This window comes from Populus alba, chromosome 12, assembly GCF_005239225.2.
Source record: "Populus alba chromosome 12, ASM523922v2, whole genome shotgun sequence".
NCBI classification, from domain to species: Eukaryota; Viridiplantae; Streptophyta; class Magnoliopsida; order Malpighiales; family Salicaceae; genus Populus; species Populus alba.
In genome coordinates, this window is record NC_133295.1 from 8509273 (window position 1) to 8644207 (window position 134935).

General features: G+C 33.0%; 6 protein-coding genes across 8 annotated transcripts; 3 read left to right on the plus strand and 3 right to left on the minus strand.

Annotated features, from left to right (window-relative positions):
- Positions 1-10813: 10813 nt before the first annotated feature.
- On the minus strand, positions 10814-17004 carry LOC118029010 (protein ENHANCER OF LHP1 1). The gene is made up of 12 exons (XM_035032771.2): positions 16646-17004; positions 15269-16362; positions 14892-15068; positions 14626-14739; positions 13645-13749; positions 13212-13346; positions 13066-13121; positions 12869-12968; positions 12685-12801; positions 11922-12048; positions 11653-11783; positions 10814-11541 (listed from the first exon to the last, which is right to left on the minus strand). The coding sequence occupies exons 1-12, from the start codon at positions 16932-16934 to the stop codon at positions 11086-11088; spliced, it is 2901 nt and encodes a 966-aa protein (XP_034888662.1). The 5' UTR covers positions 16935-17004; the 3' UTR covers positions 10814-11085.
- A 27438-nt stretch (positions 17005-44442) lies between these two features.
- LOC118029029 (uncharacterized) lies at positions 44443-46158 on the plus strand. The gene has a single exon (XM_035032809.2). It carries the CDS (start codon positions 44499-44501, stop codon positions 45969-45971), a length of 1473 nt encoding a protein of 490 aa, XP_034888700.1. The 5' UTR covers positions 44443-44498; the 3' UTR covers positions 45972-46158.
- A 29827-nt stretch (positions 46159-75985) lies between these two features.
- On the minus strand, positions 75986-78468 carry LOC118029028 (uncharacterized). The gene is made up of 5 exons (XM_035032808.1): positions 78310-78468; positions 78120-78202; positions 76756-76859; positions 76506-76560; positions 75986-76422 (listed from the first exon to the last, which is right to left on the minus strand). Exons 1-5 carry the CDS (start codon positions 78415-78417, stop codon positions 76335-76337), a joined length of 438 nt encoding a protein of 145 aa, XP_034888699.1. The 5' UTR covers positions 78418-78468; the 3' UTR covers positions 75986-76334.
- Positions 78469-86509: 8041 nt separating this feature from the next.
- Positions 86510-90639, plus strand: LOC118029027 (protein Asterix). Its single transcript, XM_035032807.2, has 3 exons — positions 86510-86716; positions 86827-86927; positions 90297-90639. Exons 1-3 carry the CDS (start codon positions 86558-86560, stop codon positions 90358-90360), a joined length of 324 nt encoding a protein of 107 aa, XP_034888698.1. The 5' UTR covers positions 86510-86557; the 3' UTR covers positions 90361-90639.
- A 10953-nt stretch (positions 90640-101592) lies between these two features.
- LOC118029026 (protein LEO1 homolog) lies at positions 101593-107299 on the minus strand. Of its 2 annotated transcripts, none has more exons than XM_073403613.1 (11): positions 107043-107299; positions 106440-106771; positions 106141-106276; positions 105851-106036; positions 104860-105036; positions 104646-104777; positions 103713-103892; positions 103491-103622; positions 103292-103393; positions 102980-103207; positions 101593-101986 (listed from the first exon to the last, which is right to left on the minus strand). In XM_073403613.1, exons 1-11 carry the CDS (start codon positions 107154-107156, stop codon positions 101852-101854), a joined length of 1854 nt encoding a protein of 617 aa, XP_073259714.1. In that variant the 5' UTR covers positions 107157-107299; the 3' UTR covers positions 101593-101851. The 2 variants fall into 2 exon arrangements, with proteins under 2 accessions (XP_073259714.1, XP_034888696.1); XM_035032805.2 differs by having other exon boundaries at positions 102980-103213; positions 107043-107298.
- A 3261-nt stretch (positions 107300-110560) lies between these two features.
- On the plus strand, positions 110561-121422 carry LOC118029025 (PLASMODESMATA CALLOSE-BINDING PROTEIN 2). 2 transcript variants are annotated; one of them, XM_073403639.1, is made up of 5 exons: positions 110561-110748; positions 111251-111487; positions 111593-111626; positions 120789-120852; positions 120883-121422. In XM_073403639.1, exons 1-5 carry the CDS (start codon positions 110697-110699, stop codon positions 121099-121101), a joined length of 606 nt encoding a protein of 201 aa, XP_073259740.1. In that variant the 5' UTR covers positions 110561-110696; the 3' UTR covers positions 121102-121422. The 2 variants fall into 2 exon arrangements, with proteins under 2 accessions (XP_073259740.1, XP_034888695.1); XM_035032804.2 differs by having other exon boundaries at positions 110563-110748; positions 120789-121422.
- The last annotated feature ends 13513 nt before the right edge of the window (positions 121423-134935 follow it).

A 134935-nucleotide genomic window follows, 5' to 3' on the forward strand; every position in this document is an offset into this window, starting at 1 on the left:
AGAGTTAAGTTCATTTAATAAAGTTTAAACATTAATTATACAAATTAAGTTATACAAACATTTCATGTTTACAAAATATAAAGGTATACTCCCTAGAACCTAGATTACAAGAAGGGAACATAAGCTAGGATTTACTCCTCTCGTGCATGCAATGATCCTGAAACAAAATACATTTTATTGAAACGTGAATAACACAATAAATATAACAACACGAATATATAACTATATATATAGCTATAGAACTCCATTTCAAGCGAGATTAGTCTCGTTGGAAAGCTAAGACATGAGGCTACAAGTTCTATGAAGGAAGGAGAACTCAGTTCTGCCTCTAAGACAGTCAAAATTGCTCATCAACAAACATTTGGACTGTTATTGTCTAACTGTTACTGTCTAAACATTGAACTAGTATTGTCTAGACATTGAACTGTTACTATCCAACCATTACTGTCTAGACATTGAACTATTACTATTCGACCTCTCCTTAAATTTTTAACTATATCTAGAGTTATAGAACTCCATTTCAAGCGAAATTAGTCTCGTTGGAAAGCTAAGACATGAGGCTACAAGTTCTATGAAGGAAGGAGAACCCAATTCTGCCTTTAAGATAGTCAACGTCTAAAACTACAATTTCTATGAAGGAACCTGATCCTAATTCCTTCATCCTCTTGCCCTAAATCCCTCTGGAAGTGAAGAGATGAAATTGTCTATATTCATCAACATTTCCATTTACACACAACACATGAAGTTATTTATTTTAGCAACTCATACTTTTTCATCAATTCAAGTCTAAGAACTCTAAACTATAATTCAACCTCCAGGCATCAATTTATAATTGACTTTGAAATGACTCATAAAATCATGTTTAGAGCACTTTACCTGGTACGAATCAAGGTTTCGATCTTCAACTCCCTCCTTTTCTTTCTAATGACAGCTGGCCCTCCCCTTTTCTCTTCTTGTTCAAATTTTCTTGTTAATCCCTTGCCCACCAGTGTTTATTCTACGTATAACCCTTAATCTTGGATGAGTTCTTGAATTTTTTGTGTTTCTCTCTTGATTTGTAAAAATAGATACAAAACTCCCTCTTTTCTTTCTTTATGATAGTTGTAGATTATTATTTTTTTTATGAGAAGAGGAGTATTTATGCTCTATAATGATTCTTATTTGCATTTAGGCCCCATTTTCTTTAAGTATATTTATTTTTCCCCCACTTCATTTTAGTTTAGTTTATTTTCTTTAATTTAATCCAGCCTTGATTTTCCCGGGATTTACAAGGAAGGTTCATTATGTTTGGATGAAATTGAAGGGGTATGCATGAGCGTGGTGGGAAGTGTGGAGGAACAATTGTGCCATACATGAAGGCCAGTAGTTTCTAATTGGGAAGAGATGAAAGAGTGATTAAAGGAAAAATATTTGCCCATTGATTATGAGCAAATGATGTTCAAGGAGATGTTGCAACTCAAGCAAGGGTCATTGAGTGTTGATCAATTCACAAATCACTACCACGAGTTGATTGTCCGTAGCAAGATTGTAGAGATTGAGCAACAACTTTAGCTCGATACCGCATCAGACTATACAATGAGCTATGTAAAGAAATGTGGACTGCATGTTTAATCAACGTGGAGGAGGCGTATCAATTGGCACTCCATATTAAGAAACAAATGGGGCTTTTTGTTAGGAGGAAATTAATGTCGTGGGATTCAAGGTCAGAACATGTCCCAACATCTCAGTCCAAAGGCCTCCATTGCTAAAAGATCAACCTAGAGGCAGGGTAAATGGAGACCAGAAAGGAAAAGCCAAAGTTTCCAGCGAAGGAACACAATGTTATAAGTGTAAAAGCTTCAGACACCATGTTGTAGTGTGTCCTACAAAAGATTAAAAAAAAACAGAAAAAAAAACTAGCATTTATATGTGAAAAGGAATCGTGGTCCTTTGGGTGAAGAAGAGTATTTAGGTGCGTTGGACTTACCCAGCTGCGTAATCCTTCGAGTATTGATAGGAACTAAGATAGAACTCCAGGCTAATCCCGAGTGGTTGCACACTAATATTTTTCACACTTGCATGGAGCATAATGGTCGAGCTTTGAATGTCATTATTAATAATGGTAGTAGCATGAATGTGGTCTATGAAGCTGCCTTTGAGAATTTGGGGCTGAAATCTGAGAAGCATCCCACTCTTTACCGGATTAGTTGGGTTAATGAAGCCAACTCAGTCCTAGTGGAACAACGTTGCTTTGTCAAATTTTTAGTGGGAAAAAAATATATGGACAAAGCCTGGTGTGATGTAAGCCCTATGAGTATTTTCCATATGCTATTAGAACGTCTATGGATCTATGACCAAAGGGTTCTTTATGATGGGTATACTAATGCTTATTCTTTTAATTTCAAAAGAAATTTGTTTTAGATCCTCTATAGATTTTAGAATTTGATACAAAAACGAGGTTGTCATAGTTTGATGATAAGAAAATTCTCTTGAGTTATGCATGAGGATAATATGGTGCTACTGGTAGTGAGTCATGAAGTGAAGTAGGAGGACGACAATGTTTCAGTAGAGTTCTCAGCAATGTTGGAAGAGTTTCGGGATATCATGTTGAATGAGATTCCAAATCAACTACCTTCAATGAGGGAGGTGCAACATGCCATTGATCTGATCCCTGGCTCAACCTTGCCTAATTTACCACACCATTGCATGAGCTCAATAGAGAATGAAGAGCTCAACTGATAAATTCAACAATTATTGGACAAAGAGTTCATTCGAGAAAGTCTCAACCCCTGTGTTGTTCTGATTTTACTCACACCAAAGAATGATGGTAGTTGGAGGATGTGTGTCAATAGTCAAGAAATTAATAAGATAGCTATGAAGTACCGATTTCCCATTCCTCGTCTTGATGATATGCTGGATTTGTCATGTGGTTCCATTGTTTTCACTAAGATTGACTTTTAAAGTGGCTACCACCAAATTAATATCTGGTTAGGTGACGAGTGGAGGACAACTTTCAAGATGAAAGATGGTTTATTCAAGTGGCTAGTGATGCCTTTTGGATTAACCAATGTGCCAAGCACTTTCATGCGTGTTATGATGCAAGTTCTCAAACCATTCTTGGAAAAATTTATCATTGTTTATTTTGATGATATCTTAATTTTTAGCCAAAGTGTGCATGAGCATTTGAGCCATATCGAGTAGGTATTGAAGGTCTTGAGAGTTTAACAACTCCATATTAATAAAGGCGAGTGCTTATTTACGAGGAAAAGTGTAAAGTTTCTAGGTTTTATAATTTCTAATCAACGTGTTGAGGCTAATCCTGCAAAGGTGCAGGCTATCCAGCAATGGCCAACGCCCTAGAATTTTTTTGAAGTCAGAAGCTTTCATGGTTTGGCTATATTCTATTGGTGATTTATTCGTAGTTTCGGCACAATGATAGCCCCAATCACTGAGTGCTTGAATGTAACAACCCGGCTTTTTCAAGGTCAAAATCACTGGAATTTTTTTTTTTGGTTTTTGGATTTTTTCACCACATCATTCTTCATATTTATTATTGCATTTTGTTCATTAATAAGGCACAATCTATGTAGGATAACGTAAATCAACATTCCCATAGAACGAATTCTCAATACACATGCACATAATATTATTATTTTTTCATACTCTTAGGTTTACATTACATCATACCAACATATTCATAAATTCACATTCTTGTTCTAATCTCGTTATCATCATGAGTTCATACAAAATTGTCGAATAACTAGTTACACAATTAGTACTTTTGTTATCCTGATCGCATGTGATTTTTACAACATGACATCCTCATTAGATGAATACTTGATATGAATATTCATACACATCATATCAACTTGTTCGTATATTCACATTTGTGTTCCATTTCAATTTTTCATTAATAGTTTTTACAAAAGGGGTCGGACGACTAATTGAGTGATTAACATGTCCGTTCATGCATAACTCATATCACACATAACATGCGAATATATAGTTCTTTTCGAAATGTGTGAGCCGCGAAATAAATTTCCGTACACACCATGTTGGTATGATGTCCTTGTTACAACACAAGGTCATTTCAAGTATTATAGGCAATTTAAGAAAACATAATAATACAATATTAACGTTACATTTCATTCATGGACCAAAGTAGCATAATGCTTTTATTTCTCCTTACTTATGTAAATACCACCATTAATAATTCATCAATTACCGAGGCTAATTACAATATTCAAACCCGATCATTCATCTCGAATACCGTTAGCCAAACTAATGTTATTCTCTGTTTAAAAGCATAACCATTATAGTTCTTTCATATACTTAGTATATACGAAACGTAGTATACATGAACGCATCAGTTCTTAAAACTAACTCATAACACTCAAATTTGACTATCCTCTTAGGATGCCATTAGTCAAAGCCAATTGTTTATTCATCCTAGTCATCCACTTAGGATGCTAGTGGCCGAAGCTAGTCATTTACTCATTCTGGTAATCCTATTAGGGTGCCATTAGTTGTAGCTAATCATTTGTTCATCTTGGTCATCCACTTAAGATGCTATTAGCCAAAGCTAATCATTTATTCATCTCGATTATCCATTTAGGATGCCATTTACCGAAGCTAATCATTTATTCATTCTGGTAATCCATTTAGGGTTCCATTATCCGTAGTTAATCATTTGTTCATCTCGGTCATCCACTTAGGATGCTATTAGCCGAAGCTAGTCATTTATTCATCCTGATTATCCATTAAGGATGCTATTTACCGAAGCTACTCATTTATTCATTTTGGTAATCCATTTAGAGTGCCATTTGTCATAGTTAATTATTTGTTCATATCGGTCATCCACCTAGGATGCTATTAGCCAAAGCTAGTCATTTATTCATCTCGATTATCCATTTAGAATGCCATTTACCGAAACTAATCATTTATTCATTCTGGTAATCCATTTAAGGTGCTATTTGTTGTAATTAATTATTTGTCATCTTGGTCATCCACCTAGGATGCTATTAGCCGACGCTAGTAATTTATTCATCTCAATTATCCATTTAGGATGCCATTAGCCAGAGCTAATCAATCATCTATCCCGAACATCCATTCGAATGCCATTAGTCGAAGCTAATCATTGTTCATCCCGATGATCCACTTTGGATGTAATTAGCCGAAGTTAATCAATCATTTATTCCGGTCATCCATTCGGATGCTCGAAACTAATCAATCATTTGTCATAGTCATCCATTCAGATGCCATTAACCAAAGCTAATCATTTATTCATCCCGGTCATCTGCTTTGAATGCCATTAACCGGAGCTAATAAATCATTTATCCTTGTCATCCATTTGGATGCCATTACCGGAGCTAATCAATCATTGATCCCGATCATCCATGTCATTAGCCGAAGCTAATCATTGGTTCATCCAACAATTCATAACAATTTGACATTCACTGTAACATAATAGCAGACCCTTCGTGGTGCTCGTACTAGCATTCCATAATAGTTTAACATTCAGTAACACAATGATAGATCCTTTGTAATACAAAAGCAAACATTCCATAATAGTTTTGCATTCAGTATAACACAATAATACCCTTCGTATTACTCATCTAACCATTCATGACAGTGAATGTTCAATACAACACAACAATAGATCCCTCGTAATACTCACACCACCATTCATGGTAATTAACTATCAATAATACAACGGTAGACCTTTCGTAATGCTCATACAACCATCCATGACAATTTCATTCAATATAATACAATAGTAGGTCCTTCGTAATACTCATACAACCATTTGTCACAATACATTCAATAAAAATACAACAATATATCATTTGTAATACATTCATCACAATTACATTCAATATGATAAAACGGTGGATCCTTCATAATACTTATACAATCATTCATCACCATTACATTCAATAAAAACACAACAGTAGATCTTTTTTAATACTCCTACCACCATTCATCAGCAGCCTAAATTCATAATAGCCCAAACAACATCTCATATTTGGTTTAGTATTCATCATAACACAATAATATATATCCACCTTAAATGGGTCATTTTATAACTCTAACATTTTCAATATTCATCAAGAACTCGATCAACATTTCATAGTCGTTTTCTCATTCAACAAGGACTTAATAAATTATCATCATAAGTAAATCATTTCAAGCATAAACATCATAACGAGAAAAAAAGGTGGAAACCATCAACCTGCTCCACTTGCGGGTTGTCCTTGTCCTGGCGATGGTTCGATCCCAACCACACCACCTAAGACATCAATGGCCACAAATCAATACATTTGCATCCTTAAATCACACTCATCACCATACTTATTTCAAGAGTTCATATGTTCACATTCAAGTGTTCCACATTTTACACCATCATACAATGAAATTATTACAAGCATTTACGTCATTTCTGCTCGGGGGACTATTGTAGAAAATCAGCAACGAAATTGATTCGTTGCTGGCCACACAATTTGGCAGCAAAAATTGATTCGCTGCAGGACGTACACTTTGGCAGCGAAATCTGGTTCGCTGCAGCTGACACGTTTTCGGTAGCGAATGCTAATTTCACCATAGGTAACTCAATTTTAGCAGCGAATCACACTTCCACTACAAACAACACAACTTCGACAGCAAACACTGATTCACTACAAACACCACAACTTTGGCAACGAACGCTGATTCACTATAGCCAACACACTTTCAGCAGTGAATGCTAATTCGTTGTGGATAACACAATTCGATAGTGAACACCTGATTCACTGCAGGCAACATAAATTCGGCAATGAAAACCTGATTCGTTGCAGACAACAAAATTCAGTAGTGAACACCTAATTCATTACGGACAACACACTTCAGCAGCAAACCCTTGATTCGCTGCGGACAGCACAAATTCAAGAGCGAACACCTTATTCGTTGCGAACCACACAAATTTGGCAGCAAACACCTGATTTGTTGCGGATAACATAATTCGGCAGCGAAACCTATTTCATTGCGGACAACATAATTTCAACAGTAAAAACCTGATTAGTTGCAGACAACAAAATTTGGCAGCAAAAACCCGATTCGCTATGGAAAACCCAATTCGACAACAAACACTTGAATCGTTGCGGACAAAATTCAGTAACGAACACTTGATTCATTGCAGACCACACAAATTCAATAGCAAACACGTGATTCGTTGCGGGCCACACAAATTCGGCAATGAAAACCTGATTTGTTGCGGCTAACACAGTTTAGCAGCGAAACTGATTCGCTACGGACACACAATTCGACAGCGAAAACTCATTCGCTACAGACAACACAATTCGGGAGTGAAAATGATTCGTTGCAGACACACAATTCAGCAGCGAAAACTAATTCAGTCAGTGCAGCCAACACAGTTCAACAGCGAAACTGATTCGTTGTTAACACATAATTTGGCAACAAAAAATTATTCGCTACAGACAACACAGTTCAGCGGCGAAACTAATTCGTTGCCAACAACACAATTCGCAGCAAAAACTCGTTTGATGTGACACCACAATTCCTTCTTTGGATCCAGTAGAATCATACAATTTTAGCATGAACACACTTGCAAATTCAATTCCAACACATACTTTTTCATTAGATTCTTGTTTCAGCTGTATCATGCTTTTAAGGTTACAAACACACACAATCCTGCACATAACCTTACTCTAAGCCTGTTATCACACAATTTTGTCAAACACAATAAGAAATCAAGTCAATAGCACTAACATATTTTCTGTTGACTTTGGCATGGTCTAAGGTTCTAACAAGGTCATAATTCCTACTTTTCTTCTCATAGTGTTTGCATTCTGTCTAGCCCCCACCAAGGTCGGTCTTCCACCTCAGTTTGTGTATTTAAATTATTCATTTCCTTTGTTAAGTGTTCTGGAATTTGGCCTCCCATTCACCCCTATTTTACATGCATTCTTCAACCTAGTTTTACTTAGCAGCTGATGTAAGGATTCTAGAGGATTTAAGAGAGGAGAGAAGGAGAGAGACGAACAAAAAGAGAGGGATGGCATTTTAGAGGATTTAAAAGGAAGAAAAGAGGGGGAAAAAAACAAACAAAGACAAAAGAGAAAAAGAAAAAACAAAGAGTAAAACAAAGGTCAAAAGCAAAGAGAAAAGAGAGGTAAAACAAAGAGAGGAAAATAGAAGAAAAGAACAAAACAACAAGGGATAAAAACACAAGCAAGAGAGGAGGAGCAAAAGCAAACACAAAGAAACAAAAAAGAAAAAAAGAAAAGGAAACAGAGGAAGAACAACCATTATTCCACCACTACCGTCTGCAAGCCACAACACTGCCACCGTGAGCCACCGGCACCGCCAACAATGTCAGTAGGTCAGCTCCGCTCTCCTCCTCCTCCTTCTTCCATTGTTGTCGTCCTCCACTATTCTGCAAAGTAAATAGTGGAAAGTGAATTAATTCCCTTTTCACTAATCACTGAGTTGGACCAGCTCAAACCTAGAATAAAATGTTTGGGCTGGGTTTGGCCCAGTCCCATAAAAAAGAAAGAATATATATTGGGCTGACATCGGTCTAACATGTTTTTGGACCGACCTCAGCTCAATTTCTTCTAGGCTAATTTCAACCCAACTAGGATGGGCTCCACCCATATGATTGGGTCAAGCCCATCCCAATATATTTTATTATAATATAATAATATATAATATTATATTATATATTAAACAAAAAAAACAAAAAATTTCCAATTTTTTTTTCAAAAAACTTGTGATTTTCCAACGTTTTTCTACCAATTTTGATTAAATGGTTTGTATTTTTTATACTATAAAAATACAAATCCGGTATTAAAATAATTGGTTTTCTCCAAAATATTGCAAAAAATATATAGAAAAACAACAAAAAAATATATTGTTTTTATGCATACAGCCAAGTCTCTTCAAGCTTATAAAAAAATTTCATATTATATTTTCATACAACAAAAAATTCAAAAAAAAAAATATGTATTAACATGCATTTTGAGCTTTAATAATTAGTTAATTAAAGCCATGAGAACTAGGTCAATATTTCAAAGATACCAAAAAAAATATTTTTTTTTTTTTTAGTATCTAGGATCATGAACTTATATGTAAGATGTATTCCCGATATTAAATAGTTAGTTCTTTTTTTATTGACATTAGAATGGTTAGGTTTTTACCCGATAAGATAAAAATCTCTTTACCAAGAAGGACTTATCTTCAACCTTAGACAAACCAACAATTAAAAAATACGACAATACCTTAGCTTAAATCAAACAATTAAACAATGCAGCTAACCTTAGGTTGGGTATATTTGGGGTGCTAATACCTTCCGTTTACGAGACCAGTTCCCGTGCTCAATCTCTGAGACCAGTTAGAGTTCCTAGTAACCAAAATACTAAGTGGTGACTCTCATTTTCTATTTTCATAGGTAAAAGATAAGAAATCCTTGTATTTCCTGATTATCCTGATTTCCAAATACCATAAGAGTAGACGCATCGTCACAACGCCATCCATATGTGACAATGGTGGCAATGTATTAATGATTGATATAATCATAATAATGTTAATATGATTATAGTAATACCAAATTAAAAATGATTGTTATTTTATTCGTAAATAATGATACTTTTAGTAAATGAAAACTATCCGATAAAGGTGATCATAATGTAACAATGATGATAAAGAATTTAAATATATGTTTGCAAAGGTTATATAATTAATATTGATGATGGTGGTGTTAGATGATAATAATAATATTAAAATAGAAGATGTTTGTTATGAGGTAATGATAAAAGAGATGATTGTGATTGTTATGACACTAATTTTATGATTACGACAATGATAGTAATCATGAATATGAAATTATGGTGATACTAGTAATCAATGATAATGCTGATGTTGAAAACCAAAATTTGAAATAGAAAATTATTTTTTATGGTATTTAAATAACTATTTTGGTTCAAAGAAAAAAATAAACACATGAATTGAACTAAACATAAAAACATGTTTTTTTCTTTAAAAATTTAAAACAAAAAATCATAGTGATACCAAACATCTTAAAAAATTTATTTATTTTATTTATTTTCTACAACACAGCCAAAAAAATGATTCTCTACAATCAAATATATAAAAAAATTATTTTCTCAAATAAAATCATTTTCTATAAAATTCACTTTTAAAAGGAAATACATTTTTCAGGAAACAAAAGAAATCTTGAAATAAAACTCGGACGTGCTTTAGAAGATGCGTTACTGAATGAAAGAAGCACATAATTTTTTTTTTTTTTTCACAATTGAAATATGCATGTCTATATGTCGATGCGTTTCGTTTCAGAATGTGAAGTGAATTGGATAAAGTTTATGTAGTAGAGGCAGCATTGTCAATGACCGGTGATTTGGTGAGGGATTTTCTCATGAAGGGTAGGATTGACCCTCACTGCCTTATATCCATTGACTTTCAAGCAGCATCTTTCAGTTAAAAAATGAGCTAGTTGTGGCAGAAAGCATAAGCAGTGGTTTAGGCGTGATCATCTTGATATCCAATACGCATCTCATGTCATCAGGCAGGCAAAGGAAGAGATGAGTTTCACTCGAGGAAGAACTGAGAAGCCATAGAAGATAATGACTTCGCAAGTGACATAGCATTCATTTGAATGGATGGAGCAATGGCTGATTCAACTAACTTGCAATAATCATCAACATTTCCTTTGGCTGATACCGAACCACCAATTGGAAGCTTGCAATGTTTAGAGGTGTGGAAAAATCTTTGGCTTCTGGCAGAGAAATTTGGCCACGAGGACTTGTGTTCGGATAAAAAAGGACAGCCATATTGAATGCTGCTTATTATGATAATGAAAAAACAATACACAAGGGTGAGGTTAGAGCTTAAAAGCAGGAATGAAGCTTTTTTGGTGTACTCAAATGCATAGTTACAGAACTGAGAACCTATTTCCATACAACTGTTTCTTGCGACTGAGTGATATACAACAGATTCTCTCATGTCAGCCATTTTAATACTTGTCTGGGACATTGTGCCACTCTGAAAACGTAATCCCATTTCACCTTGACGTTGTATCAAACATGAGAGTTTTCAATGTGTTCTTTTGAAAGGATTTGAGGGATGCAGGGATGTTAACTGATCCAGATCTTTCTTCGAAGTTTCCTGATTGTTTGATGACTTTAAAAATGGATTAGACGGGCGTTGTGATTGTACCTTTAACACCTCGCCTGTCATCTTTACTTCTACTCCAATCACATTTTCAGCACTTTTCACCTTCTCTGCATTGCTTGGCTCCATACTGGTCTTTGCATTTACAGTTTGGTTCTGATAACTTTTTTCATGCTCTTGCTTATTTGCCTTTTTGATAAATAGGGGGGCTGACAGTGTCGGTGATGAGAATGCAATGCGAGGTTCGGGTGTTTCATTTTTTCCAGTTGAAGTCACCATCGTCTTGCTGATTGCAGCATCAGCTGTGAGAGATGCACGATCATTTGAGTTCAAGAGGGGGCTTTTGTAAGTTCCCTTAGATTCATTGACCAATCTTTCCTGTGATGAGATTAAAAAAAAAATCCAGTTTACTAATTTGATAACAGAAAAACACCCAATCTGATTGGCTAAGAAATAACTCCAAAACCTTTTCCAAGTAATAGGTTTTACCTCCAGTATACTGTTGAATCGTTCGGCCAAATTTGGAAGCTTCAGCGCTGCAACCAGCTTTATTGCTCCCTTCATTGATTTTTCCAGAGATAAAAGCTTCATAAGTTCCGTAGCCCTCACAAGCTTATCACCTTACATAAGCAGCAAAAGCAAGCATTACAGCTGAGAATATATTTTATTTCATTAAAAAATTGTATTTTTACAAGGAAAAGTTCAAGAGTTGAAATAATTTGCATCCTTTCTGAGGTTAGTCGATTATATGAGCTCACCATTACAGCAAGAAGCAATTAGTCTCAGGATGCATCTATCTTGAGTTGCCTCCATATTGAAAGCTTCATCATCTAGTGCAGTGGTATCCAAACAGGCACCTGCCATGTCTTCCATTCTTTTCTGAATCTGCGAAGGCATAGGATCCAACAGCTTTAATGGGGAAATCAAAATAACCAAAGGATAGGATTGAGGATTGCAAGGAAAACCAATTTGTCCAAATTAAAAAACCAAATTAAGAAAAAAAAAACTCCCTTTAATATTATCAAAGAAACATCTCAACCCAAAAACTTATAAACTGATACTAAGTTTCTAAAAAATTTTATATTAACTATATGATACACTCCCCTTAATACTATAAAAGAAGATTTTCACCTGAAAACTTGAGTTGTTAGTGAGGTCTAAAGAATAGCTTCACATTAACTCTATTACATACACTTTGAACTTAAAACTTGCACACATCCATTATTATTTTGTACTTTATTTTTAAGTTTTATTTGAGAGAATAGGATTATTAAAATTCAAACTTCTGACATTTGATCAAAGAGGGTTTAATGCTATATCAAAAAAATACTTCAACCAAAAAGTTCTGTTGTTGGGCGAGGAACTAAGATTTTATACTGACTCTTAAAGATGCACATCTCTGAAAGCAACACCTTGAAAAGATTAAAAAAGCAATTCATACTTGACGCTTAAAGAGGAGTATAAAGGGGGCTTTTTTTTTTTTTTTTTTTTTTTTTTTTTTTGGGGGGGGGGGGGACAAACCTGTGAGAGGTGCATGCTGTTCATTATAAACTCATTTTCCAGGGCATCTGCTCCAAGATCAGAGGATGCTACAGGGAATGAGAGATTCAAAAGGGAGAGGACTGGTTTGGGTATCACCTAAACAGGAGGAAAATCAGTCACAAGATAATTGGAAAGAGGGTAGAAATCAAGGTGACAAGCTTACCTGTGGGAACATGTCAGGACTCTTGTAAACAATACAAAACAACTTGCTAGCATTTAGTCCAACCACCCAGTAGCTTTCATCAGACTTCTCTTTACTGGCACTGCAGGATTAAAACTTACATTATCCAACCGCTGGAGTATAAAGGAAAAATAGGAAAGTGTCAGCTAATAGTATTCTTAAACTGAAGAATTGGCAACCTGAAGATTGGGAGCCAACTACCACCATATTGGCTTGTAAAAACCCGCAAAACACCCTACAAAATTTGCTCAAATTTTTGGTAACAATATCAAGGAGACATGCTCAGTCATAGCAGTGATTAAACTGAAAACATAGATAAAAATACCTTCGAGTCATATGAACTTAATTGGCCTTCTTCACTAAAACCAAACCATGTTAGATGTGAACCTGGAGTCAAGGGAAGACGCCCTGTGAGTGGCTGGGTCCCATTAGATATGTCAAATACTCTGAACTCTAGCATCTGCACATTCAGATATGAACTTGAAATCCTTAGCATTCTAGTTTTAAGAAATATCTAACATAAAGAGATTATCAACCCATTAACCAAATAAAATGTCTTCCTCGGAAAACAACTTCCAACATGGTTAGCAAGTTTATTAAATTGTCAGTGATATCAGCAATTGTGTTTCTTGGGTATTACTCGATCTCATTGTTCTTGCTACTTAATAAATGCCAAGTCTCAGTACAGTTGAACCTTGAATAATTGGTAAATTTTAGCAGAATTCTAAATGCAGGAATATGAATAATTGAAGTTAAACCTGGTCATTTGAAGGAAGACAGTCGGAAACATGAGTGACAACAGCAAGTTGATTTTTTAAGCCTGACGCAGTCACCACTGGTCCATCAAGGGAGAGAATATGCCTCTGTGATGAAATACATATGACAAAACATATACAGCAGACACAGAACAATTAACAGAAGCTTACAAAACTAAGAGCAATCCTATTAAATGCAAGTGAAAACAAATGCAAGGGCATGAAAGGTGGTTAAAAAAATTGGATATTTCAATGTAATCTATTTCTTCACAGCTATCAAAGCAAAAATGGAGGATGGAAGGCCTCCTGTTTAATTCACATAAACGAGACAAGGCATCACAGCTGGAAAAATAAAGTATGTCTCATTTTCAAATATGACTGCATTGCATATTGGAGATCTGAAATAAATGTTTGCGCAGACTAGCCACCCTGATCAATGCATGAGTAAACACAGAGCCTCTAAAATCTAAAGAACTATTCAATTTTGATGAACACGTGAAAAAACCAGCAGAAATAACAATAACCCAAATTTCTACTCATCCATACAGGATTTGATAAAACATTACAAGCCTACAACCACTAGACTTTTATGCTTCCTTTTATCAGTAGGGCATTTCCTTCAAAACCGTTGCCAAAAATTAAACCACCTTCTAAATGATGTCATTTTTAGGCATGCATTCATTGCAGGTGTAAGAAATCCGTCCCTTTAAAATGATAAGTTACATGACCAATTTGAGAAGCCTGTGTAATGCAAGGACTACATTTGCAAGAATTTCAGACCTATTAAGAGGAAAAGGAAAGAGGAAAAGTGATGTGAGAACAAGAGTTGCAGGAAGATTTAAGAACTACGAACATGACCTGATAAATTGTGTAATATTGGAATAGGTCAATAATATTAGTATTTAATATAATGAAAAGAAGTAGGGACTTTGTAAGACCTCAATCGTATCATCATATAGACTTCATAAAGTTTATGTGACGAACCTGCAAACCACCATCAGTGTAGATGCGCAGAAAATTAAGACTAGTAATTGCAGCAACCCAAGCAGTACCAAGTGCCACTACTTTCACTTCTTCCCCTTCAAATCGCATAGACCACTGAATTTGAGTATTTATCAAATGTCAGCATATTGTGAGAATTCAGTCTTCACAAAGAAGGGAAGCATGTGTGGAAATAGGTATATGCACTTACAGATTACCAAAAGAAAATAAAGTAGGAGAATATAATTTTGGAAAGGAAAATTTCTCACCTCGCTGTTGTTTGCCCAGCTGCTGAACGGGCGATACATGAGAGTACTCATATTCTTTTCACCTTTGCAGGGATTGGCAAAAACACTTCCATTCTCATTTAATGAGGCCATTGTGAAACCAAAATAGTCGGTCATTGACGGAAGTCGTGAACCTCTGCCAGTATCATGAAAGTCGATCTGTTTCCAAGGTATATGAAATATCAATAAGCAATTCAAGAAAGACAAATTGACTTGCAGCTCTAGGGTGATTTAACATGAATCCAGGTGTATATTGCAACGCAATATTTGAGTTATCCCTCCCCGGTACAAAAAAAAAAAAAAAAAAAACCAAAGACAAAAAGAAACTGAGATATAAATTGAGAAATAGGATACTCTACCTCTATGTGGGAGTATCCGTCATTCTCCACTGTAGTTATAGTTCCAAGCATGTTGTAGCACAGGAAGCGCCTCTTTCCACGCTGTGGAGGAGTAGCGCCTGGCTGAAATGCCTCCTGCATTTTCAACCTAGCAGATGTCACTGTACTTCTGAGTCCATTTCCCTTATCCAAGTTATCCTTGCTGGAACGATGCACCTTTTTTCTGGGTTCAGTCTTTGGAAGCAAGCTCAACTCATCATCAATGTCCTCGTCTGGATCTTCAAATTCAGACTGTTTACGTAATCTCTTCCTGCTACATGGTTCTGATTCACCAAGACTATCTTCACCAAATTCACTTAAACCACCAGATGTACTTGGCTCTGGATCCTCGTCAAACAAAAGAACTCCATTACTGTTCTTCAAACTTGGAATATCTTCTGTAGGAGATTTCATTGACGAAGGAACAACCGATTCCCACAGACCATACTTTCCCATAACATCAATAACAGCCAATGCATTACCAATTGGCTTCCAAGCCATACCACTTATTCTATCCTCAAACTTCTGCCTGTCAATGTCCTGCTTCTTATCGACATCCCATATCAGAATCTGTCTATCCAAACCAGAAGTGGCCATGTATTTGCCATTAGGTGACCAGGACAAATAACATACAGGCTGTACATGATCACCTCTCAGTGAAAACAGCTTCTCTGCCGTGTCTCTATCATACATCACAACATCATTTCTCAAACCAGGGACAGCCAAGGTCTCCCCGTCAGGACTCCAACTAACAACATTCACGAAAGAAGTGTCCGAAATAATGTTAGGAGCAACACCCTTTAGGGTATGTAAGATCCCACCAGACTGCAGTTCCCAAAATAAAACAGTCCCAACAGAATCTACTGTTGCCAAGTACTCGTTAATAGGGTCAAAAGCTAAGCCAGTAACAGGTCCTTTATGTCCTTTCAGAACCCTCGCAATAGAGCCATCGACTGTATTAATAAGTTTAATGCCTTCATCGTCGCCAGCAGCTGCGACCATGCTCCCTGATTTATTAAATGCAAGAGCACGAATCGGCAGCGTGAATCTAGTAACATTAGTCTCAAACTCACCACCTGTAAACAGAAATTGAATAAATTAACCAAAATGGAATCATTGAATAAGACAGGTAAACCATCTCTGATTAGCCCAGTTACCATTCACTGTATAAACATTATGAAATATAATTTTCTTTCATGTGTAAAAATAAAATCCACGCAGAATTTTTGCTGGAATATGATAGAGTGCAGCAACATTTAAAAAAAAAATATCTGGGTAATTGAAATCATGCGAGCCCATTTGACAATTTGGAAGTAATATTATGATCACATTGAAATAAATAAACAAAAAGTGCAATACTTGGAAACTTGAAGAGCTTGACGGAGTGGTCAATAGATCCAGAGGCGAGGCAGGTAGAATTAGGGCTAAGAGCTAAGGCAGTGACGCCATCGCGGTGGTGACGGAGAATCTTTGGAGGATTTGAAGGGAGGAGAGGGTCATGGATGGAGATTGATGGGTCAGAGGAGGAGGCTGTAACAAGATGAAGGGCCTGTTGGTCCCATAAGACAGAACAGAAGGAAGGGTTGATGTCGTTGTTTCCATTGATAGATTTATGGGCTTCTCTTAGTTTCAGTGTACGGACTTTCATGGTGAAGGAAAAGGATGAGATTTTTTCTTTATTCTTTCAGTGTTTAGGGTTTTTGATTGTAAAGAAAACAGAAAAAAAATATTTAGAATTAAAAGGAGTGTATGGATCTAGGTTTGGGACTTTGGCGGGAGTTTCTGATTTTGGCGGGAAGGAAAGTGAAGAGGCAAATATAGTTTTTTTTATATGCACTAGTCTTTTAAAAAGTTAATTGCATTTTAGCATATTTTTGATATATAACTATTTTAATAATTTGTTATAATATATTTTAATATTAATAATTTGTTATGATTCATTTTAATATATTTGATATATAATTATTTTAATAATTTATTATGATCATGTTAACTAAATCGGTTTAAAAATAACTTGAATAATTCTTAATTAACTTAATATTAAAGAATAAAATTTTAAAAAAATAAAAAATGAACCGAGTCAACCCGGATGAACTCGTCAAATCCACAACATGAGTCATGAAACTAGGATAATCTCATAAAAAATAAAATAAAAACATAGATATTAAAAAAATCAAAGAAAAATACTAGTTAAAAAAAAATTGCAATAAATAGTGTTTTAGCTTTTTTGCAAGATATACAGGGAATAACATTTTTGTAAGAGAAATGTTAAAACAACATTTTGTTTAGCACTCTTCTTGGATCATGTAAAATAAACATTGAAAAAGAAAAATAAAATTTTTTTTATGCTTAGCTTTCTAGTATTAGATTTAATATTAATTGTGGGTTACGTGATCACGTAATCATGAGGTTAATACTTGCAACCAACACTATTTGAATTAAATATGATCCTAAAAAGCCAAAAAAGATCTAATAGGAGTGTGACATAATGGAAACATGTGTCAAGACACCGATATTATTGGAATTAAATTGAATCACACCACAAAGCTAAATAGTTTTTATTAAGTCAATTTAGTTCTTTCAAGAACCAAAAAATATAGGAAATCTCACACACAAGCTAAAAAATCAAAATGATATTATTTAATAACTGTCAAATTTTAGGGTTACAAAAAGTTTATGTACTTTTATAAAATAATCTTAATAGATTTACCATTATAGACTAAATTGGCTCACTTACAAAATTGATCCAAAACTTGATAACTATCTAAAACAAACCTTGGATATTTAGCTGAAAAGCAACTATAAATTAAGCCCAAGCATAAAGAAAATAATAAAAAATAATAAATTTGACACATAAACTAAAGTTGTTACACTTAATTAAACAAAAAAATTACCTAATATAGATAAATTTTCCAGTTTAAATAATATCATCGTAGAAACACTATGATCTTTGTTGTCATCTTTAGATATCCAAAATAAGCTATGAAATTGATTGATGAAGTTGTCTTCCTTTTAATTTCCTTATTTGTCTAGGATAATTAATTGTAATTTTAAAGAATCCTCTCAAAATTAAAAAAAAAAAAAAAACCGTATTGCCTTCCTTTAAACTTCCTTGTAGGATTAGAAAACTCCCCAAAATAAAATAATGAATTTGTCATTAAATATCATCAACCCTTGTTTCATTGTATAGTTAGAATGAATAAGGAATCCATATAAGAAAATAATTTTGAAATATTAATGAATCATTACCACACTTAGAAATTACATTACAGCCCATGAGAGATCCTTGTAAAACTATGAAATTTCTAAAACAAGCTATCATATCTTTGTAGAAAAATGATCCTTGCAAAATATAAAATCCACAAGTCAAAATGAAGTAAATAATAAAATTCATATAATCTGTTTTGACCTTATCGCAAGGCCTTCCTAAACTCTAATTGACCTGAAAATTTACCATAACATAGAAAAATATCTTTGAAATCTTCTAATAAAATTTCAACTTTATTTGATAGTTTGATTTGAAATTATAATTTATAGCATTAAATTAAATAACAAAAAATTTTATACTAAAATTCAAATTTGATCTTTGTAGGCTGTATTAAGCTTAGTCATTGTTTTCTCTTACTTGCTAAAATGGATAAACCAATGACAATACTATCTCTGTTTTTCTCTCCCTCTTTTACTTATACACACACACACACACAGTGTGTGTGTGTGTTTTTTATTGCCCAAACTAGGTTCCATTTATTATATCATTCTTACCCCATCAACAAGACTTTTTGCTATATTTTTCCACCCTATCAAGCTTTGCTTGCTTTATTGCAAGATTTTACAACTTATGATCATGTGCTTCTAAGGATCCAATTATCTTATAATTTGAATGTCAACAACAATCCCATTAGAGGCCATTCATACTTGACTTGTTTTCCAAAAAGGTCCCTTTTTAGTCTTCCTTTCATTTTCCTTTTCTTCTCCGGTGAGAGTTTTAAATGTTGTTAGACTTTACTACTGGCTGGGTGCGTGGTTCGTTATTAGCTACTAAGATTACAGGGTTTGACTATTTTCCTTGTTTGGTAAGTTGTGTATTTGGGGACATTAAATATGCAAACTTGGCTTGAATGTATTTTTACTTTCTTTTTCCCTTTCCCTGTTATGCTTATCTAGGTGAAAAGATACTATCTTATTGCCTACTTCTCTTTGTAATTTGAAAGGATAACTAGAAATGAATTTGCAATTTTTAGTTATTTTAGCATGTTTGGTGCTTCTATAGGGCACGAAGATGTTGTAGTTGAGAACTTGTGAATGTGTTTTTGAGCTATTATATTGTTACCTAGTGCTACAAGAGTAACTTTTAGTGAGCAAGGTAGTTAGGAATAATTAGATGTTAGGGTGAGATTTTTAAATAATTAAGAATATCATTGACTATGCTATGCTAATCTGACCAATTACTCTGCATTTGAACTCTTCATTTTACCTTCTGATAATTAGTAGTGTACAAGATAATGAAAAGTTTTGAAATATTATTTGTATTGTGGTAACATTTCTGCCCTTTAATAATTAGTTTGGAACCAAACCTAGTTGTTCGCATCAAGAAATGGGTAGTTTATGTATAAAAGGAAAGTTTCATGTATGTAAATGTAAACTTGATATAACTTAGGAGTTCCATAAAAAATTCTAAAGGAACTTTATAAGAAAATTAAGCAAATAAATTATGAAAAATGGGGATTTAATACTTGTAGTAAGGGAAGGAATCCATACCTTTGAAACTAAGAAAAAAAAATAGAAGCTAACAAATAAATTTTTAAAATAGAAGTGCGAAAAATGCCTACAAAATAAAAAAAAATTAAAATATGAATTAAATTTAAACGAAGTGATTTATGTAGAAAGAAAGGTATTAGGGTATAAATTAATGAATTTTGATATCGCCTAATGAAAATCAATAATAAAAATATACCAGGACAAGGGAAATAATATTTGATAACTATAAAAATTACTATTTGAAAGGACATAATGGAAATTTGACAAATTATTGCCTATATAAGGGTTGTGCCAGCCATGAAGAATAGAGAGGGAAAAGAGGGAAAAACTCCATTTTGTTTGAAAATTCTTGAGATAAACAAGGAAAACTAAGAGAGTTTAGTGATACTAAAGGATTCAATCAAAAAAATCCTTTAGATTTAAAGTGTTTTGAGAGAAGAAATTTAGGGATAGAGTGAGGAGAAAGTGGTGGCAACAACAAGCAAAGAATAAGAGGTGGAAATCCTTGATTGATTAGAAATTGAAGCTTATATTACTTTTTGGTAAGATGTTTGATTAATACTTAAAAATGCATTTTTATCAAGGTTTTATATTATCATTTTGCACTTGAAGTATCAATAACTCCTTAACTAAAGCATGTTTTATAATAACATATCTAATAATATAAGATACATTTAATTTATGATAAATGTTCATCTTAAATGCAGGTCTATCACATAAATAAAAGAATTGATTGATGAGTTTAAGTACTGAAATTGAAAGAAAAAAGAGAGGGCCAAACTTAGAAAAGAGATGTTAGTTCAGTCCAAACTGAAATACTTTTCGGTAATTGGATCATATATGGAGCTGTAGATCTTGGATTTAGGTATGCTTTATATGGTTCAGTCCAAACTGGAACACAAAGTTGCCACCCTTTATCACCCTTAGATGAGTGGACAAGTATAACTTGCTAATAGGGAGATCAAACAGATCTTGGAGAAAACTATGAACCCTAATCGAAGAGACTGGTCTTTAAGACTTAATGATGCACTTTGAGCTTATCAAAATGCTTATAAAACATCATTAGATATGTCACCTTATAGACTAGTCTATGGAAAACCTTGTCACTTACATGTAGAACTTGAACATAAAGCTTTTTGGGATATAAAAACTTTCAATTCAAACTTTGATGATGTTAGTCAGTTGTGAAAATTACAAATAAATGAGCTTGAGGAAATAAGAAATGATGCATATGAAAATTCAAGAATTCATAAAGCAAGAATCAAAGAGTTTCATAACAAGAAAATACTAAGAAAAACATTCAATGTTGGTCAAAAAGTCTTGTTTTATAATTCTCGACTCCATTTATTTCCTAAAAAACTAAGATCAAGATGGAGCGGTCCTTTTATTGTGAAACATGTGTATCCATATGGAGCCTGTGATATCGAGAATCCAAAGAATGACAATGTTTTTAAGGTAAATAGACATCGTTTGAAAGTTTACTTTGATAATTTTTTAGTTGAACATGACTCTATTGAATTGGGTGCTCTTGTATATAAATATTGATTCTTTGTCTCACATTGTTTTTATGTTTCTTTTTTGTTTGACTTTTGTTTTGCTAGTCTCTATCACCCCGGTCAAATGGTGGATAATGGTACTCCATGACTCTTAAATCGGTTCTTTTAGTTTCCCATGATAACTGATATCTGTGTATATATCTGTGTAATTCTTTTCTCTTTCCCCTTTCTTTGAATCTCTCCTCCAATTCTCATTTAAAAATGGACACCACTCTTGAAAAATTGAAAAAGTATTTTCCCGCTCTACCTCAGAATGCGATTACAAAAATTTACCATGCTAGATGTGCAAGATTGAGGTTGTTAATAAACCATGGAATTCCTGAAGATATTCGCTGGCTAATTGAAGCAAAGGTCCGATTATCAGGTGAGTCCTCTAATGTTTTCATTCATACATGCCTAGAACAAGTAAAAGCACTTTTGCGAAAAAAACATCATACAAAACGACTAAAAGCCTGTCATAGATATGTTAGATGAACTTGTAATGCGACATGTCATCCTTTAGGAATGGTATCTGTAACCGTGAAGATAAAATACAATTCATTAAGGATGGCCTGAGTAAGGGGTCTTTAGATAATCTTTTATTAACTCTTGAGACGCACCCTAGTGGAGATGTGCATCGTGCAATTCATGATTTATGGCCACAATTCCATAAAGAACATGCTTAACTTAGTTTTGAGAATCTGACTAAAAAAGACCATGTTTGCCAATTTTTAAGAAAACTGGATGGGAAGCCTATCCCCGACCCATAAAGGGCATTTAAGCTATTTTTGGACATAAAACTAAGGAAAGATGTGAGCCACAATCACAACTACTTATACATACACATGCTTTTTCAAAATAAATGAATAAATAGAGAGAGAGAGAGAGAGAGAGAGAGAGAGAGAGAGAGAGAAAGAGTACAGTTGGCCTATATATAGGTGGTATGATTGCATTTTCAATTTCTCATCTATAAATTCTTCTCTTCCTTCCCTTCATTTCTACTCAACCCATACATTCATCAAATATAGAAGTGTGGAAATGGCAAGTTCCTCAAGTCATCACATAAAAAATATTTGTGTTTTCGGTGGATCTAGTCTTGGGAAAGAAAAAGAGTTTTTATAATCAGCAAATCATCTTGGTCAGGTACTAGCTGAAAGAAAGATTCATTTAGTGTATAGGGGAGGAAGCCTTGGGTTAATGGGGGGGGTGTCAATAGCTATATTTTTAGGAGGTAGTCAAGTTTTGGGTGTCATCCCTAAAGCTTTAGCAAAAAAGGATATCATTGGAAAAATAATTGGAGAAACTACAATTGCCCATAATGTCTGATCGAATGAATGCAATGTTTAACCATGTTGATACCTTCATTGCCTTACCAGGTGGTTTGGGTATATTATAAGAGATCTTTCATATTTTCTTTTGGGCCCAACTGCACATTCACCATAAACCCATAGGTCTGTTAAATGTTAATGGTTTTTATGATAAGTTGTCTTTTCTTGATCATGTTGTGGAACATGAATTTCTAACATTTTCGGCACGACAAATCATAATCTCTACTGCTACTACTAAACAATTAATTGACCAACTACAATATTTCATCCTTGTAATTGATCCCTCCATGAGTCGTATAAATTGGTCAACTAAGGAAAGATGTAAAAAGCTTAGATTGGATTTGAGCCTTCGTTTGTAAAAACTTTGTGTTTTTTGGTTTTATTATTATGTTTTGTTGTTTCTTATATTTGTTTAAATGTGTTTCAGGTTTATCAGTATTCACTATTTCAGGTGTTGTCTTCTATACTCTATTTTTCTACCTTAGGACATTAAGGACAATGTCTCATTTTGGTTAGGGGGGAAGGATAGTAGTTGATTTTTTTTAAAAAAAAAACTAACTGTGTTTTCTATTTCATAAACTATTTGCAAAACTATTGTTACTAGGATGACAGAGTAAAAGGAGTTCTTTTTGTTAAAGTGACTCTTGAGACGTATTTTAGTAAACATTCTTAACAAGATTTATTAGAATACTTCTTGAAATATTTAGGTTTACAAACTCTCGTATTGTTATCACTTAATTATGCTCATATGCTTATTTAACAAGTATTCTTAAATCTTCATTTTCACACACACATACACACTTTAAAATATGATTGTGGGTTGCATATTGGATTATTACATTATTATTATTTTTTTGTTAAAGGTAATAACTAAGGGAAAGGGATAGTATATAATTTGCAAAAAAATAATAAAAAAAACAAAAAAATGATGATAATAAAAACGTAGATAAGTTTGGTTTCGTAGCCTCACTAACCTAAGCAATTAAGCCTAAAGGAGTGTTTTAACACTTAATACCCTAAAGTTAACTGACTTGGGAGCTATTATCCCTATACTTGTTACATGGGTTGAGGAGAAAAGCTTAAGGGAATCAAACATTGCACTATCTACATATCAGTATCTGCAACTCAAGTTATTAAGCTTGTAGGGGTGTTTTATCACCTAATGCCCTAATACCAACTAGTCTGGGAGTTACTAGCCAAAAGCTCATTACATGGGTTAAAGATGCATTATGTTTTAAGTTATATGTATATATATTTAAAAAGAAAAAAGAAAAAAAAAAGAAAAAGATAATAATCCTAATCCAAGGAAGTTAACCTTAAACATTAGAACAAAAATTTTGTTTTCTTCCAAGTAAAGCCCCATAACTATGTGTTGATAAATTGAGCACAGAAGGAAGGTTTATTAATATCTTGTCTAAGAGGTATTGAGCAGATATATGAATTTAATGAGAGTTTGTTTATTTGGATAGATTAATGGAATTTGAATGATGAATGTCTTGCTTTATGGAATTTGCAAAAAATATTCCTATTTTAATGCTTTGATTGCTAGGGACTAGTAATAAGCTGGTTAGGGGGTGATTAGTACTTAAAAATACATTTTTATCAAGGTTTTATATCATCATTTTGCACTTGAAGTATCAGTAACTTCTTAACGAAAGCATGTTTTATAATAACACATCTAATAATATAAGATACCTTTAATTTATGGTAAATGTTCATCTTAAATGTATGCCTATCACATAAATGAAAGGATTGATTGATGAGTTTAAGTACTGAAATTGAAAAGACAAAGAGAGGGCTAAACTTAGAAAAGAGATGTTGGTTCAGTTCAAACTAGAACATTATTCGGTAATTGGGTCATATCTGGAGCTATAGATCTCGGATTTGAGTCTGTTTTATATGGATGGAAAGGTAAGACATAGGCCTAACACTTTCATGTGGAGTCTAAGATTTAAAAAGGCCGTTTTCAAGTCCAAATTATAGCAACAATAAAGAATTCCGAATCTGTCCTACAGCCTAGACACTGTTCAGTGTTCATCCCATATCTCGAGTTAAAAAAGTCCAAATAACATCAATTTTTTTCCCTAGAAAGATAAGACAATTTCCTAGAACTTTCATGGTACAGTTGGCTCCAATTCTAATGTTAGTAATGATGTTTTGTTCAGACAAGAAGATAACGATTTTCACCAAGTCAAGAGTTGGCCACCCACTCAACAATTAGTCATCAAATCAATAGTTTCAAATTTTGGCCTATGAAAGGAGGCATTTACCATTCATTTAAGGGTCTGGTTGTTTAGATTAAGAACTTGCTTTTACTCTCTCTCTTTATATTTTTGTAATTCTTAAGTTTTGCTTTCATTAATATCTTGTTTATGATTTTCATTTCCTTTCCTTTACTTAGTTAACTTGTATGTCATTTATGTTCTTATTTTGTTTATTTATGTTTCTCTTCTTCATTATGTTTAGCTAAGTTTATTATGTCAAGGTGGAAAAGTTACACTAATGGTGTAAGAATAAGTATAGTGTAAACTCAACATGGACCTTAATGTTTAATATTAACATGTCTTATCTTTTTATCTTACTAATTTGTAATACCTTGCTTGTTAAATGGTTAATCTAGATTTGTGTTGTATGACACTTGGTACAACAAATGCTTGGCACTCTCATAGCCTAACCGTATGGTATAATCTACACCTGTGCTATGAAAGGAACTTGATTTGTTGTTAACATAAGTTAGCATCATGAATTCCTGATATTCTTTAAAAGTTTGGTGTTACTTAAATAAGATAATTAATATGATCATGTTAACAATTTGTAATGAACTAGTAACAACAAATCATCCGATTGGAACCTCTTTTGTGTGTGATTTCCAGTTGAATAATAAGAGTTTATATAATTAAAATGAGTTGCTACGTGGTTAAGTATAGTCGATAACCTTAGATTTGAATGTATTATATAATTTAACATAAATGCAATGTTAAAAGTGACAAATATGAATTAGATGTCATAACATCTAGTGCGTAATTCAATATGTATATGATGTAATCGATGCTAAAAGAATTCTAGATAAGTATATTGTTCTCCTTCCTTAGAAAAAAACACATACATGTATTTTATGGCTAAATGCTAAATTTGTAATGTTAGTGATGCGAACCTCGTGATCACGTGGTCACGCAACCCACAATCAAGATTGAGATCTGATTCCGGAAAGCCGAAATAGGTCTGATATGAGTGCGACACAATGGAAACCTGCCCCAAGGCACCAACACTATTAGAATGAGTAGAATGACGCCACGAAGCCAGTTAATCTTCGATAAGTCAGATTCAGTTCGTTCAAGAATTGAAGAATGCAAGAATCACTCTCACACGTTAAAACTGAAAAATTCAGAATAATCATCATCAAAGCTGCCGAAATTTTGGCTTACATGAGTCTAAATAGTTCTTGAAAAGTTAACCCTAATGGACCTCTTATGTGGACTTATATGAGGTCCACTCAAAACTGGCCCAAAACCCTAAACTAAAAAGCCCATAACCTGATCCAAACAAGCCTTGGATCCTAGCTGATAACAAACTATTAATTAAGCCCAAACATGAAAGAAAATAATAAAAATAAGTAACTTGTCATTAAATACCACCAGCCCTTCTTTCCTTGTGTAGCTAGGATGAATAAGGAATCCTTATAAGAAAAGGATTCTGAAACATTAATGAATCCTTGCCACACTAGGAGATTATATTGCAACTCATTAAACATCCTTGTGTGATGTGCCGTGAATGATTTGAAAATCGGCAACAATGATTCTAATGAAAAATGGATGAAGGATGGGTCTGGTTGTGTTGTTTTTCTTTTAGTATTTAGGCTGGATTGTAGTGATTTAAGGTAAATAAGATGGAGGATAGACTAGAATGATACTTTGATAAGTCGATCTGGACGCCACAAAGATCAATCTAGGATTTCGACGCCACACTCTTTGTGATTGAAGAGTGATAAGTCAGGTAGGGTTCTTCACAAAACGAATTTGGAAGAACAGCTCTTAATTCTCTGAATTAAGTTTTTCAAATCTTGGCTAAAAGTGTTTATTTCATATTCTGATACATATTTATCTTTGGAACATCCCTCCAAAGTTAGGTGAATTCAACATGACAGAAGTCAAGCCTAAAAACTAGACTTTTAATAAAGCAAGTAGACAAATTTAACTAACACACGTTTTTTTGTTGACATTTCTAAAACATATGCAGACGAAATTTAAAACAGCCATAACTTTTGACACAAAAGTCCAATGCACTCATGGTTGGACAATATAGAAAGATCACGTTCTGAACTTGAATCTTACCTACATAAATCTTGTTTTCACATGCATTGGATGACTTCAAATTCGGGTTCAAATCCATCTACTGTTCTGACCGTAAATAGCATCAATTCCTTCACTTGCATTATCAATCCAAATACAAGTAGCCCAGCATGAAAAGAACCATTAAGGGCTTTTCCCATCTCCAAGTTCCAATTGTAGGCAAATAAGCACCCTTGAACCAATTTCACACTGATTGCTAATTTTTAACTCCGACGCAGCTTCAATCATTGCAATTTGATTCGTCAAGGCCCGTTGTAGTTGTTTCGCTCTCGCTCTTGTCATTGGACCATCTGAATCCTCTTGCATATTAGATCAGCTTTACGAGATGGATTATAATTCCCATGATGCACATCATCAGCCCCGGGTTGAAAATGATTTGTCCTCAAATCAGAATCGTCATCATCATCCAAGTACGGAGATAAGTCTTTCACATTAAAAGTAGCTGATACGTTGTAATCACCAGGAAGATCTACCTTATACGCATTGTCATTCACCTTCTCTATAATACGAAATGGACCGTCAGCTCTTGGCATCAACTTGGACTTACGTTTGCTTGGAAATCTGCCCTTGCTAATATGAATCCAAACAAGATCTCCAGGTTCAAACCTGACCATCTTTCGCCCCTTGTTAGCTTGTTTAGCATACTTTGTTGTTTTCTCCTCAATATGTAGTCGAACCTCAGTTTGTCCATCAGTTTGTGGATGACATGCCGTACTAAAAAGTAACTTTGTTCCAAGTTTCCTCCAAAGAGTCTTCCAAAAGTGGCTTAAGAACTTTGTATCACGATCAGAGACAATGCTTTTAGGAATTCCATGCAAACGAACAATCTCTTGAAAGAACAAATCAGCAACATGTACTGCATCGTCAGTTTTCGCACAAGGAATGAAATGGGACATTTTGGAGAATCGATCAACCACCACCATTATTGAATCCTTCCCACGTTGTGTTCTCGGTAGTCCAAGTACAAAGTCCATGCTAATGTCCATCCATGGTTGCTCTGGAATAGGCAGTGGCATATAGAGTCCATACGCATTCTCTTTACCTTTAGCTCTCTTGCAAATAGCACATCTTTCAATCACCTTGTGTACATCCCGTAACATACTGGGCCAAAAAAAATGTTCTTTCAGCAGCTCATAAGTCTTCTTCTCCCCAAAATGACCACTAAGACCACCACTATGAGCCTCTCGCACAAGCAACTCCCGTAACGAACCTGAAGGAATACACATTCTGCCCATTTTGAACAAGTAACCTTCATGCATGAAGAACCCATCACAAGCTCCCTTTGCACATTCGGCAACCACATTAGCAAAGTAGGAATCATTGGCATACTGATCCTTCACCTGTTCAAAACCCATCAGCCTTGCATTCAACATAGAGATCAGTGCATACCTCCTAGAAAGAGCATCAGCAACCACATTAACTTGCCCTTTCTTGTACTTTATGACATAAGGAAATGACTCCATGAACTCCACCCATTTAGCATGTCTTCGATTCAACTTGTTTTGCCCCTTAAGATACTTCAAGGCTTCATGATCAGTATGTATAACAAATTCTTTAGGCAACAAGTAGTGCTGCCATACCTCTAGAGCCCGAATCAAAGCATAGAACTCCTTGTCGTAAATAGAGTAGTTCAAACGCGCTCCATTTAACTTTTCACTGAAGAATGCAATCGGACTCTTTTCTTGCATCAAAACAGCACCAATTCCAACCCCGGAAGCATCGCACTCTATTTCGAATGTTTTAGCAAAGTCTGGAAGTGCTAAAACTGGAGCAGTACATAACTTTTCCTTAATTATCTCAAAAGCTTTCTGGGCATCTTCACTCCATCTAAACTCCTTCCCTTTTTTCAAGCATTCTGTCATAGGAGCAACAATAGAGCTGAAATCTTTCACAAATCGCCTGTAGAAAGAAGCTAAACCATGGAAACTCCTCACATCAGTGATACTAGCAGGTTTTGGCCAGTCTCGAATTGCCTCAATTTTCTCCTCATCAACTCTAACTCCCCTGCTAGAGATAATATATCCAAGAAACACGACACTTTCTTTACAGAAGTAACACTTTGTGAGCTTCCCATACAACTTAGAATCTTGCAAAGTCTCAAACACAACTCTAAGATGCTTCACATGATCGTCAAAGCTCTTGCTATACACCAGGATGTCGTCAAAATATACTACAACAAACAGCCCAATATACTTCCTCAAAACATGATTCATAAGCCTCATAAATGTACTAGGCGCATTAGATAACCCAAACGGCATAACCATCCATTCATATAATCCCTGTTTAGTTTTAAATGCTGTTTTCCATTCATCTCCCTCTTTCATTCTAATTTGGTGATAACCACTCATCAAATCGACTTTAGAAAACAATGCAGCACCATGCAACTCATCAAGCAAATCATCAAGTCTGGGTATAGGAAATCGATACTTAACTGTTATTTTGTTGATAGCTCGGCTGTCCATGCACATCCTCATGGTACCATCCTTCTTCGGTACAAGCAAAGTAGGTACGGAACATGGGACTAAGTGATTCTCGCACATAGCCCTTCTCTAAGAGCTCACCGACCTGCCTTTGAATCTCTTTCGCTTCCTCTGGATTACATCTGTATGCTGGTCTATTAGGAAGTGAAGCTCCCGGCACCAAATCAATTTGATGCTCAATACCACGAATAGGTGGTAATCCTTTAGGTAATTCATCTGGAAACACATCTTTAAATTCTTCAAGTAATTCCTTAATCTGTCTTGGTAAGTCCAATCCTTCTACTTGTAGTAGTTGCTTTGCCCAGACCATGAAAACAAGCCCTGTTGTGGCTAATGCTTGTTTGATGTCTCCTTTTTTGGCTAACAACAGCCCTTTCGTGATGTCACCTCCTTTTGTTGGCTTCGTAACTGATCCTCTCTAACTTGTTGAGAACTCAGTGGTAACAAGTTCACCTTCTTTCCATTCAGCATAAAAGAATAAGTGTTCTTTCGTCCATTGTAGGTCACATCCTTATCAAACTGCCATGGACGACCCAGCAACAAATGGCTAGCTGACATTGGTGCAACGTCACATAAAACCTCGTCGTGATAGGTTTTAATGGAAAAAGGTACACGAACTTGCTTTGTCACCCAAATCTCCCCATTCTCATTCAGCCATCGCAAACTATAGGGTCTGGGATGTGGAAGGGTATTTAAACCCAATTTCTCCACCAAGGTAGTTGACGCAACATTAGTGCAACTTCCATTATCAATGATCATCTCGCACACCTTATCTCGAATCTGACATCGAGTATGAAAGATGTTCTCGCGTTGCTCATCACTAACGTCAATTTGTGCATTCAGAACCCGTTGAACAACCAACAAATCTCCCTTCACTGGTTCGAAATCCTCTTTTTGTTCAGCCACTTGTACCTGATCTTCGTCTTCAGTTTCTACCTCATCTCCACTGATCAGCTCTCCATGATCCCCATGCAAAATCATCACCCTTTTATTTGGACATTCCGAAGCAATATGCCCATGTCCCAAGCACTTGAAGCACTTGATGTCCCGAGACCTCCTAGGGTGTTGAGGTTCTGTCACCTTCTCCTTTCCCTTCAAAGAATCAGAACTGGTATTCCCCTTGCTAAACTCCACCTTCTCATCTCGTTTATGCGTGCTCCATGTTCGTGTAGGCGTAGAAACAGCCCTTGTCGCGCTTGACGTAGTTACACTAGTTCGGACACCTCCTCGTCTCTGCTGCCTCTCTACTCGGGTTGCAAGCTTTATAACTTCCTCAAGGAAGATGTACGGTTGTAACTCAACAACATTAGCTATATCCTTCCTCAACCCTCCAAGAAATCTAGCTATTGTTTGCTCTTGAGGTTCCATCAATTCACATCGAATCTGCAGCAATTCAAACTCTTTCACATACTCTTCCACAGTCAAAGATCCCCTGTCGCAAAGTCTGAAGTCTGATGTATAGCTCCTGTTTATAGTAATCAGGAACAAATCTCTTCTTCATCACTCTTTTCATAGTTGCCCATGTTGTAATCTCCTCCTCTCCATCCCTTCTCCTCTGAATCTTTACGTTTTCCCACCATAAAAGAGCATAATCTGTAAACTCAAGTGCTGCCACCTTGCACTTCCTTTCTTCAGAATATTCATACCATTCCAAACACCTTTTCAACCTTCTGAATCCACTCCAAGTATTCCTCAGGTGAACTACTTCCTCTAAACGGTGGAATCTTAAGTTGAGACCATTAGGAGGATTATAATTCTGCCTTCTTGGTCTGACCCTATCATCAGCCTCATCATCCCTATTTGGATCTTCGTCATCTTCTATAATATCATTTCGTGGCACCCTAAGTGCTTGCCTTGGTTGGGGTTGCAAATTATTTCTTTGCATCCTTTGCATAAGGGTATTCAACTGTTCACGAATTCCAGTCATCTCATCCCGAATCTCAGCATGAGATCGTTGTAAGCCCATGACCTGTGCCTGTTCCAAACTTAACCCTCTTGGCAAATCTTCTTTATCTCCAGCCATAGTTAAGTCTGTCAACCTCAATTCCAGCAAACCTTTCTTCTTCTTGTTGTTGTTGTTGTTTTTGGCTCCTGTCTTAGATCACAACTGATGCTCTGATACCAGATGATGTGCCGTGAATGATTTGAAAATCGGCAACAATGATTCTAATGAAAAATGGATGAAGGATGGGTCTGGTTGTGTTGTTTTTCTTTTAGTATTTAGGCTGGATTGTAGTGATTTAAGGTAAATAAGATGGAGGATAGACTAGAATGATACTTTGATAAGTCGATCTGGACGCCACAAAGATCAATCTAGGATTTCGACGCCACACTCTTTGTGATTGAAGAGTGATAAGTCAGGTAGGGTTCTTCACAAAACGAATTTGGAAGAACAGCTCTTAATTCTCTGAATTAAGTTTTTCAAATCTTGGCTAAAAGTGTTTATTTCATATTCTGATATTATCTTTGGAACATCCCTCCAAAGTTAGGTGAATTCAACATGACAGAAGTCAAACCTAAAAACTAGACTTTTAATAAAGCAAGTAGACAAATTTAACTAACACACGTTTTTTTGTTGACATTTCTAAAACATATGCAGACGAAATTTAAAACAGCCATAACTTTTGACACAAAAGTCCAATGCACTCATGGTTGGACAATATAGAAAGATCACGTTCTGAACTTGAATCTTACCTATATAAATCTTGTTTTCACATGCATTGGATGACTTCAAATTCGGGTTCAAATCCATCTACTGTTCTGACCGTAAATAGCATCAATTCCTTCACTTGCATTATCAATCCAAATACAAGTAGCCCAGCATGAAAAGAACCATTAAGGGCTTTTCCCATCTCCAAGTTCCAATTGTAGGCAAATAAGCACCCTTGAACCAATTTCACACTGATTGCTAATTTTTAACTCCGACGCAGCTTCAATCATTGCAATTTGATTCGTCAAGGCCCGTTGTAGTTGTTTCGCTCTCGCTCTTGTCATTGGACCATCTGAATCCTCTTGCATATTAGATTCAGCTTTACGAGATGGATTATAATTCCCATGATGCACATCATTGTGGAACTAGGAAATTCCCAAAACCAGCTCCCACATCCTTGGAGGAAAAGAATCCTAATCAAATAGGAAGTCCACAAGTCAAATGGAAGTAAATAACAAAATCCGTACAGCCTCTGTTGACCAGTATTGGGGTGCCTTCCCGAACTCCGATTGACCTGCAATTGTAACCCAAGGTAGTAAGATATGTCTGGAGAGTCCACATAAAATATTAGCTCGATCCAACGGTCGGATTGAGAATTACGACTGTTGCCGTAAACCTGAACTGTTGCGCTTTTTACGCCAAAATCCGAATCTGACCTTACTTGGATCGTATCACAGGGCTGAATCGTATCAGTTATTTTAGTTGCAATGATGAGCATGTGTATTGTCATATGAGTTGAGATATTATTGAACTTGAGTTTAATGTTTTAAGTAAGATTGTTAAAAGTGCTAATAGACATAATAATTCATTTTCCTCATAAAAAATCATGAGCACAAGTCTTCTTGATGACTAATAACTCTTATAATGCTATATATGTTGTGTGTCCATGTCACGAAGTGGACCATCACTGATTGTGTCGTTTCACTATTTATAATTTTGTTAGGTACTTATTTTTATGTACTATGAATAGTTAAAATTGTGTTAATAACTTCACATTGAAATGTACTAAATGGTATGATTGTACTTCTAGTATTTAATTATTGCATCTCTTTTGTGTGTGTGTGTGTGTCCATCACACGTATATTTTTAGTAAATGAAAAATAAAAAAGAATATAAGATGAATTGTAAAAAGCGATTTGAAAGAATCAAATGAAGAAAGATTTGAATTGGCGGGTGGCCAAAGACTACTACGTGTATGTAATAGAGTTATTTGATATTGTGTTACCTAGAAGGATAAGAAAAGAACTGACAAAATGTATAAGTTATAAGGGAAATTCTGCTATAAATTTGGTAAACCAAAGAATTAATAATGAGATGTATTGTTAGACAAATTGCATAAAAAAAATTACCCTAGTATACTCAAAGATGATGATTCGAAATATAAAAGTTACATTGAAATTTAAATTCGTTACATGTCCAAACATCTATTGTGGCTCTTCTAAAATTGTCTCCAATGATGGTGCAACTACAATTGACTCCTTAACAGTTCCGGGTCGAAAGGTGACTAATCCTCTCCTTAGTTCATTAGTTCATGTATAAACCCATCTCGAAGATGATCAATTTGATGTTGTTATGTTGGAACCATAGTAGCAGCAACTATTGAGAGATCCTGAAATTGCCTCTCATATTCTCTTATCAAAGAGCTAGAAATTCTTATTTATTATTCCTTTTATACTGTCTCAAATAATATCTTGTTTTAAATTCCTCATGAAAATCCATCCAAGATAGAATCTTTGTAGCCCTTTGTTCTCTCACCCCTATCCACTATGAATGCACACTTTTAGAATGTAATTGCGCCACATGGTTTACCCTTCCTTCCACAGGTACATGAATATGTACAGGAGAGTCCTTCACCTTCCAGAGCCAATATCCAACAATTTCAGCATCCTCAACACCCAAGAAGGACACATATCCCTCATGCCTTTCACCCAATGCACTAAAGTAAAGGTATTATCTCTACTCTAAGATCTTGTAGCTCCTGTTAACCCAACCATAACAACCTTGATAATCTACTCCAAGGAAATAGTATCCCATGGTGGTATAGGTGTTGTTGGCAATGCCATAATCGAAGGTCTACTAGATTGTCTCGTTCCTTTTATCATCTCCTCTAGCAACATCTCAAATGGAAGGGATTGATCAACATCCCTTTGTACAGGAGGCAAACGAACAATAGGAGAATGAGAGATTGTATCTACTAATGGGTCCTCTCTTGGTATCCTCCTTCCTCGGGTGGGTCGACCTTTTTTTTGTACTAGGTTAAGGCCAATCTATGTCTCATGACATGTACGCACCATCCTGCATTCATATATTCATGCCTTAGTATCAGTATCATCATAAGTTTCCTATGCTAAATAATCACATTTTGTAATAATATCCACATCGATGTGTATACGTATATCATTTAAACCCAGGCTTTGATATCAATTTGTCACACCCCAATTATCAAAAAACTAGTATTGAAAATACCATGTAATTTTTTTTTAAAAAGCATATAAATATATCACTTCTCTCGACTTTCTTTTATGGTGAATCCACATCCTTCTCATTCGTTAAACTAAACCCCATCTATTTCTAAAATTCTTAAAATTTTCAGTAGAGTTTCATTTGTTTTTATAGGTGCCAAGTTATCGACACTTCTATATACCCGCACTTATCATCAAAATAAATTTATATATCCACAACCAAATCATATCAAGACAATCTCAGGCATGTCCAACACATCAACCCATTTATTTATCCCTTCCTTCCAAATTTATGTTTCCATCATGTACTTTCCATTTTGAACACTAATACCCTTATTAAATATCATTATTGTCATCAATTATACATATTTTGTAAATAATAAGTCTCGTACAAATATTATAATCTAAAAGAAATTGCAATATTTTAAATACAAAATATAACATATTAAAGTATTACAAAAGATTGCATTACCTAGCGAATACTAAATAACTAAAAACAAGGCAATGTCTAAAGGGGTCCAGTAGTATGAGAGGGTCCTACATAAACAATAACCGCAATATCAGAATGATTTTAAAGAAAAATTTTATTTACCACATTTTACTTTATACTCATGCTTAAAATCCTTACTAAACATTTATTTCACAATAATTACCCATATTCTCTCAAAATATCTAATTCTTTCAAATTCCTCAATTTAAAATTCAAACTTTTATCTATAATTAAATGTTCCCAAATAAAACCAAACACTTTAGCCTGGGAATCATCTCATCATAACCCTTATACTATAATTCATTCTATTTCAACATAAGAAAAATGGCCTTCCGAACCCCAACTTGTCAATTTCTCAATTACACCATGTTAATTTAATTCATCCCTTGGCTTTTGACTGCTGGATAACTAAGTTACAACTCCATCCTCTTATTCTTTGATTTATTAGACAAGTACGGTTAAACCACTAACCCTTAGTTTCTGTAACTACGGACCAGTAAGTTAAAATTTCCCTTTCCTTAATCTCCACCACTATTGACAATTCAATTATAACACTAACCCTAACCTTTAGATTTCGTATCTATGGACAACTAAGTTTAAATTTTCATTCCCTTAATCTCCCACTTTGATTAGTACTTAAAAGTGCATGTTTATCAAGGTTTTATATCATCATTTTGCACTTGAATTATCAATAACTCCTTAACTAAAGCATGTTTTATAATAACAAGTCTGATACTATAAAATACTTTAATATATGATAAATGTTCATCTTAAATGCAGGCCTATCACATAAATAAAAGGATTGATTGATGAATTCAACTACTGAAATTGTGAAGATAAAGAGAGGGTGAAGCTTAGAAAAGAGATGTTGGTGCAGTCCAAATTGGAACACTGTTTTGTAATTGGGTCATATCTCGAGTTCTAGATGTCCAAATGATCTCAAATTTTTACACAGATTTGGTAAGACATAGGCCTACAACTTTCATGTGGAGGCCAGGATTTAAAAAGGCCGTTTTCAAGTCCAAATTATAGCAACAACTGAGAAGTCCGAATTTGTCCTGCAGCCCGGACACTGTTCAGTGTTCAGCCTATATCTCGAGTTCTAGAAGTCCAAATAACTTTAATTGTTTTTCCTGGAAAGCTAAGAGAATTTCCTAGAACTTTCATAAGTATAGGTGGTTCCAATTCTGATGTTAGCAATGACGTTTTATTTAGACAAGAAGATAAGGATTTTCACCAAGTCAAGATCCACCCACTCAACAATTATTCATCAAATCAATAGTTCCAAATTTTGGCCTATAAAAGGAGGCATTTGCCATGCATTTAGGCATCTTGGTGTTCAGATCAATATCATGCTCTTGCTCTCTTTCTTTTTATTTTGTAATGTTTAAGTTTTATTTGATGTTATATTAATCTCTTGTTTATGCTTTTCATTTCCTTTCCTTTAGTTGTATAATTATGTTCTTATCTTGTTTATTTATGTTTTTATTATTATTATTATGTTTAGCTAAATCTATTATGTCAAGGTGAAAAGGTTACACTAATGGTGTAAGAATAAGTATAGTATAAACTTAATATGAACTTTAATGCTTGGTACTAACATTTTTATATTTATTATCTTGCTCACTCTTAATACCTTGCTTGTTTGGTTAATCTAGATTGGTGTTGAACAACCTTTGGTACAACAAATGCTTGACACTTTCATAGCCTAACCGTATGGTATAACCTACACCTGTGCTATGAAAGGAACTTGATTTGTTGTTAACATAAGTTATCACCATGAATACCTGATAATATTTACAAGTATTGGCATTACTTGAAGATGATAATTAATGTGATCATGTTAACAATTATAATCTGATTGAAACCTTTTTTGTGTGTGGTTTCCAGTTGAGTAATAAGAGTTTATATTATACTTGTTTGAAGTACCATTAGTGGATTCTCTAACCTTGACATTTGTTTTTATTATTGTTTAATCCTTACATCAATCTTACATCTTAAAGCTCTCTTTATTATTACTATTACTATTATTAATATCACTACTACTACTACTACTACTACTACTACTATAGTTATTACTGTTATTACTATTATTGTTATTGTTATTATTATTATTATTATTATTATTATTCTTGTTGTTGTTGTTGTTTATAATTTATATAGTTGGAAGAAGACATCAATCATTTGGTCATGTCACACTTTGTGTATGATTAAATTACTTCGTTAGCCTTTAGCTTCCATTTCTACGGATAACTAAATTAGATTTTCCATAATACCTTTATCCATCATCACCCATCACAAACTTCATTTCAATCATATTCTCCTAAAATCATTTTTATCCAATTCATGGTCTTAGTACCAACCTTTCATTTCCTTCTAATTCACAAACATTAATTTAACAAGAAAATCAAACAACTAAAGTAAACAAGTTTTAGGTAGCACCACCTACCTACAGTTCCTGATGCTCGAGCTCCTTCCATCAATGTCCCGACTCGAGATGCTCCTCCTAACATTTATCAGAAATCTTTCTTATTAGTACCAACATATAAGTCAACAATATCTTATATCCATTCACCTTTATCACATAATATTTTCAAAATGTTTATATCATAACATTTATTCAACATGTTTCTCATCTACATGATTCTCAATACCCAATCCCTATAATACGTTTCATCAAATCTATTAGTCCTTTTTATTTTCACCATATATAATAATATTCATTTTTCTTTTCAATTTTTTTTTACTTGTAACACAAACCTAACATAATTTCACCTTTATGCTAAATACATATTTCTTTCTTACACTTTTCTATTAATAATCGTAACCTTAACATACATTACTCATGACATACTTTTCTAAACAAAACCACATAATCTCATTTCCTTTATCACCTATGTCATAGCTACCTTCCCCTATCATATTATTTTTTTCATTCTATGTAATAATCACACCCCCCCATTCATTAAATTTTCCTTCTCTCATGGCCAACTATTTTAGCCTAATATTTCCTCATCCATCACTTTTTTTTTAGCCATCTTCTAATTTCACAATATCAACATAAACCATAACAACCAATTTCAAGTATATTCTACCAACATTAATACAAACCATAACTTTCTAAAATTTACCCAAGTGTTTTAAGTAAGAATCAAAGCTCACTGTATTTGTGATATCCTATATTGGAAGTGAGCATCCAGAGCCGGGGCTTTATGAGTAGTGTTGGCCGCTGACCTGTTGTACACGTTTTGGGTTGTCAGGCTTAAAAGTAGGCTCTCATCACCAAGAACAAAATCTATGAGGGCGGTAAGGCCCAAAGCGGACAATATACGACAGGTTTGGTCAGGCAATTACATTTTTTATCAGAGCCGAGGACGACTCGTCTTAAGATGGGGGGATTGTGATATCCCATATAAGAAGCGAGCGTCCAAAGCCAGGGCTTTATGAGTAGTGCTAGTCACTGACCTCTTGTACGTGTTTTGAGGTGTTAGGCTCAGAAGTGGGCTCGTGTCACCAGGAACAAAACAGTAAGGGCAGCAAGGTCTAAAGCAAACAATATACGACAGTTTAGGCTGGGTTATTACATTTGGTATCAGAGTAGAGGATGACCTATCTTAAGGTGGGGGGATTGTGATACCTCACATAAGAAGCGCGCGTCCAGAGCTAGAGCTTTATGAGTAGTGTTGGTCGCTAACATGTTATACGCATTTTGGGGCGTTAGGCTCAAAAGTGGGCTCGTGTCACCAGGAACAAAACCGTAAGGGCAGTAAGGTAAAAAACGGACAATATATGACAGGTTGGGCTGGGCTATTAAATTTGGTGTAACATCCTTCGTTCCGAAATAACAACAACAATCTCATATCAATCAAAAAAATAGAATAATTAAAAAAAAAATCTATATATATATTCATTGTCTTTGTATTAAAATCTACTGAAATTTTGATGGAGTCCCCCTATATTGGAATGTCCCAAGTTATCAACATATAATCCGTTTACACTTCTAATAACTCGCATCTTATAACTCAATCTCGACCTAATCATCCTGGGTTTCAATTCCACAAATATTATCACACCTGTCAACCACAATATTTATGATATACATTATATAACAAAATATCATTATGGATGGATAACAATATAAATAGGTTATATGAACTATAGAGTTAAGTTCATTTAATCAAGTTTAAACATTAATTATACAAATTAAGTTATACAAACATTTTCATGATTACAAAATACAAGGGTATACTCCCTAGAACCTAAATTACAAGAAGGGAACATAAGCTAGGATCTACTCCTGTTATGCATGCGATGATCCTGAAACAAAATATATATTATTGAAACGTGAATATCACAATACATATAACAACACGAATATCTAACAATTTAAAAAGGGTAACATGCATTCATATTTTGTTCACTTCTCCCTTCTGGTTTTCATTAGAATCTATTCCTTGTTCATTTATTAATAATTGTTCCCTCTTCTACTATCAACCTCCATTCTAGACTTTATAAGATCAAACATGATTATTTCTTCTTAACACATTACCGATACCAATTTCACTGGTATCATTATCATCACCCCGTAAGAGTCGATGCAAGGTGATCCCCTTACTCGGGATCCTAATATGCACTAAATGTATGCTAGTTCACGCCTCAAATCACACTTCTCATATTTCCTTTATCAGCGATTCATCACTTGGCAATTCACACAACAACATTTCACCTTGAATACACATACATTTAGTAATTCACATTTCACATCGGTAATATATTAAATCATGGAATTTAACTAGAAAATATAAGTGTGATTCACCTACTTGTAATAGAAGCTCTACTCGTGCTCCCCTACTGCTGTTGTTGCACCACGTTTATGGTCCCTCCTACAAATCACAAGTTTATCTTATAAATTTTCCTCACTCAAAGATATGTTTTATAATAACCATATCAACAACCAATAAGTCTTTCTTTTAGTCATTTCTTAATATTTTATATTTTTCTCTTTTCACCTATTAATATTGTCGTTTTTTGTCCAATCATAGTTATCATTCCTTTCTTTATATTTGAACTATTTCTGTTTAAATCCAGAATTATCATTGTCTAAACATTAAACTGTTAATGTCTGACCTCTTCTCAGAGTTTTAACTATATCTAGAGTTATAGAACTCTGTTTTAAGCGAGCTTAGTCTCGTTGGAAAGCTAAGACATGAGGCTACAAGTTCTCTAAAGGAATGAGAACCCAATTTTGCCTCTAAGATAATCAAAATTGCTCATTAACAAACATTTGGATTGTTATTATCAACTGTTACTGTCTGACCTCTTTTCAAATTTTTAACTATATCTAGAGTTATACAACTACATTTCAAGTAATATTAGTTTTATTGGAAAGCTAAGACGTGAGGATACAAGTGCTTTAAAGGAAGGAGAACCCAATTTTGCCTCCAAGATAGTCAAAATTGCTCATCAACAAATATTTGGACTGTTATTGACCAACTGTTACTATCTAGACATTGAACTGTTACTGTCTAACCATTATTGTCTAGACATTGAACTGTTATTGTCCAACCGTTACTGTCTAGATATTGAACTATTATTGTCTGACCTTTTCTCAGATTTTTAACTATATCTAGAGTTATACAACTCTGTTTTAAGCGAGATTGGTCTCGTTGGAAAGCTAAGATATGAGGCTACAAGTTCTCTAAAGGAAGGAGAACCCAATTCTGCCTTCAAGATAGTCAAAATTGCTCATCAACAAACATTTAGACTATTACTGTCTAACCGTTACTATCAATAGAAGAATAGCGCGCTGACGATTCTATGCTTCAGCTGTAAAACTAATTACATTGATGATTTTTCAGTCGGCAGTGACTCAATTTTCATCAACGATCTCTATATCAACAATAGAATATGCGCGCTGACAATTCATAGGTCGGCAATGACTCAGTTTTCGTCAATGATTCATGGGTCAACAGTGAGTATGTGTGTTGATGAATCCAAGCATAAACCAATGAAGTAGTTTCATTGATGATTTCTTAGTCGGCAGCGATTCGTTGATGATTTCTGAATCGATAGTGAACATATTTGCTAACGATTCCAGGTGTTAGCCATGGAACCAATTTTCATTGACGATTTATGTGTCACCGATGAATAAGTTTTCACTAACAATCTCTGTGTTACCAGTGAACCAATTTTCACTAATGACTTTCTGTGGCACAACAACTTAGTTCGTTGATGAATTTCATATCAGAAGTGATTTAATGCTTGTGACGACTTCGTCGTTGGTCTGACCTAAGTCACTATGAAACTCAAGAATTTAAATGCTAGGACGTCGCGAGTGGCCACGTTTAAAATAAAGAGAAATGTCGTGAGATGATGATGTTTGTTGTATGATTGTGTCATATGTGGAATACTTGAATGTGAACATGTGTATTCTTGGAATATGTATGATGATAGTTATATGGTTGATTGATAGGAGCATATTGATTATGACCATTTGATATGTCAGATGGTACAACCAGAATCGGACCTTTGATCGCACAAGAACATTTTATAGGAGGAACATATAGGTGGCTTCCACCCCCTTCTAGCAAAATGTTAATTTTCCAAAATGTATTCTTTATAAAAGATATATCATTAAGTTGTAGTGAATACTAAATTTATATAGAATGATTAAATGAGCAATATGATTAACTTCGGCTAATAGTATCCTAGAGGGATAACCGGGATGTGATTGATGATTAGTTTCGGTTAATGGCATCCTAGAGGGACGGACATGTTATGGTTGATGATTAGCTTCGACTAAAGGCATCCTAGAAGGATGGTCGGGTTTTGTTCGATGATTAATTATGATTAATGACATCCGAGAGGTATGTTTGGGTTTGAATATCATAATTACCTTCGGTAGTTGATGAAATGATAAGGAATGTATTACGTATGTAAGAAGTAACGAAAGGATTATATTCATCTAGACTATAAACAAAAAGTAACGTTAATATTCCTTGGTTATCTATAAACATGTTTAAATTATTTATAATTCTTGTCTTTATCTTTGTACTGTAATATAAACATCACACAAACAAGGTGCTTAAGAAACCCCATTCTACAGGTCCATATATTTTGAAAAGAACTATATATTCACATGTTTTAGATGTTATGTATTTGGTAGGAATAAATGTAATAGTTGTATAGTTGTCATTCGACACTTTTGTATAAACTCGCAACAATAACAATCTCAAATTAGGGATGTGAACTTATGCTTATGTTAATATGATGTAATGTAAACTTGTGTATATGTAAATATAATGTTATGTTGTATGTGTATTAAGTGTTTTTATATATATGGAAATATTGAATTGCACAATCATTCAAGTATTGTGGCATGCTAATGAATGGAACCTAATTATAAATTCTTGGGATGTTATTGCTAAAAGCATCAAGAACATACCGGCTTTAAAAAAAAAATCACCATCAATTTTGACCATGAAAAATTGGGTCATTACAACTTCCATGCCATATAAGTTATAGGTCATGCTCTCAGCCATTCCAATCTATACAAGGTCAAAGATACTCTTAGCCATTAAAGCCATACAAGTTCTATGCCATACATAAGTTAACACATAGAAACACATTCCCTATAATTTTATGTTTTTTCTCTTCCTATACATTATTCCCACCTCCCACCTTTAATAATTTAAGTATCTTAGTGTCTTTTATTCCAAAAAGAGATTGGTTTTAAAAAACAACCCAAGTTAGAGACAAAGGTTCAAGACCATCACTCCACTTGCCTAAAATGTAGCTATAAAAGTCCTATTCCTTCCTAAAGTTTTTTTTCCCAACTTCGTCAATATCTATTTATGCCATGTTTGTTCCAAGTTTTTCTTGATGTATAGCTTTGTTCAAAATTAATGCGGAAATAATGAAATTTATTTCTTAAAAAAAATAACTCAAAGGGCTTAGTCTTTGTGGTTTGGAATAGTGAAATGACCATTTTGCCCTTCTTAAACAAAATTAACAAACTTGTTATTGGGGTACTATGATCTTTTTCACATGATTCATTGGTCATTATTATATTGATTGTGAAAAATTAATCTTTTATATTTTTAATTAGTCTTTTTATTTTTTTTTAGCATAGTAAAATTACTTAGTTACCCTTTAAAGCCAAAAATATTAAATTGGTGTTCAAGGGCTTTTTTGTCTTTTTTAAGCATAATGAAATCATTGAATTACCATTAAAAAAAAATATATATCTAGTAGGTGTCTTGGGCTTTTTTGTATTTTAACCTAGTTTTTTTAATTATAATTGGTTTGATAGAGGGACAATTTGGTATTTTAATAAATACAAAATGTTATTTAAAAAAAAAATGGTTAGTATGTGCAATACACACGCCAACGCGTGGAAGATGCCTATGCCATTCAAGCAAAGCATGAGGCGTCTTCTAGTTCTAGAACATCATTTGAATTGTCTCAGCGATCTCTCCATTTCTTGATGACACATATGGTCATTTTTTAATTACATTCTTTAATGTTTGATTTAATGGTAATTTAGCTTTGGATTTTTTTTTTCTTCATATAAGGTTATATTGTTCTCATTCAATCTTTTTTTTTTGTTATCAAATAAGATCGTCGAAACATTTGAAAAATATTTAGATTATATCTTTTTATTATAATGACAAATATTTATTTCTTCTTATTAATTATTATTTTTTTATTTTGTAATTATTATTGGCTTTTTTTATAATTATACTATTAAATTAATCAAACTTTACTCAATGGAATCAATGACATGAGTTCTAAATTTTTATGGCTTAATAACAAAACATTATCATTAGCAGAACATTTTTTTTTAAGTTGAAGAATAAAGTGTAACAAGGACACCTATCTAATACATGCTAAATTGAGGATCATCATTGCAAATTGATCAATTGATCATTGAAGGACTATTTAATTATGCATGATACTAGTGGGACTAATTTATTAATTTCAAGAAAGTAGGGAAAGTAAGTTATATAATTAACTCAGCTAACAGTAAGACCCCACCACCACAAACAAAACAACTCACCATCATCTGTTTTTTAGCAGACCTGAAAATTGCCTCTTTCGAATGAAAAGAAAACAAATTAAGAATATGGCAAATATCTCCTTCCGTCTCTGCGGTTCCGAAACCAACACCAACGCCGACGCCGACGCCGACGCCGACGAACAAGCCCTAACCATAGACCCTTATTTCCCACTCTTCTCGTCCTCTCTCCACGATGATCCCTTCCTTCGTCAACCCGAACCAACCCATTTCAACATCCACTCTCTGGATCACCAAGACGACGACGCCGCTTCAGATCCTGAATCAGTTATCCTCAACTTTCCTGATCTCTCAGACCGCGAGAACCAGGTCAGTTTCGTTATGGATTTGTTTCAACAACGTGTCGAGCAGTCCCAACTACTTTGTCAAGATGTTGATGAGGACGACGATGTTGTTTGTTCCCATTTGGTCTACGATTCGCTTAAAGATTCAGATTTCGGTGTTATTGAGAACTCTATATACAATTTAGAGCTTGATTTGGGATTAGGATTTGGTTTAGATAGTCAAGAGAATTCTGGGTTACAAAATATAGACGCTAATTATAATGATAATGATAACGATGTTGTTTATAATGATAGTAATGTTATTATTGACGATGATGATGATGATTACTTTATTGAGAGAAGGGTTTCTGGAATTGAATCATGTGAGGCTGAGTCTACTGTCAGTATTCATGCCAATGCAATCAGGGTTGATGGGTTCGGGTCTGATTCGGATTCTGAGAATAACCAGAATTCTTTAGCTATTGATTTAAATTCTGGGGATGAGTATGGTTTGGATGTGACTGTAGGGAATGGAAGTTTTGGTGATGGTGCCGACTATGATGATGATGATGTCAGTGTTACAATTCCGCTTTGTTGGGATTCGCTTCAATTGGAGGATCATAGGGAAAACAATGAGGATTTTGAGTGGGAGGAAGTGGATGGTCGTGTTGAGGAGAGAGAGGTTCTAAGTATGTTTATTGATGATGATGAGGCATCTGTTTCACTTTCCATTTCACCTCTTATTGCCGCTCCTGAGGATCTAGTCAATGTAGAGAGAGGAGGATTGGATAATTTGGAGTGGCAGGTTTTATTGAATGCCAACAACTTGGACCATGACCATAATTCTGAGCCTTATTTGGGTGGTCATGATGATTATATTTATACAGGAGAGTATGAGACTTTGTTTGGTCAATTCATGGAGAATGAGAATGCAATGATGGGTCGGCCTCCTGCGGCAAAGTCTGTTGTTGAGAAACTTCCATCTATGGTTTTGACGAAAGCGGATGTGGAGAGTAATAATGCAGTTTGTGCGGTTTGCAAGGATGATATAAATGTGGGGGAGAGAGTGAAACAGTTGCCTTGCATGCACCGTTATCATGGTGAATGCATTGTGCCATGGCTGGGGATTAGGAATACTTGTCCTGTTTGTCGGTATGAGTTGCCAACGGATGATGCAGATTATGAGCGAAGAAAGGTGGCAGAAAGACCTGCTTCTGCTGGTCATCGTCTTTGATTGATAATTTCTTTGCTTATGGATTTTTTTTTTTTTGTTTTTTGAACTTTAGGGTTGTCAAAAATGTAGATATTGTTGATGCAATGAGTTTGTCTCTGTAAGGATATGGGATTTTTAATTTATTATGGATTTTGGGTCAGTGTATAAGATTGTTTCCATTATTGCAATGTAATGTTTGGATTTTAAATACTGACTCCCTGTTCTTGCTAATTGGTTGCTTTAGGCTCCAGAAGACGCATCTTTTGCAGATTGTTACTCATTTGAGGTTTCTGGTATTATGTTTGGGATTAGGAAGACCTTTTTGGCTTTTATATTCATTTAAATGGACCTCTATCTAGTTCACTTTTTGGTCAAAATAATAAATTAACGTTTATAGGAACGAAATTCGGAATATTCTAGTATGACGATGCTAGGCATGGTAGCTGAACTACGGAATTACGATAGTTTTTATTTGAAGAGTTCGTATGAAATCACTGAAGCATGTTGCACTTTTAGTTCACAGGCATCTTCCTACTCCATTTTCTGGAGCAAATTGAGGGGGTAGGGTTGGAAGTGCCATTTATTCTTGATGAAGTGGCATTTTGGTAGTTCAGAATGGTGTAGATCATCAAGTGAATGTTTTGGATAGTATATAAGAGTACCACTGGTTGTCAAAGGATGCTGTAGCAGAAAAAAATGGATCGAAATCTTTTACAAGGTCCAACATTTGTCAATAGATCAGCTAGTATGGCAAGGGAATTGAAGGTGTTGCCATGATAACTGAGTGTCCGGAATCTTTCATTCTTGATAAAAGAGCATCTACAAGGAGTGATATAGTCGAGAAGGAAAGGCCTTGTGAATTTTTTCATGATTTCTGCGTACTCTCTGATCGTTAAAGAGCTCTATGCATTTGCGGTGTGCATGACAAGAACTCATTTTGATGTCAATGTGGTTTGTACTAGCAATCTGCTTTGCTGTGAGAAGGCAATGGTGGAGCTGCCTCACGTAGTGGTGGGGATTGGGACGGGGGCTCTCACTATCTCGTGAGATTAGCCGCTGGGCCCATTTTAGTTCAGCTATTTAGCATGAACATCAACACGGGCATCATCATGATCACTATGCTCAAACATAATAAAGTATTTTATGAAATTCAAGGAAAAAGAAAAGAGATGATGTATACGGAATTTTTTTAATGCATATGCAACGATTTCTTCTTCATTAAGATCTTTCAAGTTTGGTTGTGCAACTGGAAAGTAGCTTTCTATCCACTTTAGAAAAGAGTAGAAAAAGAAAAAAAGAAAAGCTAAAATGTTAGAATATAAAACAAAAGCATACGTGAACAATCAAATTAACAAAAGCAAAAATGTGAAGTCTTTCCACTCTACAATCCCCTACAATACGAAAAACCAGAGTAGAAAATATCCCTTGTGCTTCATGGAGGGTTTTTTTTTTTTTTTTTTTTTCTTCCATCAAAGTTGTAATTTGGCATCCATTAAAAAGACCTGCCAAGTTAGGACATTAGCCTAGCAAGGACCGTATCCGGCCCGGTTCACCCTTTCAGTGCGGTCAACTAGTTTCTCTATTGGTTGTCGATCGACTTACTTTGGTCAACCGGTTGGTTCATACCAATCGACTGTTTAAGGAAAGGTGAAGTTTTTTTCCGGTTATATTCAACTTATTTTGTATATAAGATTCAGTTTCGAGTGATTTTTTAATGTATACTTTATTTCTTCATATAGATTTAACTAATATAGCTTCAATTGATCCTTAGTGAGTCAATTTGCTTCGATTTTGTTTCCTTCCTTTTATTTCTATCTTTCCAGTTGAGTGGGATAATTTCTATTATACATTGTGTGTGTGTGTGTGTATTGGTATGAAATGATGAGCATCATTGCTATTGTTGATTATATAAAACTGATTAGTTATTGTTATTTTGTTTTCTTCTCAAATACTCATCATATGCTTGTTTGATTTGAACATGGTCCATATATCCTCTATATTTGTTTTGATATGACCATGCTTACATTGTGAATCTTGATGATAAACCATGAACTGTATGTTTATACTATTTTTTTCATTTGAGCTCATGATTCTTATTATCCCATTTAGATCGTTGTTAGATACTCTAGACTAATGGAGGGTAGTTAGTTACTCCATGCTAACGGAGAGTAGTTAGCTTGTGTGCGCTTGATATTCTGTTTTCTAGCTAGAGAGTAGGGTGCCAGTACTGTGCGGATTGTCCCCCACCCCCACACACACATATTCCCTAACTGACGAGTAGGATGTCAGTAATATGATATGTAATTTTGACATGCAACTTTTTTTGTACACCATTTGATATGACACCTTTGATATACATGTTTTGTTCAGTATTTGATTTATGTAATCGTGTTCACTTATCTTAAAATGTATATTAACATGTATTATAGTTATTATCTCTTACTGAGTGTTTGGACTCACCCCTCCATTCATATTTTTCAGGTTTTTAGTTCAATTTCAGTAGCAGGATCTTTTGGATGTGTTCTTCCTACTTCTTGAGTCGATATGCCTTGTTTGTTCTTCGAGACCATTAATTTATTCTTTATTTGTTATTAATAGATACTCTACATAATGATTTTAATTATGTTTTAAATTTGTTTCGAATTATTTATGAAAAAGTCAAATTTTAATTTATTTATTGAATTCCTTAGTTTTGGATATTTTGTTTATGTTACACTATTTTATGACTTATGATATCAAATATGTAAGTTCTAAGGATTAGTAGAGGCGGGGCACCTTGAGGTGCTACGTTTGCATTATAGGTCATGGGCCTAAGAATCAAGTCGTGACAAAGGTGGTATTGAAGCCTAGTTTGCAAAACTCATCTTTTTATCAAATTTCATCTTTTTACTAAGACCCTATTCTATAAACTATGTAGCTTAGGACCTGTCTTGTCTTTCTTGCCATTCATTCCTTAAATTCTTCAACTCTTTGCTCAGTATATATAGGAAATGTCGGTCAAGGCCAAGACCACAATGATCTCGATGAGGTTCTTTTGGTTTAGCTTAGGAACCCAAGACAAGGAGGTAGGGCCAAGAACCCTTTACCCCTACCCCTGCCTCCGTATATGGAGGATGAGGCTTAAGATGTATAGTTAGTGGGAGGAAAAGGTGAAGACAAGAATCTAGTTATAGATCAAGAATCCACTAGTAAAACAGCTCCTACCAGTAGTGATATGGATAGGATTGGTCAGGCTATACAAACCCTGGCCAACCTCATAGTAGAGAGAGAAATGAATAGAGATGTGCCCTTATAGACAATGCATGGAGTGAAGATGCCATTATCTAACTTCGTGTAGTGATTTTGGCATCTTTAAGACTTAAAGGATTTGTGTCATAAAAAATCGGCAGCGAAAACTGGTTCGCTGTTAGCCGCACAATTCGGTAGCGAAACTGCTTTGCTGCAGGCTGCATAATTCGGTAGCAAAACTGATTTGCTGCAGGCCACACAATTCGGCGGAAACTGTTTCGCTACAAGCACTTCAATTTCAGTAGCGAATGCTACTTCGCTGCAACCAACACACTTTCAACAATTAATGCTAATTCACTATAGACAACTCAATTTGGGCAGTAAATCACAATTTCGTTGCAGTCAACACACTTTTGACAGCGAACACTGATTCACTGCAGAACAACTCAACTTCGACAGCGAATGCTAATTTACTACAGTCAACACGCTCTCAGCACCAAATGTTAATCTGATGTGGACAACTAGATTTTGGTAGCAAATCACAAATTCACTGCAGAACAACAATTTTGGCTGTGAACGCTGATTCACTACATACAACTCAGTTTCGACAACAAATCACAAATTCACTGAAAATAACACACACACTTTCAGCAGCAAACGCTGATTCACTACAAACAACATTTCAGTAGCGAATGGTAATTCACCGCAGACAACTCAATTTTGGCAACGAATCATAAAGTCATTGTAGATAACACAACTTCAACAGCGAACACTGCAGACAACACAACTTCAGCAATGAACGTTGATTCGCTGTAGCCAACACACTTTCGGTAGTGAATGTTGATTCGCTGCAGCCAATACACTTTCAGTAGGAAATGCTAATTCACTGCAGACAACTCAGTTTTGATAGTGAATTCTCATTCTGATGCGAACATTGTGATCACGTGGTCACGTAACCCACACGCAAAGACACCAATTCCCAGAAAGCTAAGTAAATCAGGTTTGATAGGAGTGTGACACAAGGATAACTTGTACCTAGGCACCAACACTATTGAAAACGTAAACCCCCACCCAACGAATATTAATTCGTGAACGAGAAGTATAAAGATGACGCCACGAAACCAGTTGTTCTTCGATAAGCCGTTTTCAGTTCTTTAGAGAACCATGGAAGGGAGATTATCTCACTAACACACATACACACGAAGTGTGACAAACAAGAAGTTTTATTAATCTGAATTGTCTGACCTTACATGTCTAGTTATGCCCTTATTTATAGTGACTGCAAACTAAAATAAACCCTAATGGACCCCTTATGTGGACTTATATGATGCCCACTTACAATTAAATCCAAATAATATAAATAAACCCTAAACTAAGAAGAAAATAACAATAAAATAAATAAATTCGAATTTAATATCCTAAATATGATAGGATCAAATTTGTTGCCCTTTAGAAGTCCTATATAAGCTAGGAGAATCAAATCTGAAGGTGGAATTAGTTCTGAAATCTTCTTTCCTTTTTGTAGCTAAGATGAATAAGGAATCCTTGTAAGAAAAGGATTCTGAAACATTTATGAATCCTTGCCACACTTGGAAACTATGTTGCAGCCCATTAAAGATATTTGTAGAATTAGGAGATTCCCAAAATAAGCTGCCACATCCTCTTAGGAAAAGAATCCTAGCCAAATAGGAAGTTCACAAGTCAAAAGGAAGTAAATAACAAAACACGTACAGCCTCTGTTGACCCGTGTTTGGATGCCTTGCCGAACTCCAATTGACATGATATTTTAACCCAAGGTAGGAAAACATGTCAGGAGACTCCACGTAAACTTTTAGCCCGATCCAATGGTAGGATTGAGAATTATGACTCTTGGCGTAAAATTGGATAGTTGCACATTTTACGTCAAAATCCGAATTTGACCTTGCTTGGATCATATCATTCCCTCTCTCTTCAAGATGATTCATCCTCGAATCACCAACAAGTTGAATGGACAATTCCTTAGCCTCATTTTGAAGCCTTTGGACTTCTTTTCTTGCCAACCATCATCGCCAACAACTTTGGATGAAAGTAGCAACAGTTTTTTTTTTTTTCGTATTTCATCATTGCAACATTTTTTCTCCTCTCTTTTTGAAGTTACTGCACATTAACTCCTGCCGTTAACACATCAAGTTCTTGCTTCATCTCCCCTAGAATATGATATAGACTCTTGGATTCCTTTTTTAGAACACTAATCTCTTTATTTCTGTCCCTTTGATATAACCTCTCCTTTTGAATCCTCCTTTTCTTTTGTCATAACACCTCATCAAAATACATGAAGTCCCTTTGGTTTCTAGGCTTCCGAAAACCTTCCCAATAGCCTATGGTCTCATCCTTAAAACCACCATCACCATTATCATCAACGTCATCCTCATAATCATCCCACTTTGGCCTTCCAGCCCCACTGCCATGGTTTGATTTCAATTCAGCCCTAACCTTCCTCACATCTTAGGTACATGTTCCAGCCATGTTACTATGTTTTGCCACCTTCTCAAGTCTGTCACACACGTTCCCAATCGTGAAATTCATTCTTTCCATCATCTTCGTCATTGCTTGCATTTGGAATTTAAGTTTTGCATCGGGAGGGCGCAGTGTGTTGTTTTGATCTGACATGATAGTACTTGTAAAAATTGGTTAGTGGTAAAAAAAATCCTCACAGCACTCGTGTTTCACTCAAACACTCTTAATGTCCTCACACGCTCACACCTCACGTCTCACCTTTTTGTGAAATTGAAACCAACACCGAATAAAACCAACTTGGCAGCGCAATCCAAATATATATATATATATATATATATATATGTGTGTGTGTGTGTGTGTGTGTGTGTGTGTGTGTGTGTGTGTGTGTGTGAATCAAGAAGCAATAAAAACCAGAAAACAAGTAAAACAAAACTGCGATGATAGTCTCGCGAGTAGTAAGTGAGTCTATCCAAAATATGAACGAAACTGAAGACTCGAATAAAAAACAGAAACAAGATATGAAAAACAATGAAACAACACCCAGATATGTTGGATATGATGAAAATAAACTGCAAGAAATGAAAACAACAGAAAGAATCTGAATTTTAAAAAGTTGATGCTTTTATTTTTGCCAAGAACTGATTTTCAACCAAGGTTTGAAATCTTATAAAGGTTTGATAAAAATCACCTTTGTGCTTCAATGGATAAAACCAAGTGAAGCGTGAGTGATCATCGATAAAAATGACATAATATCGATATCCTGAGATTAAAGTTATAGGTTCTGGTCCTCATAAGTCACAATGTATGAGACCTAAGATATTGTTTGAGCAACTGTCATTGGTTTGAAATGGAAGTTTATGGCTTTTAGCCTTTTGACAACTAACATATAAAGATGGATTGGGCAATATAAAGGTGAGAGATAAAAAAAAACATTTTTTTTTATTGAGCATGAAATTATTTTAAATGATACATGGCCTAAATGAGCATACTAAATATCAAAGGAATGACAAAGATTCTATTTGGTAATAGTAAGAAAAAAGGCATGGTTTCCATGCTTTAATACATATAAGCCATCTACTCGATCACTGTTTGCCACTACCTTTTGGGTTTGAAAACTCTGTATAAGAGAATGGTTTTCAGTAAAGGAAGTAGATAAAGGAAAATCACTTGTAAGCTTACTGATAGATAACATATTTTTAGTCATTTGTGGAACAATAAGAATGTCATTTAATGTAAGAGAAGTAGTGGGAGAGCATGAACCCATTTGTGTAATGGGTATAGATAATCCATTACCAACAATAACTTTGTCTGTACCAGTGTAAAGTTCCACATTGTTAAGTTTAGACACATCTGAGGTCATGCATCTCAATGCTCCTATATCAGTATACCAGTCAACGGTGTCGATGCTAATTGTGAAATTTGTAAGTGCTTCAGCAATATGTGCATCATGTTTTATTTATCGATTTTTGTAGTTCGTGGCATAATGCCCTTCTTCACAGCATATTTGACATCGAGGAGGACATTTATAATGTTGTTTGCCATTATTTCCTCCTTTAAATTGGCCTCCTTTATATTTCTATTGATAATTATTAGGCTTTGCATTTCGGTTGAAAGAGGAGGCATTAGCAACATAAGCAGGGGCATCTGCATTATTATCAATGAACTTGAAGAAAAGATCAAAGCTTTCAACCCTAGGGACAAAATCGTTGAAACTCGAAATTAGAATTCAAAAGAGTTAAGTAGTGGAGAAGGTTGAGAATTCATGGCCTAGACCATGTAAATACTAGTGAACTTTGTCAGTATCTTCAACTAGACGTCCCATTGCCAATAGTTGTTCACAATGAGATTTGAATGCTTGAGAGTATTTTGAAACACAGCGAGAGGCATGCTTCATGAGATGAAGTTCATCCTTGATTTGAAGCTCACGAACCTTGGACTCGTGGCTGAAAGCAATTTCAAGGGCAAGCCAAGCATCTTTTGATGTTATAAGTCCAATAACTACAGATAATGCTTCCTCCATAAGAGAGGAAAGAAGAAGGCTCATAATAAGTTGGTCATTTGCTTCCAAAGATCATTAGTTATGGGATCAGTTGTAGTGGAAGGCATTAAGGTTAAACCATCAACATAATCATAGAAGTTTTGGCATTGCAGCAGGGGTACAACTTGGTTATGCCAAAGGAGAAAGTTTGTTAATGATAATTTTATTGTTACCATATGAACCATGGTGTTGAAGGTGAGGGTAGTTGTAACGACCTGGCTTTTTCAAAGTCAAAATCGATGGAATTTTTTTTCCGCCCAGTTCTGGATGTTTTTCACCATATCATTTTTCAAATTTATAATTGCATTTCATTCATTAATAAGGCACAATCCACGTAAGATAATGTAAATCAACATTCCCATAAAACACATTCTCAATACACATGCCTATAATATTTTATTTTCATACTCATAAGTTTACAATATATCATATTGACATACTCATAAATTCACATTCTTGTTCTAGTCTCGTTATCATCATGAGTTCATATAAGAGTGCCAAACAGCAAGTTACACAACTAGTACTTTTGTTATCCTAACCTCATGTAATTTCATAACATGACATCCTCATAAGAAGAATACCACATCATAACTATATGATCGCACATTCACATCCGTGTTCCATTTCATTTTGTCATTAGAAGTCTTTACAAAAAGGGTCAAATGAATAATTAAGCGATTTACATGTCTGTTCATACAGAACTCATATGACCCATAACATGCGAATATATAATTCTTTTCAAATGAGTGAGCCGTGAAATGGATTTCCTTATGCACTATGTTGGTATGATGTCCCCATTACAACACAAGGTAATTTCAGGCATTATAGGCAAATTAAAAAAAAAAACATAATAAAGCAATGTTAACGTTACATTTCACTCATGGACCAAAAGAGCACAATTCTTTCATATTCTCCTTACTTGTGTAAATACTACCCTTAATATTCAGACTAGGTCATCCATCTCGAATACCGTTAACCAAACTAATGGTATCCTTTATTTAAAACATAACAATCGTAGTTCTTTCATGTACTTGGTATATACAGAACATAGTACCATAAACACATCAACTCTTAAAACTAACTCATAACTCCCAAATCCAGCAGTCCTCTTAGGATGCCATTACTCAAAGCTAATCATTTGTTCATCTCAATCATCCACCTAGGATGGCATTAGCCGAAGCTAATTATTTATCAATCTCGATCATCCACTTAGGATGTCATTAGTCGAAGCTAATCATTTATCAGTCTCGGTCATCCAATTAGGATGCCATTAGCCGAAGCTAATCATTTATCAATTTAGTCCCGGCCATCCACTTAGGATGCCATTAGCCGAAGCTAATCATTAACCTATCAAACATTCCAGAGGCTATTTATGTAATCACTATAACAAGCTATTATGTCCTTTGTAATACACCAACATTCTACAACAGTTTAACATTCAGTATAACACAATAATAGGCCCTTCATATTTTTCATCCAACCATGCATAACGATTAATGTTCAATACAATACAATAATGGATCCAGTGCAATACTCATACAAAAATTCATCACAATTTCATTTACTAAAATACAATAGTAGAGCCCTCGTAATACTCATACAAAAATTCATCATAATTACATTCAATAAAATACAACAGTAAAGCCCCCGTAATACTCATACAATCATTTGTTACAATTACATTCCATAAAATACAGCAGTAGATTCTTTATAATACTCATACAACTATTTGTCACCTTTACACTTAATAAAATACAACAGTAGGTCCTTCGTAATACTTATACAACCATTCGTCAGCAGCCCAAATTCATAATAGCCCAATCAACATCTCATAATTGGTTAAATATTCATCACAACATGATAATATATCCATCTCAAACATGTTATTTTAGAACATTAACATTTTCATCATTGTTTCAACATTCATCAAAACTTCAATTGACATTTCATAGTTATTTTGACAATCATCCAAAATTCAATCAAACTCTTCATCGTCATTTCATCATTCAACAAGGATTGAATAATATATCATCACTAGTAAATCATTTCAAAACACGGCCACACCACCTAAGACATCAATGCCACAAATTAGTATATTTGCATTCTTAAATCACATTCATCACCATACTTATTTCAAGAATTCATAAGTTCACATTCAAGTGTTTCACATTTTACACCATAATGCAATGAGTTGTTGCAAGCATTTAAGTCATATCTGACCAGGGAGTCTATTGCAGAAAATCGGCAGCAAAAACTAGTTCGCTGCTAGCCGTATAATTTGACAGCAAAACTGATTCGCTGCAAGCCACACAATTTGGCAATAGAAACGGTTTTGCTATAGGCCGCACATTTTGGCAACGAAAATTGTTTCACTACAGACACTTCAATTTCGGTAATGAATGCTACTTCATTGCAGTCAATACACTTTCAGCACCGAATGCTAATTCGTTGCAGGCAACTCAATTTTGGCAATGAATCACAATTTTGATGTGGTCTATACACTTTTGGAAGTGAACATTGATTCACTACAAAACAACTCAACTTCGGTGGTGAATGCTAATTCACTACAGATAACTAGATTTCGATAGCGAATCACAAATTCATCACAGAACAACACTTTTGTTAGAGAACACTAATTCGCTACAAACAACTCAGTTTCAATAGCGAATCAAAAATTCACTGAAAACAACACACTTTCAGCAGCGGACGCTGATTCGTTGTAGACAACACCATTTCGGCAACGAATGCTAATTCGTTATAGCCAACATAATTTCAGTAGCAAAAGCTAATTCACCGTTGATTAGTACTTAAAAGTGCATGTTTATCAAGGTTTTATATCATCATTTTGCACTTGAAGTATTAATAGCTCCTTAACTAAAGCATGTGTTATAATAACATACCTAATAATATAAGATACCTTTAATTTATGGTAAATGTTCATCTTAAATGCAGGCCTATCACATAAATAAAATGATTGATTGATGAGTATTGAAATTCAAAGGACAAAGAGAGGGCCAAACTTAGAAAAGAGATGTTGGTGCAGTCCAAACTAGAACACTTTTCAGTAATTGGGTCATATCTCGAGTTCTAGATGTCCAAATGATCTCAAATATTTACACAAATTCGGTAAGCCATAGACCTACAACTTTCATGTGGAGTCCAAGATTTAAAAAGGCCGCTTTCAAGCCCAAATTATAGCAACAATAGAGAAGTCTGAATCTGTCCTACAGCCCGGACACTATTTAGTGTTTAGCCCATATCTTGAGTTCTAGAAGTCCAAATGACCTCAATTGTTTTTTCCTAGAAATCTGAGACAATTTCCTAGAACTTTCATGAGTACAGATGGTTCCAGTTTTGATGTTAACAATGACGTTTTATTTAGATAAGAAGATAAGGATTTTCACAAAGTCAAGAGTTGGCCACCTACTTAACAATTAGTCATCAAATCAATAATTCCAAATTTTGGCCTATAAAAGGAGGCATTTGCCATGCATTTAGGGATTGGTTGTTTAGATCAAGAACTTGCTCTTGCTCTCTCTTTTTATATATTTTTTATAATTCTTAAGTTTTGCTTTCATTAATATCTTGTTTATGCTTTTCATTTCCTTTACTTAGTTAACTTGTATCTTATTTATGTTCTTATTTTTTTTTTTATGTTTCTCTTTTTAATTATGTTTAGCTAAGTTTATTATGTCAAGATGAAAAGGTTACACTAATGGTGTAAGAATAAGTATAGTGTAAACTCAACATGGACCTTAATGTTTAATATTAACATGTCTTATCTTTTTATCTTACTAATTCTTAATACCTTGCTTGTTAAATGGTTAATCTAGATTTGTGTTGTATAACACTTGGTACAACAAATACCTGGCACTCTCATAGCCCAACCGTATGGTATTACCTACACCTGTGCTATGAAAGGAACTTTATTTGTTGTTAACATAAGTTAGCATTATGAATTTCTGACAATATTTAAAAGTTTGGTGTTACTTAAATAAGATAAATAATATGATCATGTTAATAATTTATAATAAGCTATTAATGATAAATCATCTGATTAGAACCTCCTTTGTGTGTGGTTTCCAGTTGAATAATAAGAGTTTATACTATACTTGTTTGAAATACCATTAGTAGATCCTCTAACCTTGACATTTGTTTTTATCATTGTTTAATCCTTACATTAATCTTCCATCTCAAAGTTCTCATCAACTTCTTCTTCTTCTTCTTTATTATTATTGTTGTTGTTGTTGCTGTATTATTGTTGTCTATAATTTATACAATTAAACTCCCTATGGTTCGACCTCGATCTTGCCGGGTTATTTATTACTTCGACAGTCCTACACTTGGGAGAAGACATCAATCTTTTGGTCGTGTCAAGTTTTTGACACCGTTGCCGGGGAGGTAAATTCTTGTACAAATTATAGTGTTTATTTTATTTTTGCTTTTCACTTTTCTTATATCTAACTTTGTTTGTTTTGTTTTGTTTCTTTTTCGTCTCTTTTCTTTTCTTCCTTTTATTCTCTTCTTACACGTGCATGAGAGTTTAGTCATGTACATTAAGTGGTCGACTTTGTAGGGTATCCTCATCATTTTCAGAAAATATAGCTGAAGAAGATAATCAATTGCTTCATAATGAGAATAATGAGAATAACCGTATGAGAACACTTAGAGACCACATAAATCCCACAAGAACAAATGCACCCTCATGCAAAGTTTTCCCTCTTGATGCATCTCATTTTAATTTTAAGCCAGCCATTATTCAACTTTTACCCTCTTTTCATGGTTTAGACTTAGAAAATCCATACTTGCATTTAAGGGAATTTGAGGAGGTCTGTAATACCTATAATGACTCAAATTGTAGCATGAACACTATTAGATTAAAGCTTTTTCCTTTTTCATTAAAAGATAAAGCTAAAACATGGCTATAAAATTTAAGACCAGGATCTATTCGTGCTTGGGATAAAATGCAACAATAATTTTTAAAGAAGTTTTTTCCGTCTCACAAAACAAACTCCTTCAAAAGACAAATCATCACTTTCACTCAAAAGCCAGGAGAAACATTTTACCAATGTTGGGATAGGTATCAAGACTTGTTTAATACTTGCCCACATCATGGTTTTGAAACATGGAGATTGGTTTCACATTTTTTATGAAGGTTTAACACCTAGAGATAGGCAAATGGTTGAATTGATATGCAATGGAACTTTCAAAGATAAAGACCCTAATAAAGCAATGGAGTACCTAGACTTGCTAGTCAAAAATGCTTAAAATTGGGACACCACAGGTGCTTATAAGGCACCAAGTAAAACTCAACCTCATACATCTAGTGGAGGTATGCATAACCTTAGGGAAGATCATGACCTCCAAGCCAAGTTTGCATCTTTAGCTAGAAAAGTCAAAGCACTTGAATTGAAAAAGAGTGGTAAATTAAAATATGTTCAAGACATTGTGTGTGAAATCTATGAAACCAAGGAACAATTAGCAAATAATTGTCCAACTTTGCCTTCTTTTAGGAAATGCCTCCATGAACAAGCCCATGCTTTAAATAGTTTTCAAAGGCCCAATCATAACCCATATTCACAAACGTATAACCCTGGTTGGAGAAATCACCTAAATTTCAATTGGAAGAGTGATAGCAACAATGCACAAACTTCACAACCATCGTTTCAAGCACACCATAATTTTCAAAATTCTCACGGATATGCACCTCCTTATGCTCCACCTCCTAGAAAAAATCTTGAGGAAACATTGCATACATTCATTGAAAAGCAGGAGACAATCAACACTCAACTTGCTCAAGGCATGACAGATTTTAAAAATACTCTTGCAAAATTAACATCTGCTCTCAGTTTCCAAGAAAAAGGTAAGCTTCCATCTCAACCACAGCAAAATCCAAAGGGGCAATACAATGCAAATGTAAGTAGTTCTGGAAGCCAACACGTGGATCAAGTCAAATCAGTCATCACTCTTCGTAGTGGTAAGGTTATTGAAAAACCCACTCTTGAACCTTGTGAGAAAGATGAAAAGTCTATTTGTTATCACGTGGTCACGCAACCCACAATCAAGATTGAGATCTGACCCCGGAAAGCCGATAGGTCTGATCTTAATTTAGAATAATAATCATCAAAGCTGCCGAAATTTTGGCTTACATGAGTTTAAATAGTTCTTGAAAAAATAACCCTAATGGACCCCTTATGTGGACTTATATGAGGTCCACCAAAAACTAGCCCAAAACCCTATAACTTAATCCAGACAAGCTTTGGATCCTAACTGAAAACAAAGTATTAATTAAACCCAAAAAAGCCTTGGGTTGTAGCTATCAAATTAAAAATAAAACCCCTAATATTAAATCCTTATTCTGCCATGAGAAGAAGAGAATGAAGTAAAATATTACAGAATTGATTCAAGGCTTATTTATAGTCTTCCATGCAGCCCCTTAATCCTAGAAACAAAAGGAAAAGGTAGCCACCCATGTTGTTTCCAAGTTGTAGTAGGATTCTTTTGTTTCCTTTGTTGTCCTCACTTCATGACCCAAATAAGGTTGTATTGGACCCCTCTTGCACATGGATAAGATGTACTAGGGTCTCCTCTTGATACTCCAATGGACCTTTCAATTCTGACTTGGTGGAAACCTTCAAAACCAATACATTCAATGCCTCTTTCAATGTCTTTGTCTTGGACCAGGTTATTGGATCATTTGAAACATGTAATGGGTCCTTGCTGGTGTTTCTGGGCTAGTCCAAATCAGGCAGCAACACAAATTTTCCAAATTAGATTTCTCCTAGTTTATTTGAGACTTTTTAAGGGTGACAAATATGATTCTAGCATATTTAGGATGGTAATTTTTGGATTTTTATTATTTTATTATTTTCTCCTTAGTCTTTGGGTTATTATGGGTCAATTGTAAGTGGGCCTCATATAAGTCCACATAAGCGAGGTCCATTAAAGTTTATTTAATTCTAGAGTTAGTATGAATAAAGGTGTAATCATACATGTAAGTTAGACAATTTAAATTAATAAAACTTCTTGTGTGTTGCACTTTGTGTGTGAGTTGGTGAGCTACTATCCCTTTCTTGGTTCTATAAAGAACTAAAAAACATGATGCGAACCTCGTGATCACATGGTCACGCAACCCACAATCAAGATTGAGATCTGATCTTGGAAAGCCGAAATAGGTCTGATAGGAGTGTGACACAATGAAAACCTGCCCCAAGGCACCAACACTATTGGAATGAGTAGAATGATGCCACGAAGTCAGTTAATCTTCGATAAGTCAGATTCAGTTCGTTCAAGAACTGAAGAATGCAAGAATCACTCTCATACATTAAAATTGAAAAATTCAGAATAATATTCATCAAAGCTGCCGAAATTTTGGCTTACATGAGTTTAAATAGTTCTTGAAAAATTAACCCTAATAGACCCCTTATGTGGACTTATATGAGGTCCACTCAAAAGTGACCCAAAACCCTAAACTGAAAAGCCCATAACCTGATCCAAACAAGCTTTAGACCCTAGCTCAAAACAAAGTTATGGCAATAAAAAATCCAATCTACCTTTTTCTGCTCAGAATAGCTATGACAATCAAAAATCCAATCTACCTTTTTCTCCCACTCCAAATAAGCCTCGGGATCGTTTTTACCTTGAAAGCTAGGAATTTTCAGTTTAATGGTGTCCAAGTCCCCATCCATATCTTCATAAGTGCTCATGCCACAGAAATTCACATTCCTCCTAGCCCTGTTTGGTCCAGACCTGATTCCTTGGCCAGTAGATGCAAAATCATAGTCATCTTCACCCGCATCTGCATTTTCATCAACAAACTCTTCAAAATCAGATCTGACATTCCGTGCGGCCATACGAACCGTATTTCCTTGGCGATTAGCCCCACTATTCTGTTGCTTTATTGAATTCACCTCATCTTTCAAATCCTTGTATGTCCTAGACAACAACTCAAGTTGTTGGCCTATGGATCGTAATTGGAAAGCTACGTCAGCATTTTATGTCACTGATTCATTGTTTTCAGACATTCTTTGAATCTATAAAATTTGGTTAGTAGCACAAAATATATCCTCACACCTCTCGTGTATCACACAAAACAAAAATCAAGGCTTTTCACTCTATTAAGCTCTCTACGCCTTTTACCTCACAACTTGCTTTCTTTTGGTTCTTTAGGAACTGAAATCAAAAAATCAAAGTCAGTAGCTTTCGTAGCGCACTCTAATTATAATTTTCAGACTCAATAATCAAAAAAATATACTGAAAACAAAGCAAAACAAAACTACAATTACGATTTTGCGAGTAGCAATGCAAATTCGTGTGAATTGTGGACGAAACGAAGACATAAAATAAAACAAAAGCGAATATTAGCGAAAACAATTATGACACGACCAAAAGCTTGATGTCTTCTCCCAAGTGCAGGAGTGTCGAAGTAATAAATAACCCGGCAAGACCGAGGTCAAACCACAGAGAGGTTAATTATATAAATTATAAATAACAACGCAACAATAACAATAATAACGATAATAATAACAATATTAGTACTAGTAATAGTAATAATAATAATAATACTTAGTACGTGGCGTTGTTATACCTGAGAATGATCTAAAAGATCGGGTCACAGGTTTTCAGCCTATATACTGAGTTTATGAACAACTAATAACAACAACAACAACAACAACAACAACAACAATAAAGAAGAGAAGGAAGAAATTAATGAGAACTTTGAGTTGAAAGATTAATGTAAGGATTAAACAACGATAAAAATAAATATCAAGGTTAGAGGATCCACTAATGGTACTTCAAACAAGTATAGTATAAACTCTTATTACTCAATTGGAAACCACACATAAAGGAGGTTCCAATCAGATTATAAATTGTTAACATGATTACATTAGTTATCTTATTCGAATAAAGCTAATACTTGTAAATGTTGGCAGGCATTCATGATTATAACTTATGTTAACAACAAATCAAGTTCCTTTCATAACTCAGGTGTCGGTTATACCATACAGTATGGGCTATGAAAGTACCAAGTATTTGTTGTACCAAGTGTTATACAACATAAATCTAGATTAACCATTTAACAAGCAAAGTATTAAAAGTGAACAAGATAACAAATATAAAACATGTTAGTATCCAACGTTAAGGTCCATGTTAAGTTTATATTATACTTATTCTTACACCATTAGTGTACCCTTTTCACCTTGACATAATTAACTTAGCTAAACATAATGAAAGAAAGAAACATAGATGAACAAGATAAGAACATAAATGAGAAAGAAGTTAACTACGTAAAGGAAAGGAAATGAAGTGCATAAACTTGATATTAATGAAAGCAAAACATAAGCAATACAAAGAGAGAAAGCAAGAGCATGATCTTGATCTGGAAACCAAGATGCCTCAATACATGGTAAGTGCCTCCTTTTATAGGCCAAAATTTGGAACTATTGATTTGTTAATTAATTGATGAGTGGGTGGCCACATCTTGACTTGGTGACAATCCTTATCTTCTTGTCTGAACAAGACGTCATTGCTAACATCATAATTTGCCCAGAATCCTCAGGAATGTTCTAGGAAATTGTCTCAGCTTTCCAACAAAAAAAAAAAGATGAGGTCATTTGGACTTCTAGAACTCAAGATATGGGCTGAACACTAAATAGTGTCTGGGCTGCAGGACAGCTTCGGACTTCTTCGTTGTTCCTTCAGTTTGGACTTCAAAACAGCCTTTTTAAATCTTGGGCTCCTCATGAAAGTTGTAGGCCTTTGTCTTACCTTTCCATCCATATAAAATGGACCTAAATCCGAGATCTAGAGCTCCAGATATGATCCAATTACCGAGCAATGTTCCGGTTTGGACTGCACCGGCATCTCTTTTCTAAGTTTGGTCATCTCTTTGTCCTTTCACTTTCAATACTTAAACTCATCAATCAATTCTTTTATTTATGTGATAGGCCTGCATTTAAGATGAGCATTTACCATAAATTAAGGTATCTTATAGTATCAAACTTGTTATTATAAAACATGCTTTAGTTAAGGAGTTATTGATACTTCAAGTGCAAAATGATGATATAAAACCTTGATAAACATGCACTTTTAAGTACTAATCACTTATTACTAGTCCCTAGTAATCTAAAGCGTTAAAATAGAGAAACAATTTGCAAGTATCACAAAGCAAGGCATTCATCATTCAACTTCTATTAATCTATCCAGATAAACAAACTCTCATTAAATTTATATTACTGCTTCATACTTCTTAAACAAGATATTAATAAACCTTCTTTTTATGTGCTCAATATATGAAAACATAGATGATGGGGCTTTTGTTGGAAGAAAACAATATTATGTTCAAATGTTTAAGGCGAACTTCCTTGGGTTGGGATTATTATTATTATTATTACTTTTTTTTTCTTCTTTTTTTTATTTTTATTTATATACACATACAACATAATGTATCTTTAACCCATGTAACGAGTTTTAGGCTAATGACTCCCAGACCAGTTGATCTTAGGGCATTAGGTGTTGAGACACCCCTACGAGGTTAACAACTCGGGTTGTAGATACTGATACGTAGATAGTGCAATGTTTGATTCCCTTAAGCTTTTCTCCTTAACCCATGTAACAAGCTTTGGGCCAATAGCTCCCAAGTCAGTTGACTTTAGGGTATTAGGTGTTAAAACACTCCTTCGGGCTTAATTGCTTAGGTTAGGGAGGCTACGAAACCAAACTTATCTACGTTTTTATTATCATCAATATTATCATTTTTTTTTTAAAGTTATATACTATCCCTTTCCCTTAGTTGTTACCTTTAACAAAAGAACATAAATAATGTAATAATCCAATGTGCAACCCACAATCATATGTTAAAGTGTGTGTGTGAAAATGAAGGTTTAATAATACTTGTTAAATGAGTATATGAGCAGAATCAAGTGATAACAATGCGAGAGTTCGTAAACCTGAATATTTCAAGAAGTATTCTAATAGGCCTTGTTATGAATATTGCAAATAACCATTAGAAAATTTTTACTACGATGCGTCTCAAGAATAATTCCGCTTTACTCTACCATCCTAGTAATAACAGTTTTGCCAAATGGTTTTTTAAAAACAACAACAGTTAGTTGGTTAGTTTATTTTTTATTTTTTATTTTAAACTACTACCCTCTCCCCCCAACTAAAACGAGACATTGTCCTCAATGTCCTAAGGTAGAAAGATAGAGTATAGAAAACATCACCTAAAACAGCGAACAATGACAAACCTGAAACACTTAAACAAATATAAGAAGTAACAAAACAAAATAATATGCTATTAATAACACAAAAGACACAAGGTTTCACAGATGAAGGCTCAAATCTAATCTAAGCTTTTTACGGCTTTCCTTAGCTGACCAATCTAGGCGACTCATGCAAGGATCAATGACAGGGATGAAAGATTGTAGTTGGTCAATCAATTGTTCAGCAGTAGCAGCAGAGATTATGATTTGTCGTGCCGAAGATGTTAGAAATTCTTGTTCCACAGCTTGATCAAGGAAAGATAGCAACTTATCATAAAAACCATTAACATTTAACAAACCTATAGGTTTATGGTGAATGTGCAGTTGGGCCCAAGATGAAATATGAAAGATCTCTTCCAATGTGCCCAGACCACCTAGTAAGGCAATGAAGGCATCAGCATGGTTAAACATGGTATTCAGTCGGTCAGACATTGTTGGGACCTGTAGTTCCTCTCCAATTGTTTTTCCAATGATGTCCCCATTTGCTAAAGCTTTGGGGATAACCCCCAAAACTTGACTGCCTCCTAAAAATGCAGCCATTGACACACCTCCCATTAACCCAAGGCTGCCTCCCTCATACACTAAATGAATCTTTCTCTCAGCTAGTACTTGACCAAGATGATTTGCTGATTCTAAAAACTTTTTTTCTTTCCCAGGGCTGGATCCACCGAAAACACAAATATTTCTTATGTGATGACTTGAGGAACCTGCCATTTCTACACACTTCTATATTTGATGAATGTATGGGATGAGTAGAAATGAAGGGAAGGAAGAGAAGAATTTATAAATGAAAAAGGTGAAAATGCAATCATACCACCTACATGTAGGCCAGCTGTAGTCTCACACTCTCTCTCTTTATTTATTTATTTTGACAAAGCATGTATGTACAGGTAGTTGTGATTGTGGCTCACATCTTCCCTTGGTTTTACGTCCAAGAACGGCTTAAACGCCCTCTATGGGTCGGGGATAGGCTTCCCATCCAGTTTTCTTAAAAACTGGCAAACAGGGTCTTTTTTAGTCAGATTCCCAAGACTAAGTCGATCATGTTCTTTATGGAATTGTGGCCATAAATCATGAATTACACGATGCACATCTCCACTAGGATGCGTCTCAAGAGTCAATAAAAGATTATCTAAAGACCCCTTACTCAGGCCATCCTTAATGAATTGTATTTTATCTTCACGGTTTACAGATACCATTCCTAAAAAACGACATGTCGCATTACAAGTCCATCTGGCACATCTGTGACAGACTTTCAGTCGTTTTGCACGACGTTTCTTTGCAAAAGTGCTTTTACCTGTTCTAGGCATGTGTGAAATGAAGGAATTGGAGGACTCACCTGATAATCGGACCTTTGCTTCAATCAGCCAACGAATATCTTCAGGAATTCCATGGTTCATTAACAACCTCAATCTTTCACACCTAGCACGGTAAATTTTTGTAATCGCATTCTGAGGCAGAGCGGGAAAATACGTTTTCAATTTTTCAAGAGTGGTGTCTATTTTTAAATGAGAATTGGATGGGAGATTAAAAGAAAGAAAAAAGAGCAGAGAATTGCACAATTATATACACAGATATCAGTTATCATGGGAAACTGAAAGAACCGACTTAAGAGTCACGGAGTACCGTTATCCGCCATTTGACCGGGGTGAGAGAAACTAGCAAAACAAAAGATACACCAAAACAAACACAAAACAATGTGAGAAAAAGCTTCAATCTTTATATACAGGATCACTCAATTCAGTAGAGTCATTTTCAACTGAAAAATTGTCAAAATAAACTTTCAACCGATGTCCATTTACCTTGAAAACATTGCCATTCTTTGGATTCTCGATATCACAGGCCCCATATGGATACACATGTTTCACAATAAAAGGACCACTTTATCTTGATCTTAGTTTTCCAAGGAATGAATGGAGTCGAGAATTATAAAGCAAGACTTTTTGACCAACATTGAATGTTTTTCTCAGTATTTTCTTGTCATGAAACTCTTTGATTCTTGCTTTATGAATTCTTGAATTGTCATATGCATCATTTCTAATTTCCTCAAGCTCATTTATTTTTAATTTTCGCAGCTGACTAGCATCATCAATGTTTGAATTGAAAGCTTTAATAGCCCAATAAGCTTTATGTTCAATTTCCACAGGCAAATGACAAGGTTTTCCATAGACTAGTCTATAAGGTGACATACCTAATGATGTTTTATATGCAGTTCGATAAGCCCAAAGTGCATCATTAAGTCTTAAAGACCAGTCTTTCCAATTAGGGTTCACTGTTTTCTCCAAGATCTGTTTGATCTCCCTATTAGCAAGCTCTACTTGTCCACTTGTCTGAGGGTGATAAGGGGTGGCAACTTTGTGTGTGATTCCATATTTCTTCATTAATGAAGCAAATGGCTTGTTGCAGAAATGTGTTCCACCATCACTTATTATGGCTCGAGGAATTCCAAATCGACTCAAAATATTGTCTTTCAAAAACTTTATCACTGTTTTGTGATCATTGTTTCGACTTGGAATTGCCTCTATCCATTTTGAAACATAATCTACTGCGACTAATATGTACACGAAACCAAATGATGGAGGAAATGGACCCATGAAATCTATACCCCAACAGTCAAAGATCTCAATGACAAGAATAGGATTTAAAGGCATCATGTGACGTTTTGAAATAGATCCCAACTTTTGACAATTTTCACAAGTCTTGCAGAATGCATGTGAGTCTTTGAACATGGTGGGCCAATAAAATCCACTTTGTAAGATTTTTGCAGTTGTCTTTCTTGATGAGAAATGACCCCCACATGCCTCAGAATGACAAAATTTAATGACACTACTTACCTCATTGTCAGGAATGCATCTTCGAAATATTTGATCAGGACAATATTTGAATAAATAAGGGTCATCCCAATAAAAGTTCTTCACTTCGTTCAAGAACTTTCTTTTGTCTTGGGTACTCCAATGAGCTGGCAATTGTCTTGAAACAAGAAAATTAACAATATTAGCAAACCAAGGCATCGTAGAAACGGAAAATAAAGATTCATCGGGAAAGTAGTCATCGATTGGTGTGATGTCAGATTTCGAATCTGTTGTCAATCTTGACAAATGATCTGCAACAACATTTTCGGTGCCTTTAGTCTTTGATTGTGATATCAAATTCTTGAAGTAACAAAATCCACCGCACCAATCTAGCCTTAGAATCTTTCTTAGAAAGAAGATATTTCAATGCTGCATGATCACTAAAAACAACAACAGGTGAGCCAACAAGATAAGATCTAAATTTATCACAAGCAAATACTACTACAAGTAATTCTTTTTCAGTGGTGGTGTAATTCATTTGAGCACTATTTAAAGTTTTACTTGCATAGTAAATCACATAAGGTTTCTTATCTTTTCTTTGTCCCAAGACAGCACCCACGGCATAATCATTAGCGTCACACATTATTTCAAAAGGTAATGACCAATTAGGAGGTTGAATGACAGGAGCAGAAGTAAGCAAGTTTTTAAGTTTAATAAAGGCTTCTTCACAATGTTCAGTCCATTCAAAAATATTATCCTTTGTTAGAAGGTTACTCAAGGGCTTAGATATTACACTAAAATCTTTGATGAACCTTCTGTAAAAACCAGCATGTCCTAAGAATGATCTAAGATCTTTAACAGATTTTGGTGTTGGTAAGTTGGCAATTAACTCGATTTTAGATTTGTCAACCTCAATTCCTTTCGATGAAACAATGTGACCAAGTACAATGCCGTTTGTTACCATAAAGTGACATTTTTCCCAATTCAATACAAGATTCTTCTCTTCACACTTGCTCAAAACCTTTTCTAAGTTAGTCAAACAATCATCAAATGAATCACCAAAAACAGAAAAATCATCCATAAAAATTTCAAGAAAACGTTCAACCATATCACTGAATATGCTAAGCATGCATCTTTGAAACGTGGCTGGTGCATTACATAATCCAAAAGGCATCCTTCAATATGCAAAAGTACCAAATGGACATGTGAAAGTAGTTTTCTCTTGATCTTCCAATGCAATTTCAATTTGATTGTAACCTGAATAGCCATCTAGGAAACAGTAAAATTCATGACCTGCAACTCTTTCTAGGATTTGGTCCATGAAAGCTAAAGAAAAATGATCTTTTCTAGTCATTGAATTAAGTTTCCTATAGTCAATGCACATGCGCCAACCAGTAACAGTCCTAGTTGGAATTAACTCATTTTTCTCATTCGTTATCACAGTGACTCCAGACTTTTTGGGTATAACTTGGGTAGGACTTACCCATTTGCTGTCAGAAATAGGATAAATGATTCCATTATCTAGAAGCTTAATGACTTCATTTTTCACTACTTCTTTCATATTAGGATTAAGCCTTTGTTGCATTTCTCTAGAGGGTTTAGCATTTTCCTCCAAATAAATCCTGTGTGTGCAAATCAAAGGGCTAATTCCTTTTATGTCAGCTATGGTCCATCCTAATGCATTTTTGTGCATTTTCAGAGTCTGTAATAACTTACCTTCTTGATGTGCATTAAGTTTGGAAGAGATTATTACCGGAAAAGTTTCATTTTCTCCCAAAAATGAGTATTTGAGATTAAATGGTAACGGCTTCATTTCAGGTTTTGGTGGTTGAACACTTGAGGGTATGGGCTCAATTGATCGTGGTGGCAATTCTTCAATTTGTGGTCTCCAATTGCATGCCTTTGATTCCTGAAAGTAGACCATTTGCAAATCATCAGATTCATCAATCTCAGTTTCACTGGAAGTGGTTTGGAATTGATCATGAACTAATTTTTCAATAAAGTCCACTTCCTGTAAATCATTATCATCTCCAGGTTGCTTGTAAATGTTGAAAATATTCATCTCCAATGTCATGTTTCCAAATGATAGCTTCATCAGTCCATTCCTACAATTAATCAATGCATTAGAAGTGGCAAGAAATGGATGTCCTAAAATGACAGGAATTGAATTACATGCTTCAACAGGTTGTGTATCCAAGACAACAAAATCTACAGGGTAAATGAATTTATCAACTTGTACTAACACATCTTCAACTATTCCTCTAGGCACTTTTACAGATCTATCAACAAGTAAAAGAGTTATAGAGGTTGGTTTTAACTCACCTAGATTGAGACTTTGAAAGACTGAATATGGAAGTAAATTCACACTAGCTCAAAGATCAAGTAAGGCTCTTTCAATTTTATGTTCTCCAATAAAGCAAGAAATTGTAGGACAACCAGGGTCTTTATATTTCAAAGCATTATTGTTTTGGAGAATGGCACTTACTTGTTCGGCTAAAAAGGCTTTCTTTTTCACATTCAGTTTTCTCTTCACAGTGCACAGATCTTTCAAAAATTTAGCATAAGAAGGAACCTGTTTAATAGCATCCAACAAAGGTATATTGATCCTTACCTGTTTGAAAGTTTCAAAGATTTCAGAGTTGTGATTGACTTTCCTTTGTTTGGTCATGGCATGAGGAAATGAAAGTGCTGGCGGGGAATTAGCCTTCTCTTTGCAATGTTCAGGTTTAACCCCTTCCTTACCCTCAAAGATAGACTCATCATCTTTCTCACAAGGTTCAAGAATGGGTTTTTCAATAACCTTACCACTACGAAGAGTGATGACTGATTTGACTTGATCCATGTGTTGGCTTCCAAAACTACTCGCATTTGCATTGTATTGCCCCTTTGGATTTTGTTGTGGTTGAGATGAAAACTTACCTTTCTCTTGGAAACTGAGAGCAGATGTTAATTTTGCAAGAGCATCTTTAAAATCTGTCATGCTTTGAGCAAGTTGAGTGTTGATTGTCTCCTGCTTTTCAATGAATGCATGCAATGTTTCCTCAAAATTTCTTCTAGGAGGTGGAGCATAAGGAGGTGCATATCCATGAGAATTTTGAAAATTATGGTGTGCTTGAAACGGTGGCTGTGAAGTTTGTGCATTGTTGCTATCACTCTTCCAACTAAAATTTGGGTGATTTCTCCAACCAGGGTTATACGTTTGAGAGTATGGGTTATGGTTGGGTCTTTGGAAACTGTTTAAAGCATGGGCTTGTTCATGGAGGCATTCCTTAAAAAAAGGCAAAGTTGGACAATCATTTGTTGACTGTTCATTGGTTTCACAGATTTGACACACAATGTCTTGAACAGATTTTAATTGACCACTTTTTTTCAATTCAAGTGCTTCAACTTTTCTAGCTAAAGATGCAAACTTGGCTTGGAGGTCATAATCTTCCCTAAGGTTGTGCATACCTCCACTAGATGTATGAGGTTGTGTTTTACTTGGTGCCTCATAAGTACCTGTGGTGTCCCAATTTTGAGCATTTTCGGCTAGCAAGTCTAGGTACTCCATTGCTTCATTAGGGTCTTTATCTTCGAAAGTTTCATTGCACATCAATTCAACCATTTGCATATCTCTAGGTGTTAAACCTTCATAAAAATGTGAAACCAATCTCCATGTTTCAAAACCATGATGTGGGCAAGTATTAAGCAAATCTCGATACCTATCCCAACATTGGTAAAATGTTTCTCTTGGTTTTTGAGTGAAAGTGATGATTTGTCTTTTGAAAGAGTTTGTTCTGTGAGATGGAAAAAACTTCTTTAAAAATTGTTGTTGCATTTCATCCCAAGCACGAATGGATCTTGGTCTCAAATTTTGTAGCCATGTTTTAGCTTTATCTTTTAATGAAAAAGGAAAAAGCTTTAATCGAATGGTGTTCATTATAGGTATTACAGACCTCCTCAAATTCCCTTAAATGCAAGTATGGATTTTCTAGGTCTAAGCCATGAAAATAAGGTAAAAGTTGAATAATGTCTGGCTTAAAATTAAAATGAGATGCATCAGGAGGGAAAACTATGCATGAGGGTGCACTTGTTCTTGTGGGATTCATGTGGTCTCTAAGTGTTCTCATACGGTTATTCTCATTATTCTCATTATGAAGCGATTGATTATCTTCTTCGGCCATATTTTTTGAAAATGATGAGGATACCCTACAAAGTCGACCACTTAATGTACGTGACCAAACTCGCATGCACGTGTAGAAAGAGAATAAAAGGAAGAAAAGAAAATAGAAGAAAAAGAAACAAAACAAAACAAAGAAAACAAAAGTTAGATAAAATGAAAAGTGAAAAGAGAAAATAAATTAAATATTATAATTTATACAAGAATTTACCTCCCCGGCAACGGCGCCAAAAACTTGACACGACCAAAAGCTTGATGTCTTTTCCCAAGTGCAGGAGTGTCGAAGTAATAAATAACCCGGCAAGACCGGGGTCGAACCACAGAGAGGTTAATTGTATAAATTATAAATAAAAACAATAACAATAATAATAACAATAGTAGTACTAGTAATAGTAATAATAATAATAATACTCAGTACGTGGCGTTGTTATACCTGAGAATGATCTAAAAGATCGGGTCACAGGTTTCCAGCCTATATACTGAGTTTATGAACAGATAATAATAATAATAATAATAATAATAATAATAACAACAACAATAATAAAGAAGAGAAGGAAGAAATTAATGAGAACTTTGAGTTGAAAGATTAATGTAAGGATTAAACAACGATAAAAATAAATGTCAAGGTTAGAGGATCCACTAATGGTACTTCAAACAAGTATAGTATAAACTCTTATTACTCAATTGGAAACCACACATAAAAGAGGTTCCAATCAGATTATAAATTGTTAACATGATTACATTAGTTATCTTATTCGAATAAAGCTAATACTTGTAAATGTTGGCAGGCATTCATGATTATAACTTATGTTAACAACAAATCAAGTTCCTTTCATAGCTCAGGTGTCGGTTATACCATACAGTATGGGCTATGAAAGTACCAAGTATTTGTTGTACCAAGTGTTATACAACATAAATCTAGATTAACTATTTAACAAGCAAAGTATTAAAAGTGAACAAGATAACAAATATAAAACATGTTAGTATCCAACGTTAAGGTCCATGTTAAGTTTATATTATACTTATTCTTACACCATTAGTGTACCCTTTTCACCTTGACATAATTAACTTAGCTAAACATAATGAAAGAAAGAAACATAGATGAACAAGATAAGAACATAAATGAGAAAGAAGTTAACTAAGTAAAGGAAAGGAAATGAAGTGCATAAACTTGATATTAATGAAAGCAAAACATAAGCAATACAAAGAGAGAAATCAAAAGCATGATCTTGATCTGGAAACCAAGATGCCTCAAAACATGGTAAGTGCCTCCTTTTATAGGCCAAAATTTGGAACTATTGATTTGTTAATTAATTGATGAGTGGGTGGCCACATCTTGACTTGGTGACAATCCTTATCTTCTTGTCTGAACAAGACGTCATTGCTAACATCATAATTTGCCCATAATCCTCAGGAATGTTCTAGGAAATTGTCTCATCTTTCCAACAAAAAAAAGATGAGGTCATTTGGACTTCTAGAACTCAAGATATGGGCTGAACACTAAATAGTGTCTGGGCTGCAGGACAGCTTCGGACTTCTTCGTTGTTCCTTCAGTTTGGACTTCAAAACGGCCTTTTTAAATCTTGGGCTCCTCATGAAAGTTGTAGGCCTTTGTCTTACCTTTCCATCCATATAAAATGGACCTAAATCCGAGATCTAGAGCTCCAGATATGATCCAATTACCGAGCAATGTTCCGGTTTGGACTACACCGGCATCTCTTTTCTAAGTTTGGCCATCTCTTTGTCCTTTCACTTTCAATACTTAAACTCATCAATCAATTCTTTTATTTATGTGATAGGCCTGCATTTAAGATGAGCATTTACCATAAATTAAGGTATCTTATAGTATCAAACTTGTTATTATAAAACATGTTTTAGTTAAGGAGTTATTGATACTTCAAGTGCAAAATGATGATATAAAACCTTGATAAACATGCACTTTTAAGTACTAATCAAATATGTTGTTGAATCAATGACAAAGCTCACAGTGGGTTGCCTTGTAGCTGCGTTTGTGGTTGTTGAAGAGAGATAAAGCATACAGTGGAATTTCTATACATGTTGGAAATTCCTTATTTGATGTTGCTCACGGAGAAGATTTAGTGATATTGTGCTAAAAAGATGTTAATGGAGTCCACTGTTGTTCATGGTGGTTGGCCTTATTATTGTTACTCATGGCTTAACGGTGCTAATGGAGGTCATGGTTAATGGTGGCAGAGGCTAGATAATCGAATGGGGAGAAAAATGAATTTGAGGGTGGCTATTTTTGTCTTCAGTAGAGATGAATGAGAAGATTTTTATTTGGGTTAATTTTGGTTTCCTTGGATAAAAGGATGAGAGATTTTGGGTTTTGGAGGAACAAGTCCTAGTGTGAAGCTAATTTTAGTTGATAAGAAGAAAGGGAAGAGTTTGGTTTGTTCTTGGTGTTTTTGTTTTTGTGTGGTATGTGAGCTAGTTAATGGAGAAGAGAATACGAGAGAGTCATGTTTATGTGCTAGCTGATTTATGAGAGAGATGGATAATTATGTATGGCTTTTTTTGGTTGTTGAAGGGGTATCTAACTAATTCTCTTTTTTTGGCTAATGCTTATCCCAAATCCCCCCTTGTGTGTGAGATTCCCTCACTATTTATAGGTAAAATGATTTGTCTTTTTCCTTCTAATTGCTTGGTCTCCATGAAAACTTGGTGACCAAGCAACCCAATAATCACTTTGATCCCTTATTTTCCTTCTTTTTTTTTTCCAGTCCCCTTGTCCAACTATTTTGTTTTTTATTTATTTTTAAAGGCAACTTTAAAGTCGACTCGATGAGAATGATTTTTTAATTATTTTTAAGACGCTAAAAATGTTAAAAACGACATGTGTGTGTATTGGATTTTTTGTTGTTTTTTGCTATTATTTTAATTTTAAAAAAATAAAAAAATCAGGTTATTACAACCTCTATTTTAAATCTACAATCTTTATCGTGAATTCTATCACCGTCATCATCATTAACTCTACCACTAGCTTTATAACTTTTGCAAACATATTTATAATTTTTATCATCAACATTCTATGGTGTTAGTATAAAATCTTATATTAGTATAAAATTTATTGTCATTATTATAATTATATCAAGTATTGCTATGTCACAACAATCACCACAATGCTATCTTTTCAATGAAGTGTACTATATTATTTGTGTGTTATTTTAATTAATTAATATTTTATATTTCTTAAATTAAAATAAAATTTGTATACAATTAATTATTTTGTTAAAAAAAATAAATATTTTTTAAGAAAGTATAAATAATAAACAAACAAAAAAAACCTTTTTTGGATGGGAGGAAAGCAAAAGGAAAAAACAGAAAGTGATACCAAACGCCACCAAAACAAGCTAACAAGAGGGAGTTATGTACTTTCGGTACTGGAAGCGGCTGCTAAAATCAGGGACGATGAAAGTAGACAAATAATCTTTAATTCGAAAATATTTGCTTTTGTTTGAGATTTATCAATCTCAGTTGAATGTATCGCCCTGTTAATTGTTTAAATTGGATGGGATCATTCTAATATATTGTTGAGTAGAGGAATGTACTCTAAATTGATCTTTGATTCAATGAAGATGGTCGGTCGGCGGGATATAGCCAGAAATTCCTTCATCTGATATTCGCCGTAGACTTGTACTAGCATCGTGGACCAATCCAAAACTGGGAAAAAATGAGTGCACAATATTGAATATGCATCCCCACGGTGACATGAATGTGCGCTCCATCATTATAATTGACTGGAAAAAAAAAATTACACTATTGCATGAAAGCCATATCGATCAGGGCACTGTATATTTTAGCATGCAATCTATGAGAAGCCTTGAATCAAATTCCAGGATGGCCTATCCACTCAGCGGGCTTATGATTTCTTGTTCTAATTCAATTCCCCGTGTAATTTTCTTTGTTAACTAGGTTAAGGCGTTGCATCCACCAAGAAGACTAGTTTACATGGACTCCCAAAAAGGAGATCTGTGTTGTCGGCATGAGATGATAGCAACCTGATTAAACAGAATTTTCTCAGTGCCCAGTGTACGGCATTTGAAAATCATTCTACTGTATATCATCAGAAAGCTATGCATTGCTCTCACGTATCAAATGACAACAGATAGACAGGACTCACAGGGCATCCTCAACATCAACTTTTTGTTTCCGAAGCCAACAAATTTGGATCAATAATGGATTCAGTGGTCCTAAATAGCATTATAATTGGAGATCAAGATTTGAGCATGCATTGCTGTTGTGATTGTAGGCATCGATGACTACCATTCTCCTGTATTTTGTCAGCAGCATCCATATATATCATATACAGTACCATATTTGGCAGCTGGGAAGAAACTATTTCACCAGCATCTCTACATCAGTGGCTACTTCCATTTGAGATTTTACTCAGGCTTCTGATGTTGAAGTTGAACCAGTGTTGCTCTGTTCCTCGAAACTCTTTACCGGGTCTGCAAATGATAGAGTACAAGGCCACCTATACAGAGATGGTAACGTTAAATTATGATACAACATATGCAATGCGAAGCACAATAAAACCATAGAAATTTACTCTCTTACTTGCTTGACATTATTGTCTCATTATCTATAGTCATTTTCTCATCAAATATGTTGCCTGAAAGGAAGAGTCAATGTAATAAAACAGCAATAATAGTTATCAAAGTGGAAGAGGAAAAAAAAATAGAACAGCCTCAACATCAGAAAACAGTAATAGCATTATCGACAGCATATTCAACTGTCATTTGAATCATTTGCAAGTACAATAATTGTTGAAACATGTGGAGCATGAATTATTGGCAAAACTTTTTACCTCCATAAAGATCTTTCTTTGAGAAATATTTTGCCATCAAGCGCTGGGTGTAGTCAGCTTCATATTTTTTGCATTTGTCAATGTACTCCACACTCTCAAGAATCCTAGTAATGGGTGGACATTGGTTATGTTGCCATGCAGATCAGGAAACTAGAAATGAGTAAATCATTACTGGTGCGACTTCATATGTTTCATGGATGAAACAAATGACATTTTAATTTTAATGGACTTGTTTACTCAATGCTATTGCTTGTGACTAATTCAGATTATAATGCTCATAGCTGAACCCATAAAAAGGCAACATATGTTAATAACTCTAAAAACTTAAATGGTTCACCGTATGACAGACTCAAACAGAGGTAATCTTAATAAAAGAGAGTTTTGTAACAGAGAGGAGGTTTTTTTTTTTCCTTTCAATGAATCCATCAAAACTTGTTCGAATTATTTCAAAGAAAACAAAAGGAATGCATGATTTCTGAAAGAGAAAAAGTTAAGTCTATGATTTAAAAAGAAAAGGGGAATCAAAGAAATCCAGAAAAAGAGAATAAATTAAAATAAAAAGACACCTAACAACATGAAGATAATGTCTTTGAAAACACTGAACTGAGCTAAAATTCCCCACTGTTACTGTCCATCCTTGGGTATCATACCAAGCAGCAATTACCCGTCTCCTAGATGGCTACTTATAATCTCTAACGAGAAACCATCCCATTATAAAAATAGGCCCATGCTTTCCCAAACAATTTATACTGTCTAATGGCTGGACATATAAGCGTGGATAAAAAGAATTAAAATAAAATAAACTATGATTGCAGACCTCAGTTTGGCCATTGAAGGTTTCCTTTCCTCAAAATTAAAGAGTTGATCATGGAACAACATGACACTTGGTGAATGATTAAATTCACAACTTACAAGGCTATAATAGTTTGTGCAATGGTTAACATGTCAATCAAGATGTAACAAATTCCAAGAAGGAAAGAATGACCTGTGAAGACGACCATATGTGACTGTTAAGTATCTGTCAAATTATTACTCGTGAAGACATTCATCAATCAAGATGTCAAAAATAAATAAATAAATAAAATCAGTCTAAACACATACGAATACCATGAAATATAACAAACAATCCCTTTGTTTTCTGCTAAGAACAAAAACACACAGAAATTAATAATCACAATCTTGATTTCAATCTGTAAAAAGGGGAAATGGATGGTAAGGAGTTATCAATTTTATGCAACCTGTTTGGTTGCAGAGAAATTAACAGGAAAACACGAAAACAAGAATCATTTATTTATGATGAATTAAAATTTAATGCCAATTCCTTCTCAGCTAAGAAGAAGAAGAAGAAGAAGAAGGGAACTGACTCAAAATGTGAAATGTCAGGCTTTTCATCCTGTTTTGCATTGGGGACAAGGACACCCTTCTCACTTGGCTTCTTCTCCTCCAGCTTACAAAATATTGTCAAAATACTTGCAATCAATATTTTATTACTACGGGAAAAACGAAATAAAAAAAGAAGAAGCACGTATCCATACGAGAGAGAGTTTACTGTACCTTGGAGACAACTGGTGGCGGTGGCGGTGGTGGTGGGGGAAGCGGCGGCGGAGATGGAACGGTTTGGGAGACAGAAAGAGGTGCTGCTGCTGCTTGCGGTGAAGCCATAATTATTATTTTTCTTTTCGGCTTCTGCTTTCACTTGTTATATATTAAACAATTTTTTTTTTTTTTTTGACCTTTAACAAATTTTGCTGGTAACAGCAATTAAGTGCCCAACATATACATTGGTTCTCAATTGGGTCCGCAAAGAATATTGTTTTGAAATTATCAATTAAATCTCCGGACCCATTTTTCATCCAAATTACCATTATATAAAATTAAAATACAGGTATTTGACAATTTGAAAATTTTTCAGTCAAACATTTACAATGATTTTAGATAGAAGAATTCAATTAAAGAATCCTAATAGTTCATGAACCAAATTTATTAAGAAAAAGCATATGCTGGAACATAATTGAGAGAATGGAGATTGATTGGAGACTAATCAAAGATTTCCCTTTGTTTAAATGTATATTAGCAAATTCATCGACGTTACACTACGGATTGGATTATTTTAAAAAAAAATTATAATAAATATTGAGTATAAAGATTTTTTTATAGTATTATTAAATCCAATTAAACAGTTTGATCTTGAAACTTACCGACCTGACTCCTTGTATAATTCATGTTTCGAATTAAATCACATAAGAGCTTATCTAAAGTGAATTGTTTAATTTAATAGATCTAAAGACAACTTGGATAACCAGTAAAAACATGACATAACTTTTTAAAAAGCTTTAAAATGATAATATTATTTTATATTGAGATGATGTTAGATTGGATCAACCTCAATCACCTTGCATCCTAGATCATAAACTTTAATAGGTTTAATAACTTTGTTATTTTTATAAATTATTTTTATTTAATTTTATGATAGCATTAGATACTTTCAAAATCAAACATCAACCATAAAAAAAACATTTATTTGAAATCATGATATCCCTATTGAAAAGTAGAAAAAATAATCAATCCAATATTAAATAAGAGTGAAAAAAAAACAATTAGAAAAATTAAAGGACCATAAACTAAAAATAAAAACATATCAGGTTTGATGAGTAAACCCATTAAACTCATTAATTAGGTAACCCAGTTCAACACATCAAACTCACAAACAAAGTCCATTGGAATTAATAACTTTTTTTTTCTAAACTATTGTTTATTTAACTATATGATAACAAAAATAGACGATTGTAAAATCGAACATCAAACCAATACCGAGACTTTATTTTAAAAATATAATAACCTCATAATAAATAAAAAAAAATAAATTATGAAACTCAATTCTCAATCAGTATAATATCAAATGATGAATTTGAAAAAAAAATATATATAAAAAGGATAAAAAAGAAGAAGTTAAACTCGCCATAACATCAACGAGCCCATGAACTTTCTAATTTAATAACAAGTTTTTTTTTTTTCAAAACTATTTTTTTAACTATATAATAAATAGATGGTTACATAATTGAGTTCAATTAAAAAAAAAAAACCCGCTAAACCCGCAAACAAGGGCAATCAGGGTTATCTTATGAAATTTGAAAGCTGGGTTATTGACCCCACAAAATTTAATAACCTTATTTAAAAAAAATTACTTTTTTATTTAACTAATTAAAAAAAAAATAGATCACATCGTGATGCTGAGATATTTTTCTGATACTAACTTAATGCCGAGATATTTTTTTGATACTACAATAACCATATAAAGATAAATTAAAATAAATTATGTACTCTAAATTTTCATAAACACATTAATAAGGACTAAATTAAAAAAAAAAATAGAAAAATATAAAATGCAAAAATAAAAATGATAATGGGCCTGGGAAGCATGTAGCTTTATTTATAATATTTTATAAATATTGTGCTTGGAAATCTTAACATCCACAATTGAAAAACGACTATGGTTTCTTGATTTCTATAATAAAACTCAATCGTTAACCTGATTAGAATTAAAGGTGAGTAAAATACTAAGTGATCACAAAAACTACATAAACTAAGAAAAAACTAACTGAATAAATCTAAAAAGATTATCGGATCAGTTCGGTTTTGATTTAAAGGATATGAAATTGACCAAACCTAACATAAACTAAATTAGGGAACCTAAAAAATCCCAAATAGTGAATGATAAATTTTGAGTTCAAAGCATGTTGACATTTCAAAGCATTTTGACATTTTATTTTGAGGTCATATGCTATGTGTGTGTGTATTCAATATACATTATTCCAATTCAAATTTAAAAATAAATTAACTTCAAATCATGAAATACAAACACAATATCAAATATCTAAATATAATTTTAAAATTTAAAATATTCTTAAGAGTCAAGACTACAAAAAAAAAAATCAATTTAAAGTAATTCAACACAAAAAAATGCTAAAATATTGAGAAAGTAAAAGGTTTTAATACAAAAGCATAATCAAATATCATATCCATCATTAAAATTGAAATAATGATCTTAATTTTATGGTGGTATGTAGGGAAATTGCATACAAATAAGCTAACTTGGTTAGAATTTGATGTAGTTTTTTCCTTTTCAATACAAATGCATTTTATTTTATTTTATTAATCTTGAAATAATTTCATTTTAAATTATTTAATCAACCCACCTTAACCTGTATAATTTATAACTTGGGTCTTGACCATTTGCTTTTTTTGTACACATTTATCTTTGTTAGGAATTGAGTTTGTTTATTTCTTAGAAAAATATATAACTTTGTTTTCTTGTAAATATGTTGGGTAAATTTTAGCTATGATCATTGGTTTACAAATTGCATGAAATTTTATATTCTAGAAAATTTCCTTAGTAAATTTTGTGCTATTGACTCTTAAAGAGTGTTTGGAATGTGGTAACTATTACTTTTCAAAGTGTTTTTCACTCGAAAATGCATCAAAATAATATTATTTTTTTATTTTTTAAAAAATATTTGTGATATCAGCATATCAAAACGATAAAAAAAATATATAAAATAATCGATTGAAGAAGTGGAGGTGGCTTCACCACATGCTAATGAAGTTTTCTTGAAGACTCTCTTTACCGCTTTATGCCACACCAAACTTTTGAGAAGCTAAGGTGGCCTATATTTATATTTATTATAGCAAAAAAAAAATATCCAAAATAGAATGAATAAGTAAACCCACAACATCTCGACTAAAATTCAAATGAAATGATTTGAGATCTTCAATAAGATAAAATTTATTTTGTTTTGTTTTTAAATAATCCGAGGTATATCAATTATTCTAGTTGGAAGAGAATGAAATTGATAACCTTAATTAAAATTAGGTGATGCAGTAAATTTAGAAAATGTATCTGGAAATTCTTATAGGATTGGAGGGAGGAGAATGAGTATTAACTAGATTCTCAAACTCCTATAAATGGATTTTTATTTCAATGGAGATAATTTGTTTAAATAGATTATTTAATATTTTAAGATGATTGAGATTGCATATCATTTACTTATGAGGTTAGCTAAAATACATATGGAATAAAAGGGTAATAGGTGGAAGCAATCCTTTTCTGGCATGGAAGAGAGGGTTGCCATTTGTTTCTTGACAGAATTATGTTCAAGTTTTGATTCTTATACTTGGAAGAAGGGCTAATAGATACTTATAAACGTTTGATGATATGACAACTAGAATGGCCTTGATGAAAAATGCACCTTTGAAATTCTTTTTCAGGAAGATTAGACCCTAATTTAGAATATGGTATTAAAAAAACTTGTTGAATTCAAGGTATAAGGAAAATCAAATTCATGGGTTAGATTATAATATTAAAAGAGCTAGGGATCAAAGTAAAAAGAATTTAAAAGTTTAAGGATCAAATTTATATAGTGATGAAAATATATTTTGTTTTTAAACATCTAGTTTGAAGTGGAGACCATATATGTGGAACATTCGATTTTAGTATTGACTAGATATGTTAAAATAGAAATTTGAACGAATATTTGGTAAAAACTTTAACTGCATGTTTGAAAATTAAATTTAAAGCCTTAATCGAATATTCAATTTTAAAATTGATTTATTCATGTTATTTCATTAAAAAATAATGGTTGTTGAAGAATTCATCATACTTTATAACAATATAATTTTAGTTATTGATCACTTAATACTATAAAGACATATCATTTGGTTGTTTGGAACAACTTCCCTTTTATTTTTCTCAATTTCATACAAAACTAAACAAGCTCTTTGTGTGTTCGGAGAAGAATATTTTGTTTTGTTATGTAAGACTTTTGATTTCTTTGTATTAGTTCTAGAAGTGTAATTATTTTTAAACCCAATAGCAACTATTTTATAGTAGAAAATAACACTTTAAAGATAATGAATCTTCACATTTTAAAAATACACAATCAATAATAATTCCACCAACACAATTATATCTTCCTTATTAGTATAAAATATATTTCCTCCAATTGTTTTAAAGTTTTATTTATTGATGAAATTGAAGAAAATAAAGATTATTATTAAGAGGATGTTGAAAAGATTATTTCAAAATCAAAGATTACAATAGTTTATGGATTAAAAGGTGAAGACTATTGCAAATTGAAAAGTGTCTCAAGAAAAAAAATGATGTTTGTTACATGAATAAATTGATGAAATACATGGAGGTTTGATCCAACATGTAAGTTTTTAAAATGTTGAAAAGCTTAAAAACAATACATGGTGTAAGGCATCAAAATTATATTATAAAAGATATATAAATCATGTTGTGATTGTCATAAAGAAATTATTCAACGTAAGAAAATAAAAAAATATTGATCATTATGATTTTTAACATCCTAAAAAAGATGAAGAATGATTTTTAGTGATGATTAAAAATAATTAAGTTTTCTTGAGAAAAATTATGCATTCATAGTTTTGAACAAGAAAAAGAATTATTCTTGTGTTGGAAATAAGATATTAGTCTTATTTGATTATGTTTTGTGCTTGTGATGAAAATATTGTATCAAACTTTTTAATGATGTCCAAATTTTGATATTAATGCTTTAATACTAAAGTGATTGTTTATGGATTATTTTGACATTTATTTAAGCATCAGAGAGTCTTCAACTCCACCAATGGAGACTTTTTGTAGGTACTAGCCACAAACACATTTGCCTATCAAGTACCAAGTATAAGTTATCAACTACCTTAGCTAGGGAGAATGAATGAGATCGGTAAGACCAATTGATTAACTAATTATCCAATTCGGGAATCCTATTCCTAGGCTACCTGGAATTTTTGAAACATCATCACAATTAAATAAAATAAATTAAAAATCTTACACACCAATAATATCATTAACTCTTGCAAAAATTATATTGTTTAGGAAGTAAAATTTGGGATTTTTTTAGTTAGAGGTATCTTAGTTTTACATATAGTTCAGATATATTTTTAAAAAATTTATAAACTAGACATGGGCTTGTGTTGCCCTGCAAGGCCAAATTGTTTTTCTTTCTATAAAAATGATGTTCAGGTGCTGCAAGCACGTATTAATAAAGAAAGAAAAATCCGCGACTCGAGGTTTAAACCTGATTAGGTCAAATAAATTGATTTTATTTTAATTAGATGTTAAAAAATAGGGAACAATAGAAAATAAATCAAATTAAACAAACAAAAAAACAATCATGATAACCTAACAAAAAAATCTTTTTTTCAAAAAGCAAAAAAAAAAACGATGTAGTTTAATTCTTAATCACTTGAATAAGGAAGGAAAGATAAAAAAAAAAACAAAAAAAAAACAAAAAAGAAGAAAAAAAAAAAAGAAAAAAGAAAAAAAAAACCCAAAGTCAACTCGAGTTAGCATGAAAAACTTGTAATTTGGGTAATAAATGATGAGTCAACCCGAGTTAACCCGTCAAATATGCAATTAAGGTTATAAGATCGAGAATAATCTGATATAAAAGAAAATGAAGAAAACAATAAAGTCTATTATTAAAAAAAAACTAATGTAAAATAATGAAATAAAAAAAGAAATAAGTAAAAAAATAATGTTAACTAGCATTAACTTCTCAAATCCATAACCTGAATCATTAGACTAGAAGCATCATATTTAGAAAAATCACAAAGTCCAATACCTAACCAATCAAATATTAAATGATGAAATTGAAAAAAAAAAAAAAACAATTATATACAAGGAAGCAAAACCAAAAATAGCAATTAAAAAAATCAGGATTAAGATTGAAATAAAAAATAAATTTGATAACAACTACAAATTCTTAATTGAAGGGTGAAATTGAAAAAAAAATCAATTTAATAAAATAAATAAATAAACAATAAAAAAAATAAAGACCAAATTAAAAAAAAAAAATCACAATTGGGATTGAAAGATTAAATAAAAAAATATTTTTTTATAAAAGATCAATAAAAAAAACTAAAAAAAAAAATAAAGATTAAAGTTGAAATATCAATAATTAAAATAATATCATGATAATTTTAAAATTTTAAATTGTCAACTTGAATTTTAAAAGGAAAAAAAAAATAAAAATCTCAAAGCTACATATCATTCCACAACTGCTGTCATGCACCGTTTCATTAGAAAAAAGATATCATGACAACTTGAATAACATGAATTTTGTATTAATAAAAGATGCCGCATGATCTACCAATATATTACAGGCATCTCTTATATAACAATAGTTTTTTTATTTAAATTATATTTTATATTTATTAAAAAATTAAATTATTTTAATTTAATTTAATAATAACAAAAATCATAATAAAAATATAAAAAAAATCCTTAGACACAAGTTATAAAAATTTTGCTTCTGTTGTACTTAAAAAAAAGAAAAAAAGTAAAGAGCTCGTAGATGTCAACGTTAAACATTTTAATTTTAAAAGTATTTGAATTATTACACTATATTAAAAAATATAAAAGAAATAATTCAATAAAAATAAATAAATTTTATAAAAAGATCAAAATACTCCATGATCAACGCCATTGGTTTTCAGGAAGGGAAAATATACTTACACTACAGGTATATAATGTCTATAGCCATTTAGTTTTTTTTTTTATATATATATATATAAGAAAACCCTCTCTCTCTCTCTCTCTCTCTGCTTTTATTCTCTCCTGGTAAAGCCTTGCCCTCAGCTATGCTAGTAGTATAGAGGTCATTGACAACAACGCCGACACCAAGCAGAAACAAAAAAAATCAATGGCTTTAGCTTCATAAAATCTCCTTCCCTCTTTCTCTAGGTCATAATAACCCTTGCTTCATCTCTCTCTCTCCATCTTCAACAACATCTCATGATAAAACGATCACAAACGCTGCCGTTTCCTACACGCCAGGCAACAACCAAAAAAAGACAAGCAATGAATCAAGCGAAAACACACCTTTGATTTGTTCATCAGCAACAGTAAAAGTTATGATGTCCTGAATCTATAAAAACTTGCATTCATGGTCATGTTTAAAACTTGAAATCTATAAAATCAAGTGATATGAGTTTGTTTTCGTAGTGGTGGTGGTTGTTTCTAATAGCATGTTGGGGAACTGTGCAAATGTGTTTAAAAATTTTGAAATATTTGTTTTTAAAATGAATTTGTTTTATATTTTTATATTATTTTAATGTGTTGTTATTAAAATAATTTTAAAGAAATAAAAAAAAATTATTTTAATATATTTTTAAATAAAAAATATTTTAAACTGTTATTATTATTATAATTTTAAATGGTTCTTAATACAGGAATCTTATGGAGTTTATGATTTTGAGAATTACCGTGAGAGAGATAAATGGAAAAATAGATAAATCTAAAGATAAAAATAAAAAAAACAAATTTGTATTTTCATGACATTAATTAATAAAAATAATTATTTTTAATTTTTCACGAGTCTCATTCTAGTTAAGGTTTGGAAGGAACTTTAAGTGGGGTTTATTATTGTAATAATAGTTGTTTTTTTAATATATTTTTTATTTAAAAATATATTAAAATAATATTATTTTTTATTTTTTAAAATTTATTTTTAATAAAAATTAAATGGCGGCGTAAACAAACATAGCCATACATTATAAACAGACATACCCAGTGACTAGCAAGCTAGCGGAAGCATTACATTGTATTGATTTGATAATAGTAGGGATCAAAATAAAACAAATAAAAGTTTATGAGCTTAGTTGAATTTGAACTAAAGACTGGGGGCGCTCGACCAATTATCCATTTTGAATCTACGATTTTTATAGCCATCATACTAGAAAGTTATTTCTAATTTCTCTGGATCGAGAGAGAGAGAGAGAGATGTCGTCACACAACAACAACCCAGCGTCAGCGAACGATCCACGGCAACCGTCAGCGTCGAAACCGTTCCTGGCACCGATGATTTCACCACAGGATGTACCCGTTGATTACTCAGGTTTTGTTGCGGTTATCCTTGGCGTGGCTGGCGTCATGTTCAGGGTAATTAATTAAATTTATTTATTTATTTAATCAGCACATCTTTAATTTATTTATTCATCTAATACAAATATTAACAAGTTGATTGCTGTATGGTGCTGGCTGGGTGGCAGTACAAGCTTTGCTCGTGGCTTGCTCTCATATTCTGTGCCCAATCACTTTCAAACATGAGGAATATGGAAAATGATCTTAAGCAGATTTCCATGGCATCCATGTAAGTTCACCCTTGATTTTATTATTTTGTTTGGATTATGGAATTTTTTTTTCCTTACTGTTTCTAGATAGACAGATAGATCGAGATGCAGCATTTAGGAAAGGCACATTGTAATTATCATATAATTGGAGATCTTTTCCTAATCGTAGGAAAGGTTTGTCTACAGTTGTAAGGGATCATTATTTATGGAACACATTCCTACTTTTTGTCACGAAATGGTCATGACAAGTTGGTGTGTTTCTGTAAAAGCTATGCGAGTCATCTGACTTTTTAGATATGCTTTCTAGCTTTAAGTTCTGCCTTCCTTGCTACGATGTAACGAGTTAACAGCTGAAAAACAATGTAAAGTCCTTGGATTGCTAGAGAACCCTGCTCTTTTGCAACCATTAATGTATTTTGCTAGAGAACTTCGAACAATACATATTGCATCCCAAACAGCTCTCTCACCAAAAGATGATCACAATTTATATAAGAACCCAAATATTGGTGCTTGGTTGGTTTTCAAAGAAAAACTAGTTATAGATACTGGCTTATTATAACAAGAGTTCTTGCACAAGGCTAATTGGTAGTACTATGGCCTTGTTGATTCTCATATCTTCACACTATGAAACTATCCAAGATGAAACGGATAAGAGGATTATTCTGGCAAGATTTCTGAAATGTCACTCATCATAGATTGGTGTCATCTACAGGACTGTAAGCATTGTTCTGTTGAGAACCAGTGGTTCCAACCTTTAGATTGCTTCGAAGATTGATTGAATTCAAGGACTTCAAATGGAAATGAGATATCTTAGATGTTGTTTCTCCTGAGAAGGCTGAACTGGAATGTTAAATGGGGGATACCGGAACTTTGTTGTTTTGAATGCAATTTGCTTCTTTTTTTTGCATTAGTTATAGAGTTAATTATAAATTAGTCCTTATGATGTTTGAAAACAAATTATTATTACCCTCTACTATGATAAATAATTAAATAATCCTTGTAGTTTTGTATTCTGTCACTACCTTAGTCCCTCTGTCAATTATCCGTTAATAAACTGACGAGCTGTTCTCAATTTAAAAGTTTGTTTTCCAAAAACACCCTTTATTTTATTTTTATTTTTTGTCAAATTTTCCTTTTCACCTACTTCCCTTCCCTCACATCTCTCTCCCTTTTCTTCCATTTCTCTCTCCTACTTTTTCTCCAAACCTTTCCTCTGCCTCTCTCTCCTCCCTTTCTCCTTCCCTTTCCCTCCGCCTCTCCTCTCCTCTTTGCTCTAGCATCACTACAAAAGCTCACCAAAGAAAAATCAAAGAAAAAAACAAAGAGAGAAATTACTGGTTCTTCATCATTTTTTTTGTGAAACCATAATCAAATTAAACTCCCCATCTTCAAGAGTTCATTGATACCAAATTTGGACCTATACACTAGTTAATTTATGTGTTCTAAGACATGAAACAAATTGGATCTAAGAGTTAAAATTCTGATTTTTTGCATTTAATTTGAGTTTTGAAATGTTTTTTAAAGTTGAACTGTTGTTTGGAAGATGAAAATGATTGATTTGATGATGTTTTGGGTTGTTTCGAGGTGGGAGGGTGGTGATTTGGCCTTGGACAGCAGGAGTGGGATGCTGCTGGAATTTTCAGCAGAAAGTTATATCTATACCTTATAGTGCAACAAATATTGCAATTAAGTTATTATATTTGAACACTACTATTCATTAACGACTGTTGTCAACCAGTACTTATCCATGCATCAAAGGGTAGTTTGAGCATTAATGTTAAAACTAAGAGGTCTATTAGCCATTTGATGGTCAAGGGACACTGTCAAATAATTTATCTATTAGCCATTTGATGGTCAATCGACACTATCAAATAATTTATCCTAGTAGAGGGACTAATTAATTTGTTTCAATAAACTAGAGGGACTAATTTACAATTAGCTCTTTTTTATACTAGACTTCAAGAAGGCTAGCAAACTGGTGAAGCAGTTATTTTCTTGATTAAGCTGTCTCCCCTCGGTGGCATTAATGGTGAATATTAGTGAAGTGTCCAAGTTTCTGTTCTTGTTGGTGGTTGTGGTGGGTGTTCATAGTAGATTGATTGTGGTGGGAGGTGCATCATAATAGGGATGCAGATGCGTTCAGTGAATATTTCTATTATCCTTTGTGAATTGAGTATTCCACGCTTCTTTTTTCTGGAAATTGGCAAGTAGAGTTTTGCAAGGCTTTTCTGTTACTCTTCCTTTGTCTCATTTTGTGCCTTTTCTTTTTGTAGTTTCATATATAATTTGATACAAAACAGGAGAAGTTCTATTACTGTGATCTATTTCTTGGTTTATGTTAAACTGGTTGGATGTGGTCCAATTATTTTATAGTTATACTTTGACTGCAATTTTCTGAAGTTAAAGGAGTACAATTGCGATATTGCAATTGCTACCGAGTGATTTTAAATAAAACGATGAATTTTGTTTTTAACACAAATTATCAATTACCCGGATGTATATAAGTTGAGTTCTGGCCTAACCTTTTCACTTTGAAGTGAATAGCCTGATGTTCCTATTAGTTTATATGTTCCATGCATCCTTGGATTGGCCCATAGATTTAATAAAATAACAACCATTTCATGTCTATCCTCGGAAAGGTGCTCAAAGTTTCATTGGGATGAAATGGTTGTCATTGATTATAATTTGAGTTTAGTGGAGAGGAATTCGGAATGCCTTTTAACATTGGTTGTTTCTTATCTGGATTGAACTTTTCAACAATCAAACCCTTTAAAACAACATACTGTAGTTGAAGGGGGGGTCAAGTAAGGTTGGACATGCACTTGATTTGTGACCTTGATAACATGTCACTAGCTGATTTCATCCCTGGGCTTTCTGAGCAAGTGAAGAAAATGAGGATTCTCATATAAGATTGTTTTAAAATTGGATCTCACCATCTGCAATGGTACAGCTGTTTATGTGAGTGGTGAGTTATTACAAGTTGCTATTATTGGGTTCTCTCTGTCCTATCAACAACTAATGCAAAAGCATGATCAATGGAGTTTCTTTTCCTATAACCTTTTAGGAGGACCATCTGCAGCTGTGTTTATTTCTTGTCGTTATTGCTGGAACCCAGACCTCATTTTGTGCTTATTCTAAAAGCAAGGTCATTCTGCATCTGTGCTTGATAAAATATCAGCCTAGCTGAGAAGACAAGGTGATGTTGACGATATACAAGTTCATGCTGTCAGGAAAATAGAATTAAGCTACATGTAACGGTCCGATGTATTTTTTTTTACGTCCCTTGTTAGCATAGATCCAGCAGTACAAGTCAGTGAATTAGATTCTCAATTATTTCTTTTCCTTTGTGATTTTACTAACTGGTTTCAAATTTAATGTTCGAAAACTAGGTTTGCAATCATGGGATTGGTTACAAATTACTTGGGCCCTGCTCGATCTGCCTCCCAAAGTTGAGAGCGATTCCTTCAAGAAGAGATCAAAAGAGTAAATGGTGACGGCAGAATGGTCGTCTTTTACTGGGAAATTATGATAATCGCTGGTAGTCAAATTTGACGAATGGATTGGATAAGACGTCAAGTGTATGTTCGGCAAATTTGGTGTGAATAACGTTGTTCAATTTCTTTCTTTTTCCTGGATTTGCAATTTCGCTATCATGGGCTACCTACCTAGTATTTGGATTTGTTCGAGAAGCTTTGGAGTTGTTCATGAAGTAACACTTTAATTTTTTAGAAAGCTCTGATGTTTTAGTAAGATTAGAAAACTAGAGTCAGAAAAAGTAAAATTGAAATTTATTGTCCAAGTAATATTTTTCTTTCAGAAAACTGGAAAACTAAATATAAAGGTTTTCCACATGTTCCCGATGTAAGTGTTTTTTTTATTGTATTTAAAATGAAAGAAAAAACATATACAATATAATTTTTTATTCTTTTATATAAAAGCATTTTTAGCAATGTAAAATATTAATATTATTATTTTTTATATTTTTATATTGAATTGACATAGAGGAGCGATGTCTATGGATTCCTCTTTTTACTCCTTAACATGTCCTCAACTGGAAACACCACTTCCCATTTGACAGCATGCCACCAATGTTCATCTTGAGCTAGAATCACTTCACGAGATTCTTAGTTTCTTGACCGTTTGACGTGGGATTATTTAGTTTTATTTCTCAAGGGTAATGGAAAGGATATAACTCAGGTTGAGGATTGCCTTGACGTGGTGGAAGTCATCTTGATTATCCTTACTTAATGCGAGGTTGTTGTTTTTTATTTGTACTTGTCCCCTTTAATCATGATTGAATGAGAATAGATAAGAGGATGATGAGACTGACAAAAAAACTAGCCTCTCACTCTAAAAAAAATAAAATTTGTAAGTTTGTAAATTGAAATTGTTAGATCTATTTATACTTGATAAATTTGTAAGTTTAAATTATGATTTTGAAAATATGATTGATTATAAGGGTGTGTACTTTTAAATATTGTTGGTTGTTAATTGTTACGGGTCTAATAATTTATTTTTTTCTAAAAAAAAAAGAGTTTTGTTATTTACTTTTAGTATTTAAATATATGAACTCATAATAAATCAATACTTGAAAATTAGAAGGAATAGTCTTTCACCGTAATATTCTCAAATCGAAGTAATTATGAAATTAATTAAGAATAAAATTGAATTTCCTAGAATACTCACCAATTAGGGGTATTTTCAATTCCATATTTCATAACATTAGAATTAGAAATATCTAAAGTACCATGTGATAGGTGAGCTCTTTTCACGGCATCTTCATGAACCTTTCATGGGTACATCTAAGATACTATAAGATAGAGGAGTCCTTTCAAGGCAATTCCATAGACCTTTTTTAGGTACAAGTAAACCCTTTCAGGTCATCTTTTATAGACCTTCCATAGAACTTGGGTTGGTTTATAAGGACCCAACATAAGCCTCTCGATATATTTATGGACATAACTTGAAAGTTATGATCTTGTTTGATCAACTTAGAATACTTAACCAGACTTAGGAATGTTTGAGGTACCATAGTACAAGTGAACATTTTCCAAGGCATCTTTCATGAACCTTTTCTAGGTACAGGTGAACCTTTTCAGGGTATCTTGATCTAGTTCGACCAATTTAGAATACTTGGTCAAGACCTCTAGAATGGTTAAGTGTTAAACTTTTGATTAGGGTTAAACTCATTGTACTAAACCTATATTCATTCAATAAATAGACCCTAATTAGTTTAAACATAACCAGACCATCAACAATTTAAGATAAGACTAGTAATGCAGCTTATATTAGGTATGATACTTTAGAGGTGATAATAATTTCTTAGTATAAATTCTTTACCTTAGATATCTGCAGATCTGTTAGGGTTTTTAATTATCATAATACTAGGTGATGACTTTTTAAAAAAAACAAGACCCTTTCTCCAAAGAACATATACTTCTTTTTCTTGATCACTACGACGTTTGACTCATAATTGCTATGTGATTGTTGCGTTTCATTATATGGATGGTTTTTTTTTATTGTTTTAGCATGCATATTATTCATAATTGCTCATACATGTAAATTGGATATGGATGAATGCTTTTATGCATCACTTTTTATTATTATTATTTATGAGAGCACAAACCTTAAACTTCAAGATATGACATAAACCTCATGATCACGCAACCTATATGTAACAAAGACAAATCCTGAAAAGCTAAAGAATCAAGTGTGATAGGAGTGTGATGCAATGAAAACCCGTTTCAAGGCATCAACACTATTGGAATATGAAACCCCCATCCAACAAATAACAATTCACGAATGAAAAGTATAGGATGACGTCACGAAAACAATTGGTCTTTGATAAGTCAAATTTGTTTTTTATCCCAGCAAAGAAAACGTGTTTCATCATGCAAAATACTAGTTTGTTTCATAAATTCATGGCTACTAAAAAATTCAACTTACAAACGTTATATAATAGTTCAACTAATAACCCTAATGGACTCAAAACTTTTGGGTTAATATTTATCCACTTACAATAAATCCAAAGTATGTTAACTAAGCTCAAACATGAAGAAAATAATAAATTTGGCACATAAACTAAAGATGTTGCACCTAGTTAGACAAAATATCCTAAAATAGATAAATTTTATAGTTTAAATAATGTCATGAATGAAATTTTCATTTAGAAATATTAGGATCTTAGTTGCACCTTTAAATATCCAAAATAAGTTAGAAAATTGATTGCTAAAGTTGCCATTCCTTTAGCTTCCTTGTTTGTCTAAGATAATTAATTATAGCTTTAAAAAACTATCTCAAAGCATGGAAATCTTTATTGCCTTCTTTTAAACTTCCTTATAGAATTAATAAACTCTCTAAAAGAAGCTAACAAATTTGTCATTAAATACCACCAATCATTCTTTCATTGTGTAACTAGGATGGATAACGTATCTTTGTATAAAAAAATTTTTGGAACATTAATGAATCCTTGTCACATTTAAAAATTATATTGCAACTCATTAAAGATTCTCGTAAAATTAGAAAATTCTCAAAATAAACTCCTACATTCTTGTAGGAAAGAATCCTTGTCAAATACAAACTCACTAATCTATTAGAACAAAATCTGGGGGCATATGGCTTTTTTTTTAATCTCAGTTTGTTGCCCACATCACTTTCATTTAACCCGCTCCCTCAACACAAGTACCACAAACTATAGACTTGACTGCTAATAAATTGGTTGCTCTCAAAGAAAGAATGAGGGCAATTAAAAGGGCAAATCTCTACTATCTTGTAAAAGCTACACCCCCAACGTGGTTTTTTCAAAGAAATCTAGATTAACAGAGTCTATTGAGTATACTGGTACATAATTCCCAATGACTCATCTCAAGACATACTATAATAAAATGACTAAGGTGATCTATAATGAGAAACTATTGATCTATTTTTTTTCAAGACAATCTAAGTGTTATTGCTTTGAGTTAGTATATGTGGTTGGATAACACCAAGATTAAGAGTTGAAAGACCTGATGGGTGTCTTTGTCAAGTGGTATAAATTCAACATAGATATTGCACCTGATAAAGTGAGCCTATAAATTATAGAAATGGGTAACAAGGAGTCTCTCTATGACTATTGACCTGAAGTAGCTGCTCAGGTGAATCCTCTACTACTAAAGAAGGAGATGGTCAACTTGTTCACCAACATTCTTAAAACACTCTACTTCAAGTGTCTTGTTGTAAGTGCAACCCAATACTTTATTGACTTAGTGATTGTGATCAAGAGGATTGAGTAGGCTATCAAAGCATGGAAAATAAAAGATCCAATTATAAGCTCTAGAGTCATAATGAAAGATGAGCTATAAAGTAGCTTTTAGATTGGAAATCTTGTCCTATCAAATCTAATTACATCACTACCTGCCCAATTGCCATTGCCAAAGATTGACATATCATTCAAAGATGTTTACTAACATCTTTTAAACACTAAACATATTGCCTCAACTCCATTAGATCCCATACCCTAAGTGGTACAATTCAAATGAGAAATGTTAATATCATGAAAGAATCTTAGGCCATTTAATTGAAAATTACAAACTTTCAAGTATCAAGTTTAGAAGCTAGTAAAGGGAAAATTGAGTCTGTAAAGGATAATGATATCTACCACTTTGTTACTAGATCATATTCAACATAATGAGTTGCTGGTAAACGCTAACAACACGCAAATATTACAAGGAAGCTAACCTAAGAAGGGGTGATGCATTGTCAATCATTTTTTATGAAACTTTGTTATTCTGTAGTTCATTTTTAAGTATGTTTTTCATATGAATTGGCATCACATCACAATCTTTTGATTTAATATGTCTTTTCTTTGTCTTTTTGTTGTTTTGAAATGAAGAAAATTTTTTTTTAAGTAATACTTGACATTTTATTATTGTCCATGCTTGGATACATATATAATGGTAAAAATAATTGAACCTTAAGATGTGCCATGTAAGAAACCAAGGGGCAATCCCTATTCTTTGTTTTTTTTGTTGTTTTGAAATCAAGAAATTTTTTTAAAAAAGTAATACTTGACATTTTATTATTGTCCATGCTTGGATACATATAATGGTAAAAATAATTAAACCTCAAAGTGTGCCATGTAAGAAACTAAGGGGCAATCCCTATCCTTTTGAGACTCATAAAATTGAACCTCATAACTAATATGAAGGCTCTGTTCAAACATTATTACTAAACCAGTTTTGGGAAAAACCATTTGCCAAAATAATCTTGAAAGATTAGATTTGTTTTTTTTTTTTTTTGGAAATAATTCGATGTTTGTTCAAAACATTTTGACGTCTTTTTTTATAGGGTGACAAATAAATCATTCAAGCAATTCTCATCATGAGGTGACAAAACAATCTTAAGCCAAAAGACTTCAAATGAAAAATGTGTAGTTACCCTTACTCTATGCCTTTTGAGTTATGTTTTAGTTGTATGCATAATGACTTAAAGGAGATTCAATAGTCATAGACTTACAAGACATAGTTTTTTCAAATCCAAACCGTTATACTAGATAAGGTCAAAGTTTATTGGTTTTAACCGCTTGCGTTTGAAAAGATGAAAGACCATCTTTGTTATTCATTTCACATTAAAAAATAAATATATCTCTTACAATCCCTTTTGAGTTTGAAAGAGATTTTTTTTCATAAAAATCTTGATTGGGATCACACTTTATACTAGGAGCAAGTGAAAATTCAAAGATCAAAAGTTGATGAAAAGCCATGAGAAAGCCAAAAGCCAATAAAACCCAAGAAACTCAAACATTTAAGGCATGTTTAAATCAAAAAATAAAAATGACAAAATAAAAATCATAATAAATGAGGATACCTCACCAAAGCAATATAAAAAAATAAAAAAATATGGCTAAAGAAAAAAAGACTAAAAATATACAAAGAGTCAAACAGATGATAATGATTCTAAGTTTTTGGAACCCTAAAACACTCTTTAAGCTTATGATCCCTTTCTTTTATAGTATAAGTGGCGCTCTCAAAATGCAAAAAACTTTTTCATAAGAGTCATAACATTGCGGAAAAAAACTATTCATTATTATTCATGCTGATTAAATAACCAAAAAACCCGATAAACCATTAAAACGAGAAAAACAAAAAAAAATAACCGAAAAAACCGAACCGAAAAAAAAAATCAAATTAACTAATTAAAAAATCACAAAAAAATTCCGGTTCGGTTTCGGTTTCTAAAGTCTGAAACTGATTGAACCAAACCGAACCGGTTCAACCAGCCAACACTTAAACAAAAAAACAACTATAAATAGAATGTTTTCTAACCTTAAAGTAACATTCACCCATCAGCCCCCCTTCCCCTCCCTTCTCTGTATATCTCATTATCTCTCACTTTACTCTTTGCGTTGATTTTTCCCCCCTCCCTCTACTCTCTGCTTTGCTTTGATTTTTCTCCCCTCCCTTATAGATTTGATTCCTTTACGTTTTCTTTAGATCTTAGTTCTCCTGTTGAGTCTGTGGTTAGCTCTACTAACAGCCAAAGTAGAGGACTATTAGGTCCACCAAGAAAACCCCCTCCAATCTCTATACCGTTAAAAAATCCCATCTCTGACATTAGTCTCCACCAACAGCAGCAGTCCCTTGCTTACCAGAAGTTAAAGGCATCTCAAATAATTTGTCAAACAGTGCCTTATTGTACTTTCACTTATTTCTTTTTAAAAATAGAAGAGAAGCTCCTACTTTTCTGATTACTAATTGAGACCTCTGCTCTGTTTGTTTCTTATTCAAATTTCAGCATCTGAGACGACAAGTGATGCAGCAACAGAGTGTTTGGGGAAGGCAAAACAACATTTTGGGGACTGGAGTATTGTTTCCTCAAAAGCCACATTAGACCCATCCAGTGATCCAAAACAGAGGGAGGAATATTACTAGTGTTGGTAGAGGAACATTAGGTTTGAACCGGTTTGGAAGGGAAAAAAACCAAACCGAACCGAACTGAAATTAATCGGTTTGAACCGGTTTTCGGTTCGGTTCGATTCAAAAAATTAAAAAAACAATTCGGTTTGGTTGTTTATTTTGCTTCAAAACCGGACCGAACTGAAAATGCTCAGCCCTACTACCCATGTTGGAGTATCTATAGTTGGCGTTGTGTTGCACTTTCCTAACATGAGGTAGTAACCTCGTGCTAAACGCCAGCATTGCCAGACAACTTGATGCTTTTACCTCTAAAGTCAAGTTGGTTATGCACACATCGTATGTCAGTAGCACCAACAACACTACTGCCACCACTAATGATATTCGCAATCATCAAAACCACTTTTTTAAAAAACCTTCAAGCTAGATTTGGAAAGATTCTAGCCAAATTCAACAATTTTGGCTAGATCTAGCTGGAGCAGTAGCTATATTTGTTTGATAAATTCATGATTGAAGAAATAATTTTGCATATAAATCTAATTTGTAATTAACATCAATAACAATCAAAACATGCAATTAACAACATTAAGTTTCAAATGATAGCTCTAATACCACCGTTATGTTTCCTGAAACAAATAAACATAGAGAAAATAATAGCTCTAAATTTGTTTTGGAGTCTTAGGGATTTTGTTAGATAATATAGGGTTATGTAGGGTTTGAGGAAAAATCACTTGAAAATCAGATATATTTTTTTTTAGGTTTAATTAACTCTTCAAGACTAAGTTATCGCAAGCTATAAAACTGATCACTTTCCTTCCATCTAAAAGTAATCTACAAGAACTACCAGATCAAATATCTCCTAAATCTCATTTATGAGAAAGGGTTGATATGCCTTAAGTGCTAGCTCATTCTTTTTTATATTTTTAAGTGTTTTTATTCTATATAAAAAATATGAGGCATAACATTATATTTATAGAAAAAAAAATTGATAACTCTATAAATGATAAAATATCAAGTTTCTCCTTGGAAATTATCACACACACACACACAATTTTAGAAACTTATCTAATTAAGTCCTTTTTTGTTTTTTCATATTTTTAGAATTGTAATCCCATTTGAATTACAATATAGTCCTTAATTTCTAAAACTTATCTATAATTAAGTCATAATTTATTAATCATTTAGGTTAATTTCTTACATATGGTTTTTAATGTGTATGAGCTATTAGATTATCTAATATATTGAGCTAAATATAAATTGCAATCCTCATCAAATAGAATTAAATAAATTAAATAATTTAATTTATTATCAATTTAAAAATTGATTGATTTATAGTGACTACTAGTTAAACAAGCATGTAAAAAAAACTTTTTTTTTTTAATCTAAAAATTTATATTTTTTCTTTTATTCTTAAATTTAGATAATTTAATGTGAAGAGAGAAATGGGTCGTACACATTTTAGCAAATAAAAGATGATGGAGGAGAAGGGGTGAAATAAAAGAGGATTTTTAATTCAAAATATTTGATTTAGCAAATCAATGCAATCTTTTTTCATAAGACACCATCATATCATCTTCTCTGTACTAAAAAGAAAAAAAGAAAGATAAATGGTCTTTATATTTCATCACAAGTTCGGAAAATTCTTTCATTTTTCATTGGTGCTGGAAACAACAGTACTTGATCATGTTAAGACTGTTGGTTTCTTTGCAATCTACTTGAAGCGATCTCACGGATGTCTAAAAAGGATTTAATTAATACGACTAGTTATTACTCTACACCATCCATGAGACAAAACCCAATATGTATTGTTTCTCAAATTAACCGCACACTTAATCCTAACCTGCTTTTAATTATCACTTTAGATCATTATGGATTGCATTAATTATTGCAATAAGCATCTCTTAACACCCAAAATAAAACATTTTAAAAAAAGATCACGTGATTACAACAACTTGATGTGTCTCGAGGGCTATTCCAACAGCGTATTAAAGTGAGTACAAGGGCTATTGTTGGACGTCAACTTGGTGCAATTTCCATAACAACATACTTATGAGAAACAAAAGGGGGGGTTGCTATGCCCATGTAAAAGGGTGTAAGCATTGGCCGATTTGTTATGGAAATTGAATTTCCATGAGCATGAGTTGTTATACAGGTTATCTAGAAGAAAAGAAGACATGTTTGGTGACTCGAACAGAGAAAACTTTGCCGAAAGTTTATCAAAATAAGATTATTAAAAGCATAATATATAAAAGTGATTATATGATTGGATTGTCATTGCATGACCGAATAAAATTACCCTGTTCTATTAAAGATTAAGGCTCATATAATTATTACGACATTGTGAATATATAGGGTGTTACAATGTAATTTATATTTTGATTAACTTATTATAAATCTAATGGGTCACATGTATTAAGAACTATTTTTTATAAGTTAAATTATAATGGTTAATCAAGTGTGACTTGATTGTAAATATACTTTATAAATTAAAAACTAGAATGTAATTAACACAAAGGATTACAATTCTAGACCTAGAAAAATCATGTAGGAACTTGATTTAATAAATATCTAAAATTATCCTAATTTAATATATGTCATATTATTTAGTAAGCAAATTGATATTTTATCATTTATAGATTTATTAGATTTTTTTTATAAATAGAATGTTATGTCTCATATTTTGTGAGAGTTGTGTAGATGTTACAACATATATGGTACACAGAAACACTTGAAAACGCAAAAAAAAAAAAAAAAAAAAAAAAAGAGCTATCATTTAAAAGCATAGCGATCCTTCTCTCCATTAAGAGTTTTAGGAGATTTCTCTCTGGTATTTCATATGAATTATTGTTAAAAACTGAACACTTTGACAATTTGTGATTTGTGGCAACCCAACCTTGAAGAAGTTGAACAAACGTAAGAAAGAAGATCTAATTTTCAGGTAATCTTTACTCAAACTCTAAACAACCCTAGATTATATAACAGGATCCTTGGAATTCCAAAAAAAAATTAAAATTATCATTTCCGCAGTCTAAGAGTTTTGGAAAACCCAATACATATTAATTTTAAGTATCTCTAACACCTCATCTTATAATATTAGTTGTTTTCTTTCATAAAAAAAAAATATTAGTCTCAATAACTCTAATTAATATCCAATTTTAATATAATATTGATGCAATATGAATCCTGTAATGATAACTATTTTATAATTTTTTTTATAAAACATTTTTATTCTAAAAATTGTATATTTACTCTAAACTTAATAATCAAACTTAAATGAAAATGGAAGATAAAAAATGTCTTCAAAAATATAAATATATGTTTTATATGAATAAAATCAGTGCAACGTATAATCACTCGATTAATTATAGGGCATCTATACTAATAGTTACGTGAGTGATAGTTGGAGTAAATAAGAGGAGAGAATGAGAGTTAGGGGTGTTTAGATTTAGGGTCGGCATTTATATCTAATTTTTATTATAGATACTTGGTTTTTTTAGTTTGATCCGGGTCTATCCATTTCAATTTTCAGTTAATTTTAGGCCAATTTCTATGGATATTCTAAATAATTGGATTATTCTTCTCACCCTTTCCTTGAATCTACAACTTGTATTTTCAATATGCTTGAAACATGAAAAGGGTTGCACCGAATGTAGTTTTAATTTGAATTAAGTTGTTGATTGTCTATTGCTGTTGTTAGTTTTCCTCGTGGAGTATATGTTCTTGTCCCATTAACCATTTGTTTAACCTTCCATGTTCTTTTGCCTATATCCATGTTCAGTGTTTAGTTGAGACACTCTCCTTGCATCATATTTCTTCAGTTTACACATGAGTGAGTTATCTTAAACATGAGATCTAGGCCTTTCCTTCTGTTTTTCTTTCATTAAATTATGATCCTCAATCTAGAGGTTATCAAGGTGCTAGAGGTTATCAAGGTGCTTGGCCTATTGTCATGGACCTATTTTAGGTGTAACATTTGGCCTCCTTCTTTCCATGCATAAATAGTCTACATGCATGTTTGCTTTCCATGTGGAAAAAATAATTAATTTATCATCATTAATTGTTCCCTTTTCCAAGCTTCAATTCATTAAGAACAAAGTAACAAAAAGGACAAAGCTATACTTGCATTAATACACTAGGATTATATGCATGGATTGGAACCATGCCAAACATGATTCATAATGTGCGTTGTCTTGAATAGTCTGCTTGAATATGAAAAGAAACCAAATAGAACAATGAAGCAACTCTGCAACCATTTCTTCAATTTGCACGAGTTAGTTATCTTAAACATGTGATTTGAGCCTTTTCTTTTCTTTTTCTCTCATTAGCTTATGATCCACACTACAGTGGTTGTTCTCAATGAGCTTGGCCGAATGTCATGCGCGCCAAATTTGGATATAACAGTGAGCATAAGATAATGCATTAGGGCAAAATAACTGGGGCGTATTCTTCTATCTAAATTCCATAACGTGGATTTACGTTCCACGCATCCTAGCTAGGATTTAAACGTAACTCGATAAGAAAATAATGCGGACCAGAGGGAAAACGAAACTGAAAGCAAGTGCTCATTTGGGTATAAGGTGAACAATGTAAACAAAAATGCAACATCTTACAGCTAGCTATTTGAGGATTACAAGAACACCTTATACGCTCTTGATTTCAATATACACATGAGCACACAGAGTAGTAACTAAGCATTCATGCAAAGGAAAAAAAAATTGGGCATGCTTAAGATTAATATTAACACATTTAACAGATATAATACGAAGTTTGGGGAATTTATCCAAAAGACTACTGATAATTGGAACGTATGGGAGGCACATTGATCATTCGATTTAAGGATATTTATAGTTACAAGAAAAGATTTCACTGCGTGGCAAAATAAAATTGAAAAGCATTCATCATGTGATTTAAAATACAAATTGAAAGCTAGAATATTCATCAGAAAAAAACCCTTAATAAACAAGGTCTAACACCATTTAAAAAAAAAAAAAAGATGAGGAAGACTTTTGATTGAGGATACATTATCTCACATAGCATTCATCTCAGCCTAGTTTTCATTCCTCATCACTATCATACACCACTGTCATTCGACGACCCGATTGAATCTTTCTTGGAGGAGAGTCCTCTTCCGACTCAAACCCAATCCTCTTGCGACCACTGCCAAATTCCTTCCCCTTTTGCTTTGGCTCCTGCAAAGAGAAATAAAAAATTGAGAAATTATCATGTTCAACATCAAATGGATAAAAAGAAATTTATGGTGTTTGGCATCATAACTAGAAAACTACCATAAGAAAACCCATTACAGTAGCAGAGCAGATTCCTCCCCACATGCCAACACCATAACAATATAAAAAAAGGATAAAGAAAAGACACTCCAAATCACTTTATTTTATCCATCTTACACATTATTTTTTACCTACACATCAGTCTTATCATATCCAATAACTATTCTCCTAAGGTTTCATGATGTCTTCTGTATCTGTCACCAAATGTTTATCATCATCCCAGTAATTTGCAGGTCCTTCGCATAAGTCCTGCCCAATCTTGAAGAAACCAAATTTCTCATGACAGAAAAATTTATCAATGTCTGGGCTACATCACTAAAAATGAGTGGGAAATAATCTTTAATTCCAGTCTTAATGTGTTGGCTTTCACACTTTCTGGCTTTTCTGTCTAGTTCACAACAGGTATAGAATAGCCAGACAGCCAGGAAACTGGACACATCAGGTACTGGGAATTAAAAAATGCACATTATGCTGATCCTGCATTCATCAGGCAGCCCTCGGTAGAAAAGTCATTAAAATCGTTTTGTTTTTTTTTTTCAGATAGGAAGCACTACAAAATTTTCATCTAAACAACCTTGCAGAGAATACAGGCAACCCCATTGTATATAGGCATGAAATCTTAGCTGCAGATGTTCCTCGATATGACTAGGTATTTCCTTTAAAGTTTGTCTTGGACCAACAATTCAATTTAGTATAGATTAAACGAGACGAATCCTTCCAATTCTGTAAATAGTGCATTACTAGACTTTAAAACTCAAAAGACAGCAAGAACAAATATTGTATTATATTTTGTGCACCAAACTTATTTTGAGGACCATTTACAATTTGCAGACACACTTCTCCGCAGTGGTTATGAAACAAGCAGTACAAACAAAATAGCAAGATAGATTCACATACCTCTTCCTCCTCTGAGGCTCCATTAACTTCTATGTCTTCCTCGTAGTGTTCTTCTTCCTCTTCTTCATACTCATGCTCTGGTTCATCAACCCTCTTATGAACTGGAGACCTCTCATATTCATCTCCATCAGTTTCATACTCAGATTCCTCTCTTTCACTATCAGAGAAATCCACTGGGCGCTTTGATGATTTCACAGCAGACATAGATGACTTCCGTGGAATGTCTCTCTGTCCCTATTGGTATTAGTGCAAATGTCAAAATTAGGTTTTTCAAAGAAAAAAAAAAACAAATTGACTTGATGTTAAAAAGACCTTCTTAGCATTCATAATGCGTTTCTCTGCTCGAGCTTCAACTTCCAGATCTTCCTCAAAGCGACGAGAACGACGAGAGTTATAGTAATCTGGTTCATCGTCCTGATCAAAACAGTAGAATCAGAAGACTAGATAGGATAGGCGAAACTTTCAATTGGATTTGCACACAGAATGACAATTGATTGGTTCTAACAAAGACCTCATCAAGAGCACCCTCTAAAAATCCTGGTGATAGTTGGCGCCTCCTCTCTACAGTTGGTGTATATTTCCGGCTCACCTTTTCCCTCTTTCGGTTGAGAAGTACATTTGCTCTTATTGTCTGACTTTCAGCCTATAAAACCATACAGACAACAGAACTAGAAACCATGAAACCACAAACCAAATACAAGCCACTGTAACCTTAAGTAAACTAGTTAGTTACCTTTTCCTTTTCCTCCTTTTCTCTCTCAGGATCGATGTCGGTGATGCAGTTCTTAACTTTATAAGCCTTTCTATGGCGAGAGTCAACAAGGGCAGTCAATAGCCTATGGGAATTTGATGACAATGATGATGGCATAAACCTCATCTTCCTTAATATTCTTCCTTGTGATTGAAGAAGTGACTGAAATACAGATTAAGTTAAGTTCCCCAAACAAAGTTTCAGACTTGGGTGATGTTTACCAAGACATAAAGAATATTTTGACTCAAGAAGCAAACGGCAAGTTTCACAAAAGGACTTCACATTGGAGGCAAAAAAACTATGACAGCAACCAGAATCAAAACCAAAAGGTATTCATTCTGAACTTTGAATGTAAATAAACGCATGAAATGAAGTCTGCAATGGCAGCTCCTCTGACTGCTATGAAATTTACACAAAAAAGAAATACCATCAAGGAATTTTAAACTTCAGTTTACATCCAACAACCAACTTTGATCCTTTTGCTGTATTATTCATTATCATCCTGTTCCCAGGATAGAAAGTCCTCTTTAGCCACCAAATAAAAATAAGGAAAAGGAGAATAGGTCAATAAAGGGGCACACAAACAATTTCAAATGCCAAATCCCTCAGCAAGTAGCAGCATTACCATCAAGGACAACACTATCAGAGGGTTTACAGCATGTTAAACGATCCAGATATCTAACAGCATCACCTTCCCATAAAAAGTAACTACAGAATAGAAGTCCCATAATCAAGGACTCTAACTTGCAGCCATTTCCCAATTATTTCAACAAATTCATGTCAAAAAATCAGGCTTATGCAATCATTATGTTTGGAACTTAAGCCAAACTCTAAGCAGGTAAATGAGAGACTAAAAGATAAAGCAAGCAAAATATCATCATTTCCAATCACATATACACAGACTTGAGATGTCACCTTGTTATGTCTAAGAAAAAGGTGTGTTTGATCCTGTTGCGCATCTTGCACAGATATATCAAGAACTTCATTCCCAATTAATAACTGTAGGCTACCATCAGACCATCTCACGAAGCGTGCATTGCTTTCAACCTACAGATCAAACACAAATGTAAAAAGTTTTTAATTGGGAGAAGAAGAAGAAGAAGAAGAAGAAGAAGAAGAATCTGCTCACCGAATTCGAGCCATCAGGATTCTTAACAGTCCTCCATCGTACAATATTGTTTTCTAGGCGTATTCGTTTTTGAGCTCCAGATTCATCTGTCACAAATGTTTTCTCTTCCACATACGTCTTAGGATCAAATTGGTTTGGGTCAATGCCCATAATATTGGATACTTTAATCATGTTCATCTACATATAAGAATTAGACAATCACCACAAGTCAGAACATTTATACATCTAAAGTGGCAAAGAACAGAAAACGTCATCAACAACAACAGCCATCAGGCTGGTAAATTACACCTGTGGCTCCCCAAGTTTTAGATTTTGATCATTTAACCCCTGTACCACAACTTCAGGCATGCTAATTCTCACACTTTCAATTTATGGTCACACGGTCCCTTCATCCACTCATGTGTACACATGGCAAAACATGCAGGCATCTAAAAACCATTAGTTTAGAGACCAGAAATTAGAACTGTAAATTTTCTCAACCCCAAATTAGGACACGGGGATTAAAATGACCAAAATCTACAAATTTAGAGACCGCATGTAATTAACCAACCATCAGATATATTGATAGAGATCAGGAACATTTTCTTCAATGTAAAATATACTTTGACAAGTATTCAATCAAACAATGAAGAATTTTTTGCCAACACTGATAACCCCTCCAAAAACAAGAAGAGCAGGGATGAAAAGCACATCCAAAACTGTTCCAGCAGTATCTTCAAGAAGGAAAGACACTCCCCAACTCTACAAATTTGACACTTTAAAAAACAGAAAGGGATACACAAATGAGATCCTATATAATCTAAACAACTACTTTCAAGTTGTTTCCAATAGAGGCCAGTAGACCACTTAAACTTATTCTATATTCTGTTTACTTGCTATTGAAACTTGAAGAAAAACCATGCATGCATATCAAGCAAAGGAGAACTCAAGCACCAAAGAAATGATGAGTTAGTTAACATTTTAGAAGCAGATGGAACAAAGAAGAGAACACCTTCTTAGGATCGGCTGGAGGTTGGCAAAATGGCATCTCTATCTCCAATGGGGGGCCAAGTGGCTTCTCTTTAGGTTTAGCCTCTCGGTTCTCCTCTTCTGACTCATATTGAGCATCTTCGTCAGCTAGCATATCCTCTGGTCTCAGGTTCTTTTCATAGCTTTCCTCCTCTTCCATAGGAGACCTCTGAGGATTGAGAGCAAAATGGGTGACCCTTGGAGCCATTAGTGTGAATGGGAGCACCAAGCAATTAACACATGACAAAAACATTTGAAACATGGTATACACACATTAGAATCTTGCTCAATGTCATTACGAACTGCATATGCATCCTCTTCTTCATCCTCAGAGTCCCCAAACACATCACGAATCGCAGGAGCCGATTGTGCATTTTGAGCCTGATCTTTCTCCTCCTCAGGTGATTTGCTATTAAGAAATTCGAATATTCAGCAGGTTTAATACAGGAGAACATAAATAAATAGACCTCCAAGGAACTTGTGGCTAATCTTTAAGAACAACTTCTTTTTACAGTGGTGGATAGATAGGTTGCAGAAAGTTCTGGATGACAGAAAAAAGGTGAGGAAATAACCTTGGACTTCTAGCTTGATCGACCTCCTCATCTTCATGATCAACATAATGATGTTCCTCTGAACCACTTTCAATCACATCACGCCTGCGGCTGGTAGCCACTCTGTGACCATACTCTTCTTTAGCATCACTGTCAGAATCTTTTGCATCACTTTCATCCCTCTGATCACCGATATCTACCTCTTGGGAACTTTGTTCTCTTTCACCCTCACTTTCTCCAGGATCAGGTTCTACTTCACGCATTTCACCTTCACTTTCCACATGTACATCCTCCTGCCCGTCAACTTCACCTTCACCTTCGCCGTCATTCCTCAGCTCTCCCTCAGCTTCATCCTGCAAAGGAAGGAAACCCTTACAAAGATAAAATCATTAAAATATAAAACCCTAGCGAATTTCAAACAAAACCTAATAGCAGCAGCATTCTAATTCAATCAACTAGGTAGTTCAAATGAACAACAATGCAATGCATTGCAACCCAGTTAGGGTTTTTAATTTTAAGAGGAAAAAAACCCCACGTACAGCGAGGCTACAAATCCAAAAGATAATATTGAGAATAATATATAATATATATATAGGAGAAAAGGTGAATTGAGTATTTATTTACGGAAGCATAATTGGGCTGGGGATTGGATTCGTGCTCAGAATCGATCTCTTCTTCTTCTTCGGACTGATCGCCGAACAAGTTCTGCATCATCTGATGCCTCTTCTCCTCCCCCATCTTTAACGGAGTCTGAAGGTCTCAGCGCTTCCGATTGATTATTTATTAAATATCTTTCTATTGGGGATATACTTGCTGCCCTGCTACTGCGTCATCCTCTCCCTTTCTTTTGAATTCGTTTTCTCTTTTCCCGTGTTTGAGCTTTTATGAAAGGCCGTGTAAATTTAGGAACCATCGGTGATAGGGCGTCCCCTGAGCCAAATGGGTTGGATTTCATCTAGTTTGACAAAATAAATTTTATCGGGCCCAACTTGGTATAAAAAGATAATATCTTTTTTTTTTTTTTTTTGTATGAAAAGGTCCAATAAAAGATCCTATCATCACTAACCTAGTATCATTATACACTAGTTACGTGGTTCATTGCAATTAAATATTTTTATTTTTTATACATAATTATTTATAAAGGTTTTTTCAATGTATTTTAGGTAATTCAAAAAAAAGATAATAAATCAAAATATTTATGCACACATAATCAAATAAACTAAGAATTATATGCGTTAATAAATTAATAAAAAATTATTAATGACACCTAAAAATAAAACTTGAAAAATTGAGAGATAAATATAAATTAAGATATTGAATATTAAAAAATATAACATTAAATTGATTGAATAAAAAATAACTTGTAAGACTACGCATATTAAGAATATTATCTAAAAATAAATATTTTTTATTTTCAAAAACATAGCTTATCTATATAAAAGATATAAACAAAACCATAGATGAACCAAAGAAACTAGTCCAAAAATGAAACACATAACAAAAAAACAATATTTTTTTAAAAGAGACTCTTTGAACAAAATAAAAAAGATGAGATTTTGTCTATTTTTTTAGTTTTTGGAGGAAATGGTGTGTTTTTTTCATCTCTTTTATGGCCTCCCCTTCCTTTCCTTTGTCTCTTTCTTTTTATTTAATAGGAAACTATAATCCCCCTTTTCCAAGTAGATAATTTACATTTAAGTATTTCAATAACTATTTTTCTAAAAAAAAAAAAAAAGAAATAGCCTTGTATAAAATCTACAAGCTTTGACTTTGGACTCATATGAGCTAAATTGCCAAAATAAAAACTTGGATGTAGATTTAGATGCTTTGGGAAGTACTTTGGACTTGTTTCTTCACAAAACATGTATGCGAATAGAATTCATGAGTCATTTTAGAAAAATTATATTTCTCTCATATGAGCTTTTTTGCTGTTGAAATTTAGTAGTTTGACAGGTTTTTGAGTCAGGAAGTCAAAACAATTGAGTTTGCATCAAATAAACTTTTCTATCTTAAGATATTCTAGTTGGGATGGTTGAAGGTCATTAGTGACAGAATACAACATTTGTCTTTGAAGGCTGTAATTTCCATGCTCTTTCTCTTTTTGTTTTTCTTCCCATATATTTATAGAAAGATATGGATATTAGCTTTCTAATTCCACTAGAATCACTTCATTTTGACATCTAGAGCTCAAGCTCTATACAAAACATCGATCTGAGGTTGTATTTATCAATTATCTCCAATTTATTTCATTTTGAATCTTTAAATCTAAAAGTGTCTTTAAAACATAAAACAAATAATATTAATGCATTTTATATATAGAACATAGGCTAAAAATCTGGTAAACATGGGTAAAACTGTCACATAATATAGTTGCAACACTGACACCAAAAAATAAAGTCACAATACAAATAAAACAATTAAGCTCACACATGCCTATTAAGTCTCGTATGAATCCAACTTGTCCTAGTAGAACTCATGAAAATGGATAGGATTTTAGGTAAAATGACCAGATTTATGCCTAAACCAATTGATAAGTCAAGTAGTTGAGTTAGTTTATTGTTGCTTGTCATTTAATTTAAAATATTAAAAGTAATTTATTAAAAAATATTATTATCGAGCTCCAACTAAGAGTCATCTCCCCATAATTGTGTCCAACATCATGTTTCTCCAAACATCTAGATAACTGATATGGATATTAATACGACAAAACACAATGCTAGTGTGTCAATATTACATATTCATCGAGTTACATTATTTCGATGAAACTTTAATCAACAAAACCCTAAACCTTAACATAATCAACAAAACTATAATTCATAATTTTTTCTTCTAAATAACATAATTTATCAACTCAATTGAGGTATTTGAAGTTTATTAACACAATTTATAGTTAATTTAACCAAAATCAACAAATTCCTAAACTAACAGAATGCAATTCCAACTCACATAAACCTATCATCGATTTGGCCCTAAATAATACCATTTTAAAACTTAATTAATGTATTTTTATATTTGATTAACATAATTTATAGTTAATATCTTACTTTAATCAAAATTAAAACAAACTCTAAACTAAATCACATAACCTTAAAACCCAAAAAACTCGTAAATTGGCTTAAAAAATCAAATTAAAAGAGAAAAAAAAATGGATTATATATGCAATTGATGAAATAAAGATGTTATGAAGGGTGACAGTGACATTGCTACTTGCTGCAGTGGGTGGAGAGGTGGAAAGAGAAAGATGCTGGATTTGTGAAATTTTAATTTCAGTAGTGGTGCAGATGGCAACTGCATGTAACTATAAATAAATAATAAATAATGAGCTGTGCTAGATTGGAAAATTTGTCTCGACTGTAATAATTTGATAAGTATTCCTTTATAAAGTGCTGCAATGGAAAAAACTAAAAAAGTTTTCTCCACCATGGTTATTAAACTAGTTTAAAAATTGACCCAAAGCTGGATTTCAGGTTACATAGATGAATTTAAAAAAATTAAAAAAATATTTAAAATTTTAATATTTTATATAAAAAAATCAAAAAACAATCTATGTGAATATACACTATATATATTATAAATAATGGAGTTTAAAAATTATTTCAAAAAGTTTTTTTATCCCACAATAAAAAAACATTATTTTTTTTTATGAACACAAAATATATATACTAAAAAGCTTTAAATTCACGTTAAAAAAATAAAATATATTTTTAGTATTTATATAGTAAAAAATAAGTTAGAAATCAACTGAAAAATATAAAAAAAATAATTTTTAGCCAAGAAAAAAAACACATTAAAAAAAAATTATTTATATTAGGTTTTGCCTTGTCGCCCAGATTTCAAGTTAACGGTCAACTGATTTTTTACGGAATCAATTAGAGAAAAAATAGATCTAGTTAAGGTTCCAGATCACTTGGATTTTAAATTGACCCACTAAACCGGACCATGCTGATAACTATGCTCCCCATGAAACTGTTTGCTTTTTTCTTGATGCATGGCCGAAGCCAAAGATAGAGAAATAAGTAGTAAATTTAAAATAGGAGTTCAGGTAGAAAGAACAAAAAAGCACTCACGAGCCGACACCGTACGGGACCACCTCCCCCCCCCCCCCCAATCAAATATTTTTTTTTTCTAGAATAGATAGCCACCACATTTGCATTTGCATTTGCATTGTAACACCACACTCTACTGTACGGACCCTCTTTCTCTCTCTCTGTAAAACTGCAACATTTCTCTGTCCGCCATTGATATCTCTAACGCTCTTTCCCCATTGTTCAATCAATAATGGCTCTTTTAGTGCTTGCAATATTCATGTTGGCCATGACTGGTCGTGCAAGTAAGTTATGATATTATCCTTCTCTCTCTCTCTCTCTCTCTCTCTCTCTCTCTCTCTCTCTTATCTGTTTTGGTGTCTATTTTTTTCTTCCTCTCAGCTGACAACCGAAGCCACGGGCACTAAATCTAATCCCATTCTAGACAAGGATATCCTCTCCATCCTTTTTTCCTTTCACCGATTTTTCTCTTAATAGTTGTTTCTTGATAACTTTTTCTTTTTTTTTAAAAAAAAAAATAAAATGTTTTTTTATTCTGTTAATAGTTGGTTTAAGGCAATATACTGTTTCCACGATGCAATCTCTTCTTCATCTTATTTTTGGTGGAGTAAGGTCTAATTACTGTTTTTTGTTTTTAGCCAGTTGTGCCATTTTTGTTTCCTGTTCATCTCCGTCTTTAACTGTACTACAAATGGAGAGCGTCTTCCTTTATCATTTTTTTTTCCTTAAACCCTAATTGGATATAAATGTTTCACTCATTTCATTCTGTAATCTTGTTGTGGTTAGGTTGCACATGGTGTGTTTGCAAGGAAATGAGCGATTCAGTCCTCCAGCAGACTCTAGACTATGCTTGTGGAGCTGGGGCTGATTGTGGCCCTGTCCATCAAAATGGCCCTTGTTTCCAACCCAATACTGTCAGGGCTCATTGCAATTATGCTGTGAACAGCTACTTCCAAAGAAAGGGGCAGGCTCAAGGCACCTGTGATTTTAAAGGCACTGCAACCGTTTCTGCATCTGATCCTAGTAAGCCATTCTCCAAATCTCTCACGTATTAATCTTACCTGTTGGTTCTTTGTGAATAAACCCACGGACTCACTTATTCTTCTTCTTTTTTTGTAATTGATCTAGGCATTAATGGCTGCTCTTATCCTTCCAGTGTCAGGTAATATGCTTTAATTAACTGGTAGAATTTTTGTGTTCAACGACTATTTTCTTAGCAATCAATCCGAAGTCAGATAAGGTGCAACACTCTCTAGTGATCTCTGGTTGCCCTCAACTTCTTCAAATAAAATTCCTTGAGGCAGAATAGTTTGTAGACTGCCTTTACTAGAAGATTATTTTAGGTGAAGAACTGTCTTAATTAGATGAATACACTACGATTAGATTTGGCCACCCCAACATCCATCACTGAAATTAAATATATATATAAGAAGCGAGCACACATACTTCATGCAAACTTTATCTAATATAATATGTAGGGACGTGAACCAAAAATCCAGGTCATGGAATTCCATCCTCCGTGATTTTGGTTTTTAGTTTATTCTAAAAAGTGTTATTAGAAAAATCCTAATAACTTATCGAGACTCAGGTATTTTGTTTTATATATATATATATATATATATATATATATATATATATATATATATATCAGAATAACCTTTTAATTTATTAAAATCCTAACTCGAGTTGACCCCAAGTACCCAAAGGTTGGCCTAAACCTAGACCTTGAGCTGGGTAACCTGGGTTGTTATTATAATAACTATAAGAAAACTCAGCTATAGGTGGAATTTATGTATAGCTCATGGTTCTGGCCAGGGTTGTTAATTTTATTTTGGTTAGTGTTTTGTTTTTTCAATTGGAATGGAATATTTCAGTTTTGGACTATTTCGACGTGCCGTTTCAGGATTTTACTGTTCATATATAAATAAATTCAACAAACATAATTCAAATACAAGATAAATTAATTATAATTTATGCAATCAAACAAATATAATTTTAAAATTTAAAATATTTCTAAATAGTCAAGATTAAATAGATCTTTAACATAAAGTAATTCAACATTAACAAACTATCAAAATATTATGAAATTAAAATGTTTTAATACAAATATTTTAAATATAAAGTTAGGTTAATGTTATCAAGGTTAATGAGATCTAAAGCATCTTTTGTTTTGCTCAAATTCCTACCAAGTATAACTTGAAAAAAAACAATATGAATATAAACCATATATATTAGTGATAAATCTAATTTTAAAAAATTAATATCATTGTTATTAAAAATAGTAATGAAAAAGAGCTTTTTATACTTGGGTGGTTTAATTAATTAAATTAAACCAGATTCAATTTGATTGAATGATTTTTTAAGACCGGAACGGAACATGTAGAATGAAACCGGAATATTTCGGGCTGAATTTAGCTGAAAAATATGAAATGAGCCAAGATTTAAAATGAAATAAAAATTCTTTTGTTTTATTTTGTTTTTTAAATTAATATAAAATATTTCAAACATTCCAAATAAAATGAAATAGAATTCACAACCCTGTTCTGACAGGATAAAGTTTAAGGTGCTTAACCAAGCTGGATGCTGGACTTGAAATTGTATAACAGTGAGAGCAAAAACTCGAGGCTGATGTTTATGCAAAACCCTATACAAAATTCTGAATACTGTGGAAAATCACTATGCCAAAAAACACCGTTTACCCTCTCCTATTTCATTCTAGATTTGCTGTTTATTTTTTTTCTTTCATTTTTGTTTTCAAACTTTTTTTTTTTGATAATTGAACTGTTCAAATTAAAATTAGAGAACAATTAATTTAAATTTATTGACCAAGGATAAAAATTTAAAGAAAGAGAACCAATGTGGAAAAAAAGATAAAAATAAATGGTGGGTTTTAAGTACTCGTTAAAAGTTCAATTTAGTCTTACTTTTCAAATTATACCTATTTGGTTCTTTAATATTTTTAACTTAATTTTGGTGTATATATATATTTTTAATTATTTTTGAGTTCCTAGTTGATAAAAAATCGTTGGATTTTAGTGGTTGAGAAATAAAATTTGTGTTTACACCGATTTTAGCAACTAAAATAGTTGATATTAGTTTTAACGGATTCTATTTAGTGAGAGGAGTTGTATTTAATTGTTTTTTCACCTTAAAATTACCTAGCTCGGGAAGAGTTTTTGGTTTCTAGTTGATTTTAGCTTTTTATGTGGTTTATAGGTTGTTTATGGACTATTAATAGATTTATCAAGATGTTTATGGTCTTTTCTAGATCAAAAAACCATGAGCTCTACTTTTTCGATCACCACCGTGACAAGAATATGGGGAGAAGCATATTATGTGTCATCTAGAATTTTTAAAATATTCTTTTAAAAAGATATGTATTTTTTATGTTTTTTTAAAAATTATTTTTAATTTATATTTAAATTAATGCACCTTTTTGATTTGTTTTGTATTTAAATTTTAAACGGATTATTCTAATTCATTTATAAGTTTTTTTTATATATATGTTTTATATAAATGAACTTTATTTTTGAATTTTTAAAATAATTTTTTTAAAATTTATATTTAAATCAACACACCTTCCTGATTTTTTTTATCTAGCCTTTTTAAATAATGACTTTGTGTTTAATTTTTAAAAGATTATTTTAATATATATATATATATAAATAAACTTTATTATAAATAAGTATAACCTTGTATAATATTTTTATTTTATTTTATTTAATTAGTTTCATGTGTTAATTTTTATTACCATTTGATTAAACAAAAAATTAAATTTAATGAACAGTTAATAAACATAACTAGATAAATAAATTGTGTTGCAAATCAAATATTTTATTTTATATTTATCATTTAATTTTTCTTATTAAGACTTTAGTTGATGAAAATCAAATAAGAAGATCATACAGGTGAGAGCTAACTTTTTTTGTAAAAAAAGAAATTGATTTAGCTGAAAAAAAGGTAAATTTTTTTATTTTTTTAACTTCAAATTTTTTATTTTTTTAAAACTGATATAAAAAATAAATTTTAAATAAAAAAAAAAACAACTCTTAGCTAATGCTTATTTAGATTCCGGTACTGGCTAGTGGGAACTTTTTTTCATGTGGGATGGGCATCTTTCCTTTTATCACTCGGGGAAAGGTAAGTGCTCGCGGGAATTTCGAGTCTGTCCACTGTTTTCTCGGAGAGGTTACTTTTTGTTTGTAAAATTCTACAACCCTTCTTTTTTTTTTTTTTTAAGTTTAACGTGGGTGTTCGGGCCAACTTGCGTGTATTTTGACTAATCCTACAGGCCCTGAAGTTAACGATCATATAAGCCTCTAATGGCCATCATATAAACAACTAGGGCTTCGAACCTGAGACCACAGAAAAAACAAACCTTTTAATCCTAAGCTCTTATCATTGGACCACTACTTAGATGATTTACGAGCCTCCTTTTTATTGTGATAGGAATGACATCTTTTTCCTTCATAGCTGGCTGGGAAAAATAGTTCATGAACATCATCATTCAATTTCAATAGGTGCTTGCAGGGATTTTGAGTGTCTATGAGCTGTTTTCTTGAAGAAGTTGCTTTTTGCTTGTAAAATCTACAAGACCCTTCTTTTTATTCTCATAGGAATGGCATCTTTCCTTCATAAGCTGGTAGGGAAAGATATCTTTTGGCAAAGAATTTGCAGCCTCCCTCGCTATCATACTGTTTTCTTTCAGCTGATGCTTTTTGTCAGTGACGCCCTTCTTTTCTTTTCTCTCGAAGTCTCATCTTTGATCATTTTTCAAGTGATTTTTTGTTTTTTTTTTGGTTTCATACTGGCTCGTTTTGAGATTGAATGATGATGTTCTTGAACTCATTTTAACCATTCATTGCTGGCTACTCTTCTCACTTCGATAAAAGGATGATACTGCAATAATTCAGATCGCATGCCCTTCGATAAAGTTAAAATGCCACTGGAACGTAACTGGGACAGCATCTCAATATAAAAGATGCATTCCATGTAAGGACAATAATGTACCTCAAAAACATACCGCCTCCTTACTTTCTAACCAAGCTCTCCATCATCCTTGTTATTAGTAAACTGGAATATTATTTCAGTTCAAAGAAAACGAGCAACTGGCGATACAGATTCCGTCCTGTGAAATTTTTTATAACTATCAGTCAACAATGCCTTGATGGTTTCTTTTCTATCGAAACTTTAAATCTATGTTCGTCAAAAAGTGAGTGTCTCCATGGTAAAAAGCTGTGAATAAGCGTGTTTAACAAATGAGGCAAGGAGTTTTTTATGGGATTCTAACATGTAAAAAAAAATTAATGAAATAATACAGTATAAAAAATTTTAGAGAAACAATACTAGTTTAGAAATTTGTAGATAACATCCATAATTTGCAAGTAGCAACTGTGATTCTCGAGTTACAAGTATTATTTGTGATTCTTTTAAGTTGTAAAATTACTAGATATAAGATTCAATAAAGAGATAAAAGAAGAGATCGAGAAGAAAATGAAAAGAATTTTCTTTTTTTTTAAGCATATCTAAATGCTGATGATGATATTATTATTATAATTGAAAAGATGTTGAAGATAAAAATTCTAATGATATCAAGAAAGGTCATAAAAAATGATTGAAATAGACTATATTAGCAGGGAAAAGCAAGTGAACCCAGACACTTTTGTATAACTCGTATAATCTATTTCGTTCACCTTTTGTGATTTTTTTTAATGTCGTTAAATTTGTCTTGTTGTAATCTTTCTAACGATACAGTGATAGTGATATTGTCGTTAGAGTTTTGATTTGCATTTGATATAATTTTTTTCTTTGTTTTTTTTTTATCTCACGTAATTTGTAAAGATACTAGTTACATGACCCATGTGATGTCGTGAGTTATTTTTTTTTACATAAAAAATATATATAAAAAATAAAATTTAAAAGTGTTAGATTTTTCTACAAAGCTATACCTAACAGTCTTGAGTTTGACTATAATGCCTGACCTAAAAGTAATATTTATAATATTAATAATAACATTAAACTTGCATGATCCAAGTTTAAGTGAGTTTGACTGCAACACCGGACCCAAGAATATTGGATGAGGGTCTGGTTATAAGGTTGTGTCATAAAAGTATGATAATTAAATAGATTAATTAAAAAGAAAAAAAACAATGAAAAAAACCAACATGAAAAAAAAAAACTAATGAAGAAAAATAAAAAAAAAATCTGAATCAACTGCATTCACCTTTCAAATCAGATTAACCTGTAAAACCTGAGATTCGTGTTATGAAAGTTTGATAACTAAATAGAAAAAAAAATCGACGAGTTAAATGAAAAAAAAGTAACAAACTGAACTAAACGAAAAAAATTGATTGAAAAGGAAAAAAAAAATTCGGGTTAACTTGTTAAATTAGGTTAACCTGTCAAACCCAAAATTCATATCATGAAAGTCTAATGACTAAATAAAAAGTTTTTTTCACATTAACAAACTAAATTAAACAAAAAAAAATCATTTAAAAAAAATAATTAAGAGTTTTAGTGTGTATAGTGAAACACTAATATTTAAAAGGCGTAGGGAAAACTACATTATTTTTCCATACATTTTAGAATATTACTTAATATAAGCAATTGAAATTAAAAAAAAAAACCCTAGTGGCACATACAAGCTTAAAAAAAAATTCATTTCCCCATAACACTATTAAAAAAAATTTAATAATATTAAAAAATATCATAACAACAAATGAAATAAGCCACATCAGGTATTTAAAAGTGGTGGGGGTCATTTATTTTTGTATCGCACATATAATCTATTTTGATTACCATTGATAATCTTTGTTGACATTTTTGAATTTATATCGTGAACATCATTTGAATAAACACACTTGTTTTCATTGTAACTTCAATTTGTTTTTGAAGTTTTTGATTTTTTAAGCATATTAATAATAATAATAATTTTAAAATTTAAAAGAGTTGAAGATAACATTAATGACTTGGAAATCATAAATGTTATTTAAGGCACTGTGCTATTTATTTACAAATTTTTTATATTATATTATTTTATTAATTGTTTTTACTGCACCCGAATCAAAAAAAATCTTTGGGGGCATCTTTAGATTTGTACGATAGAAGTGTCACATCAGTTGTGGGCCCTATATTTTGATTATGATTCCAGACATCAAAACAAACTTGGATGGGCAAAAGATTTTGAGATACGAACCAACTTTTTAATTTTGAGATGCCTTGAGAAATGTGTATAGCAGCATGTGTGGTCCCACAGTTCTAGCTACGGTGCCTTTAAGGACAACTACTTGTACGCATATATAATCGTTTTTTTTTTTTTAATGTCTAGAAAGCGGTTATTTTTTAATTTTTTTTAATATATTAAAATATTGTTTTTTTAATTTTAATATTATTATATTAAAATAATTTTTAAAAATATACTTTAAATTTAAAAACAAACACACTCGAACAATAACAATAAAAAATAGAGTGGGTGGTACTGTATACTTTCCCACAAGCCTTGATTATACGGTAAGCAAAATGTAATCATGGAAAGTGTGTGTGTGTATATATATATTTTATTTAAAAATATATTAAAATAATATATATTTTTTATTCTTTAAAATTTATTTTTTTTTATGTCAATACATTAAAAATATCTAAAAAAATAAATAAAAAACCAATTTTCTTAAAAAGTGCGGCATGGCCGAAGACAATTAATATAGGAAAAGGGAAATCCTTGAATACTGATTAATAATTTGAACTCGTAAGGTATGATGCTGTTTGCCGAAGCTGAACTAGAATTTTAGGCATGAAGGTGACAATAAAAAATATACCACAATATATTTGCAAATAAAATTTAAAAAAATATTGTTGATAGAGTGACATGTAATTATGTTGGGAAGGCATAGAGGTCTTGAATTCAATGTGTATATATATATATATATATATATATATATATATATATATATATCTGAAAATGGTAGATAAAATTTTAGTACTAAAATGGAAACTTTATTGAACGGGCATCAGCAATGCTGTAGTTATGTGATGGCATGGAGGGGATGCCATGCAGCACAATGTACTCGTGCTGCGTTATCACTAGGATTTAAATTAATTTTGAACTTAAAAGAAGAAGGCACTGCATTATCGATGTTCTTTTATGGTATCATGAATAAATAATGAAAAGATGATGACAATATTTAAAATAATGAATTAAAAATATATATTAATTGATAAAAGAATGTTAATATTAATTAAAGACTAAATTATAAAGTTATTTTTTTCAATAAGAAGTAAAAATAAATATAAATGCAAATATTTTATCTTGATTGTTCTTTTTATTTTATGTATATATATATTTTTTTATCATGGAGATTTACTATAGTTGCTAAATACATATCATTTGTTATCATATAAATTTAAAATGCAAATAAAACTAATCTTCTTAAATTTAACAATCCAAAAAAATTAAAAATAAAGCACAATAATCTCTTGGAGATATTATGAAACTATAGAGACAATTTAAAAGATTTATTACTCTTTGAAGAATTAGTTAAACTAAATAATTTCAAAAATAAGAAAGGTTATAAATTAATAATAAAAAAAGACCCTAGCGTGGATGGACCAGAAACCTATTTTTATGTAAATTTTTGTTAATTAAAATAAATATAAATAACAATTTCAATGATATACATTCAAGAGTTAAAATTGTATTTTTCAGTACAAAACTCATTTTTTAAACATGTATTTATTTATTTATATAATGAAAACATGTTTTTTAAATAAAAACTTACCATAGTTTCCATAAAAAGAAAAGAAAAAATTCATTCCTCAATATTTTTTTCACGTATGATAAAATAAAACATAAAAGAATAATTAAACTATTAGATTTAGGAATAAATTATTCATAAAACAATTGCTAATATTACCGTAAAAAGCTATGATTTAATTTAAAAGTTATGACATGACTAGAAAATTTTTAAAATATTTTCCAAATAATTTCAATTCTTTAAAACTACCACAAGAACACTCTATAAACCTTAATAAAGTCATTTTTAACTTTAAAACATAATCTATTCACCTTAAAATTAAAACAAAATTAAACTGAATCCAAAAGAAACTTCACAGGCCTCCATCTACTTTTTCTATTATGTTTGAAGTGAAACATTTATTGTAAAGATTAATTCATTTACACCATGATTGATTTTTTTTGTGAGCGCTGAATTATGGCTGACTGAATTCTCTCTAGTTTTCCTGTCACTGGTAACTTTCTCTCCTCATGCAACATCAAAATCCTAAAACATGAAAAAAAAAAAAAAAAGTTCAGGAGCAAAACATAAAATCATGAAACAACAACAATCAAATATGCCAAAATTGAGAGACCGAATTGATGTTAGGCTTTATTTTTTGTTTATATTAATTTGGGTCGTCATCCTTTTAAATTTTTAAACAATAACTTAAAATTTTGTTATGTTAAATCAATATTTTATTTAATAACATGGTATTCTCTAATCAAAATCATAATATTTTATAATACCTCGCATACACTGGAACATGTAAATAAAAAAAATAAAAAATAAAAAACCATAACAACATAACTTCTGAGGATCAAATTAAAAAAAAAAAATGTTTGGTGACCAAAGGGGAAAGAACTAAGAATTTGAGGGATTTAGTAAAGGAAAAATGGCTCAATGAACAGTAATATGAATAATGGGATGAGAATGAAGTAACAGCACAATGTTTTGCTGTTCTCTTTGAATTTATCAGGTAACATCGTTAATGTCCTGTTATGTCTAAAATAAACTTCAGACTGGATGCTTTTTATTTGAGAATTGAGGTGAGGTTTATGCGAGTAATAATTAACAAAGAGACAGAGTATCCAGTCAGCTGAGAGAGAGATGAGGCATCGGATTTCTTCAACATATTTTAAGCTCACTAATGTAATGTCCGTATTTGAAGTTTCTAGAATTAATATTTAGACGTGCAAAATAATTATACAAGGAGTTAACGCCTTTTTAAACGAAGTACAAGTGTAATCATCTTGCGGATGTAACTTCAGATGAATATTTGCCCTCTATGATTGCCCATTTCTTTTTGTTTAGGGAATACATAAAGGGGAGAAGAAAAGGCTAAAAACTTCCAGTTTGAGGACATCCATTATACCTTTTCAAGCCTGTCGATACATGTCAATTCGAAACTCAGTAAATGTTCTATTTTATTTGTCCTTGAGCAGCTTGACGAAAGAAATGTCCTCTCTCAATCTCTACGATTAACTTCGTGGATTGTTCTTTGTCATGTGTTCAAAACTTATTTTTCGACCACCTGACCACCTTCTTTTTTCCAGCGCTGCAGGCACCAGCACAACGCCAACTCCAGTCACCGCAACGCCAACTCCGGTCACCACAAATCCATCCACCACCACACCCTCGACCACAACCCCATCCACCACCACACCCTCGACCACAACCCCATCCTCTACCACTCCCACCACTCCATACTCGGCAACACCTAATGGAGTGCTAGGTGGGATTGGCAATGGAATAGGTCCATCAGGAGCTGGAATAAACACAGACATCCCTGATGCTGGGTTAAGACTTGAAAACTCTGGCCTGTTCTCTTTCTTTATAATCCTTGTGGTATCCAGTTTGATGCTTTAGTGGGGTTGAAGGTGCAAGAATGTGATCCTGATTGTGGCGCTGTGGTGGGGTACGGTGGTCACAGGTGATGCTGGATATCAATGTGCGTTTGTGGGTATGCATGTGATTATGCTGTTGTTTATCTTAAGATACGCTAGCTAAGTTTTTGTTTGTTTCTTCTACTTTTCTACTTGGGTAAGAAAAATGGGCTTGTGTTCCTTTTGGAATGTTATGTGGTTTCCGGTGGGACGACTCTGTATCTGAACTATTACCCCCGTTCTGTAAACCTAGATTTAGATCTAGAAAGCAGTAATTTATTGATGTTCTCAAGAGAGTTTGGCACCCTGGCTCTAATTAGGACAGCAAAACTTCGTTGCTCTACACCCATGGCTGTTTTCCGGTCACTCCTTTGTGTGCTTTGTTGTTTTCAATAATGATGCCCGTGCCTGTTGTGAGTGGTGCAACGCAAGATTATAAAGTTTTTAGGGAAAAGAAACAGAAAATTTAGAGTGCCTTGGTTATAAAGGCAATCTCAACCCTCTCCAATGCCTTTGAATTTTAGAAGTGACATTTGTTCGTATAAAATTTGGAAGGTGTAGATGCTTACTATTTCAATCTATTCTATAAGACACCATTATATCTTAAATTCTACTTCATGTAAAAAACAAGTAGTCAAGTTTTTCGTTGATGGGTAGAGGAATCCAGCCACTACACTGGTTAAAAATGTCACCAAATGAAAAACTAAAGAAAACTAAATTAGATAATTTCATTGCTAAGATTAGAATATGTGTGGATTTGAAGTTTATAGACGTGAAAAGGATAAATTTAAGATTTTATACTGAACGTTTGTTGAAAAATGAATTTTGAGGTTAGATTTGAGTTTAGTAGGAGTAGATATGTTTTCTAGCAAGATTGTCAATGTTGTTTTCTTACCAGTTTAAAAAATAAGATAAAAAGTAATGAATGCCTGAAGCAAAAATCAATAATTAATTGGATGTTGAATTTGTTTCGTCTTTGGTTGCAAAGACAAGAAGACATTTGTGTTTGTTATAGATCTGTATCCTTTCCTGATGCTTTCTTTTACCTATAATCTATTCCCCGTGGGTGATGTGTTGATTTTACATAACTTGATCAATCTTAAATGGTCTGAATAGATCAACTTCGTTGGCAGTCCAGAACCGTCCATAATTAACTATGGGTACCTTAATTGTTCATATTTTAGCCTTTTGTTTTCTAAAAATTATAAGTTTAATTGTTAAGTTTAGAGTACGTGAAATTAGTTGAAATATATACAAACTGACCATAACACCCATGTTAATAGAACCATCTATAATTGAGATTTTATGTTACCCAATCTTGATGCCATCGTTTATGCCAAGTGATTTTCTTTCTTAAATCGAAGTTTGACTTGCCTACACGAGCAAATGGAAATACAAGTATCAAATCGTCTGATTTGAGGTAGAGATGCTGCTGTAAAATGGGATGACAGAGGTTTGGCGGTGGGAATAGCTCACAATATTACTGCAGAGGCTTTAGAGGAAAGGGATGCATGCTACGACAATTCCCTCTCAACTAGGCAACATTTTACAACAAGTACAAGAATTTCATCAATCGTCATGACATCTTTCTTGATTGTGCCACGACTCTTTATGCTTTTGATAACTTGTCGTGGGAATTCATTAACTGTTCATCTTTATTGTGCTTGGAATTGATTTAATAAGGCTCTTTTTCAGATGCTAATATACATAAATGGTTAATATAAAAATATGCCCTAATATTTTAGAGGTATCTATATATCTTAGCACTTTAAGTAATATTCTTATTTATTACATTATTTTTTTTATCATAAATAATTTTTATACTTCTATTTTTCACCATTTTTTTTAAATTAAAAATTTTCAAAAAAATATATTATTAATGTAATTCAGTCAAGTCAATTTATTGTCATTTATTGATTTTTAAAACTTTTACTTCTTTTATTTTGTGTGATGAGTTTTTATAACATAAATAAAAAGTATTAGGAAGTGAAATGATAAATGAGAAAGAGGGAGAACAAGATTGATGCTATCCAAATTACACTAAATGATCCATTAAAAGTTTTATTTAAATCAATTGCAAAATCAAGGGTAAGAAGCTCAAAGATGCATTCAATGAGATTTTTTAGAGTGTTTAAGCCATATCTGAAGCTACAGGAGGATTTTTGCTGGAATTCTAGGTGGACTAGAAACTTTCATCTCAATCTTTCCATCCATTTATGCTAAGTCCAGAATTGCATCCATTCGAGGGAGAGAGATGCATTTGAAATCAGTTCATAATTTGTATGTGTTTTTCTATTTGTTTCCTAGTTGATTTATTTTTTTATTTTATTTATAACCTTTTTATTATTTTTTTGGTATTGTTTTTAATGTTTTTGCATAGTATAAAAGGGCTATTTAACTTGTATTTATGTTTTTTTTGTAAATAATTAATAAGAGATAGATTGATTTTTAAGAAATAAAAATTGTGTGAGAAATTTTTCTCTTATCCTTTGTTCTTTATGGAACTACTTTGAGTTATCAAAGAATTAACTAGACTTTGTGGAATCTTCTTTATACTCCTCATTCACGTCTCGATTATAGACATTAAGTGAATGTTGGTTACTTATAATCTTCATGCCTCGTTTTAGGTTATTGTTGTGTTAAGTTCAATTCCAAACTTGATCTTAGGTTTCATGGAAAGGGACAATTTGACTGTAGATTTCTTGATCTTTATATTCACAGGGTTCATATAAATTGGTATTAGAGTAAGGCTCTATAATCAGGTTATACTTCTTTACTTTTAGTTTTCATATTATTTCATCATTGTTGTCATCTAAACACCTAGTTATGGTAAAAGTTAAAAATAATAATAAGAAATGGATTGATTATTCAGAAATAAAATTTGTGTATAAGAGTTTGCTCTTATCTTGGTTCCTCATGGAAGCACTTTGACTTATCAAAAAATTAGCTAGGCTTTGTGGTGTCCTCCTTATACTTCTCGTTCACGTTTTGATTATAGATGTTGGGTGAGAGTTGATTACTTATAGTTTTGGTTTCTCGATACAGGTTATCATTGTGTTTAGTTCAATTCCAAACATGATCTTAGTTTTCTTGAAAAGGATCAACTTGATATTAGGTTTATGAGTCCTTATATCCACCAGGTTTGCATCAAAGATAATGAAGGATAAAAAATATAATAGAATATATGATAAATAAGAAAATAATAAAGAGAGATCATCTTTCATAAAGTATAGATTTAAAGAAAAATAGGAAAGATTGTAATTGACTTGTGTTACATGGAAAGTTTTAATGAAGGTATTTTAAAAATCACTAATTACAGTAAAAAAAGAAAAGAAAATGAAGAGATCTTGTATAGTTTAAGAACTAGCTATTTGACACACGTTTTATCACGAGTTTGATAATCTAGTTTTTTTTTTTTTTTTTAAAAAAAGAATATGTAGACTTTTCCAACACATCTTTTGATAAAAAATAATAATCATAATCATAAATCAAAAAGCTTATGTATCCATTTAATTAAATAAATAGAGAATCATTTGTGCCAATAAATACAAAAAAAATTGCTCGTGTTGTATTATAGTTCAGGTGACAATATGATAGTATTTCAAGAGGTAGCGTTATCATATATAATGATTTAAGAGCTAGCATTTCTACAAAATGCTAGGCAAATGTTACAATAACTATTAGTTATATGTAAATGGTAGGCAAAAGTTACGACAATTGTTATGTGTATCAAACACATATTTGAAGTGTTAATTTACATTTTGCAAAAAGACACAAAAGAAGAGAACTTTTCACCTTTAAAGTAGGCATCGTTTTGTTCTTTTTTTTTTTTTTTTTTTTTAAATAGTCTTCAATCTGTATAATACTAGCAGAAATATATGAATCAATTATACATTCATAGGAAGTCTGTTATGATAAAATCAAATGAAGAAAGCTAGAGGGTAAACCCAACACCAGATTTAATGAAAATCGCTCTTAAGGCATAGTGTAAACACAAAAAAAAGAGAGAAGTAAAGTTGAAATGACTCCACCATCATTACCGATTTAGAAATTGGCAGCAACATAGTTTTTGGCTGCCAATTTCTGAATTGGTTGTGCTGCAGTTTTGCTGTCGATTTTTGAATCGACAACGATAAAGTTTTGGGCTTTTGATTTTTGAATCTGCAGCGGCATAGTAAAATCCAATAAAAATTAGTATTGGATTGGCCTATCCTAGGGGAGAATTGGAAGATGAACCGGTCTAAGATAACTCAAAAGAGGGATATGAACCAGAGGTATCTAGCACCCAAAAAGAGGGGGTATAAATGCAAAGAGAGAGGGAGGGTGACCTTTCTTCTTCCTTAAATAGGCGGCCAATTGCATGCAATAAGCCCTTTCCTTCTTTCCTAAGGCAAAACCGGTCAGCCGCATACAGCTAGCCCTTTCCCTCCTCCCAAAGAGAAGACTGAAAGTGACCAGCTACATGCAAATATCCTAGGGTGCTGCGTGAGAAGAGAGCTAGAGGGAAGGAGAAGTGACTGAAAACATGGTGTGAGCAGGAGCCTAGACCTTCCTCTAGAACCGGCAGTAGCTATGGCTACAACACACAACCCTTCTCCAAGTAGAAAACTGAACCTAACCAGCCTGAATGCTTCTTTCCTTTAGCTTGGAGTGAGAAGTGAGTAAGAAGAAGTAGACAAAACCAAAAACCTAGGAGAAAGAGGAGTTTAACGGTTGGTTAGACAGGAAGAGAAGGAAGGAAGAAAACCAAAAAAAGAGAGGGAGAGCATGCCACTGCAACCTGTATTTAACTTGTTAAATTCATGAGGTATGAACCATACTACTCCTCCACTTGTTCTTGGGGCCTTTGAACTGAAAAGGGAGAAGAATAGTAAATAGCCTAAGATTCTCACACCAATTATTAAGGAAAACTAGACAAGGATGAGGGATGAAAATGGGGGACCTAATTTCAAAACATTTAACAGAGGAGATGTATACTTTTGAATGAAAAAAAAACTTAGAGAGGTGGTCGACCATGGTGAGGGCTGGACAGAACATAAATTAAAGGGATAAAAAGCAAAAATGATGATCTTATTAGAGTTGCTTAATTATGTGAAACCGAAACAGAATTATAAATGTGTTAATGTCATGAATTCTGCATATATGTTTGAAGAAATTGTATGAAAATGTGCCGGTGGATGTTAAATGCAAAAAAAAAAGAGTGTGTTTGTAGCCTTGAAAGCATAATACTGCTAAAACAGGAATCTAATTATAAAGTATGTGCTAGAATTGAAGTTGCATGTGTGTTCATGCTAAAATTACATGATTCTGTAGAGTCCCAAGAACGAATTGTGTTGTTGGTAGCGAATCAGGAGTTTGCTGTTGAATTGTGTATTGTATCGGGTGTTCACTACTAAATTTGTGTTGTCTGTAGCGAATTAGGTTTTACTGTCAAAGTTGTGTTGTTTGTAGCGAATTTGTGTTCGCTGCTGAAGTTGTGTTGTTTGCAGTAAATTTGCGTTCACTGCCAAAGTTGTGTTGTCTGCAGTGGAAGTGTGATTCGTTGTCGAAATCGAGTTGCCTGCAACGAATTAGCATTTGTTGCCAAAAGTGTGTTGGCTGCAGCGAAGTAGCATTTACTACCGAAATTGTGGTGCCTGTTGCGAAACAGTTTTCGCTATCGAATTGTGCGGCCAGCAACGAACCAATTTTTGCTACTGAAGTGTGCGTCCTGTAGCTAACCAGTTTTCACTCCGAACTGTATGGCCTGCATCGAATCAGTTTTCGCTGCCAAATTGTGTGGCCAGCAACGAATCAGTTTCTTTGTTGATTTTCTACAATAGACGCCTCGAGTATAAATGACTTAAATGCTTGTAATAATTTCATTGTATGATGATGTAAAATTTGAAACACTTGAATGTGAACATATGGACTCTTGAAATAAGTATGGTGATGAATGTGATTTAAAGATGCAAATGTACTGATTTGTGGCCATTAATGTCTTAGGTGGTGTGGCCGGGATCGGACCATCGCCAAGACAAGGACAACCCGCAAGTGGAGCAGGTAGGTGGTTTCCATCCTTTTTCTTGTATGATGTTTATTTTTTGAAATGATTTCCTTATGATGATATTTTATTAAATCCTTGTTGAATGATGAAACGAAGAAGAAGTGTTTGATTGAATTCTTGATGATTATCAAAACGACTATGAAATGTCGATCGAGTTCTTGATGAATATTGAAACAATGATGAAAATGTTAATGTTCTAAAATGACCCATTTGAGGTGGATATATTATTGTGTTGTAATGAATATTGAACCGAATATGAGATGTTGATTGGGTTATTAGGAATTTGGGTTGTTGATGAATGGTAGTATGAGTATTACGAAGGATCTACCATTGTATTATACTGAATGTAATTATGATGAATGGTTGTATGAGTATTACGAAAGATCTGCAGTTTTATTATATTGAATGTAATTGTGATGAATGTATTACGAAGGATCTACCGTTGTATTATATTGAATGAAATTGTCACGAATGGTTGGTATTACAAAAGATCTATCATTGTATTATACTAAATGTTAATTATCACGAATGGTTGTATGAGTATTACAAAGGATCTACCATTTTATATTATTGAATGTAATTGTGACGAATGTATTACAAAGAATCTACCGTTATGTCATATTGAATGAAATTGTCACAAATGATTGTATGAGTATTATGAAACATCAATCATTGTATTATACTGATTGTTAATTATCACAAATAATTATACGAGTATTAAAAATGATCTATTGTTGTATTGTATTGAAAATGAATTGTCATGAATGGTTGGATGAGTAATATGAAGGGTACTGTTGTGTTATACTGAATGCTAAACTGTTATGAAATATTTGTTTGTGTGCTACAAAGGATCTATTATTGTGTTACTGAATGTTAAACAATTACGAAACGCCTGTACGAGTACCACGAAGGGTCTGCTATTATGTTGCAATAATGTCAAATTGTTATGAATAATTTGAATGAGCAAATCAAGGGATATTACTATGTTATAGTGATTTCACAAACCGCTTCTGGAATGTTTGATTGGTTAATAATTAGCTTCAGCTAATGGCATCCTAAACGGATGACTGAGATGAGCAAATGATTAGTTATGGCTAATGGCATCCAAAGTGGATGACCGGGATGAACAAATGATTATCTATGGCTAATGGCATCTGAATGGATGACTATGATAAATGATTGATTAACTCCGATTAATGGCATCCAAAGCGGATGACCAAGATGAACAAATGATTAGCTTCGGCTAATGGCATCTAAATGGATGATCGAGACAAATGATTGATTAGCTTCAGCTAATGGCATTCAAAGCGGATGACTAGGATGAATAAATGATTAGCTTCGGCTAATGGCATCTGAATGGATGATTGGGACAAGTGATTGATTAACTTTGGCTAATGGCATCCGAATGGATGACAAAGATAAATGATTGATTAGCTTCGACTAATGGCATCCAAAATGGATGAACGGGATGAACAAATGATTAGCTTCAGCTAATGGCATCCAAATGGATGACCATGACAAATGATTGATTAGCTTCGGCTAATGGTATCCTAAGTGGATGGCCGAGATGAACAAATGATTAGCTTCGGCTAATGGCATTCAAAGTGGATAGGTGAGATAAATAAATGATTAGCTTCGGTTAATAGCATCCTAAGTGGATGACCGGGATAAACAAATGATTAGCTACGGCTAATGGCATCCTAATTGGATGACCAGGATGAGTAAATGACTAGTTTCGACCAATAGCATCCTAAGTGGATGACTAGGATGAATAAACGATTGGCTTCGGCTAATGGCATCGTAAGAGGATGGTCGGATTTAAGTGTTATCAGTTAGTTTTAAGAACTGATGCGTTCATGTATACTATGTTTTGTATATACTAAGTATATGAAAGAACTATGATTGTTATGCTTTAAACAGAGAATAATATTAGTTCATTTAATGGTATTCAAGATGAATGATCGGGTTTGAGTATTGTAATTAGCCTCGATATTGATGAATTATTAACGGTGGTATTTACATAAGTAAGGAGAAATGAAAAAATTATGCTCTTTTGGTCCATGAATGAAATGTAACGTTAATACTGCTTTATTATATTTTCTTAAATTGCTTATAATGCTTGAAATTACCTTTTAACAAGAACATCATACCAACATGGTGTGTAAGGAAATTCGTTTCGCAACTCACACATTTTGAAAAGAACTATATATTCACATGTTATGGACGAGATGAGTTTTGCATGAACAGACGTGTTAATCACTCAATTAGTTGTCCAACCCCTTTTGTAAAGACTAGTAATGAAAAAATAAAATGGAACACGAATATAAATGTACAAACAAGTTGATATGATGTGTATGAATATACATATGAGGTATTCATCTAATGAGGATGTCGTGTTGTGAAATTACATGAGGTCAAGATAACAAAAGTACTTGTGTAACTTATTGTTTGACACTTTTGTATGAACTCGTGATGATAACAAGATTAGAACAAGAATGTGAATTTATGAGTAGGTCGATATTATGTAATGTAAACCTATGAGTATGGAAATATAATATTATGGGTACATGTATTGAGAATCCGTTCTATGAGAATGTTGATTTATGTTATCCTACATAGATTGTGCATTTTTAATGAATGGAATGCAATGATAAATTTGAAGAATAATATGGTGAAAACATCCAAAAACCGAACGATATAAAAAATATTCCAGCGATTTTGGCATTGAAAAAGCCGTGTCATTACACATAGCTAATTCTATAGAGCATTCTTCATTTTTTTAAAAGTAAAATTTGAACAATATAGTAAACCCAAAAATCCATTTGTTTCAGTAATGATCACTTTCAGTTCCCAACCACATAAACCAAATCAATGAAAGGATCATAAAAACTACTTAAATATAAACTTGAAGAAAAATAAGTACATTAAAGCTAAATAAAAGGTTGAAGAAACATGGATTACATATAGTACACAAAAGTTTCAAAACAATCCATGGAGTAGTAGGAATTATAAAAGTAAATATACCATGATACCTAGCATTTAGTTTTCTCCATTTTGATTTATCAACAACATAATCTGCACTAAAAATAAAAAAAAATAAAACCTTATACTATTCAAAAACACAAATCTTTATGCATTTATAATCAATACTTTTTCACTTTATGCATTTAGCTAAATTGAATGGTTGAAGTTTCTTATGATTTAATATAAATCAATATACATGTATAAACAACAGAGGTAACTCAATTGATGCGCACAACTCTGAGGTTTAAGTCTAAATATACACATGCATAATTATTATTAACGGGCTTGTGAATTCCTTACTACTAGGAATATACATCGATACATAAAAATAGTACTTAAACAAAGCTTAGTTCTAGGGATGGAACTCTAAACACCAAACAGGATCGTTATAATTTCTTATAAAGTTGAATACACTTCTTCACATAAAAATATTAGTGCATTGCTTTAATACGATTAGCAACATCTAAACTCAAGATAAATCATGTATTATGATCACAAAAAATCGGTTAAGCTATCATTCTTTATCAAAAAATAAAAGCAAAGAACATGTGAAATTACCTTGTTGATTTATATTTGTCATGTGAAAGGTGTAACATCGTTTCATTAATTTCAATAGTGGTTTGAATACCAATCAAACAAAAAAATAATTGTGAAAGACAATGCTTTAGTACCTGACAAGAATCAAGTTATCTCATCAAATAAATTCTAGTAGTTTTGAAAAAAATAAAAGAGTTAAAACCTTATAAGATGGTAAGAAGAGAATAACTAAAAATGTGTATCCAAACCTTTCCCATAACTGGCTGATTCAGTGTAATCTTAACACAAATCCTCGCAAAACTGCTCCTCTCAACCTTCAGAGTATTTATATCAACTTTTATAAGAGAGCCAAGAGTTGACGTTACAACTAAGAGAGAACTGTCATCATAAAATACCATGTTTAATGTAACATCCCCATATTCAAGATTAAGCAAAAGTCTCGTGTCAACTGATACACAGAGTAATTAAGTATGTATGTGTGTGTGTGTGTGGGCGCGCGTGCGTGCAAGGTGTTCATATTAAATTTTTATTGAATTTTTCACTAAAATTTTAACAGAGTCTCCCCTACATCGGGAGGTCCCAAATTATTGATACTTAACATGTTTACACTTCTAATAGTTGACATCTTATAACTCAATCACAACCCAATTGTCTTGGGTCTCAATCCCCCAACATCATCGTCATCGTAACCATAATATTTATATAATACATTGAACAACAAAAAATCATTATAGAGGAATAAATGAGATAAACATGAATGAAATTCAGAGTTAATATTATCTATTCAAGTTAAACATTGATTATACAAATTAAATTATATAAAAATTGTAATATTACAAAGTACAAGAGTATATTCCCTAGCACCTAGAATTACAAAAAGTGAACATAAGCTAGGATCTACTCTTGTCATGCATGTGAGGGCCCTGAAACAAAATACATATTATTGAAACATGAATATCATAATAAATATAACAACACAAATATCCAACAAAAAGGCAAACATGCATTCATATTTATTTACTTCTCCCATCTGGTTTTCATTGGAAACTCTTTCTCATGCAACTACTAAACACCAGTTCCTCTTCCATGATCAACCTCTATTCAAGATTTCATAAGATCAATCATGATCATTTTTTCTTAACACATTACCGATACCAATTTCACTAGTATCATCATTACCCTGTAGGAGTCAATATAAGGTGATCCCATTCCTCGGGATCCTAACATACACTAAATGTATGCTAGCAAATACATGATAATCCCCTTACCCAAGATTTTAACATACATTAAATATATGCTAGCCAATACATGTTGATCCCCTTACCCGGGATCCTAATATATACTAAATGTATGCTAGTCCACGCCCCATATCCCATTTCTCATATTTCTGTTGTCAACGATAATTTCATCACATAACAATTCACACAACAACCTTTCACCTCGAACACACATACATTCAGAATACTATCCAAAATATCAACATCATTACGTAACTTTCCTCCTTTCACATAATATCCAACATTCACTAATTCATATTTCACATTAATAACATATTAAATTATGGAATTTAACTTGAAAGTATAGGTGTGGATCACTTACCTGCATTAAAAGCTTTGCTCATGCTCCCTTATTGTTGCTGTTGCAGCACACTAGTGGTCCCTCTTGAAATCGTAGGCTCATCTTATAAATTTTTTTCATTCAAGGTTATGTTTTATAATAATCATATCAACATCTAATAGGTATTTCTTTCAATCATTTCTTTCTTTATATTTTACATTTTTCTTATTACACCCATTAATGTTGTCATTCTTATTTATTTATTTATTATTATTATTATTATTATTAAAAAGACTAGACTATTACTGTCTTAACATTAAATTGTTACTGTTTTGAATCGTTACTGTCTAGGCATTGAATTGTTACTGTCTTGACATTGAATTGTTACTATTTTGAATTGGTACTGTCTTGAACGGTAACTGTCTAGGCATTAAACTATTATTGTCCAACCGTTACTATTTAAACATTGAAACATTACTGTCATGAATCGTTATTGTCTAATCATTGAACTGTTACTGTCCAACTGTTACTTTCTAGACATTGGACTGTTACTGTCTAGACATTAGACTATTACTGTCCAACCGTTACTATCTGAACTCTCCTCAGATTTTTAAATATATCCAGAGTTATAGAACTCTGTTTCAAGCTAGATTGATGTCGTTGAAAAGTTAAGACATGAGGCTACAAGTTCTCTGAAGGAAGGAGAACCCACTTTTGCCCCCAAGATAGTAAAAATTGCGCATCAACGAATCAGTCTTACTGCCATACAGAGTCAGTAATGACCCAGTCTTGGTTAGTGACCAATAACTGGATTTCTACAACTCTAAATTAAGCAAGACCAATTTAATTAGTTAGCTAACATCCAAAACTACAATTTCTATGAAGGAACCTAATCCTAATTTCCTCATCCTCCTACCCGAAATCTCACCGAAAGTCAGGAGACAAGCCTGTCCAGATTTGTCACCCCCTTCCATTCACAAACTACATTTTCTAGGTAAACTATCATGGTTTCACACCACCAAATCACATACCACATATAAATTAACTTAATTTTAACAACCGATACTTTTTTTCCAATTCAAGTCTAAGAAATCTAATCTATATTTCAACATCAAGGCGTCAAGTCAATCGAATTTAAAATGAATTATAAGATCATGTTTAGAACATCTTACCCGGTAAGAATCAAGGTTTTGATCTTCAACTAGTCGAAGATTTTCAACTCCCTCTTCTCTTTCTAATGACAATTGGCCCTCCCTTTTCTCTTCTTGTCCAAATTTTCTTGTTAATCCTTTACCCACAAGTGTTTATTCTACCTATAAACCCTTAATCTTAGATGAGTTCTTGAAATTTTAGTGTTTCTCTCTTGATTTACAAGAATGTATACAAAAACACCCTCTTTTCTTTCCTTACGGTTGTTGCAGATTTTTGGTGAGAAGAGACTCATTTATGCTTATAATTTTTCTTATTTGCATTTAGGTCCCATTTTCTTTAAGTGTATGATTTTTGCTACCACATATATTTCTTCTTATAATTAAGCTATACCTCTTTTCATTTCTTATAATTTCACACCATAACTTTTAGTTTAATTTATTTTCTTTAATTTAATCCAATCCTTAACATTTTCGGGTTATAATGTCTTGAAATATTTCATCCAGAAATTTATATTAATATTTTTTGAATTCCTGTTTTTATTATTATTTAAACCTATGTATAAATTTCTTTGCGTTTATTCTCCATTTATTTAGTTTGCAATTTACGCAACCTTTATTTTTTTTTTCGGGGTTTACATTTAAGTTTGGAAGTCTAACCCAAACCATTGGATGATCAATCTTAGTAGTGGAGGAAACAGAGCTTGGGGTCCATGTCCTAACCATCATATAATAATCATAAATCATCCAGGGTCTTCTATTTATAACTTTCAATCTATCACTCTCTTGATCAAATTCAACCATGAAAAATTCATGTCCAACATCCATCAATTCAAATCCCTCGGCAAGTCTCCAAAAAAACTTCAAACAGACATTTAAGTATAACCTTTTTATGATCAATGTGTCTCGCCAAGGATAACAAAGTTCCTAGAACATGGTGTCATAAAACAAATTTCAATAATAAGCGATTCCCATTCACGTACTCAATACAAACCAATTGTGCTCCTAGTAGATACACCATAGTGATTAGTACTTAAAAGTGCATGTTTATCAAGGTTTTATATCATCATTTTGCACTTGAAGTATCAATAACTCCTTAACTAAAGCATGTTTTATAATAACAAGTTTGATATTATAAGATACCTTAATTTATGGTAAATGCTCATTTTAAATGCAGGACTATCACATAAATAAAAGGATTGATTGATGAGTTTAAGCATTGAAAGTTAAAGGACAAAGAGATGGCCAAACTTAGAAAAGAGATGTCGGTGCAGTCCAAACCGGAACATTGCTCGGTAATTGGATCATATCTAGAGCTCTAGATTTCGGATTTAGGTCCACTTTATATGGATGGAAAGGTAAGACAAAAGCCTACAACTTTCATGAGGAGCCCAAGATTTGAAAAGGTCGTTTTGAAGTCCAAATTGAAGGAACAACGAAGAAGTCTGAAGCTGTCCTGCAGCCCAAACACTATTTAGTGTTCAGCCCATATCTTGAGTTCTAGA

Coding starts and splice junctions, on each gene's coding strand:
- LOC118029026 (XM_035032805.2), bottom strand. CDS start 107,156: ATGGGGGAGGAGAAGAGGCATCAGATGATGCAGAACTTGTTCGGCGAT. Junction 106,037..106,140: donor ACATTGAGCAAGATTCTAAT/GTGTGTATACCA, acceptor CTCAATCCTCAG/AGGTCTCCTATGGAAGAGGA. Junction 103,893..104,645: donor TTTTTCTTAGACATAACAAG/GTGACATCTCAA, acceptor TCTGTATTTCAG/TCACTTCTTCAATCACAAGG.
- LOC118029010 (XM_035032771.2), bottom strand. CDS start 16,934: ATGAAAGTCCGTACACTGAAACTAAGAGAAGCCCATAAATCTATCAAT. Junction 13,122..13,211: donor TAAGTTCATATGACTCGAAG/GTATTTTTATCT, acceptor CAAATTTTGTAG/GGTGTTTTGCGGGTTTTTAC. Junction 11,542..11,652: donor GATTCAACAGTATACTGGAG/GTAAAACCTATT, acceptor ATCTCATCACAG/GAAAGATTGGTCAATGAATC.
- LOC118029027 (XM_035032807.2), top strand. CDS start 86,558: ATGTCGTCACACAACAACAACCCAGCGTCAGCGAACGATCCACGGCAA. Junction 86,717..86,826: donor TGGCTGGCGTCATGTTCAGG/GTAATTAATTAA, acceptor GCTGGGTGGCAG/TACAAGCTTTGCTCGTGGCT. Junction 86,928..90,296: donor CAGATTTCCATGGCATCCAT/GTAAGTTCACCC, acceptor TTCGAAAACTAG/GTTTGCAATCATGGGATTGG.
- LOC118029025 (XM_035032804.2), top strand. CDS start 110,697: ATGGCTCTTTTAGTGCTTGCAATATTCATGTTGGCCATGACTGGTCGT. Junction 111,488..111,592: donor CGTTTCTGCATCTGATCCTA/GTAAGCCATTCT, acceptor TAATTGATCTAG/GCATTAATGGCTGCTCTTAT. Junction 111,627..120,788: donor TCTTATCCTTCCAGTGTCAG/GTAATATGCTTT, acceptor TCTTTTTTCCAG/CGCTGCAGGCACCAGCACAA.
- LOC118029029 (XM_035032809.2), top strand. CDS start 44,499: ATGAAAAGAAAACAAATTAAGAATATGGCAAATATCTCCTTCCGTCTC.
- LOC118029028 (XM_035032808.1), bottom strand. CDS start 78,417: ATGGCTTCACCGCAAGCAGCAGCAGCACCTCTTTCTGTCTCCCAAACC. Junction 78,203..78,309: donor CGCCACCAGTTGTCTCCAAG/GTACAGTAAACT, acceptor ATATTTTGTAAG/CTGGAGGAGAAGAAGCCAAG. Junction 76,561..76,755: donor AAAGAAAGATCTTTATGGAG/GTAAAAAGTTTT, acceptor TCTTCCTTTCAG/GCAACATATTTGATGAGAAA.